We start from the raw sequence: 144,179 nt of genomic DNA, 5'->3' as shown, positions 1-144,179 counted from the left end.
CCCACATACTCAAAAGAGCATTTCTACCAATTGAAAAACTAGAATCACTTGCCATCTGGCTTCAGGCTAGGAAAGCTATATCTAATGTTTCAATTTCTAAAAATAGTAAAAAAAAGGTATTAATCAGACTTCAGTGCGGGACAATGATGATCATGTTCTCCAGTCTGAAGTACAAACACTGCTCACAAAAAGAGCGATGGCAACGGTACCTCTAGTGAACAGAGAGTCAGGATATTATAGCTGTTATTTTCTCATTCACAAGAAAGATGGCATGCTCACACCCATTCTTGATCTCAGGCATCTGAACTGCTTGCTTATGAGACAGCCATTCAAGATGTTAACTTTGAAAATGATTTTGTGAGGACTGGTTTCAGTCAGTGGATCTGAAAGACGCCTACTTTTACATCTAGACAGCCCCCCATCACATACCATTCTTGAGATTCTCATTCAGAGGAGTGATCTATCAGTACACAGTCTGACCATTATGACTGTCCCTGGCCCCACACATTTTTTTTGAAGTGCATATAATTGGCTTTTTCCTCACCTGAGACAGATCGGAATCCACATTCTGAACTTGAACCTTGATGACTGGCTGGTTTTAGCCAGGTCAGAATAGGAACTCATTGCTTACAGGTCACTGCTGCTCAGCCACCTGGAATACCTTGGGGTTGAGAACCAATTTAGCCAAGAGCTCCTTGTCTCCCAGGTATCAGAGCCATGACCTCTTGGAAAACCTCTAACCTGTTTCAATCTGGCATCCCATTGGGACTGCTCTCCAGAAGGAAGGTGTATGGCTCCTGGTCAAACCTGGAGCAGTGCCTACACATCAACTGCCTCAAGAGGATGGCAGTTTTTCTGGCCCTTAAAACCTTCCTGCCTTACTGAAGGAGGCACTATGTCCTGGTCTGTCCAGAAAACATGATGGTGGTAGCCTTTATCCATCATCCAGGTAGTTTTATGTGATGCTCTTTGCACAGTTTGGCTCGATGCCTCCTTCAATACCACGACTTAGGTGCCCTTGAGCAAGGCATCGAACCCCCCAACTGCTCCCCGGGCGCCGCAGCATAAATGGCTGCCCACTGCTCCGGGTGTGTGCTCACAGTGTGTGTGTGTGTGTTCACTGCTCTGTGTGTGTGCATTTCGGATGGGTTAAATGCAGAGCACAAATTCTGAGTATGGGTCACCATACTTGGCTGAATGTCACTTCACTTTTTTTTTTTTTTTTTTTTTATCGGCCCAGGGCAAACTCCTATCATTGAGAGCAGGTCATGTGCTGGGCAGAGTGAACCAGGGGGCAGACATGCTGTCCAGGGACAATGTAATTCCAGGAGAATAGAGACCACATCCCCAAAAGGTTCAAATAATTTGGTCTGTCTTCGGGAGGGCAGAGGTGAACCTCTTTGACGCAGAAGACAGCTTTCAATGCCCAGTCTACTTTTCGAGACCGCAAGATGCTTTGGCCCAGCGCTTGTCTTTACACCTTCCCCCAGTTGCCCTGCTTCCTCAGTTTATAAGATAGGTCAGGGAAGTCAGATGCTCAGTCCTCCTGGTGGTCAGATGTGGTTCCCTGAGTTGATTCAGCTGCTGTGGGCAGCCCCTTGGCCGATAGCACTGAGGGAGGACCTTCTCTTGCAAGTAAAAGGCATGATTCCCCGGCCAGAGCTGTGGAAACTTCATGTTTGTACCATCGATGGGAGTCTTTGGAGTTCTCCGCAATTGTAACTAATACCATTTTGGAGACAAGAGCTCCATCTACAAGACATCTTTATGCCCTTAAATGGTCAGTCATCTCTGACTGGTGTGCAGCACGAAATGAGGGCCTGTCCCAATTTGGGCTCTTAGAGTGTATGTCGAGCACCCTGGCCTGTTTGGACACTCCGAGCAGCTCTTTGTGTCATTGACTGTCTGGTTTTAGCTTGGTCCAGCTGGATTTCTATTGGTGATATTTGTGTGGTCGCCGGTTGGTTGTTGCCATCTAACTCCACCAGGATTTATAACTTGGACGTCCCTGCCCTGTAGGCATAGATTTTGTCAGCTTATTTAGTAAGTAAAGTAAATTTTATTTATATAGCATGTTTAAACACAACAAAGATATCCAAAGGGCCATGCACAGATCTATTGAGGGGCAGTGGCCCAAACCAAAAAAGGGGCACTAGGGGGTGGATGCTGGTTAATACAAATTATCCAGTTGTTACAACTTTACAATTAACAGAAAAGACAGTACACTCTGTAATAATTTCAGACTTTATTGTAGATGATTTAATAAGAATGGGCTCTCCCTCACTCTCTGAGTTTGCTTCTGCCTCAACCACTAGGGGAGAATGGGGAAAGTTGAGCCTATGGGAAAGTTGACCTGTTTCACTTTTACTGTCATGTGACTATGTATTTTGTAACCACCCATTATTTCTGCCACACTGTGAAAAGGGAGGAGCGGAAGGCATCCATTTACTTTAACTGTTTTGGTTTGTTAAAGTACAATTTTAGTAAATATTAAAAATGTAAAGATTTATGATACGTATAGGTGATTTAGCAACATACAAAACCATGCAAACCAATTAGCTAAATATTAGACTGAACTGATAAGCAACAGAGCTATTTTTTCCAAAATGACAGCTATGGGACAAAGTGAGCCAAATCATTAATGTGGGGTAATCTGTGTCAGCATTTTAACTTACCTCACCATGAGACACTGTAGTTAAGTTAAATCTCATAATTATAAACTGGTATTTTAATGTGATATTACTGGTTTAGTTTATCATATATTTGTAGTTTATTTGATAGAGACAGTGTACAAGTGCACCAGATCCTTCTTTGATCTGAAAAAAAAAAAAACGAAAATGCTTTTCCTCACATTATAATCAGATATATCTTTCCACCTGTAGTGAATCAGATATATCTTTCCAATATGACAACATTTATATTATTTAACTATTTATAGGTCTACTATTAATATGGTTTTAATAAAATATGATGTGTTATAGATTACTAGTATCAAGTGATTATAATGGGAAATATACTTAATTACAAGAATTAAAGTGTGACAAACACTATTCATGTAAAGCGGATTAGTGGAATCAGCAGATTTTTAGCGGAGCGATAACAGACTGCTTTGAACTGGGGTCATGGGGGGATTGGTGAGAAGGGGCAACTCAGCCAGTGAGGGCAAAGGGGCAGTGGCTCTAGCATGCATTGACATTACTGAACAGCATTCTGAAAGCTGTAGACAACGACAGTTCTTGATGTGTTTGTTAAAAATTGTCTTTGTCTCCCATTACAAATCATTTGCATATTTAGTGCTGGTCTGGAAGATTTCTACAATATTAAGCCAATGTGTGGTGTGGCAGGAGCAGCAAACGACAGACACAATGGGGATGACATCAGGCCTCGGAGAGGTTTTTATAAATAGAAAATAAGGTAAGGTAAGGGGTAGAGTCTGGCAGCGAGACACTCTCCCCTCTTCTGTCCGGGGCACGAGTGGCGGCTGATGAAGGGACTAGATGGACAGGCATCCTGGCCCAATGGCCGTGTTAAGGTCCGTGAGAGTGATTTTTAAACTCTTTGGGATGGCGTTCACTTGCAGAACACAAGCTTCTGGAGGGTGCATAAGTTTGAACCAGTGAGTTTAAATATATTGGAGTTTAGGTACAAGGCTTCAGTAACCGATAGCAGGGCAGTCTAAGTTGAGTGACTGCTTCTGAAGCCAGATTGGTTGCTATCCAGGAGTTTGTTTTGTATAAGAAACATGGAGAGTTGGTTGAACACCACACGCTCAAGTGTCTTTGCACTGAATGGAAGAACGGTTACCGGTCTGTAGTTTTCTAAAGTGCTGGATTTAGAGACGGTTTCTTAAGCAGTGGGTTTACCCGAGCCTGCTTAAATGCTGTGGGAAATGTACCAGAGTGAAGAGAGGTGTTGATAATGTGAGTAAGTGAGGGAATGACTGAAGAAGAAATGGCGAGTGGGGATAGGATCAACTGGACAAGTAATAGGATGACCGTAGGATGTAGTAGGATGACTGATTGGACAGTTGTTGTTTTTTTTTAACAGGTGATTTATTCTTTGGGCTATCCTGGGTGAACTTAAAAATATTGACAGGATTAATCTAAACTGGTGTGCTACATTTTCTTTAAAAGAGTTTATTAGGGTGGTCACCACCATTACAATACAGTGTGCATAGGTTTATGCGCATAGTCCTAGTCTTCTTCTCCGTTTTACTCTCTGTGGCAGAATTACAGTGCCACATACTGGTCTGGCATGTCTACTACGTCGTTTTGTGTAGGTGTCACAAAGTGCACACAAACAAGAAGATCCAAAAGCAGTGTTTTATTAGGGTAATCCAGAATCATAAATCAGCCAGGCAAGGGTCAAAATCCAGAAAAGCAGCCCAAAACAAGAAACACAACAAAAACCAGGGAACACGAAAATACCGGATGACATTAACTAAGGACTCCATGACAATGACAAACAAATAGTGTATATAGTGCAAACAATGTGAGTGGGAACAGCTGTGTGCAATGAAGTGATTAGTCCAGATAAAGGCTAGTGTGAAATGCAGAACTGAAGTGGGGTGACGATATGGGAAAGTTCAGGGGCCCAGGGCAGTGCCGACAAAGCAGGAATCCAGGGTGGAGCAAGTGGAACTGGAGCCCACCGGGGTGGCAAAGGCAGAACTTGAACCCACCAGGGCACCGCAGGCGGAACTGGAGCCCACCAGGGTGGAGCAGAGGACCACCACAGCTGAGCAGACGAGACAGAAGCCCACCAGGGTGGAGTAGAGGACCACCACATCCGAGCTGATGAGATAGAAGCCCACCAGGGCAGTGCAGAGGACCAACACAGCCAAGCAGATGAGACAGAAGCCCACCAGGGTGGAGCAGAGGTACACCACAGCCGTGCAGACGAGACAGAAGCCCACAGGTATAGAATCAGCCATGATGTCTGGAGAGATGGGTGTGGCCAGTGTATCCCATTGACCACGATGGTGTAGATAACTGGTGAAATCCCAAAAGTCCAGGATTTCAAGCCCCTTAAGCTCCCATTGAGACAAAGGGTCATCAAGGCAGTTGTTAAATAAGTCCTTCAGTGCCTCATCGTTATACCCCAGCCCTACTGCCATGGTCCAAAACACTTGAGCCAGACCACCCACCTCACTCCCCCTTTGACGGAGGGTGGTTAAATTCAAGAGTCTCCCCCTCCACTCCTCCATGTGTTGGGGAACAGATTGGAAATCCCACACTGCTGGATCTTGGCATGATGGAGTCCTTCTGTCACAAAGTGCACACAAACAAGAAGATCCAAAAGCAGTGTTTTATTAGGGTAATCCAGAATTATAATCAGCCAGGCAAAGGTCAAAATCCAGAAAAGCAGTCCAAAACAAGAAACACATTGTATATATTGTATAGTGCATTTACCATGAACAGGGACAGAACAAGATCTCCAGAGAAAAATATTATTGACAGTCCAAATACAATCTGCATATGGTGGATGTGCTCAGTTAAGTTTCAGGAGTAGATGAGAGTATTGCAATTAGAGATGAGAAATCTGTAGAGGTACTCAAGGTTTTCCATGCAAATAAGAATGAAGTTCAGGATCTTAAGACAATATGAACCAAGGGCAGAGGATAACAAGTTTAATGATGTTGCTGTTGAGGGATAGATATTGAATGTATGGTCTCAATACATAATCTTTCTTGGCTACGAAATGAAAGTTTGAAGCTAAGAGGGCAAGATAGCAAATGAATGTAACCCTGCTCGAATGCCTTGTAAATATATTCCTCCATGGCCTTTGTTCCAGCAAAGAGCATAAGGCAGAAGACAGATGAAGCAGTGAAGAGGTAGCTACAAGGCTCGATGAGAATTTTAAACATTGTGAAAGGTGGGAAGCGATTTCATCAATCGTGGGACTGTCAATAGAGGTTATGTAGACAGGCAGAACTACTAAATAACTGAAAGAAGATGATGATGCTAAGAGATAAAGAAAGTCACCATCTCCAAGAATCACCAAGAATCATCTCCCCAGAATTCAAGGAAGGGATGAGAGCATGTTGAACTAGCCAGGATCAACCAAGAAAGATGCTGGAGGTGGAGACTTCAAGGATGAGAAGTGGAAGGGATATCATGTGAAGGGCACAAATCTTGAAATTAACCAAAGTTCTGTGAATGATGCGCGAACACTTTGGAATGCAGTTAAAGGATTTGTAAATAATAAATCAATTTCATATGCCTTTTCTTCAGAAAAACCAACACATAAAGATAGTTGAACTGGAATCACAGCTCCAGAATCTGACTAGAGATAATCAAAGTTATTTTTTTCTCAGACAATACACTCAGCAAAATTATATCGGTAGTGTCCAAACTCAATTCATTACTGAGATCCAGGGCAGAATTCCTGATGCAAAGATCTAGGCAGAATCTAGCAACAATTTTTTTACGCAACAGTGAAAAGTTAGCTAATATTTCAGCCGTTAAATCTCAAAAGACATTATTAACATTGCCTTCCACACTTTTTATTCTAACCTCTATACCTCTACTGATAATGACTCTGACTCTTTTGCATCTTTTCTGTCCAACCTTGATTTACCTAGGCTGTCAAATGCGGATTCGGATTACCTGGCTGAACCGATCTCTCTTCAGGAGCTGGAGTCAGCAATCCTATCTATGAACAAGGGGAAATCCCCAGGCATAGATGGTATTCCAGTTGAACTGTACTACTATATACTACTTTTTTCAGATTTAGGCCCCCTCATGTTAGAAATATATATTTTTTGTTATTCAAGGTTCATTTCAGCCATCTTTTAATATAGCTGTTATTTTTCTTTTGTTAAAAAAAGAATAAAGATCAAACTTCCTGGTCTAGTTACTGGCCACTTTCTTTGATCGGGACTGGTGTTAAATTACATGTTAAAGTATTATCTCACCGTCTAAATTCAGGCTAGTTCATCATGACCAAACAAGATTCTTCAAATCTTGCTTAGCTTCAGATAACTTATGCAGGTTATATCATTAACTCAACGAAGAGTTTGTCCTCTCCTTGCACAGTATTATCTCAAGATGCTATGAAAGCTTTCGACCAGCTAGAATGGAACCATTTGCAGGTTCTACAGCATCTGGGTCTAGGATAGAGATTCATATATATGATAGTTTGAATTAAGTTCTGTACACCAATCCAGCAGCCTCTGTTCTCATAGGTGCTGTTATTTGCCATATCCTTGGAACCCTTAGCTCAAGTAGTCCGACAACCAGAAACTATTTCTCCAATAATTATATCATATTTCTTTGTTTGCGGATGTTATTATATTGTTTAGTGAAACCATCACATTCTATTCACTCTTAGAAAAGATGTGTTAAAAATGACATAACCAGTTGTGACGAGTGGGGTGGGGCCGAGAGACGTGGGAACGAGAAGTGAGGCCAGGTGTAGTGATTGGAGATGAGCTACACCTGCGACCCACCACCAGTCTCGAGTCCCACGTAGGAGATGGAAGGATATAAAACTGGAGCGACGATCGTGAAGGATGAGAGAGGACCAGGCCTGGGCTTTTAGTTGTGTTTGCATTTATTTTCACGCACCAGTCGCCCATGAGGGGCTGGTGCGCTGTTTTGTGTTTATTTTGAAATTAAAGTTTCATTTTGATTGTGTGCTGGTTCCCGCCTCCTTCTTCCCGATGATTATGGAGAGTTTTATTATTACACCGGTGTTAAATTTTAACACATTAATGGGTGAGTTCTGGGACAATGTTTTTTTTGTTAATTTTTACTCATTGTGTCGATGAGTTTAATTCATTAAATCTGTCAGAAAGGTTTGCACACAGATGTGTAAACGTGTAAAATGTAAACACATTATGTGCTGTCCTTTATTACATACATCGTTAAAAACCATTCATGAAATTCTAAACTAAATGCTTGAGGTTGACAAAATGATTGGAAAAATCATTGGTTGTGTAGCTTATTGTCAAAATATTTATGATGAATTATCAATAATTACATTCATAGAACTGTAGAATATCTAAACCATTTTAAGCAGTCAAAAGGGAAATTTCCAACACAGGCCAAAACAGTTCTATTCATCTCATTAGATAACATGACACATAACCTCACCTTCATAATCATTACACTGGTGGCCAAAAGTATTTAGAAAGAAGTCTCCTTGATGCTTAAAAAAACATTTCTTATTATCAATGTCTGTACTCCTCCATCTTTTCCACAGCATGGAAGTAAATGTCATTATCAAAATAGCCTTTTGAAAACTAACTCAATGTTTTTGTTCACCTCTGGGAATAAATTAACTTCTCCAAAGACTGGCTCCTGATTAGAACTTGACTGACAACGTCAGAATGTTCCCCGGTCTGTATGTGTGTCCACAAATGCAGTCCTTCAGTGGAGATCATGGGTTTCAACACTATATTAAAACAGAGAGAGAGGAGACAATTCAACATTAGTGTCAATTTATTTTTAACCTAGATTTTAAACCTTTCTTCTCTAACATAAGAATATATATATGTAAGTGACAGCTTGTCAATAACATTTACATCATTTCAGCTGAACCGCAAACTAAATTATACCAGATCTAATTTGAATACTTACATATCCTAAATTCTGTACAAAGATGATGAGATCCATAAAGATAAAGACTCCAATTGAGGATTTAGGTTTCAGCTTGTCTGCAGTGAAGGGGTTGCTGTTTGAGATAAAAAAAAAAAAAAAAAAAAAAAAAACACACACACTAAGACACATGTAAGAAATCACTCTGTGGTGATCTTTCGCCTTCCTACAGTAGTTAACTCACCTGTGCGCTGATATCAGGTACCTTCCTAGTCGTGTGGGACTGCAATGGTAGAGTCTTCTGCCTAATAAAAGATCAAAATAATGCAAAAATATAGACAAAAGAATTCTTGATTTGATATGAATGATTTAGTGTGAGTTTCATTGCAGTGCTTACCTGAATGGTGAACACAGAAAATGGTCCATTTTCTGGTTTATTCATTTGCTGTGTAATAAACAATGTTAGACTTCACGTATTTGATGTAATGTAAATGTTAGCAAGTTTAGATTGTAAGTTTACATTACCTGGTCTGCACCAGTGGTTCAGCACTTATTGCTAATCATTTCAGCAAACTTTTAAATACTTTAGACATAAATAAATTGTTGGGAAGTCATGGCCTAGTGGATAGAGCATTTGACTCCTAACCCTAGGGTTATGGGTTTGAATCTTGGGCAGGCAATACCATGTCTAAGGTGTCCTTGAGCAAGGCATGGACCCCCAACTGCTGCAGCATAAATAGCTGCCCACTGCTCTTGGTGTGTGTTCACTGCTGTATGTGTGCACTTTGTATGGGTTAAATGCAGAGCATAAATTCTGAGTATGGGTCACAATACTTGGCTGTATGTCATGTCACTTTCAATTAAATAGTATTGCTAGCACCATTTTTTATTGACAAAAAAAGTAAAATACAGAGTCTAACCACACTTTGCGAAATTCTTCATGCTAAATTCCATCATTTGTAAAATTCTCTTCATTCTCAGGAAGTTTGAGTGAAAGTGGGAAAATATTGTCTATTTTAAATCAGTTTTCAATGCATTTTCACAGCGCTAACCAACAGAAAGCAACAGAAAGAATTGATATACAGTAACATAAAGTTACGTGACTAATGTGCTTCAGCTAACGTTATTGACAAAATTTCACTGTGTCCACACATTTAAAACAGTATTAAAAAGACAGCAGCAGGAAACATTGCTTTGTTAATACATGCAAGTAAAATATGTTTTCAAGTACATCTTACCTCAGGATCTTGCTAGCAGTCCAGTAAGCGGGAAATGGCGCAAATCATTGGTGGTTTTAACGAGCAGTTTTGACACGAGGGTTAGTCGATTAAAACAATACAGCGATTATAATATCAATACTGTCACGTTATGTGATGGTTGAAACACGGCGAGAGAACCAATTGCAGGTAAGCATGATTTATTTAAGGGATAATCCAAACGGGTAAAAAAGCCAGGCAGGGTCAAAACCAGAAGATCCAAACATAACATAAACAAGACACGAATACTAGACAAGGCAAGGCAAGACAAGAATTGACGGACATGAATAATATACTGACATCAAACAAGGACTCCGTAACACAGACTAAGACAGACTGGGTATTTATACACAGAAGGATAATGAGGAAACAGGAGACAGGTGGGGAAACAATCAATTAGACAACAAGGAGGAAGGTGACCAAATAAGGGAACAGGAAGTGATCTGGTGACAGACACCGTGAGAAAGGAGGACATCTAGTGGTACCCCAGGGAACACAACCCAGACACTGTGACAGTACCCCCCCTCTACGGAGCGGCTCCCAGACGCTCCAAGACAAGACACAACACAGAGACCAAGAGGGAGGCGGACAGGTGGACACCAGAAATAAACACCAGAAATGTAACATAAAACAGGGAGAACCAGGAGGGAGGAGGAACGGAGGAGGTTCAGGGGGAGGGATGGAGGGCAAGACTAACTGGGGGGAACAGACAGCAACAAAACAGAAACCAAGAACACCAGACAGAAGTCCAAGAAGGGCATGTTGAAGCGCCCACCAGGGCGGAGCAGAGGACCACCACAGCCGTGTGGTCAAAGCCAGAGTCCTCCAGGGCGGAGCGGAAGACTGCCACTGCCTTGTGGTCACCGCCAGAGTCCCCCAGGGCGGAGCGGATGACCACCACATCCTTGTGGTTGCCGCCAGAGTCCCCCAGGGCGGAGCAGATGACCACCATATCCGTGTGGTCAGAGCCAGAGCCCTCCAGGGCGGAGCGGAAGACCACCACGTTCTCGTGGTCGCCGCCAGAGTCCCCCAGGGCGGAGCGAACGACCACCACTTCCTCATGGTCGACGTCGGAGTCCCCCAGGGCGGAGCAGATGACCCACACGCCCCCGTGGTTGAGGCCGGAGTCCCCCAGGACGGAGCAGCAGACCACCCAGTGACTTGACTTGGCTCCGGAGGGTCCACCGGAACTTGACTCGACTCCGGAGAGTCCACCGGAACCTGACCCGACTCCGGAGAGTCCACCGGAACCTGACCCGACTCCGGAGAGTCCACCGGAAACTGACCCGACTCCGGAGAGTCCACCGGAAACTGACCCGACTCCGGAGAGTCCACCGGAACCTGACCCGACTCTGGAGTGTCTGTGAAGACCTGAGGCGCCTTGGCTTCGGGCACTGTCTCTGGAACAGTCTCGGGCACCGCCTCGGTCGAGGCATCGGGAGCGACCTCGGACACTGCATCGGGAATGGCCTCAGGCACCGCCTCTGTAACGGCCTCGGGCACCGGTTCGGCCTCTGGAACCGCATCGGGCACCGCCACGACATTGGGCACCGCCTCGGCCTCCAGAACAGCATCGGTCACCGCCTCGACCTCAGGAACAGCCTCGGGCACCGCCTCGGCATCGGGCACCACCTCGGCCTCAGGAACAGCCTCGGGCACCGCCTCGGCATCGGACACCACCTCGGTCACTGGAACAGCATCGGGCACCACCTCGGGCACCGCCTCGGGGACGGCAGCGGTCCGCTCGTGAATGTCCTCCTGGACGGCAGCGGCCCGCTCGAGAATGTCCTCCTGGACGGCAACGGCCCGCTCGGGAACGTCCTCCTGGACGGCAAGGGCCCGCTCGGGAACGTCCTCCTGGACGGCAGCGGCCCGCTCAGGAACGTTCTCCAGGCTTTGAGGAACGGTAGAATCCTGTCCCCTCTTCCTCCGCCCTCTACGATGGCGAGTCGGGGGCACCTTGACTGGCGACTCAGACGTTGGGTCGGCCATCTTGTGCCGTGGCTCTAAGCTGGTGGCCATCTTGTGTTGTGGTGCTGTGCTGGTGGCCATCTTGTGCTGTGGCGCTGGGCTGGCGGCCATCTTGTGCTGTGGCTCTAAGCTGGCGGCCATCTTGTGTTGTGGCGCTGGGCTGGCGGCCATCTTGTGCAGTAGTGCTGGGCTGACGACCACCCCGCTGGAAGAGACAGGAGTGGCTGGGGCATCCCACCGACCCAGATGCTGCAGGTAGCGCACGAATTCCCAGAATTCCAGTGTCTCTACCTGCGCCATCTCCTCCAGAGACACTGGATCATCCAGACCGCCATTAAAATAATCTTTAAGGGCCGTGTCGTTGTAGCCCATGCCCTCTGCCAGGGACCAGAACACCTGAGCCAGGGCCCCCACTTCATTGTCCTCTTGGCGGACGGCGATTAACCTCAGATATCTGGCTCGCCTCTCCGCCATCTTGGCTGGGGAACGGAAAAATGACATACCGCTGGTTGTCTTCGTGACGGAGTCCTTCTGTCACGTTACGTGATGGTTGAAACACGGCGAGAGAACCAATTGCAGGTAAGCATGATTTATTTAAGGGATAATCCAAACGGGTAAACAAGCCAGGCAGGGTCAAAACCAGAAGATCCAAACATAACATAAACAAGACACGAATACTAGACAAGGCAAGGCAAGGCAAGACAAGGCAAGGCAAGGCAAGACAAGGCAAGGCAAGACAAGACAAGGCAAGGCAAGGCAAGGCAAGACAAGGCAAGGCAAGGCAAGGCAAGGCAAGGCAAGACAAGGCAAGGCAAGGCAAGGCAAGGCAAGGCAAGGCAAGACAAGAATTGACGGACATGAATAATATACTGACATTAAACAAGGACTCCGTAACACAGACTAAGACAGACTGGGTATTTATACACAGTAGGATAATGAGGAAACAGGAGACAGGTGGGGAAACAATCAATTACACAACAAGGAGGAAGGTGTGGAAGATTTTTATTGGTCAATATGTAAACTAATCAGGCATAATCAATGTGAATCTAGCCATTTATGTATCAAGTTATTCTACTGTTATAATCATGCATTTGACTGTATGTAGAGGCCTGCGTGAGAATGGAATGTGCAGAGAGTGCAGGGGTATAGTATATGGTGCAGCTGCACACTCTATTTGGACATTAGACAAAATATATGATGAGACCTCCTTGGTGCAGACATTACCAAAATACAGCATATAGTAAAGTTGGATGTGCTGTTTTGACATAAGACAAAATATATGATTAGGCCTCCTCGTTTCACTTAAAATAAATTGTACATCCTAAAAGCAAGCTGGAGACACAGCCATAAAAGGTAAAAGAGTTAATAAACAGAACCATATGTATGAAATGTATTGAACATGGGCACGCCTTCAGAAGCAATGTATAAAATAGAGAACCGACACAGACTCGTCAGACTGTTCAGCAGAGCTTTCTCGGTTTTATTTTCTCTTGAAAATAAAATCTTTCTTATGGAAACAAAACCCTGAGATAGTGTGATTCCTCAGATCCATGGAAGACGAAAATACACTACAAAGGTGACCAAATAAGGGAACAGGAAGTGATCTGGTGACAGACACAGTGAGAAAGGAGGACATCTAGTGGTACCCCAGGGAACACAACCCAGACACTGTGACAAATACGATATTTTACTTACAACAATACAGAATTAAAAAGAAATGTCGCTGTCATTGCAGACTAAAAACTATGTAGTCCCTCCAGAAAAACGCGATTATGCGATCGCGGGATTTAATGCATAATCAGCCAAGGGCCGCATATTTATGCGGGGGTCCCATTTGTTCAAATATGCCGCACTTTTGCCGCATAAATTGCCGATTTCAGGAAGCAAAATATGTGGAGGTAGCATGATTTCATAATAATAATTTTCATTGCAAAAAAGTCACATATATCTTAGCAGAAAGTTGAAAAATGTTGCGTTTACTTCACACAAGTAAATCGCCATTATTTTCCAATGGGAACCTTATGAAGTGACGTAATTGCGCGACGTGAACATCATCTGTCTTTTTCATCACCTTTTTTTTCTCTTTTTCATCAAACCCAAGTTTTTGCAAATTTCATCGCATAAGATCGCAAAAATATCCCGCATATTCCATCGCATTTTTTAAGAAAACCTGCCGCAAAATCAAGGATTTTTGCCCACTACAATCACAAAAATAATCCGCGTTTTTCTGGAGGGACTGACTATGGCCTTTATTCTCTTCCAATCTTGTGTCCAAAACAAGTACACAATCCAAATTCAAGTCCACAATGAACTGACAGTCCAAATCCAGAGCAGCACTTACCTTTTCTTGTCTATCATACTCTTTACCATGCACACACACCACACACACACACGGCTTATGTGTTCTGTACTAGACTAACTGAGACTTGTCATGGCACTTGTATAATGTTGTTGTTCTCTTGTTGGTCTGATTGCTTCTATTGTTCTTATTTGTAAGACGCTTTGGATAAAAGCATCTGCTAAATCATTAAATGAAAATGCAAATTAACAGTGCCTCTTGATAGGGGTTTGGGCAGAGAGATAGAAATCAGGTTCCAGGCAGGGTTGAGTTCACACAGGCTTCAAGGATCAGATTCAGGAACTGGCTGGACCATTCACCAATGAGCTGATGAGACAATCTGGGAAGGAGGTTAGAGTAAGACTGGCTTATATAGGTAATGAGACAAGTGAAACCAATGAGGATAATTAAAGAGGAGTTATGAGACCAGGAACAGGAAGCTAGATGCAGTGGACAAAATAAAAGATTAACAGGAAGTGGTGACAGAATCATGACAGGTTCAAAACTGAGTACTTGGGGATAGATGTTTTTCCTACCCTGCAGGAAATTGTCTCAAAAAACTATAATAGTATTCTAGCCAAAGTATCCACAGATTTGGAAAATTAGTTGTGTCTTCCTACTTCTCTTCAGGCTGATTTATTGTTGATTAAAATGAATGTTCTCCCATTTATTAAATTATTTTCTTTGATGATTCCTCTCGCTCCACCAGTTGGCTACTGGAACAAACTTGATGCATGTGTTTCTTGGGATACATGGGATGGGAAACACCCTCATATTAAACTGACTACCTTACAACAAAGTAGATTACATGGTCTTTCTTTCCCAATTTTTAGACTGAATGCTCAAGCCTTTTCCCTCTGCCCTTTATCAGTTTGGTTTGATCCTGAGGCTTCTGTCTCTTGGAGACCAATCGAGGAATCTACTGTTTATCCGTATAAATTGAAGCATCTTGTTTTTTTCGGGGGTTCCACTTAGACAGTGTACATTTCTGTTTGGTCCCATTGTAACCCACCTTCTCTCCACAGCACTCCATTTCATTGTCTGCAATGGGCTCATAATAAACTAGACACTATTGGAGATATATAAAATGATAGGGGTTTACAATCCTTCTAGAATCTCAAAACTCAATATAATCTACCAGGCACCTACTTTTTTATATATTTGTGCATTATATCGGCCCTACCGGCATATGGGGTGCCTTGGAACTCTTAAATGCTCATTCACCTATTGCGCAAATTAAGCCTTCCCTCTGAGGAATCTCCCTCCTCTGCTTCAGTTATCTATCCATTTTTTCTTTTTGAGCATTCATATAAACCTTTATGTATTAAAACTGTTTTGGCTAAGGATCATAATGAGGTGGTGCATGTTTTATTTTCGGTTTAGATTGTTTAAATTGTCTTCTAAAAACCCTACCAACCAATTGATTCATTGGAAATTGCTGCATAGGGTTTACTTGACTCCAATGAAACGTTTTTATATGAATCTGACATCTCCTAAATGCAATCTCTGTTCGTAAGGATTTTTTTTTTTTTTTGGAATGCCCCTTTCTCTCTCACCTTTTTGGACTCAGCTCTCACAGGACCTATCTTATTTGTTGGATACTGAGATATATTTGATCTCATGCCATTTTTTCATGAATGACTTTTGGGATCTCACCTTGTCTGTCAAACAAAGATGTTTACTGTTAGCTGCTCTCAGAGAAGCAACAACATTGTTAGTCAACCGGTCGAATCCTCCTCACACAATTTACAAACGAACCTGGACTGTGTATTTGTTGGACATTATCTCGATGGAACTCTCAACTTTTTATATACATGGATAATGTAAAAACTGTAAATTTATGGCTTTCAGTTTTTAATGTTGTCATCTTTTCTAACATTTCTGTAAAAAATATTTTTATTGTTATTTATGTATTAATATTACTTAATTTATTTGTATTATTATTGTTTATTTTATTTAAATTTTTTCCTTATTTTGAAGTCTACCAGGGGTTGGGACGGGTTGGGATGGGTTCCAAACTTGCACAGTTGATTTTTGTTTAACACTTCTGTTCCCTATAGAAGAAAGTTTCAATAAACAGTTGTTGACAAAACAAATAAAAACAGTAAATAGAGATAGATATGTGTCAACACAATGGTAATGTATATGAAATAAAAGGAAGATCTTGGACCTGAGAAATTGAAGAAGGACCACGAAGCTAGAACACTGCAGAAGCGAGACAGTCTAGAATAGACTATTTTAAATAGTCCTGGGTATAGACTGTATTTTAAGGAGCCCACAATTGTCTGGGTAATAGCTGACAGGTGTGTATGTGGTTAAAAATTAAGGGAGAGTGAGCAGAGACTGTAAGGAGGCTGGGAGTCTGATGGAGGTGTGACAAAAATACTACAGGGACTGCTCTATCTTTGTACACTTTTTACACATTGCTGATGCTCAAGAAGGCCACACTCTTTTCTTAGGAACCAAGAGGATGCAAACTATCAGAATAAATGGTGTAAAATAGTATTATTTTGTCTTATGCAATATTGAATATCTGTACAGATAGCAGATTCTACTTAAGGGAATAAAAATAACAGATTTCTGTAGCATAAACAAAACTGAAAGAATATGGTTTTAAATGAATGGTGTTTAGTTCACCTACCAGTGCATGTTCCACATCAGAATAAGAATTGTTATAAACCTGTTCTGTAATATTAGTACTCTATTATTTATTTTTTGATTTTTATGTTTTATGTTTTAAAATTAGGCTTTTGTTTCCTTCCTTCAGGGTGGGAAGGTGGAGGAGAGGATGTTTTAATAAAAAAAACAGTGTGTGACTAACACCCCTGTCTAAGCCAAAATGGGCAGATGTCATAACACACTCTGAAATTTTCAGAGACCAAAGAGTGACATCTGATGTTGAATTTAGATATTTATATTAAACTTCAACCATGACACCCTTAAAACTTTTTGTTTGGCAAATTAATTATTGAAAATGATATGCAATTGGAGGAAAAAAATATTTCGCATAAAAAAATAAAAAAATTATATACAGTACACCATGCATTCTGCCAGCAGAAACCCTTTACCATCAAATATTAACCTGAACTATTTCCTTTGAACTATATTTGAGAATTTAAGTTAATATTTAACTAATTTAACAAACATTTTGTCTGTTTATAGTTCTCTGAATTTTTTCCTTTATTCCTTTTGTCTGAAGACGGGAACGTACGACACACAAGCAAGTCCATCAAATGCGGCAGAAAGTGGAAGCCCTAGCAAGCCTTGATGGAAGCAGAATCTCACTGGAAACACCAGGAAATCCTGGGTGTGGTATGCCAGGGACGCCTGGGCCTTGGACATTAAAGTGGGAAGAGGTGGAGCAGGGCTGATGCCAGAGCCAGAAGAGGTCTCGTGGTGCAAAGAGTCTGTGAGGCAGCAGAGGAGCATCAGGTGAAAGCAATAGGACTTGCCTCTCAGGGTCGACGGACGCAGTGGGACCAGGCACAGGAGAGACCACTGTCGTGGAAGGATCTGTGGCAGATCGACCAAGGAAGGTTGAGCTTTCTACTGTGCTCTGTGACTGATCTGTTGCCAACACCAAGAAACATAAAGATCTGGGGTGGAGAGGAAGATCCATCATGCAACCAATGGCATTGGCAGAAGGGTTGTACAGATGGAGGCACGACAAGGTCCTCACAGAAATCTCAAAAAGGGGTGGAACAGCAGCGAGTCAAAGCCAATAACAAGCAGGCCCATCCGCCCGATACCATAACCTTTGTGAGGGAAGGAGACAAGGCTCGTAAGACTGGCAAGGTGGCCAGGAACCCACCCTCTTCCTTGCAACAAGGCTCTGACTGGGAGTTGAGAGTGGACCTGAATAGGAAGCTTGTCTTCCCATAGGACATGGTCTGACCAGACATGGTCCTGCTATCAAGGATCACAAAAACCATTATAGTTTCTGAGCTTACGCTGCCCTGGGAAGAGAGGTTAGTCACGTCCTACCAACTGTAAAAAGTGAAGTACCAGGACCTGGTTGATGAAGCTGCTATAAAAGGGTGGCATGCAACCAGCTACCCTGTCGAAGTCGGCTACCACGGGTTCCCAGCAAAATTGGCGTGCTATTTCCTCCAGCAGGTGGGTCTGGAGTCTAATCAGCTGAAGAAATCCATCAGGGATGCAGCTGCAGCAGCTGAGTCCAGCTCAAGATGGCTCTGGCTGAAGAAAGCCCACAGTTGGAACCCTTCTGCAGGTGAAGGCTAGTCAGTCTTTTCACTGTCCCACACAGGCGAGGTGTTCAGGTTAAGGGGTGAAACACCCTTAGTTCCCTGCTGATGAGATCCTGAGATCCCTGCTGATGATGCGCAAGGGTTCCAACAATGTGGATGCTCCAAGGAATACCATCTCGGAAGAAGATCTACATCACCATAGTTAGTATAGTTCCTACAGTTGCAGTTTGTGGCAAATCATCTCTGATTTTTTCTTCACTTTAGTGAATTCCAGTGATTCTCAGTGTATGTCACTTACTTTTTAAGCATATACCTTAATCATATACTATACCCTATGTTCTTCACACGCTAATTCTGCCAGATTCTCTAGGATGAAGAATAACAGCTTAAAAAAATATTGAGATTTTTATTGCTCTTTCTTCAGTAAGGTGACTTAACAAGAGTATAGCTGTACAGTTAATGATGATAGCATGGCTTAGATTATTTCCTCTTTGAACAGTTTGATGAGGAGTGTTTGACTTCATGGCGAGATCCTAAAACAAGTAGTTCAAATGCAGGCTGTGGTCAGTGAAGTGTCCCTTTTCCTTCTGGCTGGAATAGGGTATAGGTTGGGTAACAAATATCATCACTACCATATAACAGCCATTGCGTAAATGTCTTAACTAATTTACTGAGATCAGTGTGTGTTTATGAGCATGTGACAGGATGACGGTCACAGCTAGGGAAAGAAACTGCAGGTGCCTCACAGACTCTGAACTGTCTCCTCTTATTAGTCCATCTACTAACTGTTTGAATAATGGCATTGGACAGATCATATAAAAAAGACTGGAAAAACATATTTTTGAAAGTCAATTATTTACCCAAATGGGTCTACAGATTATTATTTATGTACAGTTGAAATTAATTTAAAAAAGTTACAATGTAATACAGTTTTATTGTCGATGTTAAATTGCAAAATGCAGTCTTCTGTGAAAACGTCATTTACAGTGGGTTAGTTGGAGAGAATGTAATTATGATGCATTCGTGCACTGATGGGAAGACAGAAGCAAAGATTGGAGTCTTTTGTCAAAATTATATAAACTTGTGAAAAAAAAAACACAAAGAGACAAACATTTAAATAAACTTAAGGAATTCAAATTAAATATACTGAAAGATGTCTAAGTGAAAGTAATTGTTAAAACCAAAAGTATGGATGATAAAGGAATGCTCATCAAGAGAATGCCAAGAGTGTGCAAAGCAGTAATCAAAGCAAAAGGTGGCTACTTTGAAGAACCTAGAATATGACATATTTTCAGTTGTTTCACACTTTTTTGTTATGTATATAATTCCATATATAATTCCACATGTGTTAATTCATAGTTTTAATGCCTTCATTGTGAATCTACAATTTTCATAGTCGTGAAAATAAAGAAAACTCTTTGAATGAGAAGGTGTGTCCAAACTTTTGGTCTGTACTGTATATATATATTTTTTTTTGTTCTGCAGAGCACAAAAAAAGATATGGTCACTTAGCAGAAAAACTTTAAATATAATCTGTGTAATACAGTGGACTGTGATATTTTTCTGGGACATATTAGCATGAGGAAATTATAAGCCAAACATTCTTTCTCAGCAGGAGTTTAGCAGGCTATGAACAGGACAAAGCACTGCTTTTTAAATTGAAAGCATTTAAACTGTATAAGGTATTTCATTAAACTGAACCCTACTGTAGAGTAGTAATCGCACTAGGTTGTATTGTGATTTTGATTCCACCTCTGGGTAATTATGTTCAATTTCTTGCTTAGACTTGTAAACTAAGTAAATGTAATGATAGCACTATACAATACGTTTTGATTTCTACATTTACCAGTCTGTTTTTGACATTCCAGGCTGTATACATTAACATGTATTATTCATCTATTATTGACAAACTTGAAGTAACTATAAACAACACTAGGTTTATATTTTATATTTTATATAAATAACCATTACATTAAATGCTGTTAAAAAAAATTGCTCTTTGTTAGATCATGTAATGCATTAAGGAATGTGTATAAATTTAACCGCATTTTAAAGTATTACCAATGTAGGCTGACTGCATTTATGCTCACTCAGGGTATAGTGAAGGTTCAATAAAGCACATGGGTGTGTGTGATGGAGACATTCATCAAAGCTTTACTCTGCAATTGAATGTGCTGAGCTCTCAGAAACCTCTGGGGTCAATAGGGTTCATAAAATTCAGTCATTGAGGGACAGAGAAAACAGCCACCAATCAGAGAAGGTTGCCGTAAATCTGTCACCAATGAGTGACAGAGAGGTCCTGAGAGAGGATAGGGAGACAACCTGATGGGCAGCTGGTCGTGGTGAATTACATAAATCTTTGGAAGAGCGAAGCTTTAATGATGTTTGTTGGTGGAGAATATTGTGTGAACCTCAAACACAACATATATTTAAATCAATTTGCTCTCTTCGAATTGTTGGGAATTCATTACTTTTTGCACTTTGAAGGACACTGCTAGTGAAGGGTACAGTACTTGTCTAAGGTCAGTACACTTCAAGGTGGGAAATTAATGGGGGCCTGAGGCAAAACTGGCCTGTAATGTTTTCTATATATATATATATATATATATATAATTTACACCGCTCTGGAAATTTTTTTAAAAAGCCCTATACGATTCCAGTGTCTTCGACTGCAACACAGGCACACCTCATTCTGCTGATCACCTAAACCAAATCTTATTTAACAAGAAAAATTATAAAAATCACTGCTGTAGTCAACGCTATCCTTTTGCAATAGGACCTGATGGATGGCAAAAACAGTGCTAGTAGTAGACCGGTAATAAATACTGGCCATGCCAAAAGAGTTGATTAAAAAACTTTCAAGTGAGGAAAAGGGGTCAGGTTGCTTTCATTCTTACAATTTAGATTAAGACAGCGTTTTATAATAACAAGGTCATCCTGCAGACCGGCAGAGGGTGAAAATGAGTCTCTACTGACCAGAATTACCACCAACTCATTTGAATATCAACTGTAGGATGACATCAAGTGACCTGCAAAAAGAATGGCAAATGGCAGCTGGTGTGAAGTATGCAAAGAGGATGGTTTGAAAAAGGTTCCCAGAGGCTGTTGTACAAAAAAAGCCCTTAATCAATGAGAGTCAAGAAAGAGACCATAAAGCCACAGTAAAAAGACCATAAAGATTGTACCATGGAGGACGGGAGTAAGGTCATTTTCTCTGAGTCCAGTTTTCAGCTTTGCCCAACACCTGGTCGTCTAATGTTTAGACAGAGACCTGGAGAGGCCTGCAAGCCACAGTGTTTTGGACCCACTGTGAAATTTGGTGGAAGTTCAGTGATAATCTGGTGGAGCTTCAGCAAAGCTGGAATAGGGCACATTCGTCTTTGCGAAGTGAATGCAAAGTTGCTAAATGTAACATATGTTAATTTGGGAGAAATGTTGTCAGTACTTATAGTAATTGTAGCAGTATAGAATAAAACAAAAAATGTTGATTTTCCTCAAACACATACGTATAAATAGTAAAACCATTGAAACCAATAATTGTTCATTGAGCAATCCAAGATTTCCATGTCTTTCTGTCTTCAGTCACAAAGAAATTAAAGGGTTAGTTCATCCAAAAATAAAAATTATGTCATTAATAACTCACCCTTATGCTGTTCCAAACATGTAAGACCTCCTTTTATCTTGGGAACACAGTTTAATATATTTTAGATTTAGTCCGAGAGCTCTCAGTCCCTCCATTGAAACTATGTGTACGGTATTCTGTCCATGTCCAGAAAGGTAAGAAAAACATCATCAAAGTAGTCCATGTGACATCAGAGGGATTTTTTGAAGCATCAAAAATACATTTTGGTCCAAAAATGGCAAAAACAACGACTTTATTCAGCATTGACTTCTCTTCCGTGTCTGTTGTGCGAGAGAGTTCAAATCAAAGCAGCTAGATATCCGGTTCGCGAACAAATCAATAATTCAGTTCACCAAATCGAACTGAATCATTTTAAACGATTCACATCTCTAATACGCATTAATCCACAAATTACTTAAGATTTTTATGTGGCTGACACTCCCTCTGAGTTCAAACAAACCAATATCCCCGAGTAATGCATGCACTCAAACAGTACACTGACTGAACTGCTGTGAACACCGAGCCGAGCCAGATAACGAACAATAGACTGACTCGTTCACGAGTGAAGAACCGTTTCTGTCAAACGTGTCTGATTCATGAACCGAGGAGCTGATGATACTGCGCATGTGTGATTCACCGTGAAGCAGACCGACACACAAGGGCGTCTGAACTGAACAGACTTAAAAGTGGCATAACACCACTGTTACACTGTGAAACACACATACTACGTGTGTGCAGTGAGTGACTGATCCACGACTGTAGGCTACCACAAACACATACTCACTATTTGTATTTCAAATCAGAAACTTTTATTTTAAAAAATAGAAAAGAAAAAAAAGGTTTGTCAGCACTGCGATTCTCTTTGTTCATATAAACTCTTTAATAGACGTTTAAACACAATTTAAACAACGTATTATTCAACGCTACTTATATAGATTTTCATATTAAGTTGCTCAAACAAGTGGTAAAATATTTAACCGTGTAGTACTTATATTAAAATCGCAAACATTTCAAATTAAAACTTAAAATTGACAAAAACAGCCGACTATCATGTCTTTTCTTTTGCATTTAAGTTTTCATACAATGCTTGCTTAAATATTGCATGTCACAAAGAAATTGTTTTTTCACCTCCACCATGAATGAGACGAGAGTTGTTCATTATGTCACCTTGAAGTAAATTTTATTTTTCCTTGCTTTACCCCGGTCCTAAAGTAAAAATAAAGTATAGTAAATGTGGCGAGTGGGGCGGGGCCGAGAGGCGTGGGAACGAGGAGTGAGGCCAGGTGTAGTGATTGGAGATGAGCTACACCTGCGCCCCACCGCCCGTATCAAGTCCCACGTAGGAGATGGAAGGATATAAAACTGGAGTGACGACCGTGAAGGACGAGAGAGGACCAGGCCTGGGATATTATTTTATGTTTGCTTTTTATTTATGCGCACCAGTCGTCCGTGAGGGGCTGGTGCGCCGTTGTGTATTTACTTTTCAATATTAAAATGAGTTTTGATTGTGCGCCGGTTCCCGCCTCCTTCTTCCCGATGAATATGGAGATGTGAATATCTTTACAGTGGTGCCGAAACCCGGGAGAAGGAGGGACGCGCTGCTGAAGATCCCTCGCCGCTGTGGTGAATCCGCGGTGCCCTCGAGCAGGCGAGGTATGTGCCGCCAGGGACGCTCGAGGCGGTGGGCTGGAGCGAGTTGCCGGGGACGGGCGAGCTCGCTGCCGACCGCCCACGACAAGGAGGGGCGGCTGCCGTCCGTGAGGGAGCGGAGGAGTCGGCGCCGTTCGCCAGGGGGCCGGAGCCTGCCGCCTCCGTGACGGAATCCGGAGGGGCAGGAAACGGGGGACTCCTGCCGCTGCCCAAAATCGGAGGAGCCGTCGCCGTCCACCGGGCGGCGGAGGAGTGTCGTGCCGTCCGCCGAGGGCCGTCCAGTGCCACCGCCGGGCACCGCGGAGGAGATCACCCAGCCGGTGGAGGGCCGAGCAGCAGTGCGTCTGGGAACCCGAATATTTTTTTTTTTTTTTTTTTCTCTCTCCCCTCTCTCGTCCTTGTCGCTCCTCCTTCCATCTCCTTTTCTCTCGCCTCGTCTGTCCTACCCCCTGGTTCCTGCAGGTTCCCGTGAGCGGTCCCCCCCGGAGGGAGGGGGGGGGGGGGGGGGAGTAGAGCGCAGTCTCGAGGGTACCCCCCGGCCTGCGAGGGGCGATGGGGGTATGTGGCGAGTGGGGCGGGGCCGAGAGGCGTGGGAACGAGGAGTGAGGCCAGGTGTAGTGATTGGAGATGAGCTACACCTGCGCCCCACCGCCCGTATCAAGTCCCACGTAGGAGATGGAAGGATATAAAACTGGAGTGACGACCGTGAAGGACGAGAGAGGACCAGGCCTGGGATATTATTTTATGTTTGCTTTTTATTTATGCGCACCAGTCGTCCGTGAGGGGCTGGTGCGCCGTTGTGTATTTACTTTTCAATATTAAAATGAGTTTTGATTGTGCGCCGGTTCCCGCCTCCTTCTTCCCGATGAATATGGAGATGTGAATATCTTTACAGTAAAATAAAGTATAATTAAATTAAATGCATTTATGGTTAGATTACTACATTTTATATAATTAAACGCATTTATGGCGAGATTATTATATTTTCATGTCAATCTGTGTTAATTTTGATATTAAAAAAAGACAAGTACTGACCAAATGACACTTGCTTGCATTAATAGACATCTTTAAATAGAGCAGCTACAACTCCACCTCTCCTAACAGTTCTGCAGACACTCATGAACATGAAGTTAGGAGGGGCTGTTTCATTGAGCATTTGTTGCACTGCAGCTGTCTTCTAACCATGTTTCGTTTAGAAACATAAAGTCCAGATTGTTTGTGGTTATAAAGTCATTTATTAGAAATGTTTTATTTTTTATTGAGCGAATGTTTAAAAATGCTAACTTGATGGCAGTGGTTTGTGTCTTTACATCGATCTTACAGCGAATGAGTGTGAGAGTGTAACGCCACGCCATGCAGCAGAGACTGTGTTCCACTCCCTCTGCTTCACCTGTTACTTCCTGTTTGGTAGACATTTAAGCATGGCCGGAGCCACAAGCACTTCGCGAAGTATTGCCAGCCTGTCTGCCTTACCGAGCGTTTTCCCATTGCCATCGTTTGCCTTATTGTGTATGATCTTTGCCTGGTTTCCCTGTTTCTGCCTTGGATTTGCCCACTGTCTTGTTGTTTGGATTGGACTGCCTATCTGTGTATGATTCTCTGCCTTCTACGTTTACGATTCTCTGCCTTCTGTTTGGATTTGTCTCCTGTGGATGTTATTAAAATACTGCACATGGATTCTAACGCCACCTCCCCGTCATTACAGAAAGGTTTAGTCCCAGCATACACCAATTGCTCTATTTTCTGTGAGAAGCACAGAAGTGGAGATGCTGGATAGAGGGATAATGTGTATGGTGAGATGGGCTGTGTCTCTGGTGTTTCCGGTGACTGTGATCTATTGTCCTGGTTTCCCTTGCTGTTTTCCAGAAAGTTGTCCTTGTGCTGAGTCTTGTAGCTGTTTCGATACATCACAGTCTGTCTGTGAGGAGCTCTATGGGCAGGACTCAGCCGTGATAGTGTTCATCAACAGTGCTTGTTGTGGCTGCATGGTGTTATCAGTGGCCTTGTGGGATATGTCAACCACATGATGACTTGGACCTGGTTTGTGTGTGCTGAATGGATTTACACACTCTGCTGAAGGATGTCGGAGAGAAAAGTAGATATTGTCCTTAAGCACTCTAGCACCAAGTCTGTTTGGGTGAAGGCCATCTGGTTTAAACAGTTGTCAATGGCCCCAGAAAAGATTAATGAAAAGTTGTTGATGAAATTCACTCCTTTTATATTACAAAATCTTTGTAGCCATGTGTTCAGCCCAAGCAACTGTGAAAACATATTTGTTCCCCTTGTTGGGAGTGGTTCACTGTTGAACGACTGAACTTTGAGTCTACAAAGTGTTTCAAAGAGCTCACTGAAGTCCTTCTTAAGGAGTTCTGACTGCTTTTTCTGAATATCATTCTTCCCCACATGGATGAAGATTTGATTTGTAGTCTTGTGCTTCATCAGAATGTTCTGAAGTTCCTTGTTCACATTAGAGACCGTTGCTTGAGGAAGGCAGCATGTCGTTGTAGTCCTGCTACTGATGTTACTGATAATAGAGTCACCCACTATCAGTGTCCTGGGCTCGGTTGCACTCTGAGCTGAATGCCGCTGTCTGGTCATCCTTGAGCACCTGTTGGTAGCGGTGTTAGCTGCTGGCTGATCTGATCCATGTTCAATCACATTCGAGGATTCCTCACCCACATTCATTAATGCTTCAAATCTTTTCTCAAGATGTATAGGTGGTGGTAGAAAACCAGTATTCACAAGCCTTGTCATAGTCGAATCTGGGGTTGAGGAAGCAATACGAGAAAGTTGTGACAATCTGATGTCTCGTGTTCCTTTGGGTCTCACTCCCTTTTAATTTAAATTAGTTTATGCTTGCTGCTGCACAATGGTGCCCCGTAGTTGTGTCCTATGTTTCTACATTTTTCATGTTCAATCTATAATAGATTTCTTTCAAGTTATAGACTACGGAATACCAAATCATTTACAGTTGAGATACAGGTTTTCACAAAAACAAAATAAATTATAAAATGCTACACCTTATAATTAAACATTTACCCCCCCCCCCGTATTTGAAAATCAACCTTCCCTCTAAAAAAAAGAAGAAAAAAAAAGATTCTTAGACATTAAAGGGATAGTTCACCCAAAAATGGAAATTCTGTCAGTAATTACTCACCCTCATGTTGATCCAACCATCTAAGCCTTTCGTTCATCTTCGGATCACAAATTAATATTTTTATGATTAAATATGAGCGCTGGAATACTCCTCCATTGGCTTTAAGGGTCCCAAACTTGTCCGGCCAGAAAGTCAGTGAAGAAAATGTTTAAATAGTCTATGCCACTACAGTGGCTCAACCGTACGCTTCTCAAGCGACGATAATACTTTTTGTGCGAAAAAAACAAACAAAAGAACGACTTTATTCAACTATTCATTTTCTCTCTTGTAGGCCTCTGACGTTAGTTCACGAGAGCTCCATGACGCATGCGCGAGAACTAAACTGACGACGGTCTTCTTCTACTACTACTTGTTACTGGCGGCTCACTCCTTAGGAGTATTACCACCACCTAGTGTTCAAGATGAAGTGCTGGCATAGCCGGAAGCGCTAAACTTTGTTTACAAGCAGGTGAACGTGCGCGCGGTAGTTAAAACCATTATTTGTAAATATGTTGGCAGATTTTGACGTAGATGAAGACTTGAATTTTTTTAACCAACCTTACTTATTCGAACCTGAATACACAGACATTGAAATGCAAGAGATGGAAGAGGCTGCCGCTGCAACACAACCACAGTCTCAGGCTTACGAAAGACGGAGAGCATTGGAGAGCTGGTGGTTTTAATTTAATCAGTGCCAGGCGATGCCAACTGAACAGGAGAGCATGTGCTGCATCGATTGGGACATAGTCATGCCACAGCTTGAAAGTTTGGATAACGCAGACAATGGGACAAGTGTATTTACCTGTATAACAGAGGATCCCGGTTTTCCGCCCCTGCTAAGTCAAAGTGTTTTAGAAGTGTTTTTTAATTTGCCTAAAGTGAACTGGAAGAGACGTCCGAGGCCAGAAGGACCGGCTGGCACTTTATCTATGGAGTAAGTAGGTTTGTCTTGACTGTAGAATAATTACACGTGCAGCCTAGCTTTTTACAATGTGTTTTCTTGATCATCTATCTTTATGTGTGTAAACACTTTCTAATTCTTTTTTTTTCTGTTTACAGTCAGAACAGACTGGTGGCATACCGTGTGGTTCTCGAATGGATATTGAAAGGTCAAAAACTTGGAAGACACAACAGAAAAGTTCTTCCATCTTGTGTAGTGCGAGCCATTCGGGGAAAGATATCCCTCATCCTCGGGAGTATATGTTGGTTTCAAGGATGCCGAAGAAGCTTTTATGCTAATGTAAAGAAATTAAAAGCAAGTCAATACACTAATTTATTTTTATTTTATTTTTTTGAATATGTACATTTAACATTTTTGTGTTTTGCTGATATACTTGTTAAATAAAAATGTTAATAAAAATATATTGTCTTTTGTTTGTAATTTAGGTTTAAGGTTTACCAAACAGTTTTACTTTAGATGTTAAAGAGAATTTTAGTCAGAGAGCTTTCTTTATCACTGTAATAGATATGCACATTTTTTTTTTATCATCAACAGTTTCAAACACTATATACAAATTTTTCTAACGAAAAAAAAAAAAAAAAAATATGTATATGTAAATATGCATCATGAGATAGCATTTCACCAAAAGAAAAATCTAACAAAATAAGAAAAGGCCAAAAATGTTTTACAGTATTCTGTTGACAGTCTTCTACTTGGAAAACCTTGACACATGTTTTGCAATAGCAGCCTCCTTGTCCGGTTTGGGTTTTGTTGCAATATTGCACGGTAAACAGCTCCATCAAACTGGACTCATTGACGATCCATTTTTTATCTTTGAATCTACAATTTGCTCCTTCTTCTTCTGTAGTTGGAGTTGAACTTAGAGGAACAAAACTTAGGTCCTTTTCTGTTGTAGGATCCAGGGAAAGCATGCTGACATAAAGACTAAGGTCTTTATTGATGTTCTCACTTTTAGCATATGTTTGTTCATTCTAAATAAAATAATAATAATATTTTTGGCAAATTAAAACAACAACATAGGATTATAGTAACACATATATTCAGAGATGTATAGTAACGAAGTAGAACTACTTCACTACTGTACTTAAGTACTAAAAGGCAGTATCTGTACTTTACTAGAGTATTATTTTTTTCTCCTACTTCCACTTTTACTTCAGTACATATTTTCGCTGAGTTTAATACTTTTACTCCGATATTTTTTTTTTATGTGCTGCATCATTACTCGTTACAATTATAAAAATGTTACGAATCAGTCCATTAAACCACTGCCAGAACTGTAGATGGCAGGTTTGATGAAGCTGGCACATCATTGAGCGAATCAAGCGATTAAGAAGACTGCGCATACTGACTGCTGTGAAGAGAGAAATGAACACCGAGATAATCACTCGTTCACGAGTCAAGAACCGGTTGCATCAGTTCTCGGATGACCAGTAACGTTAGTTCTTTCTGACAATTCGATTCAATAAACCAGTTGAAGAAAACAGTTCACCGATTCTTTTGCGCTCGACGTAATGGCGTCATTGGCGTTGACTGCAAGCCTTCGGTTTACCTGGGCTCATAACATTAGCACAGAATCAGTTCAGAATCAATCACCAAAATAATCAGTTCGGTTCAGACGCTTTGTGTGTCGGTTTGCTTCACGCTGAATCATACATGCGCAGTATCATCAGCACCTCGGTTCACGAATCGGACGCGTCTGACACAAACGGTTCTTGACTTGTGAACGAGTCATTATCTGGCTCAGCTCGATGTTCACCTTCAGTTCTCTCTTCACAGCAGTTCAGTCAGTGTACTGTTTGAGTAAATGAATTACTCTGGGATATTGATTTGTTTGAACTCAGAGGGAGTGTCAGACACATTAAACAAGTTAACATCTTAATTAATTTGTGGATTAATGCGTATTGGAGACGCGAACCGTTTAAAACGATTCAGTTCGATTTGGTGAACTGTTTCAAAAAGATTCGGTTACATCGAATGATTCGTTCGCGAACCGGATATCACAAACTGCTTTGTTTTTAACTGTCTTACAACAGAGACGGAAGAGAAGACAATGCTGAATAAAGTCGTAGTTTTTGCTATTTTTGGACCAAAATTTATTTTCAATGCTTCAAAAGATTCTAACTGACCCTCTGATGTCACATGGACTACTTTGATGATGTTTTTCTTACCTTTCTTGACATGTACAGTATATCGTACACACAGCTTCAATGGAGGGACTGAGAGCTCTCGGACTAAATCTAAAATATCTTAAACCGTATTCCAAAAATAAACTGATGTCTTACGGGTTTGAAACTACACGAGGGTAAGTTATTAATTACATAATTTTGCAAATTGGGCGAACTAACCCTAGTAACCGTTTTTTGTTTACAAAAAGTTACAGTCAAATAAATTGTGATTGTCCTTTAGGTTAATCATTTGAAATAGTAAAAACAATATGTTCAAACTTTTGACTACGTTCTTTAATAGCTACATAACACAATACTTCTACTTTTACTTTCAGTACTTGAGTAGTACATTTTTAAATAGACTACTTGCAATACTTAAGTACAAAAAATGTTGAATACTTTAGTACTTCTACTTAAGTGTGGTGCTTAAAGAGCACTTCAACTTCTACTCAAGTCACTTTTTTGATAGAGCACTTGTACTTTTACTCAAGTATGGGTCTCTAGTACTTTATACATCTCTGCATATATTATAAAGTACATTTTATGTCCCTCATAAAAATTATGATTTTATTATTAAAAACCACAGAATAAGGACCTTAATTAAAAAGTTAACTTACTGACTGATAGGACTTTATTGCTGGTAAGGCGTAGTACGTCCCTGATGTAGATGGCTTTGAACACTGTATAGATTTTTCTGTACTTGATAACACCAACAGAAGTCTTGAAGGAAATGGAGAGTCAGGTACTTGCGTAGAACTATTAATTCTATTTGGCTTAACTGGGGTTGACTAAGGAACACCAGATAAATTTACAGCTGACGATATTTCCTCTGTAACTGTGTTTTCACTTTGATCAGTTACTTGTGGAAGAAGACCTGTAAGGAGTGGACCTGCTGACTGGGGGTCCTGACTGAGTTGAGATGGATCCTTTGATTCCTAAAACATTTCAAGTCAATGTTGTACCTCCGCTTAAATTCACTGTATTATGTATTATGTTTTTTTTATTTAATATATAGCCAAATACATATAAAGACAAAACTAAATGAGTGTTTAATGACTTTAACAATTACCATATACTGCTTCCACTTACCTTACTGGTCTGTATAAACAAGTTGGGCACAGCTGTTGATTTCAGTAATCTTTTTTGTTGAACTGATTTGAAGTCGTCTGGAGAAAAATGTTCACTGAACAACTTCATGTGCTTGACGAAATTAATCGGTAAATTAACATCCAGATGAACAGCCAGCAGCCATAGATTCAGTCGCTCATGATCATTTGATGGGAAACGGTGAAAGGTAAGCCGTTCATTTTGTGGCAATGTTAAGGCACCTTTACGTTTACTCGTTAGTTTTCCACGATTCGGACATCCAGGAAATGCACACTTTCTAACCATTGTAAACAATAAAAAAAAAAGTTTCACGCTTCCGGCTAAACCGTTTGTTTTTTTTCACACTAAAAGTATTATTGTCGCTTGAGAAACGTACGGTTGAGCCACTGTAGTGGCATGGACTATTTAAACATTTTCTTTACTGACTTTCTGGACGGACAAGTTTGGGCCCCCTTAAAGCCAATGGAGGAGTATTCCAGCGCTCATATTTAATCATAAAAATATTAATTTGTGATCCGAAGATGAATGAAAGGTTTACATGGTTGGATCAACATGAGGGTGAGTAATTAATGACAGAATTTTCATTTTTGGGTGAACTATCCCTTTAAAGGTCCCGTTTTTCACCTCTTTTTGAAGCTTTGATTGTGTTTACAGCGTGCAATATAACATGTGTTCAACACAGTATTTTTCACAACTACTAAAATAAGTACATAGTATGTACATGAGGAACAGGACTGTAAAATAAAGTGCTACCCTTTATTTTACAGTCCTGTTCCTCATGTACATACTATGAACTTATGATAGTAATTACAATAACTATGTAATAACTAGGTACTAACCCTGAACCTACCCCTAAAACTAACCCTACCCCATGTAGTTACCTTGTATTACCAGAACTTTCTTAGATAAATACACTGTAAGTACACTATAAGTACATGTTAGTACACATACTGTAAAATAAAGTGCAACCGATATTATTTGTACTCTAACAACAACATTACACACCAACTAAAGTTTAAAACATGGGATCACTAAGAATGGGACATTTAAGGACTCTTTTATACATTTTTGTGTGCTGTTTGATGTCAGTTTATTTTTTTCTCTGGTGTGCATAAGTAAACTGACCCTGACTTGAATTATATGCATTCTGTTAGCAATCATTTAGTACATGGCACTTGCTGATTGGGCTCTGCTGATTCTGCAGCCAATTAGCTTGGTAATGCATAATTTGGTTCAGTGTTCGTTGAAAAGCTGGTTCTTCAGCAAACTGTCAGAGTTCCTCTGGAGGGCGCTATGAGAACACTGTCAGCGTGACTGATGTATGAAGCATGAATTAAATAATGACAATGAACTTGACATTGGCAGACGGATGCCTATGACGTAAGCAAATGAGTGACTGCAGATATAAAAGGGCACCTGTAGAACACATCATCCTCTTTTTTGTCTGAGGAAACACACGCATGATGCCGAAGCATGGCACAGAGATGCAGCGTCTCGTTCCCTATTCTCAGGGAACCATGGTTACATACGTAACCTGAGACATTCCCTTTTGAAAGGGAACTCAACGCTGCATCCTCTAGAGGCTGCTATGGGAATGGTATACCAACGCCACCATGCCGAGGGATAGTGCCAGGGTAACTGTTTCCCAAAGTCAGGACTTGAGGAACAGCATCCATACTATCGAAACCGCTAGGCTTTACGGCAGGCTCAAGCTCCAACCATCATAGACTAACTCACCCTCCAGAGTGGAGGTCTCAGCAAAATGATTCTCTAAACTGAGAGGAGACCTAGCTACACTGAGACTCAAGTAAAGAAAGCCTACTACTCACATTAATGACTAAGCTATGGGGAGCTATGGGGAGTGGAGGCTTCGGCAGAATGACTTTCTTAATTGAGAGGAAAACTACGCATTCAATCCTAGTTTGAGCTCTTAAGAGTGGAGGCCTCACCATAGTGACTCTCTAGACAAGAGGAGGCCTGACAACACTCAGCACTAAAGACAGTTAGCGAGGCTCACAAAAAGGAGCCTACATACCAATAGTACTGTCTTAGCAGAGTTATGGAAAGTGGAGGCTCCAGCAGAATGACTCTCTTAAATGAGAGGAAATCTGCACTCCATCCTAGTTTGAGCCTTTAAGAGTGCAGGCCTCAGCATAATGACTCTCTAAGATGAGAGGAGACCTAGCCACACTCAGTGTCAAAGGCAGTAAATGAGGCTCAGAACAGAAGAGCCTACACTCCTCTTACTACCTAAGCTGAGCTCTGGGGAGCGAAGGCCTCATCAGAATGACTCTCTAAAACGAGAGGAAACCTACATGCTTGCCTTGGTAGGGTAGCTCTAAAGAGTGGAGGTTTCAGCATAGCAAATCTCTAAAGCGTGAGGAGACCTTGCTACACTCAGCGCCAGAGGCAGTTAGTGAGGCTCAAAGAAATAGCCCATGACAGGAAATCACTGCCAATGACAGGGCTCTGGAGAGCAGATGCTTCAGCAGAATGATTCTCCTAACAGCGAGGAAGCCAATAGGAGCACCCTGCTCACCATAACCCTCCATGCTGAGGGGAGTGTTGCTTAAATTGTGTTAGTATAGACACACTTGTTGAGTGGAACCCAAGGTACTGAGGTCTAACCAACTCAGGGAACAAAGCTAATACGCGTAACCCTTTCAGCTCTGGGGAGCGGAGGCTTCAGCAGGATGACTCTCTAAATGAAAGGAAACCTACTATGCTCAACCCTGGCAGGGGATCTCTTAAGAGTTAACCCAAAACACGGGTGAGAGACAATAAATTCTCAAAGAGAATCAGACATTCTCAATGCAGTCACATCCCGCAGCGTGGCTGTCTCTTCGAGAGCCATACAAACTCTGTTCAAACACTTAATTCCCTCAAGAATCAGGAAAGAGCAGAAAACACCACGAATGCGTTGCATTAAGCTTGTTCAACTCCCACCAGAGGCGAACGTGCTCATGCAAATGTTGGCAAAAAGCTTGAGTACAGACCTCTTCTCTAGTAGTTCCGCGAACGCAACAGTGAGTGCATCCTTCTCTCTTATGAGTCAAACACATTTGTGCTTCGTACATAAGGTCTCTTGAAGACAAAAAAGAGGATGATGTGTTTTAGAGGTGCCCTTTTATATCTGCAGTCGCTCATAGGCTTCCACCTGCCAATATCAAGTTCATTGCATTATTTCATTCATGCTTCAGACACCGGACACGCTGACAGTGTTCCTTTAGCGCCCTCTAGAGGATGCAGCATGGAGTTCCCTTTCGAAAGGGAACCATCCACCTCCCCCAGCTTCACCTTAGGGATCTGCATATCAGTCCGATAGGGCCCCGACTTATTTATGCCCCTAGGGTTTCGGTCCAGTTTATTTATTTTATTATTTGTATTTAGTTTTTTTATTTATAAAGTATATTTAGCATGCTAGTTGTTCGTTTGATGTCTGCGAGGCATCTGCGATGCTTCAGTGTGCCTCTTTGATGCGTTGAGTAGTTCACACGTAAAGATTGCAGAGAGTTTATCACTCGCTGATTATCCCCCAATCACAGCTCGTTAACTTGCTTGTGTACTTTTGTAATGGGGAGGGAAAAACAAAACAAAAAATAAAACACATGATCTAGTCTGACTCCGGCCAAACTTTCTTTCATTAAAAACTCTGTCCCTGCTTGCACTGGCCTCCATCAAGAGGGTAGGGTACCTAAACCTGCACCAGCTCTCTCCCAGGTACCTGCACCTGCACAAGCTGTCTCCCAGGTAACTTGAGGCCCTGGCCCAGTTAAGTGCCCAAGGTTCCCAGCGCTTCCTTCAGGGATCAGGTGGTGAGCCTGCAAGCACTGCCCCCAGAGAATGCCATCTCTAAGCAGAGGATGGCCCACTGGATTGTGGATGCCATCACCATTGCTTATCAGGCACAGGGTGTGCCTTGCTCACTCAGGTTGCGACCTCACTCTACTAGAAGTATTGCACCCTCAAGGGCACCTTCGTATGGAGCCAGTATCCTCCTGTGTTCTCACCCCAAAGGGGTAGAGGCACTGAGAGGCCCTGGTTAGTGTCAGCTTGCTATAACTGCTCCAGAGTGTCCGTAACTGTAAACTCTGTCGAGCTCCTCGTTCCCCTCTGCAGCCAGACGTGGCAGAATGTCCAGTGCCAGGCCTTCACTCGATGAGTCCTTGACAACTGGTGGAAGGCTGGGTTCCATTAAAGTTGATTTATATAGCACTTTTAACAATACAGATTGTATCAAAGCAACTGAACAGCATTAAATAGGGAAATAGTGTATCTAATGAAGACATCATCCAGCTCAGTTCAGTTTTAATAGTATCTTTGCAACCAAGTCGACAAAATTGCAGGAAATTAAGTATCCCCAACTAAGCAAGCCACAAGGAGAATGGAGGAAATACCTTAGGAGAAATAAGGCTCAGTCTTACTGTCAGGGCCAGTTCTCCTCTGGCCAGACGAAATCAGCAGTTCAATTCCAGCAAAGTGAGATTGTGCAGAAGAATCATCTGTTTCATGTGGTCTTTGTCTGGTGGTCGCCTAGGAGACGGTCTTGACTATGGATCTGTCTCTGGTGCTTATCTAGTTGTCCTGGTCTCCGCTGACATTCAGGGCTGTAGAGGTCCTCTCTACAGGTGCATCTCAATAAATTAGAATGTTGTGGAAAAGTTAATTTATTTCAGTAATTCAACTCAAATTGTGAAACTTGTGTATTAAATAAACTCAATGCAGACAGACTGAAGTAGTTTAAGTCTTTGGTTCTTTTAATCTCAACAATTTAGAATATGGTGACATGCTAATCAGCTAATCCACTGAAGACTGGAAAGGTTTGCTGAGTCTTCAAAATGGTCTCTCAGTTTGGTTTACTAGGCTACACAATAATGGGGAAGACTGCTGATCTGACAGTTGTCCAGAAGACAATCATTGACACCCTTCACAAGGAGGGTAAGTCACAAACATCCATTGCCAAAGAAGCTGGCTGTTCACAGAGTGCTGTGTCCAAGAATGTTAACTTGTAGTTGAGTGGAATGAAAAAGTGTGGAAGGAAAAAATGCACAACCAACTGAGAGAACCACAGCCTTATGAGGATTGTAAGGCAAAATCGATTCAAGAATTTGAATGAACTTCACAAGGAATGGACTGAGGCTGGGGTCAAAGCATACAGACGTGTCAAGGAATTTGACTACAGTTGTTGAATTCCTCTTGTTAAGCCACTCCTGAACCCCATAGACAACAACAGAGGCATCTTATCTGGGCCAAGGAGAAGAAGAACTGGACTGTTGCCCAGTGGTCCAAAGTACTCTCTTCAGATGAGAGACAGTTTTTTATTTCATTTAGAAACCAAGGTCCTAGAGTCTGGAAGAAGGGTGGAGAAGCTTATAGCGCAAGTTGCTTGGAGTCCAGTGTAAAGTGAAGTGAGTCTGTGCTGATTCGGGGTGCAATGTCATCTGCTGGTGTTGGTCCATTGTGTTTTTTGAAAACCAAAGTCACTGCACCTGTTTACCAAGAAATTTTGGAGCATTTCATGCTTCCTTCAGCTGGCCAGCTTTTTGAAGATACAGATTTCATTTTCCAGAAGAATTTGGCACCTGCCCACACTGCCGAAAGCACCAAAAGTTGGTTAAATGGCCAACAAACTCACCAGACCTGAACCCCATAGAAAATCTACGGGCTATTGTCAAGAGCAAAATTAGAAACAAGAAACCAAAAAATGCAGATGAGTTGAAGGCCACTGTCAAAGAAACCTGGTCTTCCATACCACCTCACCAGTGCCACAAACTGATCACCTCCACGCCATGCCAAATTGAGGCAGTAATTAAAGCAAAAGGACCCCCTACCAAGTATTGAGTACATGTACAGTGAATGAACATACTTTCCAGAAGGCCAACAATTCATTAAAAAATATTTTTATTTTATTTAATTTTTTTATTGGTCTTATGATGTATTCTTATTGGTTGAGATCATGAATTGGTGGGTTTTTGTTAAATGTGAGCCAAAATCATCACAATTAAAAGAACCATAGACTTAAACTACTACAGTCGGTGTGCATTTAATTAATTTAATACACAAGTTTTACAATTTTAGTTGAATTACTGAACAAAATTAACTTTTCCATGACATTCTAATTAAATGAGATGCACCTGTAGGTTCCTAACTGATGACAAAGAATTGACAGAGCAGCCATAATGTCCTAGACAGCGTTCTGGGTTATTACATCCAGAGTTTTTAGGTCCTATAATTAACACCTCTGTTTTTTTTTTCTTCAAAATTTAGCAGTAAGAAATTACCCCTCATCCAGGTTTTTATATTTATTTTGCATTCCATATATTTTTTAAATTTGTATGTTTTTCCGGGCCTCAAAGAAATATAGAGGTGAAAGCTAACTCCGTGCTTCCTTAAGATCTCCCAAGGGGAACATGTAAAGCATGAAAAGTAACAGCCCTAGTACTGAACCTTGAGGTACTCCATACTTGTGATCAATAGGATACCTCTTCGTTGACTGAAACAAATTGATGGTGTTCAGATAAGTATGATTTAAGCCATGATAATGCACTTCCATTAATGCCTGCAAAGTTTTCTAGTCTACTCAAGAGAATGTTGTGGTTAATAGTGTCGGATCCAGCACTTAGATCCAACAACACTAATAGAGAGACACAACCATGATCAGATTATAAGAGCAAGTCATTTGTAACTCTAAGGAGAGCAGTCTCAGTACTATGATACAGGCTAAATCCTGACTGGAAATCCTGACAAATACCATTTTTTCTCTAAGAAGGAATATAATTGTGAGGATACTACCTTTTTTAGTATCTTGGACAAAAGTTCTTTGGTGTCTAGTTTTTTGATGAAAGGCATTATAACAGCCATTGTCAAGGTTTTTATTTATTTATTTATTTTAAAGTGACAGTACACATTAATTAGCATGAGTAAACACGTCTTAACATGTAAATGTGTTAGATTTAGCCATTCAAGCTAATTTTCATCTGCAGTCCTTGCATGGTTTGGGGACATATCCTAAAGACAATGATGAATTAATAATAGTCTGAAGAGGATCTATGAATTCTGGTAGCACGTCTTCTAGGAGCTTAGATGGAATAGGGTCTAACATACATATTGTTGGTTTAGATGCTTTAACAAGTTTATACAGTTCTTCCTATCCTAAAGTAGAGAATGAGTGGAACTGTTCCTCAGGGGATCTATAGTCTGATGTGATACTGTATCTAGCGGCTGCATGGTTACAACTTTATCTCTAATAGTATCGATCTTGGAAGTAAATTAGTTCATAAAGTCATTACTGCTGTGCTGTTGGGAAATGTCAACACCTGTTGATGCTTTATGTTGCATTAATTTAGCCACTGTATTGAATAAATATCCGGAGTTTTGTTTGTTTTCTTCTAAAAGATAAGAAAAATAATCAGATCTAGCACTTTTTAATGCTTTTCTGTAGGATAGATTACTTTCCCGCCAAACAATACAAAATACTAGTTTTGTGAGAAAGCGATCCTGAGAATCAACATCCAGGACCTCTGAGGGCGGCCCCTACTAGGGAAAAGCGGGGTGCACCGCATTGCACACTGTCCGTCTCTCCTCAGAGCCCTCAGGAGATGTCTGCTTACCCTGCCAGTGTTCCAGGGTGCAGCAGTCTCCAGCGAGCAGTTAGTTCAGTCGTCTCCTGCCGGTCCTCCACTTCAGGGCACCGAGCTAGCAACTCCGAGTACATCAGGGACCAGTCTCGAGAGACTGGATCACTTAGTAGACTATTTAGTAGTGTGGAAACTTCTACCAAATGTGTCTCCTTTGGTCTTGAAGACTGTAGAAAAAGGCTATTGAATTTTATTCTGCACTCCACTGCTGCCTTTCAAGGGGGTCTTTCTACTGGCTCAGATATTAGAACAGGAAGTATACACCCTCTTGAGGAAGGAGGCCATCGAGGTGGTCCCTCCTCATGACAGAGAGTCCAGGTTCTACACATACTTCATTGTTCCAAAGAAGGATAGAGGGTTGGGTACTATTTTATATCTGCATCAGTTAAACTGCTCAGTCATGCGACGGAAGTTCAAGATGCTTTCTATCAAACAGGTTGTGTCTCAGATCAGATCTGAGGACTGGTTTGTCACGATAGATCTAAATTTGCTTACTTTCATGTCTCCATCCTTCCCACTCACAGGAAAGTTCCTAAGGTTTGCTTTCAGGGGCTAAGTTAACCAGTATCGAGCCTAGCACTCTCACCCCGAACTTTCACAAAGTGTTTGGATGATGCTCTGGCTCCACTATGACTCCAGGGCATCCGCACACTAAATTATATCAACGATTGGTTGATTCTGGCTCAATCAGAGCAGATGGTGGTTTGGCACTGAGATGTTGTTCTTGCCCACTTATCTGGGCATGGTGTGGGATTCGACCACAATGCAGGCATGATTGTCCCCTGCTTGGATCGAGAGTCAAGGAAGGCTGGTCATACACTGTCAAGCAGTTTCAGAAATGAATGGCAGTTGTGTCCATTGTGATACTTTTTAGCCTGCTGTACATGAGACTTCTACAGTGGTGGCTCAAGACCATCAACTTGACACATCAACTGCTTAGAGATGCTGGCCGTATTTCGAGAATTTAATCATTTTCTCCCAGACCTAAGAGATCGCCATGTGTTGATGTGCACTGACAACACAGCAGTGGTCTCTTATATCAACCACCAAGGGGGACTGCACTCATGCCGTTTGTACAAACTAGTGTACCAGATCGTTATGTAGTCCCAGGGTAAACTCCTTTCACTGAGAGCAGTACATATTCCTAGGCATGTGAATATGGGAGCAGACATTCTATCGAGGCAGATGCCCGGGGAAAGGAAGCTTCACCCTGAGGTGGTGAAGCAGATATGGAGAATTTTTGGCCTGGCTCAGGTGGATCTGTTTGCGACTCAGATGACATTGCATTGTCCCCTTTGGTTCTCTCTGACTCATCAAGCTCCACTGGGGATGGCATGGTACAGACATGGCCGAGGTTTCGTCTACATGCTTCTCACCCGATCGCTCTGCTCCTGGGAGTTTTGGAGAGAATGCGCCTGGACAGTGTCTGTCTTCTATTAGTACCCTGTTCTGGCTTGGTCAAGTATGTTTTTTGTACTTGATTTCTCTCCTCGACTGTGCTCCATTGGAGATTCCCATCAGGAGGGATCTCCTCTAACAGGCGGAGGGCTCGATATTCTGCCCCCGCCTGGAGCTGTGGAAGTTATGGGTATGGCCCCTGAAGGGGCACATCTCGTAGCTTCTGGTCTCTCAACTGAAGTTGTTGAGACCATACCTTAATCCAATGCTCCCTTGGTGAGGAAACTGCATGCCATGAGGTGGAATCTTTTCACTTCTTGGTGTGAAGATCACCAACTTGACCCAGTTAACTGCCCAGTTTGTACAGTGCTGGAGTTCCTGCAGGCCCATTTCTACACAGTGTTGACCCACTCCACTCTGAAGGTCTACTTGGTGGCCATTGTGGCCTACCACGCTCCTCTTGGTGACCAGTCAGTGGGCAGACACCCACTAGTTACATGTTTCTTCCGTGCTGCATTGAGGCTGAGGCCCCCAGTACAATCTCGTGTCCCCACGTGGGACCTGGCTGTGATGCTAGAAGCTCTTTGTAAGCCTCCTTTCAAGCCTATTGAAGACATTTCTGATCACTATCTCAGAATTAAGACTGCCTTTCTTAAGGCTACACATACATCCACAGAGCTGCCCTGTGGAGAAGCGTGGACCAACTGCTTGTGTGCTATGGTCCCCCTAAGAGAGGTCTTCCAGCTACAAAACGGACCCTTAGTAGGTGGATAGTGGATGCTATTACTATTGCTTATGGGTCTTGATGAGATTTTATGGTCTAGATCTGAGAGCCACTCCGGGTTCTTCTGTTCTTTTGCCTTAGCTGTGCTTTTAGGATATACACTAGGCAGGGATTTGCAAGTCTGGCAGCGTGTGCATTCTCATTCCTATAACATTTTCTAACACAGCTCGAGTTCCTGAAGGGGAACATCCCAGGTTACGTATGTAAATTGAACATCGTGTTAGTTTAGTCAGGCCACGTTAGTCATGCTTGAATCAGCTGACAGTCAGCTGTTCCTAACGTGTACCAATCCAGTCTTGACCCCTATTACATGTGGTCTATTTAAATTCCCATTATTCAGTGTCTCTTCCATCGCATCCCTGCTTGCAATTAACTCCCTCCTCCAACCCCAACTCCACCCACTGAACCTGTAATCCGATCTAACTTTGATCTTTCTTTACAGTCACTTCAATGGAAGCAGTCTCTATGACATTTTGTTTACAACTCATGTAATTGTGAATTGTAATTATGTATGCCTATAATGGTTCTGTTCTGTACCCCAGGGGGGGTTTGTCTGGCTGCTCTCCCCGCTCTGTCCAAGCATGGCTGCATGGACAGGCGTGTGGAGTGTTACCCAGAACATAACCATACCTTCAACACTAATTGTATGCAATATAATTGTCATGAAATATACTTGATGTAAGTGGTCCTGATTGAACCACTGCCCGAAAGGGCAACGAGATTCTGCGTCTCAAGAACATACTTCCGGCATCCCTGCCAGAGTTTGCTTCATAGAATTTGATGCCGGCTCCACCTCACATGCTTTTATAGCTTCCTGGTCGATACGTCACACACCTTTGATGTCTCACCCTTTCATTGGACTGATTACACATGTGATTACACATGTGACACTGATAGCATTCCCATAGCATTTTCCAACACATTATCTCATTCCCCTAGGGGAACCATGGTTACATACTGTACTTAACCTGGGATGTTATCCAAGCATGAATGGCAAGAGAATGGCCACGTATGAAGTATTTCTTAGAGATTATAGTAGCTCATCTCATTTGAGTTTAAAAACTTTTTTATGATAAATAGTTTTTGCGTGATTGAAGTGTTTCCATTAGCCGCATTTTCAATTTGCGCAATTTGAAGGGTAATGGAAATGCAGATGATACTGTGCATGTTCATTAACGTGATATATCATATTATCAGATATCGGGCACATATCTCACAGGAACATAAAGTGATTCCCGACCTACATAATACAAAATGAAATAAGCCTTGCAGAGGCACGCATGTAAGGGGTAGAATTTAATTTTGGTTTGTAGCTACTGAATCAAGTCTAAAAGTTTTTAATTTAAAACAAATGTACTCTCACAAGTTTTGTAACACTCTGTACCAAAGAATCCAGAAATGTACATTGTTTGTTTGTTTTGCCATTTTTTTAACCAAGCAAGTAAATTAAGAATGCTTTCTATTTTAACAAAGACTAGAAGGAGATAAACATACATTCTGCAGTAATTTCTGCAAATTATTCCAGTCGGTAGGTGTAACAAAATTAAAATCGTGACCATAAGCATTTTTTTCTGAGACACTGAAAATAGTACTTTTAAAGAATCATATATATATATATATATATATATATATATATATATATATATGTATATATACTTAAGTGTGTAAATGAGAAAAATCATTCATTATCAGCCTTAAAATAAACCCTGGCTGTAATAGCAAAGCAATTTGTCATGGGATGGATTAACATAGATTACATAATCCAAAAGATCTACAGATCAAAATGTGTTTCCTCTGATATCGGCTGCAGATGTTTGAATGGAAACACATTTACTCCTGGGCTGACATCATCTGGGCTAGTCATTTGCCTCTCAAGGCCTGGAAAATGTGTGCAAGCAAGCAGGGAGTGGGAGCACCACCTCTCCACCCACTGACTCTAAGATGCTGTGCGGTCCTGAACGCTGTGTGTGCACATGGCCACTCGCCTGTAAAACACAGCCGCTGTGTGCCTGCGTTGATCCCATCACACCAGGCCGACTGCTGAGGATCTGTAGAAGGGAGGTAAGATGCATAATGTTGGTTTTCATGTGTCGAGTATGTGTTTTCCCTTGAAAAATTTTGACCGGAGACAGACTCTGGAGGTTTTGGCTCAAGCTAGTTTACAGTTCAGAAATGGGAGCAATTTCTGTGTGAAAACTGATAATAATTATAAAATCTTGAAGTATTAAAGGTTTAGTAAAAATGTATGGTTAACCAGAAGTGGTTATGTTTTTTGCAGAAGATATTAGTAGTTGCTTATACTTTGAACAAACACACACCTTCAGAACTAAACTTCTTTTGTGCTGCAAATGACCTCAAATAGTATTGTTTACTGTATACTGTTGAGATTTACTACTCATTCTTGGGCCTTTTTATTTGGCAAACTCATAAACTGACATTGATGAAGGGGCTTTAGCCATTGAGACCAGAAAATCATAGAGACATGGGTGTGGGCGAAATGGCAACCACCTAGTGACACTATTGCATCGTGGCATGGGGGAAGCTCCAGCTGGCACTGGATGCAGCTGGCATCAAATGAAAACACAGTAATCTTTATGCTCATAATAACATTTTATGTAAAATCTTTCTTTCTTTTCTTTCCTTTTTACAGTTTGCATCCAATGAAAATGTTTATTTTTTTCCTCCAGCTTAGCAGACTTCTCATGGCATGCTACAGATAAAGATGGTGAGATGATGGCAATTTTAATATACCAAGTCACTTGTCTAGACTACTTGCAGAGACCCTCTTTTGATTTGTTTTTGTTATTTTTTTCTCTCTACTAAATTGTGCTCACTCACTGTCCCTTTAAAACAATTTAAAGGTTACAAATGGTCCAGTGCTCTTTTGCTGTTCTCTGTGCTTTGTTCAGAAGTATTAGTCTAATAAATGGATTTGATGGGCTTCTCTCATCTCAGGTCACAATCGCCAGGCACCCCACATCTAAGAAGAAGTCTGATTATTTTAACATCATGCTTAGGAGGTCTTACTGTAGATTTCTACAAGACAGAATTGGAGCACAGAAAGGGTGAGAATGCAGTGGCATCAGACAAAAAAAAAAAAAAAAAAAAAAAAAAACGAACTGTAACTAAATTAAGTTGTTACGTTACATGAAATTAAGTAATGTGACAACAGGTCAGCACTTTAAAACATGTAGAAGTCATAACACAACCAACAGTAACATGACCAAATGCAATGTTATTGGTTTTATTTACAATATTAGATAAAAATATGTTTTAATGTTTAATGGAATTTCTTTTTTTATTATTATTATAATTTTAAAAATAAGTCTCCTATGCTCACCAAGGCTGCAATTATTTGATCATAACACAGTAAAAACAGTAATATTGTCTAATATTAATATTAATATTTTTTTATTGTTATTGTATTACACCTTATTGTGAAGCACTTTGTGATTTTTATCTGTGAAAAGCGCTATATAAATACATTTTACTTACTTACTTACTTACTAATATTATTACAATTTCAAATTGTATTTGAATATATTTTAAATGTAATTCAATGACACATAAACCCTCACAAATAATGATAATTATTCATTATTTATAATAATTTCAATATTTAAGTTATCATTAATTATTATTAATTTATTAACAGTCATAGAATAAATATATTTTTTAATAAAAATTAAGGCACCCTTTTCGAGCCTTTTCAAAAACATCAAACATAAAATTATTATTAGTAGCTGTAGTAGTAGCATTTTATTATTAATTATTCCAAACTTTTGACAGTGTAAGCAGCTTTACAGATAAGCTGATTGAAGGTGTTGCTTTATTTTCGGTAACTGGTTGGTTTGTCCTGAGTGATCGAGGAAGCTTTGGCAATTAACCCTCTTGGTAGATGTCATAACTATTATGCATTATGCAGAAAGTAATTAAAGAAATATGTAAATACTGGGTAGCTTGTAGCCTGGCCAACATTCATGCACACAACACTCATTCTCTACATGAAACACTTGTGACTGAAAATAGCAGATTATGAGGGCCTGATTGCTTTGTGGTAAAAAGCAGCAATCCACAGCTCTAGAGCATCAGTTAATGGGCGGTCATAAATGTAATCTTGGTAAGTTGAGTGTTTGACAGCATTAATTATTCATTGTGTTCTGAGACTGTAATCCACCCATAACATCCAGTATAGTTCGATAAGCAGCTCTATTCTCATGGGCATCTTTTTACAGTTCACTCAGCCTTCAAGGCACTGATATACTACAGATGCCTCCATTTTTTTTTCTCCTCGGGTTGTGCTTTCAGGGAAGTGTGTGGTTATTGGATTCTGTGGCCCTTGTCAGCAAATTTGCCAGCTATATGGTTGCCATCTGTCTTCTTTGCTCTGCTTGGAATTTTCAGAAAATGGTTTTGCCCCTGTTTAATCCCATAGGCTTGGAAAATTTGTAGTTTTGGAAAATAGAAAAAGACTAATAATTATATTACATAATATAGTACACTGGACACATTTAAGCTACGTTTCCAAGCCTAGTGAGCTATATTGCTGCCTACTATGAACACAGTCAGCTTCTAAGCTGAAGCTTCAAACAGCTTGTAAGTGGCTGAAAAAGTAGAAACTTTCAAGGGAAAAATATACCTAAAATAACATGCAGTGTGCTTAACTGATTATGGTTAATGTTTAAAGCACCTTTGTATTTACTACAGCAGAGAGTGATTTTCAAATTAGCGCATCTTGATTTGTCAATTTTCTTGCCTACGACCAATGATGCAGCACCCCACGACCCTACAGGGGACAAGCGGTTCAGAGAATGGATGGATGGATTTGTCAATTTTTTCCCACTCTTCCTTGTAAAAGAGCTCCAGATCGATTAAATCTCCTGTCTACAGCCCTATTCAAGTCATTCCATTAGTTGTTCGATTGAATTTAGGTCTGGGCTCTTGCTCGGCCATTGCAAATTGTTTTTTTTTTTTTTTTTTTTTTTTTGATCTAGAAATGTGTTTGTGGTTATGATCAAGCTGAAAGATGAAATTAACATTCATCTTCAGCTTTGAAATGCTGGTTTTGTGTCACATCGGTCCAGTTTTACTATCAAATTTTCCTTTTGTCTTGACTACTGCCCCATTCCCAGCTAAAGAAAAACAGTCCTATAGCATGATGCTTGCATCACCACTCTATCATGGTTATGGTGTTGTTTGAGTTACGAGTTGTTCTTACACCAAATATTTTGGCCAAAATTATATTTTCAACTGTGGTTCATCAAACTATAAATTATTTTGCATCATTGGTTTGCCAAAATTTAGGCGAGCAATGTTTTTGTAGGTTTTTTTTTTTTGTAAGTAATGGCTTCCATCTGGCTATCCCACACATATAAAGAAAAAGGATATTGTTGTTACATGCTGCAAGTGATCAGTACTTGCCAGAAATTCCTCTGCAGATCCTTTAATGTTGCTGTAAATCTAATGCCAGCCTCCTTGATAAATTTAAGTGCTACAATGCTCTTTTGGCAAGCCTTTCAGTTCACTGGAACTGCAACTCTGACCTCAGTACAATCATGCTTCCCACCAGTTATTATAACTGAATGAGCGGCCCTTGACTGTTTCTTCACGAAGAAGCACAAAGTCACTTTCCCCTCCACCTGGTCTGCTGAGATGATCACAGATTTAAAAGAAGCAGCTGAAGGCACACCTTTTCTACAAGCATAATACAACTTATTTTCTGTCTGCGTGTTAACTTCACTCTTTTATGGCATTGTAAAAGTTTATTTGCCTTTCTTCTGAGGTTTTCCTGTGCTCCAGAGCGTTTTTGTTTGGTTATGTAATACAAACTTTTGCAGTACTGCTGACTACTCCCTCACTTCAAATCTCTCCTTTACCTGCACCAACTGCTGATAATGGATCTAGCAGCAGCCACCATTCACCCACAAGACCAAATACTCTGCCTGCAAGAGAATGGGTGCCCACTGGAAAAATATGTGGAGGAGTTCATCAAGGCACTCTCAAGGTCTGCTTCTGGTGTGGATTGGATGATACCCTGTTTGTATGGATGCCAGCTGGAGTCACCACTCATTACATAGAGTATGCACTGTGGCTGAGTGGATCCTCAATTACCACTTGTGAAGTTGAAGAGAACAACATCACCAATTTGGCCATAGTTTCTCCAGTCTACTCTTATTGTCTGGGTGTTGTCGTCTTCACCCAGAACTCCTCCCTGGTCCATCCCCACCCCTCTTTCCACCTGTTATGAGCCAGCAAAAAGACATACAATGGAGCATGTAGCCTGTCATCCATCTAGCTTTACCAGGGTCTTTAAACACCGTTGGCTTCTAGGCCTGCAGCTGCACCTGAGCCCTTCATTCCTTCTGCTCCACCAGGTTCTTTCAACCCTCTGGCTCTAACCTTCATCTTTGTTCCCACTAGGTCTGCCAAGATTTTCTGAACACCCAGCTGCCCTTCGGTTCCTTCAGCTCTGCCTTGACCCTCCAGTCCAGTAACTTGGTCTCCAGCATCCCTAACTCCACCAGTCTTTTTTTCTACCTAGTACCACCTAAACTCTAACATGGTCCTTCAACCTTCCAGCTCTGTCAGGGCATCCCACTTGACCAGTTCCAACAGTTTGTCTTTTCCCCTTCCAGTGGTCTCTTCATCTGCTGGTTCGTCCATAGAATCATCCTCTCCGGAATGGGTTCAGTTCCAGCAGAGGGGACTGTCAAATATTTTTTTGTAATTGCAACAGCTTAGCTTTCTGATAAAATAGCCCACCACAAGAGAATAAAGTGAATTTGTTTTATATTAAATGCTGTTGACGAACCACAGTGGGTCTTTTTTTATAATTTGCCGAGTGCTACAGACTAGGATTCAAAATAATTGTAAAACTTCACATAGGCTAAATGTTGTCTGAGATTCTGATGATTAGTTATATGGCATGTTGATTTTCTTACGGTACTGTAATTGGCTGGGTATTTCAGTGGCCCATAGTGGAATTTCCTGTGATGAATGAAATCTGTAAATTGTCGGTAGAGATGGTGTCCCTAAAAAAAAGCCTAAAGTCCTTTTAGATGTTAGCCACACAGGTCCTTCATTAAAATGTTAGGCACACAGGCCCTTAAAATAGTCTCTCTAACTGCAGACTGATCTGCAGTAAGAAGGGAAAATACTGAATGACTAAGACCTGTTTCCCATGTGTGTTCAATATTATTTAATGTGTAATCAGTACTGTATCTGACTGCATCACAAGAATGTCCCATGTGCTGTGACAGTTATCCTAATGTGCCACAGCCAGTCTTCCTGGTTCAGGGGCTCTGGTTTGTGGCTGGATGAAGAGACCAACAGCAGCTGGGAAATGTTGGAACAGAAGTCTCTTGGTCCCCGAGGCGGCCAGATGCAGCTTATATCTGAGCGGCAGATCTGGCTGATAGTTGTCCAGGAACACATTTCTGGAATAGGATGTTCCCAGTTACAGTGTTTCGTGGTGGAAGCTGTGTGAATTTGCAAATCTTTTATCATCTCAGTATTTTTGTTTTATCCCATGTGATGGAACATACAGTAATGATTTAAAAAATAAGTCATCCTGAAGATCTGTTGTCTATACATCATTGTCCATTTCCATTGTTTGCAAAAGAGACATTCTTCCTAACATTTCAATGAGGAAAATGATACAGGGCTGGAACAACACTAGTAAAACAATGACAAATTTTCATTTCAAGAAACTGCTCCTTCAATAACTTTCTTTAATGACTTTCAAAATTGACATCATCAGCACTGGCTATATGCAGCTTTATAGGGACTGATGGTCTCAGGCCGCTTTATTAAGATGAAATGATGGATCGAGGAGAATTGACTTGTATTGATTTTGGTGCTGGACTGAGAAGCCACTGTGCTTCATCATTCTTCACACAATAAAAGAGCAGCTTCCCCTTAGCATCTGTGCTTTGTTTCTTTTCTGTCTGACATTCAGGGCATAAATGCTTCATAATACTAATAAACTTCATCCATGACCGTGAGACATGATCTGGGTGGAGTTTATGATCACTTCAGTGTTTACACCTGCTGCACAGTTTTACAGATTAAACTCCATCATGATAACACATGACACTCAACACTGATTCAAATATACGCCTTACTGTATAATGTTGTTTACTGATCTCATTTATATTTTAACCTTGCCATTGTGTTCTTCAAACATAGTTGGCTCTTACAGATGGCTTATAATGTCCCTCATTTGCAAGATAAAAATCTCTATATAAACAGCATTAAACACCTTCCAGCCCTTCAGAATTGCATTTTATTTCCACCACAGAATTAAAAATAATAAAAAGTCCTTGCAATGATTGGAGTATGTCTCTGTGTGTTGTTAGCATTTGTCATTTGTCTGTGTAGACAATGTGTTCTTGTGGTGCATCAGTTAGCATCATTATGACATCATCCTTCTGGATCACACCCGTATCTCTAATCACTTCTGGCAGTGCTTGAGACACACAGGCACATAAGAGCTTTTCTCTTTCTCTCACCACAGAACAACTGTTCTTCACTTGACCAAACCACTGACCAGACCAAATATATGCATACTACAATATACTGTACATCTCTGTTTCTCTCTCTGTGTGTGTGTCTCAGCAGAAATGTGATTGTCTTCTGGGTCTGGAAGAAAATTCTCTGGAGCAAAAAACAAGAGTGTGACAACGCATCGCTTTTTCTCTGGACATATTCAGGGATTAACAAAAAGGGCCTGAAGCTGACGTGGTACTGTGTCAGTGATTCTGCACATCTTACATTGGTTATCATGTACATGCAGTGTGTGGTACGGTTCTCCAGACTCTCATTATTTGGAATAAACTGTTTCTTTTTAGTTTTTCATACATATTTGTAACATATTTTCTTATCTGGTTAAATGTAAGTGCCTCAAGCCTTAAAGGAACAGTTCACCCAAAATGGAATTTTGCTGAAAATGTACTTCTCAGGCTATCCAATATGTAGATGAGTTTGTTTCTTCATCAGGTTTGGAGAAATGTAGCATTGCATCACTTGCTTACCAATGGATGCTCTGCAGTGAATGGGTGCCGTCAGAATGTCGTCAGAGTCCAAACAGCTGATAATAACATCACAATAATTCACAAGTAATCCACAGCACTCCAGTCCATCAGTTAATGTTTAGTGATGTGGAAAGCTGTGTGTTTATAAGAAACAAATCCATGATTAATGCTACATTTATCAGATAAGGAAATAAACACATCTATGTCTTGGATGGCCTGAGGGTGAGAAAAATTGTCATAAAATATGTGGATGAATTAATCCTTTAAGACCTGTAGTCTCTCCATCAGCAGGTTCACACAATTCATGACTCCATGAGCATGGGTGACTCAAGATTACTGTCAGCATACTGAAGACTGCAAGGAAATTGTTCTGAAGTGCTGACATCTGTTGTACTATTAGCTGTCAGTCCATAGACATCACAGTCTGTGGCACTGTTTTCTCTCTGAACAGAATGAACAAACTGGGTAATAATCTCTTTCTGGATCACATTGCTCATCCAATTGCCTCTTGTTATCACTCGCTCTCTTTCCATAGGTAGATTGTAGGTGTGGCACATTTCAATATCAACTTGTAAAGCATCAACTAGAAATGCTTTTCTTCTGTTCATCACACAACATGATCATGTTGCTTCATAAGACTTGGATTGAACTACTGGTTCTTTTTGGAGATTTGTGATGTCACATGAACACCGTGGCACCCTGCTAATGATAAGCATTCACCTTTGATGAAATAAAAACATCAGAGAGTGTATGTTTTGAAACTAAGTCTGTTAATATGTGCTAATAATGCCATTTTTTGTATGTGAGTCTTCAGCCAACAGAGCACTGATATATATGGCTGGAAGTATTATATTTAGTAGAAATATTCCACATTGATTGGAAGACAGAATAAGTCCAATAGGCTTTGGGTCAGATCTTGCACCATATATCACCACATGAAAAAAAAAAAGGTGTGTGTTGATCACATTTGCTTTTATCAGCCTTTGAATCAGCTTTCACTGCTTTTCAATCATTTTCTCTGTCCATCTTTTGCTTTATGCTTCTGTTCACCTCTCTGTTCCACGTTCTGACTGTGTGTCTGCCTGTTTGTGGGGTTCCATACAGGTTGATCAAGCAGGACTCGCTGCAGTTGTGAAATGTGGCTGAACAGTTTAAATGTCTCTCTGTGTGTCTGTCTTGTATATAATTTAGGACTGCAGTTCCCAAAATGGAAAACAATAAGACTTTCGTAATTGAGTGATGTTGCATTTTTGCCACCGTAATCATTGTAATACCCAATTAATTAAATATTATAATTAATTATTTCTGTATCTGTTTCAGACATACAGACATGTAATAAGAAATGTATTTGGGAAAAAAGAAGAAACTTTCAAATCAATGTCCATATTTTTGTGCAAATTAATCTTTTCCCTGGTAGATACTGACCAAATTAGGAATTTTCAAAAACATAAAATAAAAAATAAATAAATAAAACAAAGATGGAGGGCTGTAACATGAGACATGAACCTAAGTGTAATTTTCAGTTTAAATTACTGTCATTTTAATTTTAATCGAACATTTCACAATATAGATAGTGAAATGTCAATGGGAAATGTGTAAGAATTCTTCTTGGTTAATGTTTTAGAAGATTAAGCAATGTAAAGCTTTTGTTACGTTAAGCTTTCCCCTTTGAGGTTACCTTTTAGATATATTCTAATAATGCTATATCATTATTTCTGGAATGTTGACTTCATTATAAAAATATTGCTACTTTAATCTTGCTCGTGTAATGTTAAGACTTTATTCACTTAAGAAGCCTATCACAAATTTACAATTTACTTATAATAATAATAATAATAAATAAACAAAATAATGAATAATAAATGAATAATAAAAAAAAAAAAAAAAAAAAAAAAAACACCAAAACTGGTAAGAACCAGCTAAAATTGCATATATATATATATATATATATATATATATATATATATATATATATATATATATATATATATATATATATATATAAACGTTTATAAACGTTTCAGATCGCCAATAGAGGTAATGCAAATTACTTTATACTTCAGTACTGTACTGCTGTGAGGGAGTCGTAGGCGACAACATGGAAGCTGTCTAAGATCCAAATGCAGGAAATGTAATAACACTCAGCAAGCTAATCCAAATCAAAAGGGCGTATCAGAGTCAATAAAACTATCAACCTTGTATCAAACTATCAAGAAATCAGTCCAACAAGGCAGAAACAGTAATCCAGAAATCAGTAGTCAAAAGGCAAGCACAATGGTCATAACAAAAGGGCAAATACTAAGGAAAAAATAAGCTTGGTAAGGCAGTGGGAACTGGCAATACTTTGCAATGAGAGATAGAAACAGCATGGTTTAAATATGGTAGCAAACATGAAGCCACCACAGAAGAAGCAAACATTCAATATTCGAGAGGATGGATATTTGGATGGATGGCCAACAGCCCCATCTGTTACAGAATTACAGAATTCCCCCCTCTACAAATCCCTCCAGTGGTTCTTCTCCTTGGTCGACCAATAGGACGTGGTGCTATGCAGATGGGATGCACTCGATGAAACTCCTGAAAAAGAGACGGGTCCAGTACATCCTTGGAGGCCACCCAAGATCTCTCCTTTGGTCTGTAGCCCTCCCAGTCCACCAGATATTGCAACTGACCTCCTCTGCGGCGTGAGTACAGGATCTCATTAACTAAGTATGCAGGTACGCCATCAATCACAAAGGGTGGAGGAGGCTCAGGGACTGAGGTCCCGGGGGCAGATGCCAGGTGCACCAGTTTCAGGAGGGAAACGTGAAATGAAGATGTGATAGTCAGCAGGAAGCTGTAGATGGTATGTAACTGGATTGATCTGCTTGAGAATCTTGAAAGGTTCTACACACCTTGGAGTGAGATTTCTGCTCGATAGTCGTGGTCAGAGATGTCGGGTGTCAAGCCAGACTCTCTGGCTGTGTTGATAGTTGGGGTGAGGTCACCTACTGTGATCTGCTTGGATCCTCTAGGATCTTACTGCTCAGATGAGCGCTGACCCACACTTGTTCACTGAGCGTGATCCAGTCATCCACTGACAGCACCATGGAAGGCTCTCCTGACAAAGGAAACACATGGGGCTTGTAGCCTAGAACACACTGAAAAGGGCTTAGACCAGTGAATGAATGGGTGAGGGAGTTGTGAGTGTATTTGGCCCATGGGAGGAAGTTGCTCCATTTATCCTGCTTTCAACTACAATAAGACCTGAGGTAACATCCGATTTCTTGATTCAGTGTCCCACTTGACCATTAGACTCTGGATGATACCCAGAGGTCAGATTGACATTAATGTCCTGTTGCTAACAAAAAGCCTGCCACACTGTAGAAATGTAAATTGTTGACCTTAGTCTGACTCAATATCCTCGGGGATTCCGTAGGTTCAGAATACATGCTGAAAAAGTTCAAGGACAGTCTAAATGGCAGTGGGTAGACCCTTCAGTTTTACCAGTCTGTAAGCCTTAGAAAAGCAATTAACAGTTACTTGATGGCTGCGTAACCAATGGAGTTTGATAAGTCTGTGATCAAATCTATGGATAGGTGTGACCAGGGACAGTGTAGGATTGGCAGAGGTTTTAGCAGACTGGCAGGAAGTTCACAATCGGGTTTTGGACTGAGTGCAAGTGGTGCAAGACTTGACAAAGTTAGTAATCTCTCTGTTCATGTCAGGCCACCAGAATGGATTCTGTACCAGAGTAGAAGTTTGATGGTTACCAGGATATCCCAAACTTAGTGAAGTGTGAACCCACCTGATAGCCGATTACAGAGTGCTTGAGGAACATATTGTCGGTTAGGTGGGCATTCTGGTGGGGGTGGTTCATCCTGTTGTGCCTGTTGTATTTCCTCCAAAATGTCCCAACTGATCTGAGTGATGATATCGCTAGGTAAGTGATAAGATGTAAACACTGGTAGGTGATAAGATGGAAACACTGGTTTGGTCACCTTGGTCTATGTCATGTCAGAGGGAGAAAGTGTCAGTCTTGAGAACCATGTTGCCAGGGCTGTACGTGACAGAGAAACTAAAGTGGGTGAAGAATAATGACCAACTACCTTGTCTGGGGGTTGATTCGCTTGGCTCTCTTGATATATTTAAAATTCTTGTGGTCTGTGATAATCTGGAAGAGATGAACGGCTCCCTCAAGCCAATGACGCCAGTCCTCTAATGTTGCCTTCATTCAACATTACAACATTAATGTTCAATGTGTGTTTCAGTGTTTAATGAAGCAAACTTGTCTCTTGTTGACTGTTTTACAGCATGAGCTCATGTGTAATTCATAAGCACGATGTAGTCCTTTCTATGTGTGATGTCCCACATTTAACATGAGAAGTTTTATGTCCAGGGATTATAGAAACATTGCTTTTTGCAGTTGTTGTTCTGTGACATTCCTGGAAGAGGCTAAAAATAACCCCATATCGCTTAAAGGTTCTTGCATCATATTGGACACTTTATCTCACACTAGTGTGCGTGCACATACACCTACTGTCTATCATTAGTGTGTGTGCGTAAGATGGGACAAAGCAGCTTGTGAGCAAAAATATATGATTGTCAAATTATCTTATGGAAGAAGTTTAGCATTGGGAACACACATAGGTTGTTTTAAAAATCACTGGTATTCCTTCAAAAAGTGTGGTTCTAGCACACACACACTTCCTACTACATTATAGAAGTATTCACAGTTCAGTACGTACCTTGGTTTTTGGGGTACGATTTGATATGAGGTTGGTACAACAGGAATTTATTTAGTTATTTTTTAGTTATTTTGATCAGACAGTAGTGCTACATATATGTAGCATAGTAGTATTTGATTTGAATTTGATTGCATCATTTCAAGATTTAAAGCAAAAATAAAATGGTCTGACTTCAGATATGTGAAATTATGTTTTATAAGACACCCTTAAAAAACAGCTGATGGATTAAATGAAAATGCTCATTTATTCTCTGACATCAGGTGGCGTTTATGGAACAGCAGCAGTGTAAAGTTTCCTTGTTTATCGTTGTAAACATAGCAGCTGCAATAATACACTACTTTACTATGCATTATATCAAAGACTACAGAACATCCAAGATGTGCCACTTGTATAGTTTTGAATGGGAGAAAATGCAATGCTCAATATGGCCACTCCATCGAAAGAATCCCTGCCTTTTGAGTAAAAGAGCCAATCGTTGTTAAAGAAACAATCAGCATTCTCAGATGCACCCTTAGGATTGTGCATTCGCACTGGCTGGTCTAGCCTAAAGAATATATATATATATATATATATATATATATATATATATATTATATAATGCTATTTGCGCAAAAGAAGCAACATTTAGTTTTAACAACATTTCAGATTTCATTGGTTATTTCAATTATGAAATTTAATTGTAAGCTTGGTGTAAAATTTAGGAGAATTTGATGTTTCCCCATTCAGAGAGTTAGTAGCTGCACTTGCATCTTTCAAAGCTGGCCACCGAGTGAAATGACTTGCCTTAAAGGGACTTTGATTATATTGAGTTGAGGAAAAGAAAATGCCATTGAAACATCTGAAGACATTCATACAAACCCCCACATACTGTATTTATCCCTCCTATATTTCAATCATCACATACAGTGAGCTTGATCTGTCTGGTACAGTCAGATCCATCCAACCAGAAGTTGAATTTGAATGATGGAAATAAGAATGCTTACAAATAACTTACATATCTCTTTTTATTTTTATGAATGTCAATGAACCTTCAAACTTCAAGTCTTTAAAACATTTGTAGTTTTTTTTTTTTTTGTCTTGACAAACTGTAAAAAAAAAAAAATAGTATAATTCTGATTCACAGCTCTAGTCCCAATATCACTTGCAAATACCTACAAATACTAGTGGGATGATGCTGGCAGCTCACTAGGTTTTGAAACAGTGTTTAGGTGTAAATTCCTGAAAATTGTTGAGATATACTTAAAGCACACACACACACACACACACACACACACAAACACACGCACACTGACCGTTTCTCATTTTGTTCTTTAGGAGAGTGCAATTAGTGAGTAGAAGCCGTACAGAGAGAAATGGCTGTGCAGTAAATCTGTGTTTTTGTCATTAAAGGGATAGTTAGGGATAGTTCATTAATCAATATTGTATGTGAATGAAAGCCTAAATAAAATATGTTTATCATTGTGCGATTGTGTCTCTTCAGAAGACTTGGATTAAACTGCTTTATTTATCTAGATTACCTTTACAGTAAACATTTTGAACTTGAGAATTTTGGTGGAATGGACTTACAATAGATGGACAGAAATCTTTCAGGTTTATTTGAAAAATATAATATTTATAATTTATAATATTTATATTATTTTATGTGTTTCAAATAATAATTAAAGTGAAGCAGTCAGTCAAGTTTTCCACTTCCACTTCTACTTTCCACATGATTTCCACTTCAATAAAAAGTTAATTATATATATATATATATATATATATATATATATATATATATATATATATATATATATATATATATATATATATATATATATATATATGTACTTGACTGACAGCTTCACTTCCACTTTAAAGTCTTACTAATGATGACATACTTTTTATTTTTAGGTAAAAAATCAAGATGTATTCTGTCTTGTTGTCTCTTTATTATAAATATGAATTCGCTTTCAGTCTTTATAATTGCCCACATTTATTTAATTTCACTTCATCAATTCTCTTGTCAAGCTTTAAACAGGAATAGTTTTTGATGGATCTTGTTTGGTTGTCTTTAAAAAGAGGACAATCTATAACTATTCATTACTTTAATGTTATGTAAAGTCCTGTATGACATATATGTTTTATGGTAATTAAATGGGTCTTGAGACAGATCTCATTTATTGCTTTCTGATGAACAGATTTCAGCATAGGGTTTATGAGTCTTTAATGACACTGATTTGCAAATGTAATCTGATTTATATTCAGTTTGCATTAATATGTATATCATACAGGCTGATGCAGTTTAATTCATGTACTGCAATTTAGACAATATGCACTCAGCTTATTAAAAATAGACATTGTGCATCATCCATTAGCATTGCAACTGCTATTTCAGGGTGGTTTTAACTGTGTGTGTGATAAATGTGACATCTCTAATTAAACTGATTGTTGAAGAGCTGAAGGGTTAAAGGTTTCACATGACCTTGATTGATTGTATTTGTTTAGGATCTATCATGTATCTACAGGTCAGGCGGCTTTATCTTTGGCCATTATCGCTGAGTCTAAATTATAATAGCTGATATATTGAGTTTTCTGTAGTGTAATATGAGAACACAATGATCATATTTCCTCAGTAATGACCTCACAAAAATCAAGCATCTTGCAGTTTCTCTGCACCAGGACTGACGAAATTTGCACAAATGGCTGAGCGGGGATTGTTTGTGTTTGTGTGTGTGAGATACAGATCCCCTGATCTGCTGGCGTACAGTATGTATGACATGTGCCCGTTTCTTTTGCGAGCTTTTGATTCACGTCTAGGCTGCTTCTAAAAATAACAGCAAGCAGAGCGGGACAGCGGCCTGTCTCTGGAGAGAGAGAGAAAGAGAGAGACAGGACATGGGCAGTGCTCCTCTCATTTTCTTTCTCCCTCTCTCACTCTCTCTCTCTCTCCAGTCATTTTGTTCAGTAGCACAGTCGCGCCTCAGAGCAGCTGCTAACACACACACACATACACACACACACACACACATACACACAGACTCTGCAGCAAATGTAGTGGTACTCGCAATGAAACCGTGGACAGAGTGAGAACAATCCACAGAGAGAGAGGTAAGGAAAAAGGTAGACTTGAACAAAACAGACGCAAAAAGGAAACATACAGTACATTTCTAGGCAAAAGTACAGAAGAAGACGTCTACTGGACAGGATTCAGAATCAGCACATGTGAAAGAGACACGTTCACAGCGGCCAGATGCCTGTATTCAAGGTACACCTGCTTTACTGCTAATGGGATCAAAACGGAGCTTTTACTCCTGATTTAACACAGTTTGTGTGCATGAGTGTGTGTGTCCGGGAATAAATGTTTCTAAAGCTGCATGGTTTACCTTGCTGTTTTATCAGGTTTTTTTTAATAAATGTGGAGCTGACATTTATGTTGCAGTTTCATTTAATATCACAACAGATTTCAGTAAAGTTTACTTTTTTTTTTTTTATAATTTTTTTTTTACTTAAAAAAACAACAACTTTATATTTTACAATATATTATATTATTATAATATTTAATATTTTGTGGATATTGTTTTGGATTTATTTCCTTTTTTAGGAAGCAATATATTTTTTAAAATAAGCAATGACGTTTATGATGAGTGATGAACACTACATATTAAATGTTTACCATGGTCATATTTTATGTATGCCTGTTTAAGTGTGTGTGTGTGTGTGTGTTTTATTGGTAATAAATGGGGCTTGCTGAGATAAGCAAGTGGTAAATTGTTAAATAAAGTTTCTTGTACTCATTTTCACATAGAGCAAAACATACACAGAGAGAGTGGTGACTTGCGCGACGACAGATTGCTTCATGAGGTTGATATGAGTGACATTTCCAACAAAGCTCACAGAGGCGAGGTAAACCACAACTGTATGAGACAGACATGAATGTCTGCAGAGGAAATGTCCTTTCAGGAAGTTTCTGATGTGCACATACCTGAAGACAATTTCTCAACTTGTTAGTTTTGAACACTTTCTGAAATAGTTGTTTTGACAAGAAGTTTTGTTTTTAAAAAAAAGCTGAAATTCAAATATCAGAAGTATTACTTTTTACAGTTGAATAGTTCAAATAATTTACCCATAAATTCTGTCATTATTTATGCACCTTTGTGTCAATCCAAACCCGTTTTGATATATTCTGTGAAACACAAAAGGAGAAATTAAGTGTTCATACTGCTCTTTTCCATACAAAGACAGAACTATAAAAATAGTCCATATGACCGGTGTGCTATATTTGAAACCATTCAGTAGCTGTTGTGTGAGTAATAAACCATATTTAAGTTCCTGAAAATCTTCCGTCATTGCTTGCGCAAATTCAGATATGCTGTGCCAAGACATGTCATGTCAGGTTTCACGTCAATGATAAGACACATTTAATTAATGTCAGTGAGGTCAAATATGGCGTGATGTGTACGTTGCAATAGGACACACAGAGACACAATGACAAATTAGATGTAAGAGCTGCTTGTTTAATATAGAGGCGTTTCATAGAGAGAAAAGGGGGATGGGGAGGGAGGAAATCTAGATAGATAGATAGATAGATAGATAGATCCCCTTTTGTGTTTGAGAGAAAAAATAAGTTGAACAATTGGCTTACTGTATATATCTGACTTCATAGTAGTAATTTTTTAGTTGCATTCAAATATGTTTGCTCTTGTTTACTATTCTTGAGTGTCTCCTTTTTGGGCCATTTTGAGCAGCACAAGCAGAACAGATAGGCCTCTCTCTCTCTCTCTCTCTCTCTCTCTCTCTCTCTCTGTGTGTATAGTGGACGTTAATGATTGTGTATTCAGTCATACATGGAAGTCCAGCCAAGTGGCATGATGTCTTGAGTGAGGCTGGGGTGAGTGATCAGGGCTTAATAGTGTGTTTGTGAAAGACACTTTGACACACACACACTCACACTCTCTCTCTCTCTCTCTCTCTCTCTCTCTTTCCTTTCACTCATGATGTGTTTATGTGAAGAGGGTGACGCCCATTTGACCACTAGATTTCTCTCAGCTTTTTTTTCTCTCTCTTTGACTTCTTGCCATCTCACAGAAGAAACTGGAATCTGCATGCACTGACACACACAAACATTTACACACACATGCAGATGCTCATCAGATTTTGATTCTTGTGTCTTGGCTGCATGTCCATCCTGACGGTGAGTGTGTGTTGATGGTGCGCTTTACTTCTGTCTGTGTGTTTACAAGTGTTTCTGCGAAAGTGCTTGTGTCCTGTATGTGTGTTTGATGCTGTTGTGTAGAAGCTTACAGGAAGTTAAAAAGAGTCTGTGGAAAACATTTGTTTTTTTTTTTCTCAGAGGTTGCTCTTTCATATCTCTAAAGGGATCATCTTTGTCTCAAATAACAATTGAAACTAATGTGTTGCCATACAGAGTGATAAACTAAATGTATTGAATGAGTGAAAGAATGAAAGAATGAGTGTTGAATGAAAAATGTTTGAGTTCGTATTGACATCTCAGACTTCTCTTAAACCTGAGCATGTTTTGAAACATCAAGAAGAAGCATTTTTAAAAGATACACTATTGTCATTATTATTATTATTTTTTTTTTTTTACAAGAGAAACATCTTAGATACAAAACCTCTTTTTAATGTAACTGCTGTCTAAGAGCAACAATTGATACATTAAGGTCAGCTAAATTTTGTTGCGTCTGTTGAAGCCAATTGAATAATGGCTCATCAGATCTTGTGGAGTCCATGCAACCTTCAGTGCTGCTCTCAATAAAGCAAAAGGAAGTCAAAAAACCAAACCTTTAAACTATAAAGCCTACTGTATCATATTCTATACGCAAATTTCTAAGGCCTCTAAATTATTAACATGATCAAAAATCTGCTGATAAACTTGTTGCACGCAATCTACTACATTACATTTTTAAAGGTCTTTTAGTATAATTGTACAAAGATCCACCTTTAGCTTGTGGCTTGTGTCTTTCTGCCATGAAATATTTACAAATGCATAGCCTACTGTATATTAAACTACATGTTGTGCTCCTTTAAAGTTAAAAAACTTTCACAAAAAAAAAAAAAAAAAAACATCTGTGAAAAATCAGTACCAACAAATTTTCCTTAATTTCAACAGTATATGTAGGGCATGTTGTAACACTGCATTACAATGAGCCCTGCTATAAGAACTAGGTGATTCCATGTACTTACAGAGATAATTCACATAATTCCCGTTTGTGAATTCTATTTACTGCAGCATGAGAAAGTATGGAGTCCCCCAAGGGTCATGTACAGTAGGATAATGATTTCTAATAATCTGGTGTCTATGGTTTTGCAGCCGGTGCTCTGTTTATCATGATTTTGTAAACACTTCCCTCATTTAAATGTAATTTGAGCTCTCAATTTAGTAGTCTGTACTCTCAGATTTCACAACAGTGTACTCTGTATGGACAGGTTTGTAGCTCGATTTTGATTTGCAGCTCGTCCCCTCAATTTAGACAAATATAATGCTATAAGATGCTATATATTTTTCCTCCTTTGTTACTTCAGAGGGGGTTTCTGTAAGAAACAGTACCTAAATGTAAAATGATTTCATGGATTTTACAGCATTTTTACCTTTCATAGCTGTTTGTGGAGGGTATAGTGTGCTAAACTATATGTGTTTTATTGGACATGTTTTCCTTTTTTTAAAATAAAGGTATTTAGCAAATGCATTATTTTATTTGGAAAAAGTTGCTTTTATTGACAGAATAGATTTTATTTTTTACTTATTTTGTTTGTGGAGGATAGGGAATGGTGATATTGGGCAAGAAAACAAGGCTTCCCTGTGGCGGCCATGTTAATGTATAATCAGCCACAATGCACTGTGTCAGTTGGCCAATCAGAGCAGATGCTCTTGTCAGAAGGAGGGACTTTGTAGAAAACGACGCATTTGGGAGATGCGGGGCATAGAGGACAATAATAAAAAAAATTAGTAATAAATCAACATATTCTGTTACACCAAATACTTAAAATAGAGATCTTAAAAAAAAAAAAAAAAAAAAAAAAAAATCATACAGGTATGACCCCTTTTATGCTGCAGTCAAAAATGTTCATTTCATTTTGATTTTATTCATGACAGCTTTAATGGCTTTTAAATAAGCGTACAGTAGAAAGCACATTTTACAAAATAAAATATTTTGTCAATGAGGTCAGGGTCAGGCTACATTTCTAGCTGAACTAAATTATTTGTATTTCTATACAAAAGCAAAACAATAGAGTGGGTGCATGATGCTGTGATGGGCAACTAATGTAATTGGTGTATGACCAAACACCATATAATACAACAAGCTTAGTGTTATTGTAACTTCGTCATTCTTGTTAAGGGGAAGTCGTGGCCTAATGGTTAGAGGGTTGGACTCCCAATCGAAGGGTTGTGGGTTCTAGTCTCGGGCCGGACGGAATTGTGGGTGGGGGGAGTGCATGAACAGCTCTCTCTCCACCTTCAATACCACGACTTAGGTGCCCTTGAGCAAGGCATCGAACCCCCCCAACTGCTCCCTGGGCGCCGCAGCATAAATGGCTGCCCACTGCTCCAGGTGTGTGCTCACAGTGTGTGTGTGTGTGTGTGTGTGTGTGTGTGTTCACTGCTCTGTGTGTGTGCATTTCGGATGGGTTAAATGCAGATCACAAATTCTGAGTATGGGTCACCATACTTGGCTGAATGTCACTTCACTTCACTTGTTATGTGCCAAATTGCGGGATGGCGGGACCTATGCTGTATTTTTTTGACTGCCCACTCCGACCCCCGAAATAAAGGTAAAACGACCTGGTCCCACAAGATTTTCATTGCATTCACAGGATCCCAATCCCAATGCAGCTGTTTACTTTAAAGTACTAAAATATACCATTTAGGGGTAAACAAGGTGCAAATGTACCTTTTTTGTTCCGACCACACTATTGCTTTAGGGTGTGTGCCTTAGCCCAGTGACAGCTTTTTGGAAAGCTGAGTGTGTACAGTGTAAAGTTCCCCTGAAACCCTTCACCTCTCCCAGCTCGGCCTGTCTATATCTGCTAAAACATATTCATGCAGCAGCAGTATATCTTCCGTGCTCACAGCAATGTGTCTGTGTATCTATTGGCAGTAGGGGTTGCATGACTACTAATTTCTACTAGTCGATTTTTTATTTAAAAAAATAATCGAGTTACTCGACTACTCGTGGTTCATGCTACTGTAAATGAAAAGACATTAAATATATTTTTTTATTATCAATAAATGCTTATTAAATCATAGCCTTATTACATATATAAATTGTCAAAACTATTATGACATTACATATTTACATTTTCATGTAACAGCCAGTATTTGTATTTGTGTCTGTAACAATCACACGATTTTTCATATCTACATTCGGATACAACGCCGTACAGTACTTGATACGTCCATAATGGCTATCTTTTTTTTCATAGTTATCACTGAACAAGTATGCCGTGTTAAACTAAAATAATTATTAATTTCTAAAATAATATTTATCATGCAAGCAGAGAGATGTAATGACAAACGTTTAGTGATCATTTGAACAAGACTAAATCACGATAAAGATGCAAACATGTAGGCCAAATAGAAAATGTATCTGTATCTAAGTTGATTATTAGCCTGCTCTCTCTCTAGAGATGCACAGCATGCTGTTTGATTGGTGAGCACACTGTGCTTATTCCATTCATTCGTATCATATCATAGCCTAAGCTTTAAAGCATTGCCTTTTAAATATATACAAATAATATAACGTGTATGATGTATTATTATAGGTGGTATTATTCTTGCCAAGCTCTGATTTCTGAAAGATGCAGGGAGAGAAAACAGTAATGTTGTGTTTGATTTGCGATCTTTTCACTCATAAAGTTTACATTGATTCACTTCACACTCGTGACTTTAGAGGTCTGTGTATAATATTGCGCTCATCCCCTGGCTCCATTATCTGTGCCATTGGGAATAAGGTATTCGGCTTCAGGCACGCCACTATTTAAATATTTGAATTTTACATGCAACATAGATAAGGTCATAGAAAGTAACAGCTACATGCAATATTGTAATCCTAAAATTGACATCGTACTTGCAAACTCTTTGTACGCATTATGGTTAATGCATGCTCGAGTAGTCAATTGTTTCCGACAGCGCCAACTAGTGGTTGAAATAGTCGATCACTCGACTACTCAACTAGTCTATGCAAGCCCTAATTGGCAATAAGTCTCTTTTACTAAAGCAGCAGCAGTGCACGTAGCAGATATAGTAAACCAAGACCAAATACATTAACATTGCCATATCCATTAACATGCTAAAAGTATTCAGAAAGTTGTCATGATTAAGGTAAATATGTGTGTATTGTCTCTGTATCTCACCTCGTGCTTCTAGTTAGTGGGTATGCATGTGATCTGGAGGTGTTTTGGTGTGTGAGGCACATCCCCTCGCCTTGTGTTTGCCCACCATCCCAACAGTTAGGCCTTTAATCTGCTGTTTCTAATGCTGTACTGATGCCGCTGTAAAGTCATGTCTCTCCCACTGATTTCCCTCATTCTGGGAACGTGGACCCACCGGGACAGCTGCCAATTATCTTCAGTGTCCCATTGATTTATCAATCATCCTAGCATTAATGTTCACCAACATTATTCTTTGGTCGATTCCTGGTGACTGAATCTTTCAAGACAGTAAAAAACACTTAAATTGACAGTGTGTGTCTGAATCCTGAACATTATGAATGCAATTCCAGATAGAGAGTAAGATGTTGGCTTTGCATTTACTTCTAATGGATTGACAAAAATTATGAGAGTGTATACATGTTTGATCAGAAGATGATGGTAGCTTTAGGCAGGTCATGTTAGTCAAGTGTGCCTCTAATGAGTTGAGTGCCAGTACATTATTATTTAATGAAAATTATCTTTTTTTTTTTTTTTTTTTTTGGTTGACACTAGCTGAACTTAGCAGAAAACATATGAAAATGTTCTATAAACCTGTAAACACAAGCTTTTGAAATATTGGATGAGACAGCACACAATAATGCAGTCAACTACTCACCCACTACTTGCAAAAACACCTCTGTTTGGCTTGATGCAATTTACAGTACATGCAGTTACCGATATACAGTAAACCTGACTAAATCTGAAATTCTAAACAGTTAATATTCTGCACTCAATATTCTGTAACTTAATGTTGTATTTTTGTTTAACACAAATTTTCCTCAAACAATAATTGGAGTATTCCCTGCAGTGCCACCACAGAGCTGCTGGGAGTTGCAAAGCCCTGAAAAATATCACAAAGCAGACAATATTAATGGTCCTTAAAATGGGCATACTTTTCCTTATTTAATTTCCCTTTTCTTGCTTTTGATTTTGTAATGACATATGCATGACAGGTTTCTGAGATTCATCCATGTAGTTTACTTGATTTAAGGTTGTTAAAGAAATATTTGCAATAAAAAAAAAAAAAAAACCTTCCTGATAATTATGAAATAATACATTTTGTTGTGAGGTATTACTTTTGTCTGGGATTCTTTATCTTTTAGATTCTCTAGTTGAGATTACTTAAGACGGTAACACTTTAGAATAAGGTTCCATTAGTTAATGTTAGTTAACTACTTTCGTTAACATGAACTAAGCAAGAACAATCCTTCTACAGCATTTATAAGTCTTAGTTCATGTTAATTTCAACATTTACTAATGCGTTATTTAAATCAAAAGTTGTGCTTGTTAACATTAGTTAATGCACTGTGAATTACCATGAACTAACAATGAATAACTGTATTTTCATTAACTAACATTAACGAAGATGAATAAATACAGTAATAAATGTATTATTCATTGTTTGTTCATGTTAATTAATACATTAACTAACATTAACTAATGGAACCTTATTCTAAAGTGTTACCCTTAAGACAACTCAAGTGTTGAAGGCTACTGGTTTAGACAATATTCCAGCTAGGTTTGAGATGTGACTGACATTAGTGCACCAACTATAACATATTAATTAATTTATTAATTAATTTATTAAAGGCAGTGTTCCCTTTCAAGTCATTCACTTCAGTAACTGACACTATAGAGAATATGCCTAGGAGTGACAATCTCTGAAGCCTGTATAGCATCCTGCAAATTCACTGGCGGATGATGCTCATCCCTGTATCCTTGTTAATAGGTATATGTATTAACATATAACCACAATTTTGTCAGAATATTGTTTTCAGCATCCTAATTGCATCTTGTCTTTGTTTCACCCTGACTCAGCTGAGCTGCTCACGTCTATGCACATTACGAGTGCATGAGGCTAAAAATTGCTTCTCTCCCAGATTGCTTTCTTTAAAAAGAAATCTCTCCAACCTTTGTGGTGCCTGAGGGGCCATGTGAGCTAGGGAAGCAAGAACAAGACACTGATCACGAGGTCTCCAATGATAAGCTAATGCCTGCTCAAGGCTTATGAGTCTCATCTTCTCTTGAAATGGTGTTGCTCTATTAGTTTGCTTGTGATGACATGCGCACAATGTTTGACTGTGAAGATGAGGAGATCAATACTTGCTGGAGGCTTCTGACAATAAGGCTTGGTCATTCTCATATGAGGCGTGCTTAGAATCTCTCCCGTCGGATGGAGAAATTTTATAAAGTCATGAGTTTAGATAAAATGTGAGGCTGGCTTACTTAGTTTCGTGGTGGAGAAACTTAAACTTGATTAGGCCAATCTAGAGGTGCCTAAACAGTGGCAAAACTGAGCAAGCAGCTTGTAAAGGCCTTGAAAACATTGTACTCTGCTCAAGTGCAGGTTCCACTTCCTTGGACCGTGCTGCACAGAGTGGGTATCTCTGATGGTTCCTTCAGTCTTGCATGCCCACTTAAAGGCACAATTAAAATGATTATTATTATAATTATTGAAATATCCAAAAATCACTAGAACAGTGTTATATATTTTGCTGACTTGCGTACTTATATTATACAAAATGTTTCAAAGAATGTTTAAATACAGAGAAATAAGCTATTTTAAATAGCGACACGGACCATGTCCATAGTGTCATTGTTTCGCCTGCCAATGACACCATAACCTCTCTATTTAGTTTTTTAGAAAACATGGAAACACCATAGATGCTTTAAAATGTTGTGCGTTTTAATAATCCGGCAACGACAGCACAGAGTAGCATTATAACAGAACTTTTAAACTGCTTTTCCCCCAGCATATTCACAACAGGAAGGAGGAGTTCTGCTACTTTTGAGCCGCGTGTTGCTCTCGTTCAGCGGCCTTGTTTCACTTTGATGGCTTTCAACCTCACCATGCTTCATTCTACTAAGTTAATAAATCATTAGCTCATCCATGAACATGATCTCTGCCCAAGTCACATCTTATTGCAATGGCTGTGAGGATGAAGACCAAAACTCCCATTATTCCACAAACAGTCACGGCGTCATCAAACTACGCTACCTGGTCTTTGTTTATTTTGAATACGCACTCTTCAGTGGCAAAAAGGACATATTTAGCCTTTAAGCCCATTTGTGGAAATCTAGGCAGTGCTTCCATTCAGGTGTGCATTTCCCAAAAACATGGTAAGCCGACTATGTTCATAAGTTCCTTGTTAGTATGACATGTGGACTTGAGTAGCTAATACACTTGAACAAAATAAGCAATCTAAAATGCAGTCCACTTTGTATCTTTCAATCAGTATTGAGGATGGGCAGCTCTGCTCCTTTCACCGATTCCAACCTCAAACCATAAAAACCAAGTGAACTGTGGTTTCTTGTTTTATATGTCAGTCAGACAATCAATAAATAGATAATGCTTTGTTTACGCGCTGCAGTGTTTACTTCTCAATGGAATGCGCTAAATCATTCCCCTCATAACCCTTACGAAAAATAAGTTTATTCAAATGTGCTATTAGTATACTTCTTTTAAACTAAAAATAGGAAAGTATTCCTTTAGTTGACATATGTACTTCCCAGAAATGGCCTTTATGTTCTTCTGAGAAATATACTTAAAATGACATTTAAGTAAACTTGACTCATACTTATAAAAAGTTTAAATATATTTGAGCTATACTTGTGCTCCTAGAATCTGTGTTTTCATTGTTATATGGTAGAGGGCGCTAGTACACATCTTCTGCACAGAATTTCCACAAAAAAAGTGAAGAAGAAAAAGAAACAACAGATACTAACACATGTAATCTAACATGATCATCTGTCATGAAACAGCATCAAAACTGTAACAATATGGAAATAAAATGTTGACCAATGAAGAGTTAATAATTACAGTCAAGCTTTTGGGTGCTGATCGACTCCATCTACATTTTGATTATCATTCTGAATCCAATTCATAGTCTTTTTTCAGCTTTTTGTTCAAAACTGTATTATTTTTTATTTTTAAGAAACTTTAAAGTGTTTAAAAAAATAATGCATGGTGATAGAATCACTGTTGGGAACGCTACTTTAAAAAAAGTAATTAGTTATAGTTACTCACTACTTGTTCCAAAAAATAACTGAGTTAGTAACTGAATTAGTCTATAATAAAAGTAACTCGTTAGAAAGTAAGTGTGCAAGACTGTCCAGATCTTAAAAACGCCAAAGCGCCAAAGTCCACACTATCTCAAATACTACTCCAGAGCAGTATTCGAGGCTAAGTGTATCCCATCATGCAACATGTTGTGGAAATAAATATTGATACTTTTTGCCAAGATTGCGAAAGGTCAAGGAAAACTTTCCAAAATTAATAATAATTAGATATTACATATAATTTGATAGTAAAACAAAGTGCTACACAGTTTATTGTTGCATAGATTAGTATATTTATTTATTTGTATATTTATTTTACAACATTTGGAACTGCATTTTATCACTTAATTAGAAGCACCACAAATTAAAATTGTCATGTTATAGGGACCACTGAACAGACATTTAGAAGTTGATTTCAAAATGCTATTTAAAATTTTAATTTAAATTAAGCTATGTTAAGCTGGTTGTGTGGAGGTAAATCATTCATGACCTACATTTGCTGTAGCTCTTTCCGCCTCATTCAACAATGGCTTTGCCTCTTGTGTGAACTGTGACTTCCTCCAGCATGACATTTATTCTACACACTTGCTGTATTTGACATTTGCAGCAGGGGATCACAGCTCAACACCAGACCTATTGCTCTCAGAGTCTTATACCAGAAAAGCTATCACGCAAATATGCAGATGCAAATTCTTGGTTATATTAGTGAGCTGTCCTTTAAATACACAATGTGTTAACTTTAAAGGGGTCATGAAATGCAGTTTAATTTGTAAAGTTAGTTTATAAGCTTTGCAACTTTTTTTGCATAACAATATTTGTAAAAATGACCACTGTCCATCCTTATTTTCACTCTCTGTGAAAAAGTCTAAATTTCAAGGAACGTTAACTCTTACAGAAACGGAAGTAAATGGCAACTGCTGAGGTTGGATAACATTATTGCATCGTATCCATGTTTTGATACTCAAGATGGCAATCACTGTGACAGAGCCATATAAAGTATATATGAGTCCGAGGCAGAAGAAATTGAAACAAAGAAACCACAACAACTACAACAGCCTGTTACAGCGTGGTACTTGGTTTTGCTTGCTTAATTGCTTAATTTTCATTAGTGTTGGTATTAGGGATATGCTGGTATATAATTTTCCTGTGATTAATTGCTCATGCTTTTTTCACGGTATATGGTATTGGAATTTATTTTTTATTATTATTTTTAAAGTGTTCATAATACATTATAACAGATTAAATAACTTTTTTTTCTTATATTGAAAATAACTTAACATTTAAACGCAATAAAGTAATATTTCTATATTTGTTACCAAAGTTATTAATCTTTTTTTTTCTTTTTTTTTTTTTTTTATAGACTTGTAAAAATACAAGTCTTAGTTCTTGTTAGCTCTATAAATAATACAGTTGCAACTTTAGATTTGAATGTTAAATATTGGAATACCTACAATTAATGAATGTTCAGAAGAATTTTTAATTGGCAGTTTGTGTTAACTAGTTAACTAACTAACTACTGAATCCCTAATGTAAAGTGTGAATGAATAATAAAGAATCATAACACTTTCCAACAATGTCTAGGGCATGTTGTAGTCCAGATAAAAAATAAAAAAATAAAATAAAAAGTTTGAACATAAATAGCCTATTTAGTCTAAATATTCAAGTATTTGGCACTGTGATGGACATCACAGTGAATACACAAATCTGAATGGCTATTTAAAATTCTTTAAATATATTTTAAAAGTATTGGAGCAGCTTTATTTATGGGGTTTCTAGGGCAAGGGCTGCATTTTCTGCAGTTTAGCGCCATCTGCTGTCAGAGAGTGAATGTGCTTTCATTCTGAGCGTCTCTCACATGTTCCTCCATGTGCTTCTCATGTGTCCCCTTTTACATCAGAGCATACATGAGTTTTTAAGCAGCATACAACTGTGTTGTGCATTTTTGCCAGTTGATGGGAATAGTATTCTTAAAATGCATTCCAAATTCAGAATAATTTGTAATATATAATTATTCACGGTATTTAGAAGTGCCCACATAACAATATTGTGCATATTCATTACTGTGATGAATACTGGCACATGTCGAGTTGGTATTTAGTGGTAAATAGTGATATTATTATTACAAAAGACTGCGGCAAATTAAAAATTTATCTTGATGTCATTAAAAAGAAACTAGGAAGGATATGCAAAGTTTTAGGAGATGCAGTTTCTTTTCATCCTCTGACAGAACAACATGTGAGTTTGCCGGTCTTACTCGACATCTATATCCAACAGCAATATGACTATTGTGATTGATGGACATACACGAGTTGTTCCGAACACTCCTCTTTGATTACACAGGACACAAGAAGGGTACAAAAGAATCATTAATATTTTAAACTGGGGAGTTACTCTTATGTTCTGAAACTTATGGTTTTGATCTCTTATGTGTGTAAATATCAAAAACATTTTGATTCTCCAGGTCATGACCCCTTTAAATAAAGATGCTTCATACTGTTGCTCCTTCTTTGCAGTAGCTGACCTGACTGAGAAAATTTTATGTAGAAAAAGACAGTTTGTGTTAATGTTTTCTGTACCGCCCTTTCAGCGCTGAAGAAGAAATTCCACTAATTGCAGTCAGACACATTTCAGAACACAATGCAATGAAAACAAGACATTGCATTGCTAGCTGCACACTGTCTGTGTTCACGTACTTGCATAGAATGAGTCTAAAACGTCACACATCTTATATTAGGAACGACTCGGGTTTCACATGCAAATGTAATTGTCCATACCATTCAAAGTTCTTTTGTATAATCCACAGTATCTTGGCAAATTCTGCAGACTCATTTGATGAGAAAAAGTAATCTCTGTTTAAAATACATTTTCCAGTCATTATGTTGGACAGCTTAGTGCTTTGAATGAATAATAGATTAGATGATTTCCTTGGAGTGACTAAAAGGTTGTACAGTACAAGCATCTAGAATAGAGTAATACTGCACCCTTATTGGATAAATAATTAGTGGTGCTTGCAAAGGCATCACTTTCACTTTGAGTCAACCAGAAATCACCCAGAATATTAACAACTACCTAGAAATGTGATGAAATGCTTAGAACACCTTAGCAATACCCTCAAAATGACCTTTTCATTTTGGTAGTTTTGTACAGGCAAAACATTGAGTTGATATATACTTTAGTCTTTGTATAATCCACTCTCATCATTTCTTTCAGATAAATAAATGTAGTTGATATCTGAGTTCTCATATGTCGCTGTCTTATTCTATACGTTTCTTTTTATCCAAACACTTTCAAGTTTTTTTCTTTTTCTTCACATTACGTAAGTGTGGAAAAAAAAGTGATGCATGAAGGACTCAACGAACACCAACTGAACCATCCCGTCACAGATAACAGAGCGAAACTCAGAGTTTAAGGAAATCATCTGTCTTCGGTTCTTGTGTCCTAATTTCCTCAGCGTCGCTCGGTTCGGTAGTAATCTTTCACACAACCTAAAAATACCACAGGCGAGATAAGAGGCTCATTCGTAGTGAAGCTCCAGTTATGGATGGGAGAGAGCTAATATGCCGTACATCATGTGAGCAGGGTAATATGAATTCCGTCTCATGACTTCTGCTTCTGGCTGCATCAGCTGAGCTTGTTTTCTGTTGCAGTAAACCCTTCTGAAAAGCACTCAGAGGAGTTTATTTCTCACCAGCTTTGGTTACACACTATTAGAGTGAGTGGTAAGCAGCATGGGCTGGTTTCGAGGGAGAGCTGATTAGAATAGTGTTGTGAAACATTAAATGACACAGTGATGCTGAAGGTAGACACAGGCTTCCAGTAGGTAGCTAAAATTAAATATGCATTCCTGGTATGTAGACCATCATTTGCTATAGTTTTAGCATCAAATAAAAATATATCTATGTACCTGTCTGTCTGCCATGTAATGATGTTTTGAGAGGCAGCAAAATCTAGTTAACTGTTTGATCTAGATGAAGAACTAGAAGTAGTAAACTAGTTTCCCTGATAATCAGGGGCACTGCACAAGATCCCGGGCCCTATGCAAAGGCAGTCCTAATGGGCCCCACCCCCTTGAAAATATATATTCCAGACTTTTCAAGGGCCCTCTCTTCCTTTGGTGCCCTGGTAATCAGTACTGGTTTTATCCCCAGTCCGGCGCCCCTGCCTGATATGCCCACTTCTGGTCATTTATATATTTTTCATCCTCTTCTACTGTTAAAACGGGATGCATTTCCGACAGAAGATGGTGAAATATGTTTTCCTGACAACTTAAAAAGCAAAGACAGAAAAAATGCATAGGTTAATATATAAAAGATAGAATGATATGTTCCCCCATTTAAAAAAAGAGGTTTGTATTGTAAAAGAGCTGACCTGAGGCCCATCTAATGATTAAATGAAGTAATACCATGTGACTTTTATGGGTTATGATGAGTAAAACTCCATTGGGACGGGTCTAATTTTTGAGAGAAATTTGTATTTCACTGACTCACATTGTGGCGAGTGAGTTTTTTTTTTTTTTTCACACATTCTCTGTACACATTCCAGTAATTCCAAATTACTTATTGTGTCTATTTTTGTTTGTTTGATTTTTTGGCTATCCCCTCTGAGAAATCTAATCTGAAATCTAATCTAATTTCATCTAAATGTGAATGTCTGTGATTACTGCTAGTATATTTTCAAACCTCTTTTCCTCAAGTGTTTTGGCTTTCATGAACTACTGTAAATAATCCTTTTCAACCTTCATTCAACCTTTCACTGTCTAAAATCAATTACTTCTTTTTTTTCATCATATCATTGTATCCTTTTTTTGGCAGTGTACCTGAGCTCCCATTAAAGTCGGCATGAAATAAAAATGTTGTTTACTAGCGCAAATTGCTAGCCTTGATGTAAACAATTAATCCGTGCAAGTTAATCCACTGTAAAAAAAAATAAAAATAAAAATAAAAAAACGTAAGCTTCATTTCATAATTTCAATCATTTACTTCCACTCTGGAATGGCATTGCTTTTCTGATGACATCAGTTGATGGCTTGAGCAGAATATCTTTAAACACACCCCTCCAACTGTTAGATTGCTATGAGTGAGAGACAGGGAGGAGGAGCGCAAACATAAAACCATTCCCTCTATTCAGTATTCCGTTTCAGATGGAAATGCGTCACAACACTGAAATAAAGTTGGCAGCAACTTCCGGTTCACACGGACTTTAACAGCATCATTTATCTGCTTATCTATGATAACACCCAGGTTGCACAACTGTGTTGTTGTGCAAGTTTAAAGATAAAGCACTGACAGTAATTGTCAGTATTAGCAATTCATAATGAAGAGCCAAAGACAGTCTGTCTTCATCGAGCTTGAGGCCATTTTTAGACATCCCTAATTTCTTTTCTCAAGGCAAGAGATGAGATTGCTGAAAAAAGCAGCAATCGTTTGACCCGACAGGAAGGTAAAGACATGTACACTATGTCTGCATAAAAGTGATAAGTGACTAAAAGAGAATAAAATAAGATAACTTAGCTCAGCGTCGTGAAGACATTCTGAGATGAATAGAGGGTGAAATATAGCCAGCTGATGTGGATGCTTGAACCTCTTCTTGATATCCTGTTCCTTTACACAAGGAAGGCAGATTGTGACTGTTCTTGGGGTAGTCAAATTAGCCCAACTTCAGTGATAATTTGTGGGCAAAGAGTACATGTCAATCAACTATGTAATAATACTGAATAGACCTTATATAGGAATGCCGTGATGGGCGTCATATCCCTATAGGTAGACATCAGGTGAGCAACAAATATCATATCGCTGGGTATGGGAATTGATATTATATTTTATCATGACTAACTGTCTGATTAACACACACAACTTCCAACAAACAGCAAAATAAAATGTTGCAAGATTCATGTTCATATGTTTAAATCAAACTGAATAGCTTTTAGTGCCATTTTGAACATTGCCAGAAACACATTACACTGAAATGCATTTCTTCTTAACTACAGCAAATTACTGTATATTTTCTGCACTATTTCTACAATAATTGTTCTGCAGTTACTGACTGTAATTAAGTGATATTGTGACAGTAGTAAAGACACTAGTAATGTAACGGTTTTGCAACACTGTGTTCTTCTGTTGGTAGATGTTCGAACCCAAACAGGATGAGCCATGTGACCTCAGGGGCCTGAGAATGACCTCTGAGGATGACTGTTCCCTGGGCCACCTGTCCGATGCATTAGTCCCCGCTGCGAGCAGCCCTCAGTCCAGTGGTCTCACTCTGCTGGAGGATCTGTGCAGCCCTCTGGTTCCACCAACACCTCCGCCCTCTGCTGAGGGGGAAGATGGGAAAAGCACAGAGAGCGGCATGAATGAGTTGTGGAGGGAGGATGAAGACAAAGAGAAAGAGGAGGAGAGGGGGAATACTGAGCCCGTGACCGAAGCGAAGGAAGAGCAGGAACTCTCGCAAGCACACGCGAGAGATAGTGAAGATGAAAAACATCTGGTTGTTGATGAAGATAATGCTTCAGAGGCAGTGGACACAAACGCTCCACCTTCATCCTCTTCCTCATCATTTGTCATCCCTGAGTTGCGATTAGATCGGTCCTTCAGTACAGATGCCCTCTCCACCCCCGGAACTGATGAAGAGTATGAAGAAGATGAAGATGATGATGAGGAGGAGGAGGATGAGGAGGACAGTGATGATAACTACCTGGAACGCAGTGACAGCAAACGGAGGAGCATGGTAGAGTCCACTTCCTGTGAAAAGCACTCGGGTGGACTCAGCGTGCAGAATTCCCTGCGCAGACGCACACACAGCGAGGGCAGTCTTCTCCAGGACCCTCGCACAACCTGCTTCACATCTGACAATGCCATCAACTGTGTGGAGGTGACCGGGACACAGAAGGGAGGCTGGATGCTTCCGTCACCCAAAACCCTGAAGAAAGAGCTGACTAAGAATGGAGGGTCCATGCACCAGCTGTGTATGCTGTTCTCCGGACGAAAAGTAAGTACTTGTTCTTGCTCTGACAATCAAACGGTTTAGAAATCATTTCTTTTCATCATGTTACTTTCTTTAGCTGATTCTGATTCTGATTCTGATTCTGATATATATTACTGAGGCCAAGGCAAGCCAAGGCAAGCAATACTATTACAAACTGCTTTAACATTAAGGACTTTTCTAGGGACATTTAGGGAAAATAGAAACGTGTCCTTCACCATTTGCATTTTGGACACTTGCTATTACTTGTCCAAATGGTCAGACAATGGTTGGATTGGGACCTTGGGACAGGGCTTTTTGAATTAATTATTTTTTTTACTTGGGCCAATGAAGCAAAGTAAAGTAAAGCACAGGAGTAAAAGCAAAGCAAAAGCCTGTTCTGGCAGCAAGCTACGCACAGGTCTTCACAAAAGCACATGCACAGCACAAGACAGAGACAGAAATGTCCCATTAGCACTCACACGAAAGACGATTTTTATCATTTGTATCCTCAGCATAAACTGCAGAACAAGGTATAGGGGTTTGGTCCAGTCACATCAGTTCATCCTGACACTTGCCTTCATAAACAGATTCTGTTTCTGCACAGAGAAAAAAAAATGAAAGTAGTTTGTAGTAATGTGTAAACTGTCATTTGAAATTCTACTGATATTTTAATGCACTATATTGTATGTAATTTGCTTCTAGATATTTGTTCATATGCACATAGGGATGCACTCTCAGTTTTGTCCACCAAGTGGCGTTCTGTTAATTCATTAAGTTCTCCAACCAGAGTGACAGTATTTGAAGATGTTAACTAGACAAACTGTTTTAAGAACACTCGCTTATATACATGTCTGTGAATACATGCTGAAATGACTGGTTTTTTAAATGTAAGTAATTGTGAATTATATTGCTCTAATTTAAATATAATCAGAAGCAAGTAAATACATAGCCAATAATTCACTGAAGACATTCCTGTAGTGCAAAACCAGTGAATTTGTGAATCAAGTGAAGCTGCCATCGATTAAAACAATCCTGCAAAAACAGTCTATACTGTTTACAATGCAAAATAAGTATCCCTTAATATCATGGTATACATACCTTGGTATTACCACCTCATATAATCACTGTAACATGATTTTTCCACAACTATGTAAGTGTCTTAGAGAAGGTTTGTAGTCAATAGTGACACGTGCAAATTATGCCCTCAGCAAATGTTTGGTTGCTGTTTTTGATTAAAGACTAAATAATGACTCTGGACACTACAAGAAGATAAGGGTGCATGATGGGATGTCTGTGTTCTAGTAGTAACTAATGAAAAGTTTGAGACTGATTCAGTGTGAGAGAATGAGGTGAATGATTCAGAGTGAGTGACTGAATCAGTGACTCACAAGTTTTTTTTTTTTTTTTACATGTGTTCAAAGAATCCTTCCTTGATGCTCTTCTTTTTCTAAGGTCCATTGGCATGGTCTGTAGCAGCCTGCTTAAAACAAATGAGCTCGTTCGCTGATGTCTGTGAATGTCTTCCTTTCATTCATTTCACATATATTGACTCCACAACATATTTAAAGACAAGTAAATAACTAGCAACGTTTTAGTTATATTTATATTCAATTGTATTATTAGATGTTTTGATAGTATAACAAATACTGTAGTATTAATTTGTATCTGTATTTTACAAATATTGTGAAAGAAAAATAAAAAAATAATAATAATCTATTTATGATTATGATCTTTCCAGCTCTTGTGATGAAGGGAACTTTAATAATTTTAAACAATACCAGCGCATTTTAGCCTAAGAGCAAAAATAAACATTTAAAAACACATCTCCATATCAGATTACTAATTCACATTCGTCTTCCATTAATAAATGATCATTAGTAAGATGCTCCATCACCTACAGCTTGTATAAACTTCTACACTACATGAAATTACTTCAAATCATTTATAACCTTCATTGTATTATGCACACTGTCTGTCGCATACAGCTTTTAAGGCCTTCCATTGATTAGCACTGCCATATTTAACTGCTTCAATCTCTCCTTACTGTATGTTCCTATTGTCACCCTTAGATCCAGTGCTGCTAACTTGCTTACTGTACCTTAGTTTAAACTGTGTTCAGATTGTTCTTAAGGGGGAAATCACCCCCCATTTAAACCTGCCTATTAAAATAAAGTCACATCATATTGAGCTTTTTTTGTTCCTACTAACTGTTGTTCGGCTCATTCTATCATTTGTACCTTAGTCACTCAATTCTTTTTCAGAAACTTGTGTCACTTCCATGACATTGCCGGCACTGCCTCTGAAAAAACTTGTCTTATATGCACCCAAAATTAGCTCAGACAGCTCATTGTGAAGGACAAACTTCTACACATCGCCACCTTAATAGTTCACTTAAGGAAATGTGAAACAAAAGCTATAAATCCAGCACTCCAGTGATGATATTCAGTTCGCACCCCGTTCTCAGCCGCAGGCAGTTTCTTTCGGCCTGTGTCTGGTGCATAATGAGACTATTAATATCCTGAATGGGCACATGATCCTGTGTCCGTCTGCGCATGCATTTGGAGAAAATTACTGCATTCCTAGGAAATTAAAATCTTATCTTAAATTAAAAAAAAAATAATGTACATCATTACTGTGTTTAGCTTCTTTTTTTTTAATCAAATAAATGCATCCTTAAAACCAATAAAAAACCATACCAACCCATACTTTTGAGCAGTGGATACTGTTTATACAGTAATCACATATGATGCAGGATGCAGTTTCTGTCTGTTTTCTCTTTTTCACAATGTGGATTTCTTAAAGATTATTTACTTGGTCAGTAGAATTATGTGACTTTGCCGGTTCTTTCCTAGTAGCTATTAGTCTTTCATCATGACCCAGAGAGCCAGAGTTTACACCAGGGGCCAGCTGACGAATCTCTGACAGTGCGTAAGAGCCAGAGCCTGGAAATCCTCAAGGAGTTGAGTAGGACATTTTTGCCATGTAGGAGCAGAGGAGACGATGCCTAAAGAACAGGAGCTATCGATCATATCTTCCAGACTTGTTATGGGGAATGTGAGATCACTAGTGAAAAAGATGGGAGAGTACTGTAACATCACTTAATAAAAGTAATAAGATGTTTTGTGAGGGTTGTGTCATGTTCAACTGAGGATTTCGGCATGTACATGTGATGAAAAATGTTGCCTGGTCTGATGAGTCTCGATTTCTGTTGAGACATTCAGATGGTAGAGTCAGAATTTGGCGTAAACAGAATGAGAACATGGATCCATCATGCCTTGTTACCACTGTGCAGGCTGGTGGTGGTGTAATGGTGTGGGGGATGTTTTCTTCGCACACTTTAGGCCCCTTAGTGGCAATTGGGCATCGTTTAAATGCCACAGCCTACCTGAGCATTGTTTCTGACCATGTCCATCCTTTTATGACCACCATGTACCCATCCTCTGATGGCTAAATCCAGCAGGATAATGCACCATGTCACAAAGCTCGAATCATTTCAAATTTGTTTATTGAACATGACAATGAGTTCACTGTACTAAAATGGCCCCCACAGTCACCAGATCTCAACCCAATAGAGCATCTTTGGGATGTGGTGGAACGGGAGCTTCATACCCTGGATGTGCATCCCTCAAATCTCCATCAATTGCAAGATGCTATCCTATCAATATGGGCCAACATCTCTAAAGAATGCTTTCAGCACCTTGTTGAATCAATGCCATGCAGAATTAAGGCAGTTCTGAAGGCGAAGGGGGTCAAACACAGTATTAGTATGGTGTTCCTAATAATCCTTTAGGTGAGTGTATTTGCACTGAAAACAGTGAAGTGGCTGTGTTATTTTCATTTGGTGATAAAACTCTACTGTCAGGGTTACTAAAGACATGAAGGCAGTTATTTTTGTGCTTGACCATATTAGTAGTTCCTCTTCAGGAACTCGAGCTGCATCAAGTGCTTTGAGGAAACACCTTTGGCAAGATCAACACTGAATATTGTGTGCAATATGTTCAATGGAAGGGCGTGACGTAGCGACCAGGAAGCTATAAAGGCACCTGCCATGCAGCTGACTTCAGCTTCGCGTCTTTCAGCAAGCGCTCTGTGTGTGCATGTCTAAAGTCTGTCTTGTGAGTCTTATTTATTGTTGTCTGTCCCAATAAACAACATAATGCCAAAGAGCAAAGCAAAGACATGACATTTGAAGGATGATTCCAGATCACGCTATAGATTGTGTGTTCCTCCCTGCCCATGCTGTATTGAGGTGGTCACTCCTCTAGACAGGGAGTCCGGACAGGACTGGTTTGTCACAAAAGATCTCAAGATGCATACTTCCATATATCCATCCTTCCACAACACAGGAAGTTTCTGAGGTTCACTTTCGGGGGGAAAGCCCATCAATATCAAGAACTTCCCTTCCCTTGCACTCTCACCCCGCATGTTCATGAAATGTGTAGATGCTTCTCTGGTTCCCCTCCGTATGCAGGGCATCCGCATTCTGAACTATATCGACGATTGGTGGATTTTAGCTCAATCAGAGCAGATGGTGGTTCGACATCAAGATGCCGTTCTCGCACATATGGGGGAGCTGGGTTTGAGACTGAACCCCAAGAAGAGTGTACTTTCTCCAGTTCAGAGAACCACCTATCTAGGCATAGTGTGGGATTCGATCATGATGCAGCCACGTATGTCTCCTGCTCGGATCGAGTCAATGCTTACCTCAGTCAAGAGAGTCAGAGAAGGCCAGTAACTCACTGTCAAGCAGTTTCAGAGACTGTTAGGGCTTATGGCAGATGTGTCCAAAGTGATACCTTTTGGCCTCCTGCACATGAGACCCCTAGAGTGGTGGCTCAAGACGAAGGGATTTTCCCCGAGGGGGAATCCATTATGAACTATCAAGGTCACACGGCGAGCCTTCGTGCCTTAGACATGTGGAAGAAACCTTGGTTTTTGAATCAGGGCCCGGTGCTGGGAGCTCTTGGTCACCGTGTAATGCTCATTGGTTGGGATAAGTGCGCACCCTGCCCGCGGTCTGTGGAGCGGTTGCCATCTGACATGACATACCAGTTGTCTAGAGATGCTAGCTTTGCATCGAGCATTGAAATATTTCCTCTTAGCCCTGAGAGGTCACCATGTGTTGGTGCGCACCGACAACACATTGGCGATCTCTCATATCAGTCACTAGAGAGATCTGCATTCGCGCCCCTTGTACAAGCTGGCACACCAGGTCCTTCTGTGGTCCCAGGACAGCTCGTTCTGGGACCACAGAGCAGTGTATTTCTTGGGAAATTGACTGTAGGAGCAGAAATAATAATTGAGACAGGGGCCGGGGCCGGGGGGCTTCACCCCAAGGTGGTGAAGTAGATATGGAGAGTTTTTGGACCTCTTTGCGACTCAAGAAACATTGCAATGTCCCCTCTGTTTCTCTCTAGTTCATCCAGCTCCTCTGGGACTGGACGCTATGGTACAGACCAGGCTGAGGCTTCGTCTGTACGCCTTTCCCCCTATCGCTCTGCTCCCGGGAGTTCTGGTCAGAGTACGCCGGGATGTGGTCCGTCTTCTATTAGTAGCCCCGTTCTGGCTGGGCCCAGTATGGCTTGCAGATCTGATCTCTCTCCTCGACGGCTCTCCATGGGAGATTCCGATCTGGACAGATCTACTGTCTCAGGCGCAGGGCAAAATAATTCACCCTCGCCCAGAGTTGTGGAAGTTGTGGGTGTGGCCCCTGAGGGGGCACAGCTCATAGCTTCCGGTCTCTCAACCAAGGTTGTTGAGACCCCCCCTCCAATCCAGAGCTCTCTCTATGAGTAAACTGTATCCCCTGAGATTGAAACTCTTCTCCTCATGGTGCAGAGACCGCCAGCTTGACCCTGTTAACTGCCCAGTTGGTACAGTTCTGGAGTTTCTACAAGCTAGGCTCTCTGCAGGGTTAACTCACTCCACCTTAAAGGTGTACGTGGCGGCCATAGCTGCTTACCACGTCCCTTTCAATGGTCAGTCAGTGGGTAGACACCCCCTAGTTACACATTTCCTCCACGGTGCACTGAGGCTGAGACCTCGAGTACGGTTCCGTATACCCTCGAGCGGGTTATGTTCCTTAAGTTCCCTCTGTTACGCCACAGCCTATAGTACTACAGGCCTTCTGCCCTCCTCCCTTTCGGGAGCCAGACCAGGAGAAGCTAAATTGTATGTGTCCAGTACTCGCACTGGACGCATACGTCCACAGAGCTGCCCTGTGGAGAAAATCTGACCAAATTGCTTGTTTGCTAAGGTCCTCCCAAAAAAGGTTCCCCTGCCTCTAAGCAGACCCTTAGTTGTTGGAAGGTCGAGGCTATCAACGTCTCCTATGAGTCCTCTGGTCTTCCCCTTCCTTTGGGAGCCAAGGCTCACTCTACTCAGGGTATGGCTGCCTCTAAGGCCTTTCTAGCAGGTGTGTCCCTCTTGGACATCTGCAACGCTGCAGGATGGTCCACACCCTCTACATTTGCCAGATTTTACAATCTCGATATGCAAGCTGCTCCTGGCTCTTCTGTCCTCTTGCCTAAGCTGTGCTCTTCGGATACACTCTAGGCAGAGGATTGGTAGTCTGGCAGCGTTGGCACATCGTTTCCCAAAGTGCTTGATGCAGCTCGAGTTCCTGAAGAGGAACGTCTCTAGGTTACGAATGTAACTCTAGTTCCTCGAAGGAACGAGACGCTGCGTTGCAGAGCCATACTCCCGGCACCCCTGTCGGCGCTTGCTTCCCTACTCGAAGCTGAAGTCAGCTGCGTGGCAGGTGCCTTTATAGCTTCCTGGTCGCTACGTCACCCCGCCTGTGACGTCACGCCCTTCCATTGAACAGATAGCATACAATATTCAGAGTTGATCTTGCCAAAGGCATTTCCCCAAAGCGCTTGACGCAGTGTCTTGTTCCTTCGAGGAACTAGGATTACATTCATAACCTAGAGACGTTTTCTTTTCAGATGCAATGCTTATGGGAGAAGAATTTAAATCCCTGATAGCACTCATACATCATGGAGACGTCTAGCTCATGTCTGCATTTACATCTGCAAGACTATTTTTTTTATATTTTCTCATCTGCAATAGAACTGTAGGACATTTCCTAAAGGCGTGTTACTTAACTGGATTCATGTGGATCCAAACATTTAAAAGTATCAAGTACCTGACATATTAAACACCAACTGTGACTATTTCAACATACAATATGGTTAATGAAAAAAGATAGACTCGGATGCACTGTAGTAATAACTATATATATATTAAAAAAATATATCTCTTTGCTGAGAGCGCTGTTTCTCACACACATGTAAAGAAAGAGAGAGAAAGCCAGAGAGTCTACATGCTTCATGTAAACCATATTCTTTGTTGTATTTTCCTGTCAAAATAGAGTTCATTTGGAATTCTTTAGCTTTTAAGAACAACTCTGTAATGCTCGCCCTTATCAGAAGAGGTTACATTTATTAAATGTGGTTAAATTACACTGTGTGAGGTAAAATAAGTGCTTTAAAAGATGAGATAAACGACAAAAGTAGAATGAATAAATTCAGAAGGAACTTTAAACAATAAAACTAGAACAACTTAAGCTGTTAAAGCAGATTGTCCATTTGAATCATTCAATACAACAGTCCTTAAGAATCCTATTGTGTAAAAGTGAAAGTGTCCTCCAGTGTATATACAATCTAAAGAAATTGAAAAGCCAAAACAAGTGAGATACTGGAATGGTAAGTCCATAAAACAACTCCTTAGTGCAGTGTTCTTGTCATTGAATCTGCTTGCTTTAAACATAGACAGTAAAATAAATGGACACAGCAACCCCATTGAATTCAACGAAGACAAGTGAAGTCAGTTAGATGCATGCACTTCCTGGGGGTCGAGCGTACTGCGCTGACTCAAACTGATCTTGACGTAGTAGATGTCACGTGAGCAACCTGTCCCCTTACGAAAGGAAAATATATTTACCAATATATTTCTTAAAATATATTGTGATATATTGTAATATATTATTTTCTCTTTTTATTTCTAATATTTTATTTATTTGAATACATTTAATAATATATTGATGATACATATATTATATAATATATTGCAAAATATACAAATGATTGCCGCTTTCAATATATTGCAATATATTGGAAAAAATAAATATATATAAGAATATATGCCTAATATATTACATGATATTTGCCAATATACTGCAATATATTTTTGTTTCATAAGGGTCTGACAATTGTAAGTCTTCTAATCGCTGTGCCAAGACAAATCTGAATCACCCACATCTTGCAGACGTTGTTGAATAATTTTGTCCCGTTGCTTTTATGGACTCTCTATGGGCTTTTACCTTGACTTCATGCCTCCACATCCCCCCGATAGCCTCATAGAAAGTAAAAGATTGTCTGCGAGCTTCTCCTCCTGTCCACACGGTAATTTGTCTACTGTTGCAGCAGGCTTGTGGGGATCTATCGGACTTTGACACAAAATCAGCTTGTATTTAACTATTCTTTGCACATTTTTTGGTTGGTGGCCTAGGTCAGCTGTGTACAGAACATACTTATCAAGCAAAATAGCCCCAAAAAGCTCAGATTCACAAATTTACAGTTTAATTGAAAGTATTTAAGTCTATACAAATTAAATATTCATATCTAGTATTATCTAACTACACATGTGGGTCAGGAAATAAGCTCAGCTGCTAGATAGCAAGATATGATAGCTCTTATTTAGTTTAGGCCTTCAAATTAATCTATGGATCTTTAGCAAAAACTTTTCATTGAAAGCAATGAGCTTACGGTTTAGCCACATCTCAATAAAGTCTCTACAAGGCTCTTTTGAAATCTGTATAGTCACACACACAAAACACTTGGCCAAACAGCAGGATTTGGCGCCTTGAGAGTTAGCACGGGTTGTGATACATGATAGATGTGTCTGCATACCCAGCTGTTTTAAATGTGAGAACCAAATATCATTTGCCCTCCCAGCAGGAAACAGATGGCTGTAAAAGACAAATACTATTGAAATTGGCATCTAAGACTGAACTAAATATGGGTTAAACATACTCAGTTGTGGTAAATTTGAACTATTCTGAGTACAATAAAAATGTTGGTGCCATTACAAATGCATCTCATTCAAACTGTGAGAGTGCCAAATGTTGTTTTATTTTACTTTTTTTTTTTTTTTACATCCCTAATGGCTGCATTTATTTGATAAAAAATTGCAGTAAAAACACTTTGTGAAATATTACTACAATGTAAATGTCCTGATTTCGCATTTGTTCATAAAATGACTATGATTATTTTGTTTTTATATGTTGTTGAATGTGGTTTGTGACTTCTGGATCACAGATGTGATAGGACGTTGAGCAGGACATTTCCTTTTCGCTGCTGCTGCCGCCATATCTTTTCTGTACTCTGCTGTGTGTCTTGATTTTTAATGATAAATTCAACTTGTCATGTTGTATGTTTTTGCAGATGTACCCCCTCTAGACAATTCAGCAGAACAGTGTCTGCCATTTTTTGCGTCTTTCTCTGACACAAAAAATGTTTCCACACTGCCGACATGCTTTCTGCATTTAAAGCATGTGCGCCTCTGACTCTACTTGCTATTTTATCGCATAATCAAAATTGTTCGGTAAATTTGATTCCGTCATTTCACTTATTCGGCCAAATACCGAAAGTGCTTTATACACACACACACATACACATATACACATATACATATATATATATATATATATATATATATATATATATAGATAGATAGATAGATAGATAGATAGATAGATAGATAGATAGATAGAAAATTTATTTTTATTTTTTTCAGCGCCAAATAATTTTGGTTGCAGAACATTCAGGTGTATCCCTAGTATCATTGAAATAAATGTATTGAATATTGCAGAGTCATGCCAGTTACATTTGTACTGTATGTATGTCACCATTCCTTTATGCTTAAAATAACTACAAAATTAATACTGGCACTGCTTTAAAAATGCAAAAACAGAGCATTGAAAAAAAAAAAAAATCCCATGTACCTAGCATGCAAATGTCTACCAAGTATGCACAACTCTCAAATCAGTCACTTTATTTTTGTATTAATAATTATGAGAGGGGTGCAGTTCCCAGCTGAATGAACACTAGAGGCAGTAACTGATTAATAAATACTCATTTTTACACAGTTCCTTATACAATACTATGTCTTGGCCAGTGTTGACTGCCTTAAGTAACATGAGTTTTTTTATGTAACTAGTAAATGCATTACTTTCTAATTTAGAAGAAACTATTTGAGTTTTCAATGTATTGACTCTCTCTGGTTGCCATGTTGAGAAAAATCAGGAGTGAGTGCAGAGGTGTTGTGTGAACATGATGTTACTATAGTTCTAGACTAAATGGGAACATTTACTCATCTCACTTTAACAAAGTTTCATCATCAGTATATCAAACTCATTATGCAAACCTGCAACTACAGAACACAAAAATTCTTAATGTAAAAACGAATGCAAAAGTAACGTAATGGATTACTTTTTACAATAAATAATTAAATAATGCAATAAAAAAAAACTAACGCAATATTGTAATGCATTACCTTTAAAAGTAACTTTTCTCAACACTGGTTATAATCTAAAAACACTTTTGTCATAGTGCAAAGTCAAACTAAGACATGTTCAGTGATGTCAATGACACTCTACCCACCAGCTATCTCTATTGTTTTTTGTAACAGTGCATTGGGCAGGCCATTTTTCAGCAACATTGTGCTCATCCTACTATTCATCTGCTTGTTGCATTATTGAGTATATTACTGGAAAAGCTGCAAGAGTCAGCAGCTGACGTTAATTCACTGTAGCCCATCAGTCGTCATAGACACAGGGTGATTTGCCGCTATGTGTTTTACCCCGCGGTGGTTGCCATAGCAGAGCTGGTGCCAGTGTGACTGTTCTGACGGAGGCAGTGCTTCAGCTCACTCTACAGCAAGCCAGTGATGCAGTACAAGTGACTGTAAACCCACCGTGTAACAGCCAATTACCGTAAGTCATCGGGCTCTGTTGTCATTGTTTCAAAACCTCTGGCTGGCATGGAACTGTGCTTTAAAGTGTGAAGAGGGGGGATTTATTGGGTGTTTTTAAAAATGTACAAGTTTGTTCCTTAAAGGGATAGTTTAAGGAACAAAAAAAAAATAAAATAAATAGAAATAAAAAATCTCCGTTTGCAGACAAAAGACAAAAATTCATAATTTTGAGTTTTGGGTGAATTACCCTCGATTCATTAGTGCATCTGCTTTTCTTCTGTGTTTTGCGTGTCTTTGGTCTATATCTATGTATGTCTGTGTCTGAGTATTCACCATGTAGAGGTCAGCATGTTTAACCCTGAGATGTCATGACACCAGCCACCTCTGCTCAAATTGATGGAGTCTTAGTTTCAGTGTGTCTGATAGGAAGACAAAATTATTCACATGCTTTTGGGCTTTCACGAGGCCTTCATTCTTCTTTTCCAGCTCTATTGTTGGCTCTTCTACCAGAAATTGCTTGTGATAATATTTTTTATTTGAATAAAAGTGTCCAAATGAATCTAAATGAACATTCTGTGTTTCTTTGAGAAACACAAACCCGAGGCATTGGCTTGATCTCCAGGAATGCTACGATTTCCATGTAAAGTCATTGACAGTGATTCAGGGCTGTGCTGATGGCTATTCAATGAATGTCTAAATGATTTTCAAAAGCTGGAGCACTTAGCAACAAATCCCTGCTGGATTATGACCCATTTAGTCTTGAGAGAGGAAGTCTAGAGGATGGTGAGCCACACAGCACAATATTCACAAACATCCTTCATCACAGGATGCCACCACACAGTCAGGAAGTGACTATGTTCTGCTTTAACAGAGATCAATAACAGCATGAAAGCTGAAAGTTAATACACACACACACACATACACATTCATCATTCCCAGCTTCAGCACTTGTTGTTACTATTGTTGTTGATTACATGGTACTTGAGGCATCACTATTATTAATAATTAGGGTTGTGGACTGAAACTAAGATAACATTTTATTTTGATGGTCTCATTTAGACATTCTGTCGACTATAAGTATCGTTGCAACTCAATGTCAGCTAGCAGTCATTAGAGGATTAGCAGATTGTCTGCTTAATATCTGCTAACACTTTATTTTGATGGTTCCCCAGCACATATTTTACAATGCATAACTTGAAAAAGCATGCCAACTTATTCTACTAACCCTAACCTAAACAGTCTACTAATACTCTAATGACTACTGAGAGTTTGTTCTCATGTACAGTAGTTGAAAATTGGCTTATTGTTAGCAGAATATCTAAAGGGGACCATCACAATTAAGTGTAACTGAAACATCCCCAATTATTAAAATGTGTGCATAGCATAATTATTAATACATCATGTGGCTTGTTGATGGGAGCTGTGCTTTTACTGTAGGTGTGGACAGCAAAATTTAACAGGCAAAAAAGTCCATTGTCAGTAATGTAGCAATGTATGAAGCACATCTCATAGAGAAGTCACTTTCAAACCAAGTAGCTTTCTGTTGGTCAAAATCTGTGCCGGTAAATCTTTTGCCCTCAAGCTAAATTTCTGATATTGAAATGTCTCGATTATGCCCATGAAATGTGACTTGACCTTTCTAAGGTGTTTATAACACTGAACACATCAATTTTTGATTGCATTGACGTAAGTTGTTAGTAAATCTGTCCCTAGATGAATAAGCCACAATAGTCCTTGTAGGCAAGAAATTGCAAAAAAAGGCCCTCACACTCCAAAAGTGAAAAAGGACAACAACAACAACAAAACAAACTAACAGTCGGTCACAAACTTTAGGCACTGCAGAAGGTCATGTGAAACATTTGCCGTGGTTTGCTGTAGTTTTCATCTCACATTTACTTTTTTGTAGTCCTCTTTCAGCTTTATAGTGGACAGGCCTTTTCTGCAACTTTCGAAATATCTTAATTCAGCAGATGTAGAGGAGAAGGCAGCTTACAGTTATTATCCCCAGCACGACAGCTTTCACAATACTTGTTTTTATGCAAACCGTGCTTTTTTCAGACTAAACTGCCGGTGTGAAAACTCTCTTTGTGATCACACCTTCAATGTAAGTCTAATCTCTTTTTAAAACCTGTTTTTCCTGACTATTCATCTGACCAGAATACCCAGAGATCAATTTACATTGACACATGAAAAAAATCTAGTAGCAACCAGTGAATCTGACAGATGTGCACATGAACGTGTGAGTTGTTGTGTGTGTGCTTTGGTTTAGTGTATTTGGATGCACATGACACCTGCTAGCTTCTACGACAGGTTCTTATTTCTAGCTCTGCTAGGCCTTTTCACTTCCTGTCTTTCTTGAGCTATGTCCCTCTCCATTGTGAAAGGGAGCCCTCAGGAGTGCAGCCATGCCCTTAGGGTTCTTATCCACATCAGTCTCACCCACAACCAGCACAATGCAAGGAAACTCAAATCCTGAGCACTCACAGTAACCAATGCAGAATAAACAGGAGAGGTCATTTAGAAACATAGAAGTTACAAAGAGAGGAGGGAAATAATAATAACATAATGTGAAGGAAAATTAGGTCTGCAGAGACTGTGGTTGCCTAGAAAGAAATAGCATGGTTGACCTCTGGGTTGGATACTGTCAAAATCTGCAATAATAAAGACTGTTTTCAATTATCTTTCCCCCATAGATTTGGCAAATAGAGCCAGAGGCGAATCTTTGGAATTACATGGGAGGATAAAAGGATTGATAAAAGATGTTAGTGACTAGATTGTTACAGTTGGGTTGTGCAAGTGAAAATCCAGGGGAATTTATTTTTAATAATAACTTATGAACAATTAAAGACAGACTTACTGTGAGCTTTGAGGTTGTTTATTGATGATATATGCTTTGTTGAAGCCCAATATTTTTACATTATAATAATAATAAAAAATAATCATTATTTTAAAATAGTAATGTTTAGAGGAAAAAGCCCAGCCCAAAAATTTAAATCAGCTATAAATTAACTTCCACTTGGGCCATCCAAGGTGTAGATAAGTTTTTTTTTTTTCTTCATGGAAACATATTTGGAGAAATTTAGCATTTCATCACTGTCTCACCAATGAATGTTCTGCAGTGAATGGGTGCCGTCAGAATGAGAGTCCAAACAGCTGATAGAAACTACAATAATCCACAAGTAATCCACAGCACTCCAGTCCATCAGTCAGCATCTTGTGTAGTGAAAAGCTGCATGTCTGTAGGAAACAAATCCATCCTCTATCCGTAATGAAAAAGGAGAGAAATATGCACAGAATCAGCACCAGTGGTTTAAAGTTAAAATGACCTAAATTATTGATTTGTTTCTTACAACACAGCTTTTCACTACACTAGATGTTAGCTGATGGACTGGAGTGCTGTGGATATATATATATATATATATATATATATATATATATATATATATATATATATATATATATATATATATATATATATATATATATATATATATATATATATGCTTGTTTTGCAATACTGTACATATAAGTATATTGTTACTATATACATAGCAATCATATTTTTTATCTTTATATTTCCAAAACCATGGCTGCTAAAAAGTGCAGGAACTCTTACAGTCTAGAAAGCAATTAGTAAATGCATAATGGAATGAGCGAGCAATAATAGTAATAATTCATCCCTGGATAAATAACTAATGCAGCAGGATTATAAAGGCTACTGTATGTAATTACATGCATGGCTACATGTGACTGCAATCCAGGCTCAGATTGGTTTACAGGTGCTCGCACAATCAATTCATCTGTCTGTTTTCACCCTGGCATTTGTGAAGAGTATAATAGGTCACTACAACTGATGTAGCCTACCTGATCGAGCACTGCAGTTGTCCTTCAAACCTAGTGAAAGCATTCATTATTAGCTTGTGGTTTAAAAGTGTATTTTTGCAAAACAAGGCAAAAAAATGAAGAACATGCACAAACTTATTGAGTTGTGCTTTATTTTTGCTTAAATCAGCTTCACTGTTGGCGCATTCATTTCAGGCGTTACAGTTATATTATGCCACACACACGTCAGCTAATTTAAAAAAAGTTCTTGCATTCCTATGTCCTCAGTGTGTTATAGTTTTACAGTAATTCTGTTACAGTTCTAAAATGAGCTTCCACAATTGTGTGGAAAAACACCTATTGTTCACAATGATCATAATGATGAAGAAAGGGAATCATGCTAGCTCTGTCTGTGTTTCACTGATTGGCTGTTCAGCGTGTCAGCAGTTTAGCCTGTATATTGATTGAAGCACTGGGACATCCATGAGCACCTGCTCTTACCAGTGACTCTTCAATGTTTCTGTCTTCTGTTTTTAATTTCTTAAATCTAGCTTTCTAGATACGTTTCCAAACAGATTTCCCTCCCTTTTTTGTCCTGATTTTTCCCTCTCTTTCTTTCTCTGCGGTGCGGCCCATGTGGGTAGGTTATTTTTAGCTCAGGGCCAGTACACAAGCCCGACTCACGCTGGGAGAGATTCAGATGGAGGGTTTGAGCATGTGTTTTGTGGTATACACAGGAAGATATGAGCCAGCAGTGTTTTCCCACAGACTGGGATTCAGAGTCTTTTACAGTGTCAACAGTATTCAGCTAATCTTAATATTGACAAAGCTGATGTTAAAGACTTAACTGTCCTGGTGAAAATGGAGCTTGCTTTTAAAAAATAATGCTTTTATTTATATATATATATATCTTTTTTTAATATACTGTAACTATTGCATGTTGTTTGTGTCTAAAATATATAACAGTGTACATGCAATTATTATTAACTTCAGATCGTTTTTATTTTTAATATTAGTGCATATATTTTATATATAATTTCATAATTAATTCTATTGTCTTTAGAATATGGTTAGTGTACAGCTGAATGTACTGATAAACATTTATGGTAAACTATGATTATTTTTTTTAACCATATAGAAATTCTATTGTAATTTTAATACTGTTAATATATTTGAAATTACATATTTGTAATGATATAGTTGCATTTAGTACATTTAAGATATATTAAATGTAAATGTAAATACATCAGCTTTAAATGCAATATTGAATGACACATTACAGTTAAATGTATTTTGCAGATCAAAATAGGTGCACTTCTGTAAAGCATCATAAAACATTTAAAAAAAAAATGATTTAAAATGTAGTCATGAAAGTGTCTTCTTTTTAATTACACTTAAAATATATACATATATAAGGTTTGAAGAACACTAAAAGTGCACATTCAATGCAGTTAAGCATACTTCCTTTTCACATATGTGCAGAGGACACACAATGGATATTACTGATATAGTTCCATCATCACTGACCGTTTCATACAGTATGAAAGTATTATTGAAGTTTGCAAAGATCATACCATTGATGCCTGCAGTATTATTATTGCGTTAGGGTTTTAAGTAATGCCAAAGCAACCACCCAGATCACTCTAGCTACTGCATATCAGTGGGTTAAAAGCACTCAGAGCAGCTGATAAGCAATGACCTGGCGACCAAAAAGCAAAAGCAGTCCTGCTGATGAATAAATCAGTGACGTTCAGTGGTTCCTCTGTATTGGAACATAACTATGGCCACCCTTTAGTGTGCCAAAACATACACTTCACCAAAGTCAAGAATATGGCCCACTTGCTCTGGAATAAATAAACATAAAAAAACAGTTATAGCAACATAAACTGTGTGATGAACTGTTTACATATCAATCTGACACTACAGTCTATACTAGCCAGAGTGTGAGGAACACTTCACCCTACTACATCGACCTCTTCATTTAGGATGGACTCCAAAAACTATAAATCAAACATTATCCTTATAAGTTTTTAATCTTCATATATATATATATATATATATATATATATATATGACAATCTTACAGAGATTATTTATTCATTTACTGCCACAGATGTATTTAGCTTGCTCACTGCATAGCCCAAGAACGGTTTTCTGTAAAAATGTTTTGAAACAATATATTTAAAAAAAAAATTGGCATGATCTTACTTGATAGGTAATGGAAACATAATTTGAAAGTGACATACAGCCAAGCATGGTGACCCATGGTCAGAAGTTATGCTCTGCATTTAATCCATCCAAAGTGTACACACAGCAGTGAACACACACACACACACACTGTGAGCACACACCCAGAGCAGTGGGCAGCCATTCACAGTATGCTGCGGCACCCGGGGAGCAGTTGGGGGTTCGGTGCCTTGTTCAAGGGCACCTCAGTCGTGGTACTGCTGGCCTGAGAGTCAAGCCCACAACCACTAGGAGTCAAACTCTCTAACCACTAGGCCACGACTTCCCCATAAACAATGTATAAACATCCTGTTGAGAAACACTAGGTTCATACACATCCTGTTGAGAAACACTATAGGGTAAATATTGTTACATCTGTGGTTCACCTGAAGGCTTTATGTGACTGTTTTATAGAAGCCTGCTTTTCACACACTAAAAGACTTCCTCTAAAGTAATTTTATGTGTGTGTGGATTTACATCAGTAGCATTCTGATGTTTTACTTGACATTTTAGTGGGCTCTTTTTATTGAAGAAACACCATTTCGTACATTAACTGTAGGGAAATCCTCCTGAAGCAGAGCTGAGCAGCTCGCTTTGAAGCACATTAATGTTTTCTCTGGTTTCTGAATCACCGCTACTTTGGACAGAGTCCAGGGCATTGAAGGAATAGTTTACCCCATGAACTAAATTTAATTTTGCTACCATTTACTCCAAAGTAAATGTTAAGACAAGAAAGTATATGTTGAATCAGTGATGTTAATGTGTCCTCTATAAAGAAAAGCATATAAAAGCACCAAGTTCTTAGAAATTTAAGAATTGTTCTATTTCTTCTATTCAAGTCAAAGACATTAAGATGTCCGAACCAAAAGAAATTTAGAAAAAAGATTTTATATCCATAGAAAGCACATTACATATAAGTAAAGTATCTACATTTAAGGTTTACATCTACATTTAATACTTTTTTGAAGAACAAAATTTGGTTTAAAAAATGTTACATTGTTATTCATTGTAACACATGAACTGGTGAACTGGTTAAAAGATCCGGTTACATCAAATGATTCGTTCGCGAACCGGATATAACTACACTTCAGAGTTTTGAACTCTTTCACAACAGACACGGAAGAGAAGACAATGATTAGATTAGATTAGATTTAACTTTATTGTCAGTGCACATGTAGGTACAAGGCAACGAAATGCAGTTAGCATCTAACCAGAAGTGCAATAAGCAGTAAGTACAGAATATACAAGGTCTATAATATGTACAATAACTATACAGATAAGTATTATGGACATAATTTACAGACTTTAAATACTATTAGCATGATATACAGATAGGTGTACTATGAACATACTATACAGATGGATTATGTTAAAGTGTTTGTACACTATAGGCAGAACTATGAACATATGAACATAATTACACTATTGCAATGGACAGTAAAGTGCATAGAAAATATTTCAGTGTACAAATGGATTATTCAATGTTCCTGGATGAACAGACAGTAGTGCAAGTAATAACAAGTTACTGTTTTTTGCTTGATGTGAATAAATAAATAAATAAATCAGAGTGTTGAAGAGGGGGAGGAGTCTATGTGTGGTGTGGGGGGTGTTGAGGGGTGTCAGAGGGCAGAGTTCAGCAAGGAGACAGCTTTAGGGAAAAAGCTGTTCCTGAATCTTGTGGTCCTTGTCCGGAGGCTCCTGAAGAGGGTGGTTAAACAGTCCATGGTCAGGGTGAGAGGAGTCCTTGAAAATACTGCGAGCTCGTCGTAGACAGCGTTTCCTCTGGATGTCCTCAAGAGCAGGAGGTGGTGTCCCTTTGATGCGTTGGACAGTTTTCACCACCCTCTGCAGTGCCTTGCGGTCAGCCATTGAGCAGTTCCCATACCAGACTGTGATGCAACTGGTCAGGATGCTCTCAATCGCACACAGGTGTGCGTGTTATTAAAATATAATAAGGTTAACCAGGATGGATGAAGACAGCTGGTTCTTCTTCAGTGTCCTGAGGAAGAAAAGGCGCTGGTGAGCCTTCTTGACCAGGCTGGAGGTGTTTGTGGCCCAGGACAGTTCCTCCGAGATGGTGGTTCCCAGGAACTTGAAGCTGGAGACACGTTCAACAACCATCCCGTTAATGTGGATGGGGTCATGCGTGCTTCCTTTCTTCTTCCTGAAGTCCACACTGAGCTCCTTGGTCTTATTGGTGTTAAGGAGCAGGTTATTGTCAGTGCACCATGTGGCCAGGTGCTGTACCTCTTCCCTGTAGGCAGTCTCATCGTTGTCTGTGATGAGGCCAATCACTGTGGTGTCGTCTGCAAACTTAATGATGGAGTTGGATCCATGCACAGGCTTGCAGTCGTGGGTGTAGAGGGAGTAGAGGAATAGGCTCAGCACACAGCCCTGTGGTACGCCAGTGTTAAGTGTGATGGTGGTGGAGTGGGTGTGGCCTGAACATGCTGAGGCCTGTTGGTCAGAAAGTCCATAATCCAGTTGCAGAGGGAGGTGTAAATGTCCAGGTCTCCAAGTTTTGTGGTCAGCTTGGAGGGAATGACGGTGTTAAATGCTGAACTGAAGTCAACAAACAACATCCTAACATACGTGCATACTGCATCCTCTGTGCTCCTATTTCTGCGGTAGGCAAATTGGTGTGGGTCCAGTGTGAGTGGGAGGCAGTCTTTCGCGTTTCCACTGTCACTTCCGGGGCTTGATCGTGCCTCGCCGGGGCTTCCTCGGGGCCAACGGCCAGGGTTTTTTGGCCCGACGAAAACCTTGGGCCAAAGCAGGCCAGCTGGGGCTAGAGGAGGGGTTATGAACGAAGGCGGAGTTTTCCGTGTCTGGAGAGCGTTATCATTACAGAAAGATAACAGCGATATAACTTTAGCATTAAAGACTTTTTAAAATCAGTGGAGTTCAAAAATCACTCTTAGCTACTCAGCAGCGAGTGTTTGAAATAACTTGATCCGATGTAGATTATCACTAAACAAGGCAGAAATCTTTATAAGCGATGTAAAAGATTATGCACGCTAAACATTAATAACGTTACCATAGTAAACATGGTAAATGCAACCAGGAGAGATCAGACGTCAGCTTCTTATTCTCTATCACAATTGTGTATTTATTTAACATATTTTATCTGTCATAAGTCTTGACTCGAGAGTTTAGCTTCACGTAGCATATATCATCAAAATATAATAAGTTATAATATTATAATATAATATAATAAAATATAATAAAATAAAATTTTTGTTCGGGAGCTTTTGTAAAAATATAGAGTGTCTGCGCTGCGGATCATTTCAGAAAGCTAACAGCTATAACACCAGCATTAAACACTTTAAAATAAGTTGAACTCAAAACTCACTTTCAATCAGCAGCGAGTGTTTGAAATAACTTGATCCGATGTGGAGTATAATCACGTAAACAAGGCAGAAATATTTTTAGCGATTAAAAAGACTATGTAAATATGACCACTTGAAGAAATCAGATGACTCAGCTTCTTATTCTCTATCACAATCTTGTAATTATTTAGTAACTTATACTATCCGTCACAAGCCTCGTCTCGAGAGTTTAGCTCCACGTTGCCTATCATAAAAAATATACTAATAATGTTTTTGTTCGGGAGCTTTTATAAAAATAGAGATATTATCATTCTTTCTTAATGTGATGGCTACTGTGGCTACAAATAAACAGAAAGACTCGACTTAATAAGCAGGCTATTTTCATAAGCGTTAAAAATAAATAAATAAAATAGAAATAAGTGTATTTATGTGTGATTAATTTTGAGTCCTGATAAGTTAAATCAATATGATCAATGTATCACTTATTCTATAGTAAAACATCGATGCTTTTGAATTTGAATATTTAACAATGCATGCAAACAAACGGCCGCTTTTATCATGTTCGTTTTGTGATTGTGCATGTTCCAGTGATTTATTTCTTATTAGTTTTCTGATAACTTCTCTTTGTTGCTGAAATTATGAGGTTGCATGACGTTGTTCTGAGAGGCGTGTAAAGGGCGTGTTTTAGTGACGCAGCAGAGCTTCAGGCCCTGACTGTGGAAACCCTGCGCTATTCTGGCCTCGGTGCTACTGGTCCGAGGCTATGAGCCCTGCCCTGCCCGCTTTAAGCCCTGGCTCGCACTGGCCCGACAGTGGAAATGCGGCTATTCAGGCATGTTGGGGAGGAGTGTTTCTGTACTGGCACAATGGATGTGGACTTGAAACATGTTGGCACAGTTGCTTGGGTGAGGGACAGGTTGAAAATGTCTGTGAAGACCCCTGCAAGCTGCTCTGCACATGCCCTAAGCACACGTCCAGGAATGCCATCAGGGCCAGCAGCCTTGCGTGCATTGATCCGGCTCAGTGCAGTGTGGACATCTGTGGAGGTGAGTTTGAGAGGTTGGTGGTCTGCTGAGTGTGTAATTTTGGTGGCCATTTCCTTGCTGTCACTGTTGAAGCGAGCATAAAAGTCATTTAGCTCGTTAAGGAAGGAGACGTCCGTGACCGTTGGAGTGGAGTTGCTTGACTTGTAGTCACTGATGATCTGGATGCCCTGCCACATGAGTCGGGGGTCAGAGTTGGAAAAGTGTTCCTCTACCTTCAACTTGTAGCAGTACTTGGCCTTTTTGATGCCCCTTTTCAGGTTAGCCCTGGATTTACTGTAGGCCTGAGCGTCATCTGACCTAAAGGCAGTGTTGCGGGCTTTCAGCAGAAGTCGCACCTCCTTGTTCATCCATGGCTTCTTATTAGGGTATGTTGTTGTATGTTTTTCTGTTGTAACACTGTCAATGGTGGAGTTGATGTGATCCAGTACAGAGGAGGTGTGGATATCTATGTTCGTGTGAGAGCCACAGGCAGCCTGAGAAGCAAACATACTCCAGTCAGTGTGTTGAAACCTGTCTTGAAGTAAAGAGTCTGCTCCAGTTGGCCACACTTTCATGGTCCTCACTGATGGCTTCACACGGTTGATGAGGGGTGAAAACTTAGGGGTGAGAAACAAAGAAAGGTGATCAGACTGTCCGAGGTGGGGGAAGGGGGTCGCGATGTAAGCTCCATTAATGTTTGTGTTTGTCCAAAGTTTTGTCTCCTCTAGTGTGGCAGGAAACATGCTGGTGAAATTTGGGGAGCACTGTTTTTAATTTGCAGTGATTAAAATCATCCGCGACAATAAAAGCAGCCTCCGGGTGAGCAGTCTGTTGTTTACTAATGGCTGCATGAAGTTCGTTCAAAGCAAGCTTGGCATTAGCATCCAGTGGAATATAGACTGTGGTTGTTATTATGGTGGAAGTGAACTCCCGTGGCAGATAAAAAGTTTTACATTTAACCATGAGAAACTCTAGGTTAGCTGAGTCGTAGTTTTTGATATTTTTGGATCAAAATTTATTTTCGATGCTTCAAAAAATTCTAACTGACACTCTGATGTCACATGGACTACTTTGAAGATGTATTTATTACCTTTCTGGACATGGACAGTATACCGTGCACACAGTTTTAATGGAGGGACTGAGAGCTCTCGGGCTAAATCAAAAATATTTTAAACTGTGTTCCAAAGATAAATGGAAGTCTCACGGGTTTGGCACTACAAGAGGGTCAGTTATTAATGACATAATTTTGATTATTGGGTGAACTAAGCCTTTAAGTTCTGTGTTTTCCACTGGTGCTTTTGTCTATTATCATTTGGATTTGTGTTTGGTGGTGCCGATTCTCTCCTGTGGAATATTAAAAGTAGGGGTGCTCCGATCACGATCGGCCGATCGTTATGCGCATCTCGTCAGTAAAGCCGGTTCTCTAATCAGCGGTTAATTCCATCAGGTGCGTGATTTCACATAGATCAGCTGTTACTACACAGAGCCGTTGTTAATAGAGAAGATGCGCAAATCCACTTCATTTTCAGCGTTTTTTGGCGCATCTTCTCAGTTAACGGCTCTGTGTAGTAACAGCTGCTCTATGTGAAATCACGCACCTGATGGAATTTACCGATGATTAGAAAACCGGCTTTACTGACGAGATGCACATTAATGATCGGCCGATCGTGATCGGAGCACCCCTAATTAAAAGCACTCTGTGATTATACTCCTTTGTGTGCTAACTTTTCTTAAGTTTTTCAAACAAGAACTTTTTACCTTCTCTAATAACTAATAATAAAATATTGTCAAAATACAAAAGTTTTTCTTTACAATAATTTCATTCTTTTCATTTTTTTCTTCATCGTGATTTAAGAAGTATCACCCTGATGTTTCATTGATCCATATGACTTGTGCCATGTTAGTAGTCTACTGAAGCCAAATGATAGATATGTGGGACAACCAAAATGTGGAAATGCAGGAAAACCTTCCTCTGCTGGGATGCGCCAAGATTGAATAAGCTTTGAAAGGCATAGTGTAAAACTTGATTTTGTGAACTATAACTCTTAAACTTCAGACATGGTACCCCTGGTATAAATTTATGTTATGATTAGCTAAGCAACTAGAAGATGCCCTGTTTTCAAAAGGTACAGTATGAGGTAAAATAAACCCCCCACCTTTGGCAAGTATCACAGCTTGGAAATGTGACCCTGGAGCACAAAACAAGCCTTAAAGGGATAGTTCACTTTCAAATTAAATTTTGGTATGTTTTAGCTTACCTCATATACGCACGAGAGATAACTTCCGGGGCTTTCCGCGCTTGCGCAGACTAAGCCAGAGCACGCGCAAACATCACACGACAACAGGAAGCACGTGCTCCCTCAGAGCAGTTGGATGTGGTTGTGTACAAGAGGTAAAAACAATAAAAATTCTGTTCGTTTTCTTACACAAACCGCTCGTTTCGTGTCTTAGGTCATCAATGTGTACTTATGATGGGGAATTGTTTAATGTTTAATTGTTGTTTAATTGTTTAATGTGCATGCTCTTTGAGGTGGTGACCATAGACCTCCATTATATGAGTCACAGACAAGAACGGTTTGACCTAAAAATATAAAAATGGGAACTACTGCGGAAACAAAGACACCTACATCTTGGATGCCCTTGAGCTAAGCTAAAACGTATCAAAATATAATTTGAAAGTGAACCATCCCTTTAAGTCTCTGGGTTATATTTGTAGCAATAGCCAAAAATACACTGTATGGGTCAAAATGCTAAATTTTTATTTTATGCCAATAATCATGTTATTGATGTGATATGATGTTTGTGCAGTGCACTTCAGAGTCTGCTAAATCTTCTTGAAGCAGTCAAACACAAGTTTTAAAATGCATTTCTAGCAATCTTGCAAGCAGTTCTTTCTGAAATGGTTCTTGTTCTTCCAGACCTCAGCTTGACCTCCACCATTCCTGTTTACTGCCATTTCTTAATTACATTACGAACTGAGGAAATTACTGCTTAGAGGAACCCGTGGCTTTTGATTGTTGGAACTTTTGAGAAGGCAGAGTGTTTATAAAACTGAAATTTGCATCAGCTGGCCTTTTCTAACAATGATTGTGATCAAGCTTTAGATCTAACAAGCTAATGTCTGAGACCTTGGTAAAGGTTATCTGATAGCTCAAGTCTTCTGCATGAGGCACAATTAGTTTTTATTAATTAATTTATTTTACTCTGACACTGTATTATTTAAAAACAATGCACTACTCTTTCTTAAGAAGTTGAAAAGACCGATTCATCTTTATAGATCTATATATCTGTTGGACAGTGGTTCATAATCTACTCACTTAACTATTCATAATAATAAATAGATAAATGAAAAAATAAATAAACAAGGGATGCACAAATTTCGCATGCCACTGTATCTGTGCAGGTGTTTTTTTTTCATGCATTCTCCGGCAGTTTAGAGTGATTATACTGTGAAAGTTATGTAAAATGTCATATTGTGTGAATCTCTTTGATTGCAATGTTTTACTATAAAGCCAATAGTACATGAGAAGTATTTTACAATTGAGAGGTAAAGAGAGGGGGAAAAAAGATCAATCATCTATAACTCTCCAGCTCTTGGCATCAGAGCTTACAGAAATGGCTCCTTTGGGAGTCTTGGTTTTCTGCTTCCCACATTCAGGGTCCTAAGATTAGTTGCTTTATTGTGATGCCACAGTTAACCTTTCTGACCCCTTGAGATTATGGGTGGGTTCTGATAACTGTATACCCATGTGACCTCTAAATTCTGGAGTTTGTTAAATTTAAGACAACTCAGTTATGCCCAGTCAAGTTATTAATGCTATTAATCCTCTTAAACTCCACATATGTTTCCATTCCTTCCATTTTTGGTTGTTACACCCATATTTTTTTTTTCCCAATCAACAGTCAAAAGCCCACTGTTTATTATTATTATTATTATTATTATTATTATTATTATTATTTTGCTTTTGTTTTTGTTCAAATAATCTGTTGCACTTGGATGTACAACACAATAAAGAAGAAGAAGAAGAAGAAGAAGAAGAAGAAGAAGAAGAAGAAGAGGAAGAAAAATAACTGTTAATCCTTCAGTTTCATTCCGACATTAGATTTTGCATGAACCCAGGCCTAGTTTCAAACAGGCTACAAAAAAAGTGTTGTACAAATATACAAAATATGACCTTACAATTTAAATAAAATAAAAAAGAAGAAGAAGACAAAAGAAAGACAGCAATATTTCTTATAGTTGTGCCAGTGTCACAAGAGTTTGTTGAAACAATGCTTTTGCACAAGATGGCCTAATTTTCAGAGGTGTGACTAATCCTGAGGGAGCTCAGACGCGATACAAAACATGATATACAGAAGGGGAAATATTTGTCTAACAAAGAGAGCCAAGAAAAGCTGTTTATTGTCCAGTCGCAACATGAGAGTTCTATGCCTTGGACGGCCACAGCCAGACCATGGGTCAATATGTGACCTATACACAATGGCTAATTCTTTTACATACAAAGTTGTCTCAACCCTTCAGACTGACAGCCCCCTCCCCTCCCCCTGTTTTCCCCTCAGTCCATTCCTCCTATTATATCCCTCTGAGGACAGGAAGTGTAATGTGACTCCACGGTCTGAGCCCCTTGTTTTAATCTGGGCATGGCTGGAGGCCAAGTGAGTCTATCACATTCACACACAGTCTCACACACTCGCTGTGGAGGATTACAGCGACCAGGGTCTCTCACACACACAGTGTAGAGCTATGGCCTGTACCAGGCGGTGAGGATTAACTTGTCTTGGTTTAGCTACTTGTGGAACTGGAATTCTGCATTGTTTCCTTGCTGGATGATGCCGACTGTTGGTCTCTCCACAGCTGAGCGCCGGCTCCGAATGCAGCTGTGAAGAGGGTCCTGACGGGACCAAGAAGAAGAAATCCAAAAACCTGTAAGTCCCATTCCCAATTTCTCATGTTTGTCACTAATGTTGGAGAGTGTTAGCAGTCTCCACAAGTTTCTTATTTTGTCATCTAATGTGATGTTTTGAAATAGCTAAGGATTCTCAGAAAAATCTAATAGTTGTTCTTCAGTTCTTCCTTAGTTCTTTCAGCCTAATTCAGTTTCCACTAGTTTTGTGACGCAACAATGGCAAATGCAAGGCTAGACCCTGAAATGATTTCTCTTTTTAAAGAGGTCTCATTTGTTAACATTTAATGTTGTCTAATTTAGTCAATTCAGTAACTTACAATAAGCAATACATTTGTTACAATATCTTTGGTAATGTTACTAAATAAAAAGCAGCTGTTCATTTAAGTTCATGTTAGCCGAGGTCAGTTAAATAATATTAACAGATACATTTTTTTTCTTTTTCAAAGTTGCAAATAAAAGAAAATTGAATTTCAGTCTTTCTACTTCAGTATTTTACCTTTCATTTAATGTTGCTTCATTGTTTTTTGAGGCTGAATCAGTATTGAGCTTTCATAGACTCAAGACAATAACACCACATCATGAAATCAGAATGATTATAGTCAGGATTTAGAATGGCTAGGGGTTTGAATTGGAAATGAATGAATGAAGGGCACGCTATCTTTTACCTAATTTGGCTAATTTTAAGGTAGAATTGCATGCATCCTTCAAATATAGTTTAAAAATGAACACTCTATTTGTGTGTGCTCTGTATTGTGTTACTAGTTTAGAAACATGCTGTTAAACTCTATTTTTGAGTTGATTCACATTCTTAGTTCCATGTTGGTTATGTTGGTTATGAGCTTGTGTGTGTGTGTGTGTGTGTGTGTGCGTGTGTGTGTGTGTGTGTGTGTGTGTGTGTGTGTGTGTGTGTCCCATCCTGAGTGATACTATGTTAAACTTATCAAACAGTTAATCTGAGCCTTTGTATCACGAGGTGTGAATCGTGCTGAAGTGTCTCTTGGATTATATTAAAGGGGTCATATGATGTGATTTCAAGTGTTCCTTTCTCTTTGGCGTGTTACAAGATGATTGATAGATAAGATCCCTGAAGTTGCAAAGACTAAAGTCTCAAATCCAAAGAGATATTCTTTATCAAAGTTAAGACTGCAACGACCCTTAAACGGCTTGTTCAAACATGCCCCCACATGTCTACGTCACTATGTGGAAATATTTGTGTAATGCCGCCCAAATGTTCACGCAAAGAAGGAAGGGGTGGTTTCAGTAACCTTGCTGCAGTTAGTGTTGAAGCAGCTGTGTCAGGGTGTGAGTGTGTGCGCGTGCCTGAGAGAGAGAGAGCAAGAGAGAGAATGTGTTATGATATGGTGAATCTCATAGATAGATATTTAAAAATGTATCATGTCATATACAGACATAATTTTTTGAATTAATTATTTCCAAAAGCCTTTAACTTTAACATCAGACTTCAGCAGGGGAGGGACCCGAGCCTTTTTTGCTTTAATACAGTATATTGTAAAAAGTAATTATTTGCTGTGATCAAAGCTGAATTTTCAGCAATGTTGAAAACAGTTGTGCTGCTTATGTTTTGTTTTTTTGTTTTTTTCAGGTTTCTTTGATAAATAGAAAGTAAACATTTATTAGAAAATTCCTTACTGTTACTTTTGATGAATTGAATTTCTAAATAGAAGTATATATATATATATATATATATATATATATATATATATATATATATATATATATATATATATATATATATATATTCAAAATAACAAATAAAAAATGTTACTTAACCCAGATTTTTGTACATACAAAAGCAAATACAGAATACATACATACATGTATATATATATATATATATATATATATATATATATATATATATATATATATATATATATATATATATATATATATATATATATATATATATATATATATTTTTTTTTTTTTTGTCATGAACATGAATCATCTTGAATTTAGAATTTGCTGAAATGTGTCTATAAATGTATTTCTTTTTAACAGTGTTTTTCACTTAGAATTGAATTTAAACAGACACAAAGAGAAGTGTTTAGAGCATTGACACCATTTTATTAGCCTTGCAGATCTTGATCTGTGGTGAAATGATCTGGCATCTTTACTAGCCGCTGCTTTCCCAGATCCGTTAGACTAGAGGGATTAAAACGTAATATTCCACTGACTTGTTTAGAATATCTCTACTCTCTCTCAAAATGTTGTAATGGTTGAATCTTGGACATAAACTAACTGGCCATATTATTTAAATCAGAAGGACATTAGATCTCAGTGCAAGTAATTCATGTTGTGGGAGAGGGTTATTTTACACACACACACACACACACACACACACACACACACACACACACACACACACACACACACACACACACACACTATTAGTTAGCAGCTGTTCCAGTTCTGTTGTTTCAGCTGCATTAAGTCACAGTAACACTAGACTTTGCACTGAATTCACTTCCATTCATACACATGTGAAAGTGGGAGATTGGAAACACAAACTCAATGTGAAGAAGTTTCATCTTCCACTGCGTATCGGAGTTCACCTGTAAAATAAGCTGTGTCCCGACAGAGGATGTAAAAATCACAGATTAACCAGTTAACCAAATTCATAGAAAACAAACTCAAAAGCATAGTCTGCAGTGTAGTAATAAACCCCGATTTGTATTCAATTATCCTTTCTTTTACGTAATGTCAGTTTGCAAATAGCTGGTTGGCAAATGTTATTTACACTAACTCCACCAACTATTGTTTGATTGATCCAGACAGCATTACAAAAGAAACCAACTTGGCAATTGGGACAGTAACAGAGACTAGCAACAATGGATCTAGCTTTTGACAGTCGACCGGCTTGAATTTGCCTTAATCTGATCCAATGCTTCTCCCTTTTCCTATCACATATCAGTTCAGAGAGGCGTTTATTTAAAATATTTTGTTGCCACTGTTGTTCCTTTCCTGGACTCTTTAGATACACAACAAAATGGCCTATGTGAGTCCACACACACACACACACACACACACACGTTTGTTTTTGTGAAAAGTGGGTTCATCCCATAGGTGTAATGGTTTTTATACTGTACAAACTGTATATTCTATGGCCCTTCACCAAACCTAACCCTAACCCTCACAGGAAACTTTTTTTTTTTTACAAAAAAAACTCATGCTGTAAGATTGATAAGCGTTTTGAAAAATTGGCAAATGGGTTATGTCCTCATAAGTCACCCTCTCCTTGTAATACCATGTCATTATACAGAAACAAGAGCACACACACACACTTTCATTTTTCTACAGGACTCAGTGAATGCCCACAATGCAGCATATGCAATTACAGACATGCTGTTATAGTGAGCGTGGAATGTGGGCAGCACTCTGTTGTGAAATGTATGTGAAAGTGAGCCTCATTTGGATGAATGACATCACTAGGGTTGAATTTACATCTTTTACAGTTTGTATGACATCTCAGCAACCGTTGCGATTCTACAGTGACTTATAATATCATAAATATGTTTTTACAGTCACTTCCTGCTGTAATGTTTGTGAAATCCAGCATTCAGTTGCTCATGTGAAGCAGGATAGACAGTGTACTTACCTACGGAATATGGGGGAAGCTGGTATCATCTTCCAAGCTTAGCAGACCCTTTGCAAATATGAGTTCACTAGTGGTCTCATTTTATTAGCTGTATATCTCTAACATTTTTAATGAAAGATCAGGTCAAGGTCTCGCTGAGCAGCTAATATCTGTGGCATATGCAGGGAAATATGAAAGTGCTGACACTCAATTTAGTAATGCACTCAGATCACTCAAATTGCTTGTGGTCACTAAAGAGTAGAAAGATGTGCTCCGAAAAGATGGAGCACACAGACAAATGCATTTAGTTCATTTTTAGCCATGCAACATTTTGGAGAAATATGAATATGCGGATTCGTTTAACATGCACTAACCCGCACACAAATCCAACTGAATTACAGAAACAAATGTACACTTTTTGTTCTACTTAAAACTTTTGTCCTGTAAATCCTTTATATTTGAACACAGAGATGCTGTAGTGCTTCTACCGTCAGAATGGAGTAATGCATGTAAATAAATAAACAAACTTCATTCAACTTTTTTTCATTTATTTTATAAATAAATAAGTGAATAAAATACAAAGGTGTTACAACTCACCGCATTTTACAACAATCTCGCTCTCCCCTGTTTGTTTCAAGTTACAAAAAAGGACACACTTGAGAACGCAGTGGTGTGTGAAATTGATCTTAAGTTGCTAGAAGCGTTTTCAAGTTTGATCTAAAGATCAGAGATCAGTTCACATGATAGCAGCTGCACCTGGTTTGGCTCTAACAGCAGACTAGACACGGAAAGCAGACACTGGTGCTCATCTGAGATCAGTATTACTGCAGACCTCTGGTGAAAGAGAGTCTGCATGTTCAACTGATCTGAAAACAGCTGAGCTGTGGCTCACCCAAGGGTCCAGGACACAGCTGCTTTCACGTTACAGGATGCATCTGCAGACCTTCACTGTCAACATCAGCTTTCGAGCACGGTTCCCAGGTGTGGTGTCTGAAGTGCCTGTCACCTCATTACCACATTATGAGCATTTCCATTCAAAGACAAATTCAACAGAGATGAAATTAATGGGCATCTGGTGAAAACTACTCAGTGTGATCGTGAATAGTCTCAATGATCCATAACATGCACTCTAATGCCATGTACACTACTTATATATAACACCTTTATTTGAAAGAGAGAGAGACAGATGTGATACCACGTTTATTTGAAATGAACTAGTGAGAGCAAACAAAGAAATAAATAAATACAAAATGGCGATCACTCAACACCACCTAAAACGTTCACTTGAACATTGAAATCAATTTAACAGAAACAATTAATATTCATAAAAAAGCTGTCAACTAGATGTAGATGGACAGACTGTATGTGGAAGAGGAGTGTGCTGTAAACACACTGACACACAGTACAGCAGTCTGGGGTAGTGGAGATCTGGACTGTGATTGGCTCACACTAGTTCTTCCTCCATGAGATCTTGTGCTATATAAAGACACAGAAGCTGTGTGCGGTTAGAGGAATGTGATGGTCCCAGCACCTTGCTTTTGCACTCCTCACACACATTACACACAATGGTGGATTTCTCTGAGAGGTACCTTGAAAGGTAGGGACCAAACGCTCCTATAAGTGTCTCCTCTGGCGCTCGGAGAGTTCTCTCAGTAATGAGATGAGGGAAGGAGGGAGGTCAGAAATACTTTAGAAGAGGGAGAAGATGAGGGTGACTGGAGTTGACGTCTCCTGTGGTTTGTCTGACAGGGCGTTTGGGAGGGCTTCACATGATGTTTCAGCTTCTCTTTCTTTTGATATTTGGAGGTTCTGCTTTGGACTGTTTATGTTGAAACTTATTTACATGAAAGTATCTTTACCATTTTGTGTTGGTTTAAATCTGACGGTAAATTTGAATGTTTTCTTTCCTTATGATCTATCTATCTATCTATCTATCTATCTATCTATCTATCTATCTATCTATCTATCTATCTATGCACACAAAATATAGTTCACTTCATTTTAATGAGAAAATCATGAAAATGACATTAATACACTATTACAATTGTTAAATATTTATGCATAATTTATACATATTTATACCGACTTTATTGAATATTTTTGTATCACTTAAGTAATAAAAACTCATTTTTAATTAATATTATCATAGATAATAATGAAAGATTAAACACAAACAATAAACAATAAACACAAACAATGAATTAAATTTTAAACATCCTTAAGCTTGATGAATTAATATGAATTGGCTATATATATATATATATATATATATATATATATATATATATATATATATATATATATATATATATATATATATATATATATCAGTAATATTTTTGTTGTGTGTGTGTGTTAAAGTGATTTTTTTATGAGAGTGACAAAACATAATAATACATCAAATAAATAAATAAATAAATAAATAACATGGAGTTTCAAGAAAACTTTTGTGACTTAATGTGATAAAATTCCATATGACTATAGTCCAACATTTCTTAGTTTTTAGTTGTGAAGTCTGTGAAATGGTCTTCAATAATGCACTGAGGAAAAGGTGACATTAAAGTGACATTTACAAACCAGGTAACGAGCGCAGATGTACAAAAACACATTGCTTGAACAAATACGAGATACAAGCAATACACATTGCTTGAACAAATATGTAATTCATAGCTTAACCAGTGTTTTGGTGCAGAATCCAGAAACAGGACTCCTGTTGGATGGACATCTGTTTTAAACTGAAGTCTTACTGCGAGTCATCACAATAGCTGTCACATCCGAAATGTCTTTCCCAGGGCAAGTGTCCTGGTTTCACGGCCTGGAATAGTGCTGAGCTCTATTATGGGCAATAATATGAGCCGGGCAGAAAGGGAATTGGCAAAGCCTGGAGATAATTGTGGCTTGCAGCCATCTCCTCTCCTCCTCTATCTCTGGCTAACCCTGCAGGGCTGGCCGTGGGGAAATGTCTGTCGACAGGCCCAGAGGAGCATCCTAATTTGATCAATTCCAGTGAGGGCGTGTCCTTCCTGCTGAGAGATTACAGGCCTGTGCCGTGAGGAGGCACGGGAGCAGCTGCTTCTGCTTGATAATTAGCCCTAAATGAGGGGTCACGATCTCTCAAGAATGATAGACGCTTGTCTGCTGCCTCGCTCAAGCAATGCAGTCAGCTTTAGGCCGCATTTACACTGCATGGTTCAAGTGGACCAATTTAGATTTTCTCCTCCTGTGTGGGACAGATCTGAAATGGCCAATGAAGATGTAGGGAAAAAGCACATGGATTCCGTGGATTTTTTCCCGATCAGTTTCAGGGCTCATCATATGTGGAAATAAATCTGATAAGAATCGCATGTGTGCCTGCCGTGATAGCAGACAGATCAGATATTCCCCTTAATGTGAGTTGCATGTTTTTGAAAGTAACGAATGAAAGATACCTAGTTGATTAGAGGAGTATTCATTTTGTTCGTTTGTGTGAAATAAGAGGCGATCTGGCACTGAAATGTGTTGCTTTTGAAATCATTGCCGCTGTTATCGGTGAGAGCAACTTGTGCAAAGACAAGTGCTTCAGTCTATTCCTGACTGTTGTGGAGACTCTCTGTTTGTTTGAAATCACAAAATAAAATGCATGCAAAAACATGCCTCTGCTCTTGTTATACTATCACTGATGAACACATTTGGTTTTAATGAGAAAAAAAAAAATATACAAGGACAGATTAGGACACAGAACTGCTAAATGCTAACCATTAACCGCTAGATGGTTATAGTGGATCTGTGTATATAATCACTGTCGTGAAGAATCGGTACTAATTCGTTATTTTGATACAAGGATGAAACTTGATTAAAATGTTTCTATGAGTTTTGTCAATAAATTAAACTCATTGCATTTATATTTGGGATTCATCTGCTTTTCTATACATAGCATGATTTACAAAGTGTGTGCAGTTTGGACTTTTAATATTACTGTTTAATACATTAGCCCCGTTAAGCGTCCTTCAAGTTAAGGCTGTGTAGTGTAAATGCAGAGAAGTTGTTAGTGGCTCATGAAAAAAATTAAAAATTAAAAATAAAATACCTTTCAGATATAGTCAACCACATCTGCAGTGTAAATGCAGGCTTAATACATCAGCTTCTGACACAACTGGACATGCAACCAATCATGTACTTTGCCATATGGTGTCTGAAAAGTTTTAATTAAAGAGCTTAGCAGTTCAGATGTTTAAGCTTGTAAATAAGAAGGGGGGACCAGCATCATCCAGTCTAAACATTTAAGTTGTAAGTGTATATATATATATATATATATATAAATGATTTGTGATCATGTTAATAGATGTTAAATTGTAATGTTAAATAACGTCCGAATCAGCAGATTTTATAGTTTAATTTCTCTTAAAACCTTTACCTAATTCTTTCAAGTCCGAGTTATGACCTTGACATTAATTTAATAGTTCTGATCTTTTACTTTGTCAACCGTTGACTCCGGGAATTTTATTTATTTATTTATTTATTTGTAGCTCAAAAAGTACAGCATCATACTAATGGCAATGGGTTCGATTTCCTGATATATGAAATTATAAAACTGAATGCACTTTGGCTAAAAGCATAGCCAAATATGAAATGGTGTTCTTCATAGGAACAGATTTGTAGAAATGTAGCATCACAACACTTGCTCAGCCAAGGATCCTCTGCAGTAAATGGGTGCCGTCAGTTCAAGCATCTGATAAAAACATCACAATAATCCACAATTAATCCACTCCAGTCCATCAGTTGACATCTTGTGAAACAAAAAGCTGCATGTTTGTAAGAAATAAATGCATCATTAATGCATTTTAATTCCAAACTGAATTCTATATCCATAATATTGCATTCTCCAGTCAAAGAGTCATCTTGTCTGAATCAGGAGAGAAATATGCACTGATCAAGCACCATTTGCTAGTCCAAAACAAATGTGGGTGGATTTTGTTAGATTACAACAGAAGATGGACTAGGGATTTTGGCTGGAAAGGTGAAGTTGAGTAAATATTCACATCACTTTCATAATTGTGTGAACTATTCCTTTAAACGAAACAACACTGAGATCACTATTTAGTCTCTAGGGCTACGAAACAGCAATAAAACAGGCATGCAGTGCATCTTATTTTCCTCTGGTGACGCTCATCTTACCCTGCACTCTCTACTTACACTGCATTTTTTGGGAAGTACTGTAACAGCACTAAATGTGTCCTTGAGTATTTTTTCAGTCCACTTTCTTCCTCTTTTTATAGCTCAACTAATACTCTGTGACACATTTCAACTGGTGTGGCTTTCTTCTCGTGCAGAAGGGCAGGCGGACTGATGCCACATGGCCATTACTAATGCTGTTGCAAAGCAGTGTCGAATCTCAACACTGTGGCACTGAACGGCCAGAGGGGGTTTCCTTGGCCAGGCACGCACACACACATGCACACACATACACACACACACTACACACACAGACACACACACGCACGCACGCACACACACACTTGAATGTTCACTGAATGCCAATAGACACTAAATATGATCTTATCACTACATAGATATCCTGTGGCACCCTTCTCTACATGACACTTTTTTTTCATATTTTTTACTTTTTTCTTATCTCTGTTTTTCTTATCTCATGAAGAACATGTGCTGTGTTCATGGTTGTTTCAAGCATTTTGGAGAAGTTGCTAACTAGCAAGTAGCTTCTGTCTATGTGAGATCAGATCTTTGTTTGGGTCATACTTCATCTTGTTGGTCACATTGTTCCAAATATATATATATATATATATATATATATATATATATATATATATATATATATATATATATATATATATACACAGATTATTACAATATTACCTAAAGGAATGTTTGAGAAATGTGTGTGCACTCAAATTTAAACAGTATGTTAAATATTATACATTTTACTTATGGTTGACATTTATATAATAGTTTTGGTATAGTTATTTATCTTAAAATCCTTTATATTTAAGAGTCTGGAGGTGATTTCAAGTGTATTCCTGTAGTTTATTTGTAGGTGGTTAAACTGGTGGTGTCACAGCTCTCTCCCATTCATCGTGTTAATAATGATCATATCCAGTAGGTGGAAGCATTGCATTTAATATCACTCTGGGAGCCTTACAAAACCTGTGTTTTTCTATGTGTTGAATGAGGACAAACTCAGCCTTATGTCACTGTGTACATTAGCTATAGTCCCAAAGCTAATGGGGCTTAGGGCTGTTTTTCTGTTGTTTGCATTTGTCTGTTTTCGCCAAAGCTACTCAGCTCAAAGTGAAATCTGAACTGGATCATAAAGTGTTTCATTACAATATTTTCCAGGTCCCATAAACTGACCAGAATCTTTCCTCTTGTGCGTATGATCCAACACCCTCCTCAGACCTTCTCATTTTAAGCCAGATCTCCCACTGGAAGTTAAAAATAAATCAGTCTGACACATTTCTATTGGCCAACTTTCCTTTATTCCTTGTAAAAGCACTATTTCTGTACCAAAAAAGTGCTTTGGAATTAAATTTCTTGTGATTTATTTGTTTCCTCTGCTCCGTTATCTTTTGCAAGTGGGCAAAGTTTGACATACAAACTTAAATGCAATCAACCAGAATCCATCCATAATAGGCATTTTCAATGATTTAAGAGCTGTTTGAAATCTAAGTCATGTGTGTAAGTTAGTTTATCTCTGATGATTTCAGCATTGTAAGATGTTATCTAAGCAGACTGACTTTACATGTTTCAATTTACGTCTCACCAGAGAATCCACAATAAGAAATGTTTACGTGTTAACGTCAGAGAGCTTAATATAAAACAGATTTGACTTGACGATTTTAGATTGTTTCAATTGTTTAGAAATCTCAAATCTTACACCAGAATGAAGTTCTCACGATACTGGATTCTCTTTCTTGTTGTACTACAGCATTCATGTGCGCACATTTATTCTCCCCAGTTAACTAAATCTAAAGCTTTCCTTTGGCACCATCCTAAAATGTTAACACCAGTTCTAAATATTGTTTACTACAACTTTATTGTAGTTAATTAACTAAAATTGAAAGATGTGTGCACCCATTATGTTATAGGCGCTATAGTTTTTCAAGCAGTTGATTGCTCATAGCTTTCAAAATAGCGTTGTCGCCTTATTTCTGAAGCATCTGGCGTGAGGAACTTCCTCTCAGTTTTAGACACACCACAGCTGACTAATGTTTTTCCCAGCTTGCAAAGCAGACTGGATTCTCAGATACTAACATCCTTCTCTTTGGGACATAGGGGGTACTTTAAACAAACTATTTTAATTCTGTATTCTTGATGTATGAACCTTTCACTCAGAACTCGGGCTGTAATTTTCCCTGGAAAGAGAGGAGCCTGGTGTTGTATTTTGGTCACCAGATAGATCCGCTTAAAGAGGGGGAATTTTTAGCAGCTCCGGCCTACAGGACGACATAATATGTCATAAATAGTTGCAGACTTCCTTTTTCCTGTTGAGGCTTGTCTACGCATTTCGTCATCATAGATAGAGGACTGAAAATTCTTTGGTCAGATTATTAACTGGCGCTTATTACAGAATTTAACTTATTTCTGCTGTTGCACGGCAAAGGCTGTTGCTGTGTTCCCACTCTTAATACAAATTGCTGTATAATCAGTTATTACTTTCATAAATACTGTATTATTGCTATGTATATGCTGTACTGTTTAAAATAATTAGATTGATCAAAAGTGACAGCAAAATCATTTACATTGCTACAAAATTACTCTATTTCAAATAAATTCTGAATTTGTTTTCAAATGAAATCTTTTGAACTTTGTTCAATCAAAGAATCCTGAAAAACTGTATCATGGTTTCCAGAAAGAAAAAAAAAAGAAGCTGCTCAACTGTTTTCAGCATCGATAATAATATTCAGAAATGTGTCTTGTGCAACAAATCAGCCCATCTGAAGGATTTCTGAAGGATCATGTGACACTGGAGACTAGAGTAATGATGCTGAAAATACAGCTTTGATCACAGAAATAAATTACATTTGATGGTATATCCAAATTGAACATTGTTATTTTAAATTATAAAACTGTTTTAGAATATTACTGATTTTAATCTATTTCTGATCAAATAAAGGCAGCTTTGAATGGAGTGTATGTACAGATGTTAACACAAACTGCCTGAAAAATGCATTAATAAACGGTGTCAAATCACAAAATGAATAGTTCTGACATTAAATTCTGGTGTTTTTATACAATAGACGATATACATTGTCTCAGTGTGACAAAAAACAGCTATGCCGATGTGCTATATTAAGTGACAGAAGATTGGTTTATTCTGATTATTACTAGTCATTTATAAATTATATTTTGTTTCTAGCATCTTGTAAAAGGCATTTGAACTGTAGAAACGTCATGTTTTGTCTAACAACACCTCATGCCTATTCTTCAGTCATGGACCGCAGGAACACTCGGTGTGTGCTTTATGTGGGAACTGTGGCCTTGGGAGAGCCAAAAATGGTATTCAGCTTCTTTTTTTGGTACTGTCATCAGCGTGTGCCTGTGTTACGAGAGGCCAAATGGAGCTGATGAGGTCAGAGAATCTGTAAAGCCACAGTGGAAATCAGTGGGCAGAAACTGTGCGAAGCCTGTTCCTCTGGAAGAGGTACGTGAGGTCAGGGAGAGGGAGGACGGGCATCTCCAGAGACGTGGATCCAGGGGTGAACAGTCAGGTTTTTGGAGATTTGGAGATGCAGCTGCACTCTACAGCGGTCCCCGGGGCCCATTGGCCCTAGGTTAAGGCCTCTGAGACTTCCGGTGGCACCTGAACAGTGGAGCGATGGTTGTAGAGAGTGGCACAACCCTCCCTTCACTCATCCTCTCGCTCAGACGCAGGACTGGCGAGAAGGAAGAGAGATCGACGAGAGGCAGAAAGAGTTTCTCAAAACGGCTCCGAGAACTTCAGACGTCCTCTTAACTTGGATAACTGCGAATTGAGGAAAGCATGTACGGCGGACAAACTTTTTACGGGTTACTGCATTGATGATCTGAGTCGGATTTATGGGGTTGTTTTCCATGACTGCGATTGATTTGTTGGTTCGTTTATGACCTACAGAACTCAGCTCTTTCCCTTTTGTGCAGGGCCAAAGACATGAAGAACCGACTCGCTTTCCTGAGGAGGAGGAATGAGTCTCCCGGAAGCACCCCAGTCGGCAAGCCCGACAAATCCATGTCCAAGTCTGTCAAGTGAGTGTGTGTGTGTGTGTGTGTGTGTTTGTGATGTCCGCTTGGTTCCTGGGTAATGATCCAGCTGGTGGCTCTCTGCTCATGTGTGTGGGATGAAAGAGACAGAAACACTGAGTAAGCTCTTAAAAACATGTCTTTTAGATGTACAGTATACTTTTTTTTTTTTTTTTGAAAATATAAATGATCTAAAGTTGAGCATTTTCAATGTATTTATAACCTTTTGATTTGGTGTTTTGCCCTAAATAAATGATTTCTTTTGGGAGAGTTACACATCTGTACTGCAGTAGTAATGTATAGACAGATCGGTGGTTATAGATATTGCATATTCCACAGATAGATGATTCATCACCACATTGTCACAGGATTACTACTAAAAATAAAATTGTAACAAAAACACAACAAATACTAACTCAAATAAATTAAAACATAAATAAACTTATTTTATTCCAGTTTGTTGCCAATAAATAAAAAGTAAATAATATATGAATAATTAATAAAACTGTATAGCCATTAAAATTCTAAAACTTTAACACACACATAGATAATAATAATAATAATAATAATAATAGTAATAATAATAATAATAATAATAATAATAATGACAGTCAAATAGAATTCAGATAATGGTTCAGATAATCACATTTGGTGGTTAGAATGACTTAAAAAAATGTCTAATGTAGAGGATGCCATGCACCAAAGGGCTAAATTATGATTAGAAATGTGCTGCAAAAAAACATTTATACTGCGGAGATGGTCCGTGTGAGTGACACTGCTAGCATTAGTATTTCAAGTTTGTTCAGCTATACATGCTCTAGAACTTAAAAAAAAAAAAAAAAAAAAAAAAAAAAAAAAAACAACAACACTTGTTTCATGGTACAGATCTCAATGCTCAGAAGCTGCAAGTAGGTCAGAATAAAAAAGATCTTTGTTTGCTTGCTCTCTCTTTTGATTTATGGTTTTATTTTAAATAACGCTCCCCTGTTCCCTTATTTGGCAGTGCCAAAGTAAGTGTTAAAGCTGCAGACTGTAGGTGCTGAGTTTAGACAGACAATGAAGGCAAGAATGAGTCTTCGAGAGAAGCTGTGGGCGGTGCCTCTGACTGACTTGTAATCCTATTGGTGCAACCTGATCCCACCCCCTCCTCTCCACACTGAGAAGTATAAAACAGAGACTTACTCAGATGCTCACACACTCAGACAGACAAACACAACTCAAGCGAGAGAAGGGCAGAGCTTCGAATGGGTCATACAATGAGAAATCTGACAGAGATGGGTCTGCTGAAAAACCGTTCTGCCTTTATTTGCAGGCCCACTCCAGAAGAGGCAATGAAGTGGGGTGAATCTTTGGACAAGCTACTCATCCATAAATGTAAGACATATTCTCTTTATATCATTTGTTTTCCCTTTGTCTTGTATGTAATGAACTTGTTGTATTGGATGTGTTTGATGAACTCCATTGGCTGCTGTTAATGGCTCTCAAAGTAATCCCAGATTAATTGAATCCTGGATCCTATGGAGTCAGAGGGAGACCACAGATTAAAGCCCAGCATCCATATCATGGCTTTCAATCAAATTCATTTGTTTCGTGAAGTTGAAAGTGCTTGTGACGCAATTAATTCCTGAGATTTTAGGCAGGAGATGTCTTTTTCCTCAGTGATTGTTTCCCTAATATGAAAGGCTGAGAGCATCCACATGCTGTTATCAGCAGGCTCTTATGAGAACGGAAAGGTGATTGCGTGCTTTGGGACGGGGCCACACTTCCTTCTATTTTAATACTGGGCGCCTTTAGAGTGGAAAGGAAATCTAAAAAATGTCCATGTGTAGTGCTACTGAATACGGAAATCAACGTGATGCATATGCTGCAAAACAATCTATATATATATGGAATTTAACTTTTGCATTGCATTTGCAACAATAGCAGCCTGCAGTACAAATAATGTGAGTTTAAGTTGAGTTATTGAAAGTGATTAAAATAATTCTTAATTAAAATACGAAATGCTGAAAAAAATAAAATAATATGAAAAGTCTTGGGGGAGAACAAATGAAATTGCTGTTTGGAGTTGTGTTCTCATGTTAATGCAGTAAGTAATGACTCAGACCCAGGCTCAGAGCTGCCTCTTCAGTGGAGGCTGTCGTTGCCATGGTTCTCTGTTTATCCATCTAATAACATCTCCCCTTTTCTGCCTCTTTATTTTTTCCCTCTCCCTCATCAGATGGGCTGGCGGCGTTTAGAGCTTTCTTGCGCACAGAGTTTAGTGAAGAGAATCTGGATTTCTGGCTGGCCTGCGAGGATTACAAGAAGATTAAATCACAGTCCAAGATGGCATCGAAAGCTAAGAAAATCTTTGCGGAATTCATCGCTATCCAGTCTTGTAAGGAGGTGAGTATATGGTCTCATATGTATTTCATGTTTCACTGACTGCAATCATCTGACATATTAATTGGGAGAAAAGAAAGTTGTGCACCACTTAACAATGCCACCATTCTACAAAAAAGGCTCGAAATGTTCCTAAAATAGTCAGCTTTGTGTTATAAGCCTAGAAAATTGGTCAAAGAAAAAGCCATGGAGGATATGATGTCATGCCTGACTAATGGTCTCCCTCTTGGCTGCATAACACAGCAGATATTATGAGTGCATGTTTTCATTTTTAAACTTGGAATGCAGTTTGGAAATTCAGAATCAGATGAGCAGTAGGACCTTGGAGCAGAAGTCACTCAGGCTGAGCTTTGTGTAGTTTCAAGTTTCCATTTGCATTTTTAGCATAAAGTCCAGTCCAGATTTCAGCTTAATCTGACTATACTCGCTTAGACTGGAAGAGACCACCTTACCAGCATGTTAAACGACCAACCACAGTTTGTTTATGTGCCATTTAGGAGCAGGTTTCTATAAAAAGATTAATGTTTCTCATCTAGTTTTAGATTCAGGACCCTGACTTTACATTGAACACCAAGCAGTGACCTTACACGATAATCAAATGTTGGGCAGTAATAATCAAACAAAAATGTACTAAATTACCAATGCCAGCATCAAAAGATACATAACGATTTTTTTATAAAAAATAAATAGCCTGTCTATTTTGTGTGTTGATGTCCATGAATGGGTGTAAAGAAATTGTAGTAGAAACCTACTAATTTGTGTTTAAGTCTACTTGACTTGTCAGAATTTCCACAAATAGTAAACACAGAGTATGTCATAGTCAATGTAAACAAGACTTTTTTCTTTTTCCCATTTGGAAAGAAAAAACACTTGGATGCTGCATAAAATCAGTCATATTCTATTGGATTTAGCAGTTTGCAATTTGTGCCACAGTGTACATGAAACCAAAGGGTGTCCAGTCTTTCCATCAGAGTTTAGCTACAATAGACTGCCTAGAAGTTTCTATTAATCCTGAAGACCTTGATTAATGGGTTCAGCTGTGTTTATTTAGGGATACAGCTGAACGTTGCTGGAAGGTGGCCCTTCTGGATCACGAGGTCTATAGAAAGTCCATAAATAGATGGGGAAATCCATAACCAAAACATGTGTTCTTACTAAACTGTCTGTGACCTCACTGTGACTTGAAGTAAAACAACTGTTAACATGGAAGTAATGACCTTTTGTTTGTCCTCAGGTGAATTTGGATTCCTCCACCAGGGAACACACTAAAGAGAACTTACAAAACATCAGTCGCTCTTGCTTCGACCTGGCCCAGAGAAGGATATATGGCCTTATGGAGAAAGACTCGTACCCTCGATTTCTGCGCTCAGAACTCTACGTGGACTTAGTGAATCAAAAGAAACCCATCACCACATCGACATCATCGTCCTCCTAAGATGACAGAGAGAGACTATAAAAAGTAGCATTGGAGAGGTTTCTTTCACTTCTCATTTCATTCTCATCAGCCATTCTGTGTGTTGACGTGGCGAAAAGACAAGGAGTGGAGAAATGCTCAAGGCATCGTTTACAGGTGGTGAAAGAGAAAGAAAAATGAATTGTGACCTGATCTAATGGTGCTGGACGAATTGGGCACCACCATGCTGAATAATGCTGGTTATTCCCATTTGAATAATTTTATTTAATTGGTTTTCCAAGTGTGCTGGAGAAATTAGAGGCGATTATTTAACTCTAAGACAGCTGGGTACTGTTTACCATATTTCTCATCTTCACGGCCACCGTGAGAAGAGTCTTCTGCAACCAACCTCTCTTTGTTCTCCATTTCATGATGATTTTCCTGGACATTTCACAAATGAGTCGTCCCTACGGGGTTGGATGTCTGGATGGCACGTAGAAAATGACAATGATCATGCACTTATCGCTCAGTGGTGTTCCTGTGAACCATCATCCATGTCTGTCGACTCCATATCATATGAAGGGGTGCAAAAATGCATGCACAAAACATAATTTAAAACACAATTCATAAATAAATAACGCTCTAGAGGAATGGACTAAACTGCAGCTGAACACTGGATCATTTCGCTCTGAACTTGAAATGGACTTGAAATTGGTCGTTGGTCTCTAAAGAGTACAAAACATGCTTAGCTGCGATATGTAAAGCCAATAAGCCATTTGTTGTAGCTCCACATTAAGAATTGAAGAGTCAGTATTCTCAGGACATTATGGCACTCAACTATGAAGCTTCCAGACTTATTTTAACCTTCTGTTTCTATGCTTAATTTTTTTTTTTTTCTGACTTTAGGTTTAATCATGCAGTCTATATTTAATAGCGGTCATTTAGGATATTTCCATATATTTGTTAATAAGACAACATATTTTACAAATACAGAAAAGTAGTTATTTATTTAGGGGTTTCACTGGTTGCTTTGTTCATTGCACTCAGCTGAACTTCCCTTTTCCACTTTGGACCAGGTCCACAGCTGTCCTGATGTAAGTGCAATATGTTTATTATTTTAGTTTTTTTTTTTTTTTTTTGACTTATCTAATGGATAAGTTTACCTTTTTTATGAAAAGACAATGGATTGAGATCTGTATTAATTTTATTGTAAGTTGCAGGTAATGTAAGAATTACATTACAGTACACAAGTTATTCTATCTGTGTTTCCCTGGCAGCAGGCAGCCAGGTTAATGGATGTATATATGATTCTTAAGAAAAAATGGCAAAAATATAAAAACACACAAGGTTTTGTGGGTGTACCATGAAGCATTGGTGTACCTATGTAAATATGTGAACCTTAAAGCGATAAAATGACATGTATTGTTATAAATCGGGGCCGAGCAGGTATGGTCGTCCTATGCCTTGGACGTACACTGCTTGTAAGTAGTTTTATGAACTGTACTTTAGCATTTTCACTGTTTACAATTCCAACGCATCTCCTAACTTAGCAAGTGCAAAAGAAATAGAGATTTAAAAAGCCAGTGTCATTGCGAAACACAAATAAAACATTAAGATGGTAAAAATATTGCCTCCTGCCTCTTTTTTATTATTATTTCTATATATTTGCATTTTGTGGCTTTTTAAAAAAAAATTATTTTGCATTTTGTTTTGCATTGCATTGCAACTTAGAAAGGGGTCAATATTAACCCCACACTCAAAATAAAGAAATACAAAATAATATTTTGCTTAAAAAATTAAGCCCATATTGTTCTTGCCATTATTTTCATGAGAATTTAGCCACATTTTCTCAAATATTCCATATATATATATATATATATATATATATATATATATATATATATATATATATATATATATATATATATATATATATATTTATGGTTATTTAGGGTGGGGTAAATACTTAATTGTCATGAAAACACAATGTCACAGTATATAACCCTGCTAAATGTTCTGATTTGGGGACTTTTGAAAATTTGGTGAGGAAAAAAACTAGCATTGAGACGAATAAGTAATGGGATATATGCAAAATAATAACTGTCTGTTTTTGACACTTTTTTTTTTTTTTTGGTTTCCTTTATTACAATACATTCCTCTTCATAATATTCTTCAAAAGCTTTACTAGGATTTCCCATAATTTAGGTCTGGGGATCAAACAAATCCCAGGAGAATGTGTTGTTTTCATAGAGGAGATCTCTGTGAATGAACGTAAGGTTTGCCTCTCTTGCAGTCTCAACACTGCAAATAGCAGCAAATGAGTGACCTCTTCAGTGAGTTGCTAGGGAAATACTAGCATCTCCTGCCAGTTGCCATTGGGAACCCATGGCCCTTGATCGCTGCAAGTGGCTCTGCTTACCCAACAAAGGCACTTTATCTGAATGAGCTTCACAATAGTCTTGGCCACCTGGCAGATCTGAATGCTCTCGCGAGCAGCTGTCTGCTCTTCAGTCAGTGAAAAAAAAAAACAACAACAGAAAAACACACTGTATGATTTATTCAGATTTGGATCTACAAAATTGTGTTTCTGTTCTGAACTTGATTTCTTTGCTTTTGATTAGTGCAATTAAGGTAATGTGCTATCTATTGAAATAAAAATTGTGAGGTGAATTTGAACCAGTCAAGAACTCAAAAATTTGTTTTGCTTTTGACATTGCTAAAACTCCAGTTCCCAGTATGCTTCACATGTGACGTGAATTAATGGAGAAAAATTGCTGAAATTCTGCACTATTTCAGATGTTTTTAAGCAATATGAATAAAAAAGAGACTTGATAGTTTTAGATAATGTTCAATTATTTTTGGTTACCGTTTTGGTGAAGAGTGGAGTATTTGCTTTGGCTGAGGTTTGGTTAAACAAAGCAAATTTTTTGCTACTTTTCTCCACATTTAGCATGGTAGTATGTTATTGCTAGTTAAAATTCTGGCTAATAGAATGCAATCTGAATTATTACATATTATCAGATAGCTGATTTTTAAAAAAAAAAATACCTACATATAAGAGATTCCATTCACCTGAATGTAGCCTTTGCCAGGAAGAGCTGGTGTTATCAAAAGTGAAAGTGAAAGTGACATTCAGCCAAGTATGGTGACCCATACTCAGAATTTGTGCTCTGCATTTAACCCATCCGAAATGCACACACACAGAGCAGTGAACACACACACACACACTGTGAGCACACACCCCGAGCAGTGGGCAGCCATTTATGCTGCGGCGCCCGGGGAGCAGTTGGGGGTTCGATGCCTTGCTCAAGGGCACCTAAGTCGTGGTATTGTAGGTGGAGAGAGAGCTGTTCATGCACTCCCCCCACCCACAATTCCGTCCAGCCCAAGACTCGAACTCACAACCCTTCGATTGGGAGTCCGACGCTCTAACCATTAGGCCACGACTTCCCTAAATGTGTTTCAATGGTATTATGCATAGTGCAAAAAAATATTGAGGCTGTGAACATAATGTGTGAGCATTTCTGTAGCTGAAACAGCAGAGAATATAGCATTAGTAAAACCAAGGTCATTGGTTTGATTCTCAAAAATGCATACAAATAATGCATAAACTTGAAATGTAAACTGCTTGGGATAAAAGCTGGTTATCCCTATGCCTTGTAATAAATGTACATTTTAGTAATTGTAATTTTCTGTAATTATGCCATTATGCATATTTATTGAATAAATCTAGACTGAAGAACATAAATGTATGAGTTACAATGCTGTAGATGCTGACATGTTAATGGGGCTTAATTCACTGCTGTACACAGGAAAACATCCTATTCCAGGGCACAACAATACAGAGCAGATCATCTCACCACTTTATTCAACTTACCTTGTTTATGTGTCTTGTGAAGCTGGCTGTTCATGTCCTTCCCTAATTTTTTCCCCCACTACAATTTTGGAGAATGCAAACTAGTTCTCTGAGGCATGGACTTCTGGATCTGTCCAATGCAGTCCCGTCATCATTTACCTTCTTATTCTGTAATGATAAAGGTGAACGATATCTTGGTTATTAGCAGATATCCCTGATGCTAAAGGCACAGGAAAAGCCAGTCTACAGTCTCCCATCTGATCACTGGCAGTATCAGGTCTTTCCATTTAGGCTACATGGGTCACCGGCCACCTTCCAAATACTGCTTCCCCATCATAGGCGTTGGCAGTATGGGGTGACAAGATTTTGGGACACTGGTTAACAGTCCCTTTGACACTTTACTGTCAAACCCTCTGCCCCAGACTCATATCTTCATGACAGATGAAGACATCCCTCTCTGTAGAGACCTGACAAGACCCTGCTTAAGTACCACCCATTCCACATGTAGCAGGGTAAGGTATTAGCCCAGATATGATTGGTTGGCGTCATGCCAGCCTTGGAACCTATCAGTGTTCCTACTCCATCATTGGTTAAAATGGTTTAAATCCAATGAACGTATCAATGTTGGGATTGATCCTATTAAAAAGGTAATGGTTTGATTTACTCAAGATGCATCGTACTAGATCATTGTGGAAAGTCATGGACAAAGGATAGGGTTTGTTGTATCTCCCTGTTGGTGTCTTAAGTAGGCCTTTTTTCAGGTTAGTTTCCCAATTCTGAGAAGAGGATTTGCTTTTTATAAAGGGGTTTTATTGTTGTCTTTTGTTCATCAGCATGCTAGCAGCCGTGGTCTCGTGTGGTAAGCAACCATGCGTTTTGCTACATTGGAATTCTCTCTCGGTATGTATGATGTGAGGTTGTCATGTGTTTTATGAGTGTAATGTAGGTCATCTTTGTGTTATGTTCAGCAGGTGTAACTACACTTCCAGGGGTTTCCAGTACCTTGGTTCAAGATGAATGTACATCAGTATGACTGCACTGCTGCTTTGGTTTTCGTGTTTGTTGTGTAACCATTTAACTGTTGTGAAATGAATGTCTGAGTTTATACCAGTTAATTATGATATTTATGAGAAGTAACTTTTAAAGCGGGGGTTTTATACTTTCAGTGTGTCCACTTGGGGTAGTGTGGTGTTTGGCCAATTGCATTCCTTTCACAATTGAGTGGTTTGTGGTATGATGTAAGGTGATAATCCAAAAGCCCCTGCTGGTAATTTTTTTCCTCTTGGTCATTTTGTATTTGGTAGACTTGTGTATTAGGCATGTTTTATATTGTATCCAAAAAAAACAAAACAAATGTTTGAACCATTAAAGTGGTGTGTGTGTATATAAATAAATTGCAAGTGTTTTATACTCTCTGTCTCCATGCTCACCCTGGCTGTCTGCCATGAACCTGTGTGCCCTTTTGTAGGGCTGTTATGTCCCGGTATATTCCGGGTGGCGTAGTCGATGTATATCCACTTTTGGTGGGTCCGCTCCCCTACCTGACCGCTTCTTGCCACACACAGTTCCACTAAATATTTTTTTTGAGCAAGACTGAGTTTTGTGAATGAGCTCTGCTAATGCAGAATGCTGTGTGAAGGTCGTCTGTGATCTACAAATCTCCCTGTGGAGGACAAAAAGGGCTGTGAGGGTAATCAACGTTAGTGAATGAGTATCAGCTGTACCCAACTAGCCTTCTCTTGGCTGCACTGGCTCTCAGTTTCTACAGTTATTTCACGGAACATTACCTTAGCTTTTTTTTAACATAAAATACAGTTCAACAGGTAAAGTGCTCTCCATCTAGCTGCTTGCTGGGTCTGCTATTCATATCCTATTGTAAATGCCATGCTACATACTGTGGGTGGTCATACACTTTGTAAATTACTCCATTAAGCAGCGCAACACATAGCCTGACAACTCAATTGTTGTATTTTTTAAAACTGGGTTTTCTTTTAAACACCAGAAAATTTGTTTCTGACCTGCTGGTTAATAAGACCATACATTGCTTAAGATAAAAATAAATGTTTGTGAGATGCAAGTTCATGCAAGTTAGTCCAGTCCACTCAAAATGTATATCCAAAATATGTTTATGTGTAGAATGTACTTGTAAGGTTTGTTTGTTATTACACCCACTCCTCCTCTTTAAGAATTCACATTTTGAGTTCTTCATTTGTAGTTCAACCCACTGGATGAAATGACAGTGGAGAGGTCAGTGGCTACCATATTGAAACTGCTGATAAAATGTTGATAGAATTTAGCAAACCTGGAGGAACTACTGCAACTTCCCAATGGTTGACAGTTGCCAGTATCCATCTGTATGGCCTTGAGACCAATGGCATACCCTAGGAAACAAATGGAGGTCTGATGGAATTGACATTATTCAGTCTTAAGGTATACATGATGTCTGTCCAGTCACTGCAGGATCAGCCTTACATGATGGATAAGCTCATGAAGAGTGGCAGACACTGAAGATTTCCTCTTTGTAAGACAGAAAGACTAAGGGGGCACTGACCAGGTGATACAGCACGACTCCGTACTGTCTTGGCCTAACAGTTAGAGGGTTGTAACCCAAAGGTCCCGGGTTCGATTCTCAGTACTGGCAGGAATTATAGGTGGGGGTGTGAATGTAGAGCTTTCTTCCACCTTCAATACCCATGACTGAGGTACCCTTGAGCAAGGCACCGAACTCTAATTTGCTCCCTGGGTGAACGTCACATCACTTCAGCGAATGTGGATGAGGTTGAATGGCCCCTCTTAGGGGCTCAAGACTTTCAAAATAACTTCACTTAACAAAGATTGAATTCAAAGGATGGTAAAACATGACCAAAGACCCTTATCCTATTTGGCCTGTGGAAAGTGGATGTGGCAAGAGAGGTGGATGGGTGAATATAACCCCATCAAATAACATCAATATTCTCCTTCATCACCTGATGTTCTGGGAACAACAGGGTCCATTCAGAAAAAGGAGGGCCACTGAGTAATTTGATGGCACATTTGGAGAGAGTGGTGTGGAATATTGGATCTCCCAGAGGTAGAGTTGTGAGAGTGAGTGGGAGAGGCCAGAAAGGCATCAAGGGAGAAAGTATAAGTTTCTTCTCCATTAGAAGTTTATGAAGTGGGTGTAGTGGATGGACCTTTCGAACTCTCAGGATAGGCAAATAGACATGAAATGGTCAGCAACTCCACAATAGAGTTAAATATGACATTTTTGTCTCCTCCTCTACTCTGATGCCATCTGTCAGGTGGTGATGAGATGCATCAGAACTTTTCTAAGTGGATTTGGCTGGCAGGGAAATGGAAACTCTCTTGATGTTATGGGGGAAATGTGAGCATGTTTCATGGCAGGATTGGAGACAATATTCCAATCTGAGGGATAACTGGGTGATCTGTTCAGGTTGCATAGTATCAATTACATAACTGAGTTTTAGTTTTAGTGTCATAGTCAGCACTTGGAGATACAGTAGGTGTCTATAAGAGCAGGCTGATTCCAACTATAATGACTGGCTAGATGTTCAAAGACCTCCTGAAATTGAGCGACAAACAGGTTGGCTGACTGGGAAACTGGATCTTCCTGCCTGCAATTCGTAGAGCACCACTATAAAGCTTTCCTCATCAGGAAATAGATGTGGACTGCTGTTGTATCCTGTCCTTACGACACTTTCATCGAGACTGCATCTTGAATGCCAGCAAACAATGTAGAAGTAAGATTCTGCACTCCCTCATGGAGCCAGAATAGCTTGCCTGTGTTGTCTTGTGCTGAATTAAGCCAAAACTGGAAGAGGTTGGCTCTGTGGAGCTGATGTGGAATGCACTGATAACCTGTAAATCAACTTTATGGGTTATCAGTGACTCCTGACTCCTGATGAAGTGGAGACTGAAGGGAGTGTGACATGCTTTACTCATGACATGTTTTCTTATCATTTGTAATGGAAATTATAAGACTGTAAAATAGCAACTTCACCTCCACCTTAACACTCCACTACAATATCTGAATAAAGTGTGATTGGTCACACTTTATTTTATGGTCCAATTCTCGCAATTAACAAACCATTAACTATGACTCATTAACTATCACTCATATGCTTAGAATTGTGCATGCCTCCTTTATCTATCATACCTGGTTGTACTCATCAGCTCATTAGTAGAAACTGCAAGACCAGAATTGGGGGTATGGGGGAGAATATACAAAGCTGGTGGTTTTGGGAACCACTGCCCTAAAATCTCAAGTACAGCAATTTATTACATTCTGTAAAGGATCCAATGTGACTTCCCCTAAAACTTCCAATTCTATGCTGTCAATTTTCCCAGAAATTATGATGCACAACTGGAAGCAGAACCATTGTTGCCAAGTCTGAATATTGGAAAGGACCAAAACAATTTGAGAGCTGCGTTCCACAGATCATAGTTGTTCGGTGATTAAAGGATGACAATTTTGGGTGAACTACATCAGGACTGGTCACAAGGTCACAGAAAATATAACAGCTTGACATCTGGATAGGGTAATTTCCTGAGACTCAAATGATTAACACAGGACACCAAGGTACTGTTTATACTTCCCCCAATCATTTCATCAGCCAAATTATTTCTGTAAAGAAAATGCTACATCATGTGAAAGCAATGTTGTGCTATGCTAAAATATAACATTATAAACATGAACAAGCAACATAACTGTGATTATTTACATAATGCTTAATATGAGAATGTTATGTATACATAACTTTAATGATATATACTGTAATTGTAATGAGTGCAGTCGTATGACTGTGAAGACCTAAAAAAAAAAAAAAAGAGGACGTTGTCAAAACTGGATATATGTCATGCCAATATGGCCCTTTAAATAATTTTCTTATTCTGCCTACTTGCTCTTGAGGAGGATTTGACTGGTGTGTCATTTATGTTATTGTGCAAGACTATTAAAATAGTTTGTAATCTCCCACACTGCAGAGGTTGTGTTCTCATAAATCCACCTGACACTTGAGACTCCCACATTTTTTTGTAATTTCATAACTGCAGCTTGTCAGTAGCTAGTCATATTGAACATTTCTTTATACCAAAAGTATATCATCATCATCATTGCAGTACTCCTTGGTTGTTTATTAGATGGCCATGGAAGGAGATTTTTCATTATGGACCCCATATATATATACACACACACACACACACACACACACACACACACACAATATATATAAATATATTAGAATCAAATGTCATTTAATCAGCCATTGTCTGGCATGTCACACGACGTGAATCTGAATTAATCTGTTCAAAAAAGCTATCCAAAATCTTTAAGCATTTGTAAAAGGCAATAAAACAATATATACAGTTCCCTCCATAAGAATTGGAACAGTAAAGTTTAAACTGCTTTCTCTGCTGTGGAGTCAAGACATTTGCAAATATGATTAAAAGATGAATATGCGACAAAACTATAGAATGCCATATTTTATTATAAACTCTTTCGACACATACATGTTCTACCAAATAAAAAGGACAGCACTTTTAGAGTTCATCCCACTTTTCGATTTGAGCATAAGTATTGGAAGAGTTGAACTTAAGGCAGATGTAAAGATGTTTAGTTGCAGATCTCTTGCATGAAATAAGAGTCTGCAACCAATAGACATCACCAGACTCTTGGTCTTATACTTTGAAATGCTTTTCCCCAACCTTTAATGCAGCCAATTCCAACTGTTGCTTGTTTTGGCCATTTCTGTCTTAAGTCTCTTCTTCAGCTGGTGAAATTAATGTTCAATCTTATTTAAATCGGGAGATTGATTTGGGTAATATCCTTGACTGATCTGGCAGGTTGTTTTAGGTCATTGTCCTGATCCAATATGAAGTGCTTTCTAATGAGTTTGGTGGCATTTTTTTTTTATATTGGTAGCCAAGATGATTTTGTACCCTTCCATATTCATTCTGCTACTGCCATCATACATTAGGTCATCATTAAAAGGTCCTGTTCTAGAGACAGCCATGCATGCCCAAGCCTTGACACTAATCCACCAAGCTTTACCGATGATCATGTATGCTCAGGATCATTTGTAGTTCCCTTTTTTCTCCACACTTTTGCTTTCCTATCATTTAGATAAAGGTTCATCTTAGTCTCATCAGTCCATCAAGAATCTTGAGTTTCTATTTTTGGTGCTGATCAGAGGTTTGCATCTTGCAGTGTATCTTCTGTAATTCTGTGTCAAATTCTCCTGCGGACTGTAGATTGACAGAGCATCACTCCAGCTTTCTGGAGTTTGTTGGTGATTTTACAGACATGTATTTTAGGGTTCATTTTCACAGCTTTTATGATCTGTCTTGTCATGATTCTGCCCTCGTGTCCTTGATTTTTCCTAGTCTTGAGGCAGGATCATGACAGACCCATGTTTTGTGTACAAGCGCATGGCCTTGTCTTTGGGCCATGTGCTTGTGTTGTCTCGTTCCCTTGCCCCGCCCCCCTTGTTAACCTAGTCGTGTCTTGATTGTCCTATCTGTAACACCTGTCGTGTCTTGATTAGTACCCCTATTTAGATCTCCTAGTGTGCTCTGTCTTGCGTCGGTTCATTGTACCTGTGATTGTGATTGTTCCACTCTGTGATTGTTCCTTAAAGAAGAGTTTGTATTACCGTGAGTGTTTGTTTATAGTTAGTATTTAGAGTCCTTGTTTATCTTGTTAGTCCAGTCCTGTTTTAGTTATTTAGTCTTTACCTTGCTCCGTGTTTTCCCCCTTGTGGGTTTTGTTTTCCCCTTTTTGTAATAAACCCTTTGTTTGAGAATCCCTGTCTGCACCTGAGTTCCTCCCTTACCAAGATCCTGACAGAATGAACCGACCACCAAGGAACTCAGCAGACAGGAGGCAATGCTGGATGGCATCAGCCAGCCAGCGAGATTGTTTTGAGGGCTCTCGCCTTGTGGTGTTCCGGGGGACCAGGGGAGGTCGTTCCGGAGCGAGCGGGCGAGAGGAGGAGCCCCAGAAGTCCCCACCTACCCAGCTGCCGGCGATCCCGGAGGGTCGTGTCCTGGCCGTGGCAACCCTGGGGGGTCAGGCAAGCCCCTCCCAGAGTCCTGAGGTGCCCTCCTCAGCCAGCAGTCTCCCCATGAAACGAGGGAGACGGTTTTCATGGGAGTCAACTTCTGAGTCCTCGGCGTCCGAGACTGCCCTGCCCGAGACCAAACTCCCCCAACCCGCCTCTGACCCAGCTGTGGCCTCTGCACCGCGCCCGAGGAGGAAGAGGAGGAAGAGGGGGCCTGCCGGTCCTGTGACCCTGTCTCCTCCCGTGCCAGCAGCGGAGAGCGCTGGCGTGCCCGTGCCAGCAGCGAAGAGCGCTGGCGTGCCCGTGCCAGCAGCGGAGAGCGCTGGCGTGCCCGTGCCAGCAGCGGAGAGCGCTGGCGTGCCCGTGCCAGCAGCGGAGAGCGCTGGCGTGCCCGTGCCAGCAGCGGAGAGCGCTGGCGTGCCCGTGCCAGCAGCGGAGAGCGTGTCCGAGCCAGCAGCGGTGAGCGCTGGCGTGCCCGAGCCGGCAAAGAAGAGGGCAGTATGCAAGTCGGCAGTCGTGAGAGCGCAGGAGAGTGCCGCGGCCGACTCTGCAGCAAAGACTTTAGTTCAGTGTATCTCATCTCGTAAGGAGATGCCAATTGTCTTAGCGGCTAAAGCCTTTTCTGATTATTTGTCTAGTCTTGTCCGTATCTTAGAAGTCCCCGTCAGTCCTGTCTTGTCCTCAGACCCTGTCCCCAGAAATCCCGAGTGTCCTGATGTCGTCTCCCCGTGTCCCGTAGATGTCGTCTCCCCGTGTCCCGTGAGTGTTGCCCCGTGTCCTGCTGATGAAGTCATGTATCCTGTTGATGTGGCCCCGTGTCCCGTAGATGTCCCGTGTCCTGTTGTCCCCCCGTGTCCAGTAGATGTTGCCCCGTGTCCCGTAGATGTCCCGTGTCCAGTAGATGTTGTCGTCCCGTGTCCAGTAGATGTTGTCGTCCCGTGTCCAGTAGATGTTGTCGTCCCGTGTCCAGTAGATGTTGTCCCCCCGTGTCCAGCTGTCTACTCCCCGCGTCCCGTAAGTGTTGCCCCGCGTCCCTTGTCTGCTCCTGTCATGTCCCCTGTCAGTTGTCCCGAGACCCCTCACCACCCAGACCTGCCCGTACCCCCCGTCGTCAGCCTTCGTCCTGTCCTCCTAAGATTCCTACCCCTCCCACCCGCCCTGGTCTGTCCCCCATGAACTTTGTGGTCCCGCCCCCTCCCCTTCCCTGTTTGTTTTTTTTGATTTGTCACCCTAACCCTGCCGTTGTGTACTCGTGTTTGCCTTTGTTGTTATTTGTCATGTCTTGTTGGTTTGTGTCTGTGTCCCAGTCTGTCATGTCAGTCATGTCCCGTGTTTGATGTTCCCTTGAGGAGCGTCTGGAAGCCGCTCCTTAAGGGAGGGGTTCTGTCATGATTCTGCCCTCGTGTCCTTGATTTTTCCTAGTCTTGAGGCAGGATCATGACAGACCCATGTTTTGTGTACAAGCGCATGGCCTTGTCTTTGGGCCATGTGCTTGTGTTGTCTCGTTCCCTTGCCCCGCCCCCCTTGTTAACCTAGTCGTGTCTTGATTGTCCTATCTGTAACACCTGTCGTGTCTTGATTAGTACACCTATTTAGATCTCCTAGTGTGCTCTGTCTTGCGTCGGTTCATTGTACCTGTGATTGTTCCTTAAAGAAGAGTTTGTATTACCGTGAGTGTTTGTTTATAGTTAGTATTTAGAGTCCTTGTTTATCTTGTTAGTCCAGTCCTGTTTTAGTTATTTAGTCTTTACCTTGCTCCGTGTTTTCCCCCTTGTGGGTTTTGTTTTCCCCTTTTTGTAATAAACCCTTTGTTTGAGAATCCCTGTCTGCACCTGAGTTCCTCCCTTACCAAGATCCTGACAGTCTGTCATAAACTAGTGTTGTTTTTCTCAGCCGATCAGGTCATTGTTGGTTGCTGATGTTGCTGGTAGTTTTCAAACTCTTGATTTCTCCATGCCCTTTGTTTTTCCTTTAGTTTCTACTTGACTTTCTCTTCTCTTTTAGCATCCAAATTGCTTGCTTTTCTTTCAGAGTCGGCTTCCTCGTATTAATCCTGGTTTGTGTGTGTCATCATCAAATGCAAGACTTAGAAAGGAGAAGGAATGGATACAACTGATCAGACACATTCCTTCATTTTAATATCTGAAGAATTAATGCAACAGGACACAACTGAACACTTAGAAAGTGTGGGGCAACTGTTCGAATACTTGGAAGATGGAGATGAAGGAGATGAAACACTAAAAGTGCTGATCTTCTTAGCTGGTACAACATCTTTGTATTGAATCACCCAATAATTAAATGTGACATTCCATAGTTTTGTCGAATATTCATCTTTTAATAATGTTTACAGATTTCTTGACTCTACAGTAAACAGGACAATTTTGTCTTTACTGTTCCAATACTTATGGAGGGCACCATAAATAAAATAATTAAATAAATATGTGTATTATGTGAAGGAACGTATACTGTAGTTGCCTTGTAAAATGATCCAAATTTAAGATGTCTTCTCAGTTAATTTAATCTGCCATGAACTATAAAAAAAATATTTTTTAGAAGGTCTATAGAATTTAATTTGTCCTTGGTGTGTTTCAACTCATCTGCTATACTTCTGGACTGAATCCACTATCTTCTCCTGACTGTAACTTAAAACTGTAAATAGAAGATTAAGATTAACCAGATTACACTTTACACTGGATATTGAAATCAGTCAAGTCTATTCAATAATGCTGAAATTCGAATTTAGTCTCAAGTCACTTAACATTACATAATTCATTTAATCAAAAATTACAACATTATAAAATTATATAGCCAAAACCAGTGCTTAAATTTGTGTTCAATATAATTTATTGCATTTTTAGCTATACTGTAATGTAATACATATGCATACGTCAAAGGACCCAGAGAACACTGCAATGTGCTGAGCTGCCCTAATATGGTATAGTTTTTAAATTTTAATATTTCATATTTTGATCACAACAAAGATAGAAATTCTCAGAATGTCATAAAAAATCGTATGTCTTATAAGGAATGTTATTATTATTATTATTAACCACTTAATTATTATTATTATTATTTTAACCCCTTAACTGTCACTCACAGTTTTGAACATAGACTTTATAGTGCACATTCCAAACTTAAATTTTTATAATTCATGAATGAAAATATTTTGTAACATGATATTGATGTACTATTTATATGGTAATGCAATGTCTGATTTTAAAATGGGTTTTAAAGGATGAATTTTGAGATTTAAAGTTTTCAGTTGATAAATAATTTCTGATGATTTCTAAAATGTGTTAGAGAAAAAAGAAATATGTCTTTTTTTTAACAAAGGTCAAAACTGCTGTTATAATTAAAATTTTTGAGGGTGCGTGTCATAAATTAATCTAGTACTTTTCCTACATAAAGGCCCCAATACCACTCACTTCTAGAAGATTCACCTTTGTCTAACTTACCTTGAAAACTTAGTCTATGATAAGTACAACAACCAATATAATAACATTCCAGATTCAGTTTTGTGGAAAACTGAACAAATTAAGAATTTACCAGGAATTTATTTTATAAAGCATATTTATGATATATATGATAAAACGGAGCACACAGTTTAATTTTAAATAGGGAGTGAATATGTGGGTTCAGTTGTAGGGGCGTTTTGTTTTTAACTAAAAATGAAAAACTGCATTATGCATTTTGTCTTTTGATTTACACAACAGAAGCATTTTTGGGGGCCTGTAAACCTGAACTTTTGAAAACAGGTTTCAAAGTGCAAGTATTTGAAAATGATACTTTTATTATCTGCATGTAAACTACAAAAATGCTAATTTGTGAAGGATTTCTTTACAAAGTGACATTACCAACTACTTGGCGTGGCATGCATAATACAGTATTTAAAGTATTTTTATGGATCCATGTGACTGAAATTTAGCACATTGTCATCATTTAAATGTACCCTTAAGAGACATAAGATATTATTGGCTGTTTATGAGAGCTGCACACATGCGTTCTTAGTTCTGCTCTGTGATGTTGCCAACAGTAAACAGTTATGCCTCTAGGTGCTGTGCATTACAGTTATTAACCTTAATCCACTGTGATGTTTCAAAAGACTAAGGCCAGTGTGAATGATTGGTAATAAATACATTTCCCATCATCCAATACTGATGTACATTGACCAGAGCACTCTAAACTCATGCTCTTGATTCCCTTTGATTATAACTGAAATTCTTGTTAAAGCTGTTTTGTATCATCACATGACAAAGCCAATTGCAGACACTGATCACTTCACGTGAAATGCACGAGGCAGTCTCACAAAACAACAGTCTGGAATCAGTCTTAAAGGGCTGACACATAACAGCTGTGTTTTTAAATGTTTCTTAAGAAAGACTGAAAACATTTCTTCAGGTGAACACCATGAGCTCGGTGTTTGGAAATGTGTTCCAGTATTATTCTGGGAAACACAGTATCTTGTGCACCAATAGATTAACAGTGTTTCTTTAATCATCACTTAGTGCCACACAGACTTTACAGTGTATAGCAATAGGACACATAGCACATTAGAATTTGTTTCAGAATTGTTGATTAAAACTCCTCACACATTATTAATCATGGGTAAGGTAACATTCTGCCCATTGTGTAATCTAATGTTTGGACAATGATTTCAAATATTGGTAACAATATACAATACGGTTCTGTTTGTTGATATTAGTTAACTGCATTAGTTAACACTAAGTAACTATTAAAAAGAGCATTTATTAATTTTAGTTAATTTTAACATCTACTAATACATTATTTAAATTAAAAGTTGTATGCAATGATCACATTGTGATCATATACTGTAATTTAATGGATTTGAGCTAACATGGACTAACAATGAACAGTTTTACTTTTACTTCCTAAAGTCAAAAAAGATTAATGAATACAGTAAGAAATTAATTTTTCATTGTTAGTAAATGTTAGTCAGTGCATTAACTAATGTTAACTAATGAACTATGACTGTTTCAAAGTAAATAAATAAATATAAATAAACCGTTTTATGACAACAAATGTCTACACAAACTTGAACATATATATATATATATATATATATATATATATATATATATATATATATATATATATATATATATATATATATATATATATATATATATATATATATTAAAGTACATTTACATCACTCGACACAAACAAACAAACAAATAAATAAAACCCTGAGATACAAAAGTAGCAGTTAACAATATACAAATAGCTGTTAATTCCCTCTTATAGATGCAGAAAAAAAAGTTTCCAGGTACACCCACACATTGTAGGAAGATAACCATTTAAAGATGTGAAATCAGAGCTGTTGACTCAGTGGTGAATGAGAATCTTTTATATTCTGCAGGAATGGAAACCGGTGATATTGAATCATGTCGATGATGTCAGACTAGACAAGGTTTCTGGTATACAAATATTTGGTATCCAAATATTAATCTTTAGCAGTAGTAATATATGATGCAAGAAAATGAAAGAGGTGGAACCTATATCTAAAATAAGAGCTAGAGAGTTATAATGACAACAAGACAAAATCAAATTATTTTAGATTAGTTTTCATATCATTGCAGTTCCTAAAGTGAATCATCTCACCACAAAAATAAAACATGATTTAGTATGTAGGTGATAGTCATGAAATATATTTTTCATTTATTCATTTTGAAGATGCTTTAATTCTTAGCAAATAATAGTGCAATCAGGATTTATATTTTAGCAGTAAAGTATGAATATTTTAGAAAACACACATTGGTAATTGTGATCATTGGGACATAAAAAAAAAAAAAAAAAAAATTAATTAAGTTATATGTAAATTTATCCTTAAATTTTTTTCCTACTATGAAGTTTGTGTTTAAAATAGGTCACAACTTTATTTTAATGTAAAACTTTCCCTATTAACTGTTAATTACGACTCAATAATCTCCCTGTTTGCCGTTTATTCATAGTTAGTAAGGTAGTTGTTAAATTAAGATATGGGGTAGAGATTAAAGGAGTTAAAATATGCCCATTCAGAATAAGCCATTAATATGTACTTATATTTAATAGGGAGAATGGGTTCTTACGATGCTGTTATCTTATAGTACTTATTGGTTTATAAACTATTTGTTTGTTTGTTTGAACTATGTGAAAAAAAACGAGCAAACAAACAAAACGTCTTGGGTTACTTGACTGTAACCCTATTCCCCGAAAAAGCGGGAACGAGATGCTGTGCTCAATAGCGCTAATGAAAACATTCTTTGTTCGACCGGTTGTGAAGCATGTGTGTGAAACACGCCAATAATTGGCTTAAATAACCTCGGCAGGTGACATCACTGATAACGTGCACCTGCATGTTATAAATAGATGTGAAACGGAAACATCCTCAGGTTACCCCTTTGTCTGAAGAGACGTCCGGACACGTCGACAGTGCGGCATTGAGGCGCAGCATCTCATTCCCACTTTTTCAGGGAACAGGGTTACAGTCAAGTAACCCGAGACGTTCCCTTTCAAAAGCTACTCTCGATGCTGCGCTCAATAGCGTTAATGGGAACGAGAATACCAACGCCGCCGCACTGTAAGTGTCTGGACCCACAAGGTTGTGTAGTGTGTGTGCACAAACATCGATGAGGTCTCAGACATGACTCTGGGATGTGGACTCAAGGGCATGCAAGCCCGGAGTAGCATCGACATCCAAACTATAGAATCTGACAAATGTGTGCGAAAAGGACCAACCTGCCACATCACACACCTGCTGCAAGGGCGCACCTCTTGCTCAAGCCATTGAAGATGCAACCCAACTGGTTGAATGGGCACTAACTCCTAGGGCCCTATCTTGCACCCAGCGCAATTGACTTTGTACACCGACGCATGTGTCATTCCTATTTTGCACCCGCGCAAAGCGCACTTTTCCCTCCACAGAAGCACGTCGCTAAACTAGTGAATGAACTTGCGCTCCCTGGGCGGTTCAGCGCAAAAAAGGAGGCGTGTTCCGGCGCAAACGATCCCTGGTGCTATTTTGTTGTTCCATTAAACAATTGCGCCACTGACCAGAAAAAACCTAGTCTAAAGTCAGTGGCGCGTTGCGCGTTGTTCATTATGCTATTTTAAGGGCGCATGCTTGGCCATAATGTATAGCGTGCACAACGCGCATACACTTTGCTCATGTAATCTACACAGATGCAACAGTTATTTTTGCAAATCATAAATTGTTACACTAAAAAAATATTAACACATGAGATGACGGAAATCATTGTGGTGTGCCACGAAGATGTGAAAAAATAGGCATAAAACTAGCTCACAAATTATTCAGGCTAATTATTCTCCCATCCCCATACAACACAACTTCTCTGTCTTTCACTGCTCTTACAAGAACATCAGTCTCCTCGGCTGTGAACCGCTCCTGGCGTGCGCCTGGTAAATACGCCATAATAATAGCAATCCATAATGGAACTTGCGCACCTGCTTTTAAAGGGAATGTTGGATGACGCTCTGATTGGTTTATTTCACGTTACGCCCAAACCACACCTATGAATAATGAAGCTACTTCAGACCAACCCATTTTAGATTTGCGCCGGGCGCAAGAGCCATTTATCCCGCCGGGAAAATAGCAACAGCGCCGAGACCCGCCCACAAAGTTACTTGCGCTTCGCGCTTTGACACTTGCGTTTCAGATCGTTAAAATAGGGCCCCTAGAGGCGAAGTTTGACCACGCGCATCTTAGGCTAGGGCAATAGCAACTCTCACCCAATGTGTAACTGTTTGCCTGGTGGCAGCCGTACCCCTGACTTACGCCACTGGCTAGTACAGGCGGAGGACAGAAGTCTTTGGAAATGAGTAGGATGGACATCCAAACTATAGAACCTGACAAATGTGTGTGGAGAGGACCAACCTGACGCATCACACACTTGAGCAGGAACATCCCTCACCCAATGTGAAACTGTTTGCCTGGAGGCTCCCATGGCATATGAAAAGCTGCTCTGACTTACACCACTGGGTAGTGTGGTGGACATAAGTCTGAAGAGCACGTACTGGAACCAGTAAGGAATATTCGGAAGATAATTAGGGTGAGGATGCAAAATAGCTTTGCCTAGGGGCTGAACTGGAACAGGATGGCAGGACTGACAAAGCCTGTAAATCCCTAATCCCTTTAGAGTCAGAAGCCTGGCAGGCGCTGATTCTAATGGTTCGAAAGGGGTGCCAGCCAGCCCCTTAAGCACTATGGCTAAATCCCCTGAAGGGGCCGTAGCTCTAGTAGGTGCCTCAACCTCTGAGCCCCATGAATGAAGTGGGCGACTAGAGGGTGCTTTCCCAGAGAAACCCAGTCAATCAAAACATGGCAAGCCAAACTAGCGGCCATGTAAGTTCTGAGAGTACTAGGGCATGTGCCTGAGGACAAATTTCTATTGCAGGAACTCCAGTACTGAAACAATTTGGCAGTGAGCTGGGTCTGCATGGTGTGTCCTGCACCAGCTCTCAAAAACACTCCATATAAGGGCATAAGTTATTCTAGTGGAGGGAGTCCTAGCACTTAGAATAATCTCTATTACTGTGGCTGGCAGGCCAGCATCTCTAGTTGGTCCCCCTCAGGGGCCAGACATGAAGGTTCCAGAGCTCAGGCCGGGGATAAAATACTGTCCCCTGAGCTTGAGAGAAGACCTCTCTTGACTGGAATCGCCCATGGCGAGCCATCGAGGAGGAATATTAGATCTGAGAACCAAACTCTGGTCGGCCAACGGGGCGCTGTCAGTAAGAGGCGAGACCCCTGTCGACGGACCTTGGCCAAGACTCCCGGGAGCAGAGGAAATCGGAGGAAAGGTGTAAAGACACAGTCTGGGTCACGCATGGGCCATAGCGTCCAGACCCAGGGGAGCTGGATGAGTCAGAGATGTAGAGGGGACATTGTGCCATCTCATGTGAAGCACAGAGGTCCACTTCGGCTACTTTAAATCTTTCTCAGATTTGACTACTCAGGGGTGGAGTTTCCATTACCCATGTTTCACAGCTTGTCTGGACAGCAAGTCTGCTCCCACATTCATATGCCCAGGAATGTAACTTTTCCTGTGCCCAAAGCCGAACCTGGAGCACTATCTCGTTCGAGCGGCGGGACTGCAGTCCGCCCTGGCGATTTATGTAAGAGACTACAGATGTGTTGTCCACCCGCACTAGGACATGGTAGCCTCTCAACTGCTGGAGGAAGTATTTCAGGGCCAGAAATACAGTCTTCATTTCGAGGCAATTGATGTGCCAATTCGAGAAGATGACCTCTCCAGATCCCTTGGGCTGGACAGCCAACTAAGGCCGCTCCCCAGCCCATGAGGGAAGCGTCTGTCATTAGCATCTTGCGATGACAACACGGACCTAGAGTTGGACCCAAAGTCAGAAACCGGGGTCTGAACCACATAGATAGGGTACGAAGCCCCTGGCGCGTAACCCTTAATTGCCACTGGGGATTGGCCCTTGGATGAAATCCCCTGGCTCTGAGCAACAACTGAGACGGTCTCATGTGCAGGAGGCCCAAAGGTATCACCGTGGATGCAGCTGCCATGAGACCTAAAACCTTCTGAAAGTGATGAACATTGACTTTGTGGCCTAGCTTGATGTTCTAGTAGTGTAGTGTGTTTAGAATGGATTTGATGCATGCAGGAGATAGCTGTGCCTGCGTTATGATCGAATCCCATACCACACCCAAATATGTTGTCCTCTTAGCCAGAGAGAGAACGCTTTTCTTGGCATTGAGTCTCAAACCCAGATATTCGAGAGGAGCTAGGACGACATGCTGATGTTGAAGCGCAAGCTCTTGAGACTGGGCCAGATTCAGCCAGTCGTTAATATACATTTTAAATGTGGATGCCCTGGAGTCGTAGAGGAGCCAGAGCTGCATCCATGAATTTCGTATAAGTGCGGGATGACAAAGCTAGACCGAATGGAAGAACCTGACACTGGTAAGCTTCGCCCCTGAAAGCGAACCTCAGGAGTTGTGGCAATATTTCAAAATGAAAATACACGTTCATAGATCTATGATTGGACGCAGCCCCCCCGTCTTTCTTGGGAATCAAGAAATACAGACTGTAGTAGCCTGACTCTCTGTCTGGCAGGGGAACACATTCTATGACCACGTGGAGACCACGCTTTTGAAACGCAGAAGACGATGTGCAAACTGAATCCTGTAGCCCTTCACCACAGTTCTTTGGACTCATGGGGAGATATTTGGCAGTAGCTTCCATGCTGCCAGCTTCTCCAAAAAGGGCACTAATTGTGACACTTTGTTTGTTGAGGGGGAGGGAGGGGGTTAAGACGCCTGGTGTCCTGAAACATGGCAGGAAGCAACAGAGCATGTATCATTTCACTGGAGGCCACTGCCCCCCGAAACACTGGTGGTGGCGGAAGTTGTTCAGTGATCCCCTAAGGGTGCCAGGGAAGAGCCTTATACTTTTGATGGAATTTTCCAGGGCCCTCCCTGAGGGGACACACCCTTTGTCCTGGGCTCAGCTTAAGGCCCTTGCTTTGATCGTGATGACTGTACTTTAGTCCAGCTCCATCTGCAGCTGCCAAGTGTTACAAGCTGGTCCCCAGTCTTATGAGGGGGCGCACAACTCGCCACACACTCGCCACACTCTCTGTTTGAACCTCCTACCCCAGAGGAGCTGGATCGGGTCGGGACTGTTTATTTATTTATTTTTTGACAGCCCCGACACTTGAGCACAGTGAGTGAGAAACATATTAAAAGTTTCTTCCTGGCACTCAGATTTATCTTTTTTTTTAATTTTTTTTATCAGATACACCTGCAGAACCTATGGTGTGCAGGGCAGTACTAGTCTGACCCACAGCATGAAATGCGTTCCATCCAAGTGCAGATGCTGCTGCAGTACGTGACTTGGCATGAAACAATTGCTGTCTTTTCATATATATATATATATATATATATATATATATATATATATATATATATATATATATATATATATATATATATTATTAAATCATCATCATAATCATCATCATTTATTTATATTTTTATTTAAATGATGTTGCTCCAATAGGGGAGAGATAGCAGCTAGCGTCTCTCCGACCTATGAAATCATAATGTACAAAATCTAATTTTAAGGCTTTAATCTGGTCACTGCACGAGTCACCACCTAGTAACTCCTCATGTGCCTATAATCGCGAGAGGAGCGCTAGGAGAGAGCACTCTCAATGTCCATTTCAACAGAAGCTAGAGCTACAGCAGCCTCTGCCCAATCCGAAGTGCCTGGGCACGCTTCGGAGGTGGGCGCGAGAACCGTTCGATTTTCCAGATCGGAGCGCAATCTTAATGAACGGGAAGCAGCTGTCACGGTTGGTAACCGTGATCTCAGGTTGTTTACACTTTGGGGTGAATTCTGTGTGTTCCGCATCTGCACTGATTAGTTGTGGGCTTCTCCATTAATTGTATCAGCAACAGCTGCCACTCATTACTCATTCGACTATATAATGGCTTGTCTCACGTCCTGTGTTTGTGAGATCGTTGTTCTATGTCGTTGTGTTTACCCCCCGTCTGGCTTCAGTGTTGTTTTGTGTTTGGATGTCTGTTTTTTCCCAGAACCTCATCCACTCTTCGCACGTTCACTCAGCCACGGACACTTAACTTCGGCTCTATTCCCCGCAGTTCCTGTGCCACTCTCTCCTGCTGCCTCATGCCATCAACATCCGGATTCCTCACCTTCTCTACACCACCGTCTGGACTTCTCACCGCTACACCATCCCTTCGGAGTATCGCTGTTTCATCGTCATTGTCTGTTTATGTACCATCACCACATCTTCTCATTAAAACCTTTAACTCGCGATTGTTTTGGGGGATTGGGGATTCCCCAGGACCACTTCCGGCCAGAGCCGCGACTTCCGGCGCCGGAGAACTATGCGGGTTAGCCAACCTTTTGTAGAACATTTCTTAACAAATGCTCGATGCATTTTGCTCTGCAGCCCCGCACTTTCGCTACGGAGGAATCCAAAGTACCGTTCACGCTCACACTTCTCTCTGGCAAGGCTGCCTTATGGGGAATGGCGGTGTGGGAGAATCAACACCTGCATTGTGCCTCGTTCCACCTCCTATTAGATGAGATGAAGAGAGTCTTCGACCGGGCCGCGACTGGCAGGAAGGCCGCCCATCACCTCTCGGAACTCCGGCAAGGACCCTCACCCGTAACCGAGTACTCCATCGAGTTCCGTACCCTAACGAGGCAGCGCAGTGGGATAGATCCGACCGTGTTCAGCAGGAAATCTACCTCCTCAAGCTGCCCCCTACTCTCAATGAACTCATAGACCTGGCGTTGCGGACGGAGGCCAGGTTTAATCGTCTGGGCCGCCAACACAGTCCTTCCAGGCCTCCCTTCTCTCCTAGCAGGGGGCGCTTGAGTCGAGAGAACACGGTCGGTTCTGTCAACGATCACGAGCCCATGCAGGTGGGTAGAGCTCGGCTGTCCCGGAGGGAGAGGGAATGGCGGAGGTCCCAAGGACTATGTTTAGACTGTGGAGGCTCTGACCATAACAACTACTCTTGCCCGGTAAAAGAGTCAGCCCGATAGTAAATCTGAGGCTACTATCAGGTGGGATCTCCGCTGAGAAGTCCTCACCTACATAATCGACCCTCCTTCCGGTGAGAATGCGGTGGAAGAATCAACATCATGAATGTCAAGCCCTTCTGGACTCTGGAGCCGAAGGTAATTTCATTGATTCTTCACTTGCACATCACTTGAACATTCCTGTCCTTCCTGTGTCTCTCCCCATCCATGTCACTGCACTCAATGGCCAGGAACTGCCTCACGTCACCCACCATACAGAACCCATCACACTCATCACATCTGGCAACCATCAAGAAACCATATCCTTTTTTCTCATGGACTCCCCTGTTGCCATTGTTTTAGGTCACCCCTGGTTGTTCAAACATAATCCACGAGTGGAATGGGGTTCTAACACTGTCACATTGTGGAGTGAAAGTTGTCATGAGTCTTGTCTGGTTTCTGCTTGTCCTGTTGTTCCTGTTTCTGTTTTTCAGAAGGAGACCATGGTTTTGCCAAACGTGCCCGTTGAGTATCTGGACCTGAAGGAAGTGTTCAGTAAGTCCCGGGCTGCTTCTCTTCCTCTGCATCGTCCCTACGACTGTGCCATAGACTTAGTGTCAGGTAAATCTCCGCCTAAAGGCAAGTTATACTCTCTTTCTATTCCTGAGAGGGAGGCCATGGAGAAATACATTTCTGATTACTTAGCCTCTGGGTTCATCCGTCCTTCCTCTTCTCCAGCGGGGACGGGGTTCTTTTTTGTGGGAAAGAAGGATGGTTCTCTGCGACCTTGCATTGATTACCGAGAGCTGAACAACATTACTATTAAGAATACTTATCCTTTACCACTCATGTCTTCAGCTTTCGAGAGGTTGCAGAGAGCATCTGTATTCACAAAATTGGATTTACGTAATGCTTATCATTTGGTCCACATCAGGAAGGGGGATGAATGGAAAACTGCCTTTAACACCCCTAGAGGGGACTTGGAATATTTGGTGATGCCGTTCGGGCTCTCCAACTCGCCCGGGGTTTTTCAAGCACTCGTGAATGACGTGTTGAGAGATATGGTAGATCAGTTTATATATGTTTACCTGGATGACATACTGATTTTTTCTTCATATTCAACACGTCAGACGAGTGCTCCAGAGGTTACTAGAGAATGGGCTTTTTGTCAAGGCGGTGAAGTGCGTATTCCATGCACAGTCTGTCCCCTTCCTAGGGTATATCGTGTCGTCTGAGGGAATTCCAAATGGACCCTGACAAAGTAAAGGCTGTGATAGATTGGCCATCTCCAGATTCCCGTAAGGCCCTACAGCGGTTTCTGGGGTTCACCAATTTCTATCGTCATTTCATTTGTAATTACAGCCAACTAGCCTCACCTCTGACAGCCTTGACCTCTCCCAGTACTCCGTTCAGGTGGTCTGACGCAGCTGAGGCTGCACTCACTAACCTCAAGAACCACTTCGTTTCGGCTCCCATTCTTGTGGCCCCTGATCCCACACGGCAGTTCGTGGTGGAGGTCGACGCATCAGAGGTGGGGGTAGGAGCAGTGTTGTCCCAACATGCTGCTTCAGACGATAAGGTACACCCTTGCGCGTTTTTCTCACATAACCGACCTCCTGATGGGCTTCTTCAACCGCTGTCTGTCCCTTCGAGACCCTGGTCCCACATCGCTCTAGATTTTGTCACCGCCTTCCCGCCCTCTAATGGCATGACGGTAGTTTTGACCATAGTGGACCGGTTCTCGAAGGCGGCACATTTCATTCCCTTGCCCAAATTACCGACAGCCAAGGAGACAGCAGTTGCTGTTTTAGATCACGTCTTTCGGCTTCACGCCTCCCGGTAGACGTGGTTTCAGACAGGGGATCTCAGTTTATATCCAAATTTTGGAAAGAGTTTTGCAAATTATTAGGAGCGTCAGTTAGCTTGTCGTCGGGTTATCATCCCCAAAGCAACGGACAATCTGAGCGAGCCAACCAAGATTTAGAGAGGACGTTGAGATGTTTGGTCTCCAAGAATCCTTCTTCCTGGAGTCAACAACTCTCTATGGTGGAGTACGCCCACAATTCGTTGCCAGTGTCAGCTACGGGCCTCTCTCCGTTTCAGTGTAGTGTAGGGTACCAGCCACCAGCGTTTCCCAGTCCCCTCCACTCACGCGTTTGTCCAGAGGTGCCACCACACCTGGACCAGAGCCCGGGAGACTCTGCTCCGGGTGAGGGAGTGCACTAAGGCCAAGGCTGATCGCCACCGGTCAAAGCCTCCCATCTACGTCGTGGGTCAAAAAGTGTGGCTTTCTACCAGTAACATTCCATTGCGATCCGTTTATAATAAACTAGCTTTACCGGCCCGTTCACTATCACCAAAATCATTAGTCCAGTGACAGTCAGGATACACCCCGCCTTTCATGTGTCCAAAATTAAACCCGTGTTTTATGCACGCATTAATCCGCCTACTCCGGTTCCCCCGCCGCCGCATCTCGTAGATGGGGAACCGACATATTTGGTTATTCGCATTCTGGACTCGAGACGGAGGGGACGAGGATTCCAGTATCTGGTGGACTGGGAAGGTTATGGTCCGGAGGAGAGGAGTTGGGAACCTGCTAGGGACATATTGGATCACTCCCTTATTGATGAATACAATCAGCAGGTAGGCCCTTAGCAGGTAGGGAACTCCATGAGGAGTTCTTGGGGGTGGGGGGGGTGGGGGTACTGTCAAGATTGGTAACCGTGATCTCGGGTTGTTTACACTTTGTGGTGAATTCTGTGTGTTCCGCGTCTGCACTGATTAGTTGTGGGCATCTCCGTTAATTGTATCAGCAACAGCTGCCACTCATTACTCATCCACTATATAATGGCTTGTCTCACGTCCTGTGTTTGTGAGATCGTTGTTCTATGT

The 144,179-nt window shown here is 39.7% G+C and overlaps 1 protein-coding gene across 8 annotated transcripts; it reads left to right on the top strand.

Annotated features, from left to right (window-relative positions):
- The first annotated feature begins 57,462 nt into the window (after positions 1–57,462).
- On the top strand, positions 57,463–119,448 carry LOC113084745 (regulator of G-protein signaling 3-like). 8 transcript variants are annotated; one of them, XM_026254948.1, is made up of 8 exons: positions 57,463–57,776; positions 58,317–58,414; positions 74,123–74,983; positions 101,194–101,264; positions 113,958–114,062; positions 115,369–115,430; positions 116,275–116,441; positions 117,673–119,448. In XM_026254948.1, the coding sequence occupies exons 2-8, from the start codon at positions 58,379–58,381 to the stop codon at positions 117,871–117,873; spliced, it is 1,503 nt and encodes a 500-aa protein (XP_026110733.1). In that variant the 5' UTR covers positions 57,463–57,776; positions 58,317–58,378; the 3' UTR covers positions 117,874–119,448. The 8 variants fall into 8 exon arrangements, with proteins under 8 accessions (XP_026110733.1, XP_026110740.1, XP_026110734.1 ...); XM_026254955.1 differs by lacking the exon at positions 58,317–58,414 and having other exon boundaries at positions 57,463–57,619; XM_026254949.1 differs by lacking the exon at positions 58,317–58,414.
- The last annotated feature ends 24,731 nt before the right edge of the window (positions 119,449–144,179 follow it).

This window comes from Carassius auratus, chromosome 5, assembly GCF_003368295.1.
Source record: "Carassius auratus strain Wakin chromosome 5, ASM336829v1, whole genome shotgun sequence".
In the NCBI taxonomy this organism is placed as follows: Eukaryota; Metazoa; Chordata; class Actinopteri; order Cypriniformes; family Cyprinidae; genus Carassius; species Carassius auratus.
The sequence above is the reverse complement of the archived record's forward strand: the minus strand, read 5'-3'. Positions and strand labels throughout refer to the sequence as shown.

What these genes read in the sequence shown, in the direction of transcription:
- LOC113084745 (XM_026254947.1), top strand. Translation starts at nt 59,334, where the DNA reads ATGATTGTGTATTCAGTCATACATGGAAGTCCAGCCAAGTGGCATGAT. An exon ending in AAGAAGAAATCCAAAAACCT is followed by an intron (nt 101,265 to 113,957) that starts GTAAGTCCCATT and finishes CCTTTTGTGCAG; the next exon opens with GGCCAAAGACATGAAGAACC. An exon ending in CTATCCAGTCTTGTAAGGAG is followed by an intron (nt 116,442 to 117,672) that starts GTGAGTATATGG and finishes GTTTGTCCTCAG; the next exon opens with GTGAATTTGGATTCCTCCAC.